Here is a 144,179-nt window from a genome sequence, read left to right as displayed (position 1 = left end):
GCTGACAGCATTTCCAGCCATGGGCCCACTGAAGCCTCCCTTCCCAGCCCGAGACTTTGGCCTGGACTGCTGGGTATTTAAGGGGGGAGGTGGCCGTTGAGGCCATGTGTGCTTTGCACAGGGGGGGGTATATGTGGCAAAGTGCCCGCCCCTGTGTGTATTTTGTGTGTTATGTGTTGTATGTATGGTGCGTGTGTTAATGTTGGTGTATAGATTGGTACACGGGATATAAACGGGTCTGTGTTTCACGTGTATTTAAAAAGGTAGATTTATATTTAGGCACGAGGATGGCACATCACTTCACGTGCAGATAAAATGTGTATAATGTGTGGCACGGGGTTGCACGTAATGAATTCACGTGCTGGGATTCAAGTGAATAATTAATTAGTAATTGAATCCCAGCACAACAGTATAAATAGGCACATTTTTAGTCACTCGTGTTAGGTGTTCGGTGAGTGGAGAACGGGAGAGAGAGGAGAAACTAAAAAGTGAAAGAAAGAAAGAAAGAACGTAAATATTGCTTTACTCACCGTGTTTGTTCGTCCCTGTTTGTTAGTGTGTGTTCGTTTTGTTTGTCTCTTTATTTTGGCGCAAGTGCCGTGTCCTGTTTTGTGTACCGTTTAAAACCTTTTATTTGTTAATAAACGCTGAGTGCAGCCATTGCACTCAGCTCATCACAACCACTCTGTGTCTGTGTATTCCTCTTCTGGTCTGACGCCACCCACTCTGGCCGTCTTTGTGACAGGCAATTATTTAAAATGTTGATTAAATGCTGTAAATAAAAAAAAAAAAAAACAGAATGAAGAGCTCCCTCAATTTTCAAGTACCATTACCACAGATAATCCCCAATGAAATGCATGCACTAGAATGTCAGATTAATACATAGTTATTAATAAACGGTACCATTAATTATTCTCTTACCTGATGGGGAGCATTTACACTTGCTTCTTAGTAAATGGGATTTGAAGCCATTTGTACTTAAGATATTTGTTTGATTATTTATAAATTTCACACCATTGAGTGTTGTAGTGTAATGGATTCGGTTGTAGGGTCTGTAAGTTTTATGTATTAAGTAGTTTTATTTTTAAACTGATATAGAGATTGAAGATATTCTTTATAAGAGGAAAGGAACCATGTGTGCCTGTTAAGACTTTCATCTTTATAAACATATTTATAGCTCTATATTATTATGAATTAGTTATTTAACAGATGTTTTTATCCAAAGCGACTCAACAACTGCTGCTGCAGAGTCACTTCCAATCGGACCTCGTTTGTTTAACGTCTCATCCGAGGGACGGAGCACAAGGAGGTTAAGAGACTTGCTCAGGGTCTCACACACTCAGCATGACACGATGGCTGAGCTGGGATTGAATCTTTAACCACTGGACCACCAAGCCCCCTACTTACTCAAACGTATTGTTTAAACTAGGTCTTGCTTGTTTTACAGATAAATTGATTTGCTTCAAATGTGCTGAAACAACCGATGAAAGTTCCTGTACTTCGAGTCCATGTGCAGCTGAAGCATTCTGCAAGAGTGACTACAAACTGAACGGGGCAGGTAAGAGCTTCTCCTTCATTTGGGGTTTCTATTCTTTGTGTTTCCAGTTTGGTGCTTGTGAATTCCAGCTGGTGAACGGAGGCCGTTGAGAGCAGTTGTGTTCATGTCTAAGGAGTCCATTCCTAGCAATCCTTTTCGTAATCCTCAAATCTAACATCACATACACCTCACTGCTTCATTGCTACTTTGCAGCCACATTTCCCATGTTTAGAGATTTAAAATACATAACTTTATTATCATCAACTGACTATTATTAAGCATGGTAGAGCCCTGTTTTAGAATAACGGAACACATAACTTTGTACAGTAACTTATGCCTCACATATTAACCTTCAGTGGACACTTTCTTTTTTCCAGAGCATGCAATATTGTCCCACATGGAAAAATAAAAGCAGTATGCTGGTACCGTAATATGTACATGTTACTGTAGAGTCACAGAGGATTTGATTCTGTATAAATGCCCTGCTTATTGATTTGTCAGAATCACTGATTTGGCACTAGCTGGTTCTGTCACCACTAACCTTGCTTTTCTCCACCTTACAGGAGTGCCTGTTGTCACTAAGTCCTGTGCAGCTGATTGCAAAGCTGTTGACAATACAGCAGACAAAAACGTGAGGACAACTTGCTGCAAAACAGGATATTGTAATGGTAAGACTGCTATTAACTGATAAAATAGTTCCAGCCCAGCTTTAAAATCCACCAAATTGATACATTTTTGGTTTGCTTGTGTATGTTTTATTTTCACATTAATCTTTGATATGTATATAGTTTAAAAACACCATGGGATGTTTTATTAATTATATTTTTATTACATTTTTGAAGAGAGACAATGTAGGTTTATGTTACAAAATGAGAAACAAGGACACAATATTACTAAAGTGTTATATTAACCCTTTTTATTGTTTAAAATTAATATTCAAGTGATCTAATCCCTAAATCCTCTCTTCGTTTGTATCATGAAGACAGCCCTTCTCCTCGCTCACATAGTTATTTCTACAGGAAGAGGTTTGACTTTCTTAATCTTGCCACACAAAGCATCAGGTTCCTAGTTTAATTAGCCATTACAGATCGACCACAGTTTAGCTCAATTGAATAGCCCTCCATGCCTTTGATTCTGGATGGCAGTGCAATGAGCTGCTGGAGACCGATTCATTAAACCCCTGTGTTTGACTTTCAGGAAATGCCTTGAGTTGCAACACTTGTACTAATGAAGCTGACGAACCAAAATGTGCAGCAACAGCCTGCGCTGCAACTGACAAACTATGTCAGAGCACTTATACCCTCACTGCACCAGGTAAGCTGGATCACAAGGGGAAAGGTGACTGATACCTGTGTCTCTGTCACCAGCTCGTTCCTCTTTTGCACATTTAAAGGACAAGGGCCTGTGGGTCCACTCCATAGTAAATGTATGTTGTGGTATTTGTGAAGTACAGTGAGAGTCTTGAAGGTTGCAGGTTCATGATTACACTCTGAGTTGACTTATAAACAATAAAATTAATACAATAGTTAACTGTGGTTTTCCAGACCTGTAATTTGCTCTATATGGCACTTTATCACAGACCTTTTTGCACTGTATTTTAATAAGGGGTTGATATATCACCCAGGCTGTGGGAATCACCTGTGAGATTAATAAAGAGTTCATACGATGGTGGTATTGAGATCTATATTTACATACATTACATGCAGTGGTGTTGTGCCTTCCAGGACCCCCTTGACAATGAGAATACATTCAATGTCAATTGATTGCTAAGGGTGTCTGGTGCTGAATCTTGTTTGTTGTATTACTTTTATAGATGTTCCAGTATCAAAGGCATGTGCTGAGGCTTGCACACCATCCGCTACTGTGAAGTGCTGCGGTACATCTCAGTGTAACGGTAATGCTAACGTTATTGTTAATTATACAATGGCAGTCACTGAGGCGGCACACTGATTGGTCACATGTTCACATGTTCTAACTGGAGAACTTTAACAAAACACCACCTGGAGGCAAACAAACAAAACAACGGGAATCAGAAATAAAATAAAAAATAAAAGGGCTGTAATCATCCTCCAGTGTAGCTGCTCTCGCTCAAACTAGAAACCTTATTGAATCCTTGCACTACACTGTCTCTTTGTGTAGTCACACAACTTCACCCTGGTAAATGGGATCTCATTGCAGAAAGAGATTGCTAAAAAATAGTTATCGTTCAAGTTAATAGTTATAACTCAGCTGCATCCGGGTTAGGCTTTTAGCAGAGATACTGAGATGAGATGGGCTGGGTAACAGTCAATGATAAGGGGAGCACTGAAATGTTCACATTTACAAATGTCAGGTAGACAGTAATGTTTTATCAATAGGACTTTATCAATGTTTCATTATGAAGAGATTGATAAACGTGTTGAAACACTATCAGGTATGTGTCTAATTGAGCCAGCCGTAGCCCAGCCTCTCCTTCCTTATTCATTGGCTCTCCCTGGCTTGTTTTGCAGTGGACCTCTTGAAATGCTACACCTGCACTGACTTGACAGATGAATCTAATTGTAAAGATATAACAGTCTGTGGGTATGGTGACAAGTTCTGTAAAACCACTTACAAACTAACTGGAACTGGTAAGTAATGATCCCGAAGGGCCGGGTTTCTCTGACTATAACAAGTTTAACTGGCTTCTCTTTCTCTCGTACATTCCTACTTAGTGTTGGGATTAACATAGATTTTTCCAGCAGCTTCTTTCTAAATAAGGACAAGAACATATTTGCAGTCATCACAAGAGACAAGTTTACATTGCACTAATGTTTCCCACATTTAAGTCACCATTCAATCAGCTAACAATAGTATTCAAGCCAGATAAATGTATCTCTACAATCAGGGCTGTTTTGAAAATGTACCTCCACCTACAAATCCAAGCTAAAATACTTTTTATTACAGGCTTCACATTGTTTTTATTCTCTAATACAATGTTTGAAATGGCAAGAGTAACAAAGGCCTGTGTCAATTGATGAGATAATAGTTATAGAATTATGACTAACTTTCTTTTTGCATTCATTGATAGGTGTCACCGTCAGCAAGGGATGTGCATCAACTTGTACTGTAACAACAGCTTTCCCGCGAGATGAGTGCTGTCAGGGAAAACTGTGTAACGGTAATACAGATACTATTGTAATATTGTTAATAAAATTAAAACTACAGGTGTTCAAATACATTTTTTTTGACTGCATATATATTTATTGTAAAACGTACATATATAAACAGAGCAGTCAGTACTTTTTTTTACACCTTGCTTAAAACAACTATGAAAGCACTTTTATCTGTCAAATGGCAATTATTTAAAATGTTGATTAAATGCTGTAAATAAAAAAAAAAAAAACAGAATGAAGAGCTCCCTCAATTTTCAAGTACCATTACCACAGATAATCCCCAATGAAATGCATGCACTAGAATGTCAGATTAATACATAGTTATTAATAAACGGTACCATTAATTATTCTCTTACCTGATGGGGAGCATTTACACTTGCTTCTTAGTAAATGGGATTTGAAGCCATTTGTACTTAAGATATTTATGTGATTCTTTCTAAATTTCACACCATTGAGTGTTGTAGTGTAATGGATTCGGTTGTAGGGTCTGTAAGTTTTATGTATTAAGTAGTTTTATTTTTAAACTGATATAGAGATTGAAGATATTCTTTATAAGAGGAAAGGAACCATGTGTGCCTGTTAAGACTTTCATCTTTATAAACATATTTATAGCTCTATATTATTATGAATTAGTTATTTAACAGATGTTTTTATCCAAAGCGACTCAACAACTGCTGCTGCAGTCACTTCCAATCGGACCTTGTTTGTTTAACGTCTCATCCGAGGGACGGAGCACAAGGAGGTTAAGAGACTTGCTCAGGGTCTCACACACTCAGAGTGACTCGATGGCTGAGCTGGGATTGAATCTTTAACCACTGGACCACCAAGCCCCCTACTTACTCAAATGTATTGTTTAAACTAGGTCTTGCTTGTTTTACAGATAAATTGATTTGCTTCAAATGTGCTGAAACAACCGATGAAAGTTCCTGTACTTCGAGTCCATGTGCAGCTGAAGCATTCTGCAAGAGTGACTACAAACTGAACGGGGCAGGTAAGAGCTTCTCCTTCATTTGGGGTTTCTATTCTTTGTGTTTCCAGTTTGGTGCTTGTGAATTCCAGCTGGTGAACGGAGGCCGTTGAGAGCAGTTGTGTTCATGTCTAAGGAGTCCATTCCTAGCAATCCTTTTCGTAATCCTCAAATCTAACATCACATACACCTCACTGCTTCATTGCTACTTTGCAGCCACATTTCCCATGTTTAGAGATTTAAAATACATAACTTTATTATCATCAACTGACTATTATTAAGCATGGTAGAGCCCTGTTTTAGAATAACGGAACACATAACTTTGTACAGTAACTTATGCCTCACATATTAACCTTCAGTGGACACTTTCTTTTTTCAAGAGCATGCAATATTGTCCCACATGGAAAAATAAAAGCAGTATGCTGGTACCGTAATATGTACATGTTAGTGTAGAGTCACCGAGGATTTGATTCTGTATAAATGCCCTGCTTATTGATTTGTCAGAATCACTGATTTGGCACTAGCTGGTTCTGTCACCACTAACCTTGCTTTTCTCCACCTTACAGGAGTGCCTGTTGTCACTAAGTCCTGTGCAGCTGATTGCAAAGCTGTTGACAATACAGCAGACAAAAACGTGAGGACAACTTGCTGCAAAACAGGCTATTGTAATGGTAAGGCTGCTATTAAACGTTAAAACAGTTCCACCCAAGCCTTAAAATCCACCAAATTGATACATTTTTGGTTTGCTTGTGTATGTTTTATTTTCACATTAATCTTTGATATGTATATAGTTTAAAAACACCATGGGATGTTTTATTAATTATATTTTTATTACATTTTTGAAGAGAGACAATGTAGGTTTATGTTACAAAATGAGAAACAAGGACACAATATTACTAAAGTGTTATATTAACCCTTTTTATTGTTTAAAATTAATATTCAAGTGATCTAATCCCTAAATCCTCTCTTCGTTTGTATCACGAAGACAGCCCTTCTCCTCGCTCACATAGTTATTTCTACAGGAAGAGGTTTGACTTTCTTAATCTTGCCACACAAAGCATCAGGTTCCTAGTTTAATTAGCCATTACAGATCGACCACAGTTTAGCTCAATTGAATAGCCCTCCATGCCTTTGATTCTGGATGGCAGTGCAATGAGCTGCTGGAGACCGATTCATTAAACCCCTGTGTTTGACTTTCAGGAAATGCCTTGAGTTGCAACACTTGTACTAATGAAGCTGACGAACCAAAATGTGCAGCAACAGCCTGCGCTGCAGCTGACAAACTATGTCAGAGCACTTATACCCTCACTGCACCAGGTAAGCTGGATCACAAGGGGAAAGGTGACTGATACCTGTGTCTCTGTCACCAGCTCGTTCCTCTTTTGCACATTTAAAGGACAAGGGCCTGTGGGTCCACTCCATAGTAAATGTATGTTGTGGTATTTGTGAAGTACAGTGAGAGTCTTGAAGGTTGCAGGTTCATGATTACACTCTGAGTTGACTTATAAACAATAAAATTAATACAATAGTTAACTGTGGTTTTCCAGACCTGTAATTTGCTCTATATGGCACTTTATCACAGACCTTTTTGCACTGTATTTTAATAAGGGGTTGATATATCACCCAGGCTGTGGGAATCACCTGTGAGATTAATAAAGAGTTCATACGATGGTGGTATTGAGATCTATATTTACATACATTACATGCAGTGGTGTTGTGCCTTCCAGGACCCCCTTGACAATGAGAATACATTCAATGTCAATTGATTGCTAAGGGTGTCTGGTGCTGAATCTTGTTTGTTGTATTACTTTTATAGATGTTCCAGTATCAAAGGCATGTGCTGAGGCTTGCACACCATCCGCTACTGTGAAGTGCTGCGGTACATCTCAGTGTAACGGTAATGCTAACGTTATTGTTAATTATACAACAGCAGTCACTGAGGCGGCACACTGATTGGTCACATGTTCACATGTTCTAACTGGAGAACTTTAACAAAACACCACCTGGAGGCAAACAAACAAAACAACGGGAATCAGAAATAAAATAAAAAATAAAAGGGCTGTAATCATCCTCCAGTGTAGCTGCTCTCGCTCAAACTAGAAACCTTATTGAATCCTTGCACTACACTGTCTCTTTGTGTAGTCACACAACTTCACCCTGGTAAATGAGATCTCATTGCAGAAAGAGATTGCTAAAAAATAGTTATTGTTCAAGTTAATAGTTATAACTCAGCTGCATCCGGGTTAGGCTTTTAGCAGAGATACTGAGATGAGATGGGCTGGGTAACAGTCAATGATAAGGGGAGCACTGAAATGTTCACATTTACAAATGTCAGGTAGACAGTAATGTTTTATCAATAGGACTTTATCAATGTTTCATTATGAAGAGATTGATAAACGTGTTGAAACACTATCAGGTATGTGTCTAATTGAGCCAGCCGTAGCCCAGCCTCTCCTTCCTTATTCATTGGCTCTCCCTGGCTTGTTTTGCAGTGGACCTCTTGAAATGCTACACCTGCACTGACTTGACAGATGAATCTATGTGTAAAGATATTACAGTCTGTGGGTATGGTGACAAGTTCTGTAAAACCTCTTACAAACTAACTGGAACTGGTAAGTAATGATCCCTATGAGCCGGGTTTCTCTGACTATAACAAGTTTAACTGGCTTCTCTTTCTCTCGTACATTCCTACTTAGTGTTGGGATTAACATAGATTTTTCCAGCAGCTTCTTTCTAAATAAGGACAAGAACATATTTGCAGTCATCACAAGAGACAAGTTTACATTGCACTAATGTTTCCCACATTCAAGTTGCCATTCAATCAGCTAACAATAGTATTCAAGCCAGATAAATGGATCTCTACAATCAGGGCTGTTTTGTAAATGTACCACCACCTACAAATCCAAGCTAAAATACTTTTTATTACAGGCTTCACATTGTTTTTATTCTCTAATACAATGTTTGAAATGGCAAGAGTAACAAAGCACTGTGTCAATTGATGAGATAATAGTTATAGAATTATGACTAACTTTCTTTTTGGATTTGTTGATAGATGTCACCGTCAGCAAGGGATGTGCATCAACTTGTACTGTAACAACAGCTTTCCCGCGAGATGAGTGCTGTCAGGGAGAACTGTGTAATGGTAATACAGATACTATTGTAATATTGTTAATAAAATCACTAACAGCTACCAACAAATCAAAACTACAGAAGCAACGGGGTGTTCTAATACATTTCTTTTGGACTGCATATATATTTATTGTAAAACGTACATATATAAACAGAGCAGTCAGTACTTTTTTTTACACCTTGCTTAAAACAACTATGAAAGCACTTTTATCTGTCAAATGGCAATTATTTAAAATGTTGATTAAATGCTGTAAATAAAAAAAAAAAAAACAGAATGAAGAGCTCCCTCAATTTTCAAGTACCATTACCACAGATAATCCCCAATGAAATGCATGCACTAGAATGTCAGATTAATACATAGTTATTAATAAACGGTACCATTAATTATTCTCTTACCTGATGGGGAGCATTTACACTTGCTTCTTAGTAAATGGGATTTGAAGCCATTTGTACTTAAGATATTTATGTGATTCTTTCTAAATTTCACACCATTGAGTGTTATAGTGTAATGGATTCGGTTGTAGGGTCTGTAAGTTTTATGTATTAAGTAGTTTTATTTTTAAACTGATATAGAGATTGAAGATATTCTTTATAAGAGGAAAGGAACCATGTGTGCCTGTTAAGACTTTCATCTTTATAAACATATTTATAGCTCTATATTATTATGAATTAGTTATTTAACAGATGTTTTTATCCAAAGCGACTCAACAACTGCTGCTGCAGTCACTTCCAATCGGACCTTGTTTGTTTAACGTCTCATCCGAGGGACGGAGCACAAGGAGGTTAAGAGACTTGCTCAGGGTCTCACACACTCAGCTTGACACGATGGTTGAGCTGGGATTGAATCTTTAACCACTGGACCACCAAGCCCCCTACTTACTCAAATGTATTGTTTAAACTAGGTCTTGCTTGTTTTACAGATAAATTGATTTGCTTCAAATGTGCTGAAACAACCGATGAAAGTTCCTGTACTTCGAGTCCATGTGCAGCTGAAGCATTCTGCAAGAGTGACTACAAACTGAACGGGGCAGGTAAGAGCTTCTCCTTCATTTGGGGTTTCTATTCTTTGTGTTTCCAGTTTGGTGCTTGTGAATTCCAGCTGGTGAACGGAGGCCGTTGAGAGCAGTTGTGTTCATGTCTAAGGAGTCCATTCCTAGCAATCCTTTTCGTAATCCTCAAATCTAACATCACATACACCTCACTGCTTCATTGCTACTTTGCAGCCACATTTCCCATGTTTAGAGATTTAAAATACATAACTTTATTATCATCAACTGACTATTATTAAGCATGGTAGAGCCCTGTTTTAGAATAACGGAACACATAACTTTGTACAGTAACTTATGCCTCACATATTAACCTTCAGTGGGCACTTTCTTTTTTCAAGAGCATGCAATATTGTCCCACATGGAAAAATAAAAGCAGTATGCTGGTACCGTAATATGTACATGTTAGTGTAGAGTCACCGAGGATTTGATTCTGTATAAATGCCCTGCTTATTGATTTGTCAGAATCACTGATTTGGCACTAGCTGGTTCTGTCACCACTAACCTTGCTTTTCTCCACCTTACAGGAGTGCCTGTTGTCACTAAGTCCTGTGCAGCTGATTGCAAAGCTGTTGACAATACAGCAGACAAAAACGTGAGGACAACTTGCTGCAAAACAGGCTATTGTAATGGTAAGGCTGCTATTAAACGTTAAAACAGTTCCACCCAAGCCTTAAAATCCACCAAATTGATACATTTTTGGTTTGCTTGTGTATGTTTTATTTTCACATTAATCTTTGATATGTATATAGTTTAAAAACACCATGGGATGTTTTATTAATTATATTTTTATTACATTTTTGAAGAGAGACAATGTAGGTTTATGTTACAAAATGAGAAACAAGGACACAATATTACTAAAGTGTTATATTAACCCTTTTTATTGTTTAAAATTAATATTCAAGTGATCTAATCCCTAAATCCTCTCTTCGTTTGTATCACGAAGACAGCCCTTCTCCTCGCTCACATAGTTATTTCTACAGGAAGAGGTTTGACTTTCTTAATCTTGCCACACAAAGCATCAGGTTCCTAGTTTAATTAGCCATTACAGATCGACCACAGTTTAGCTCAATTGAATAGCCCTCCATGCCTTTGATTCTGGATGGCAGTGCAATGAGCTGCTGGAGACCGATTCATTAAACCCCTGTGTTTGACTTTCAGGAAATGCCTTGAGTTGCAACACTTGTACTAATGAAGCTGACGAACCAAAATGTGCAGCAACAGCCTGCGCTGCAGCTGACAAACTATGTCAGAGCACTTATACCCTCACTGCACCAGGTAAGCTGGATCACAAGGGGAAAGGTGACTGATACCTGTGTCTCTGTCACCAGCTCGTTCCTCTTTTGCACATTTAAAGGACAAGGGCCTGTGGGTCCACTCCATAGTAAATGTATGTTGTGGTATTTGTGAAGTACAGTGAGAGTCTTGAAGGTTGCAGGTTCATGATTACACTCTGAGTTGACTTATAAACAATAAAATTAATACAATAGTTAACTGTGGTTTTCCAGACCTGTAATTTGCTCTATATGGCACTTTATCACAGACCTTTTTGCACTGTATTTTAATAAGGGGTTGATATATCACCCAGGCTGTGGGAATCACCTGTGAGATTAATAAAGAGTTCATACGATGGTGGTATTGAGATCTATATTTACATACATTACATGCAGTGGTGTTGTGCCTTCCAGGACCCCCTTGACAATGAGAATACATTCAATGTCAATTGATTGCTAAGGGTGTCTGGTGCTGAATCTTGTTTGTTGTATTACTTTTATAGATGTTCCAGTATCAAAGGCATGTGCTGAGGCTTGCACACCATCCGCTACTGTGAAGTGCTGCGGTACATCTCAGTGTAACGGTAATGCTAACGTTATTGTTAATTATACAATGGCAGTCACTGAGGCGGCACACTGATTGGTCACATATTCACATGTTCTAACTGGAGAACTTTAACAAAACACCACCTGGAGGCAAACAAACAAAACAACGGGAATCAGAAATAAAATAAAAAATAAAAGGGCTGTAATCATCCTCCAGTGTAGCTGCTCTCACTCAAACTAGAAACCTTATTGAATGCTTGCACTACACTGTCTCTTTGTGTAGTCACACAACTTCACCTTGGTAAATGGGATCTCATTGCAGAAAGAGATTGCTAAAAAATAGTTATCGTTCAAGTTAATAGTTATAACTCAGCTGCATCCGGGTTAGGCTTTTAGCAGAGATACTGAGATGAGATGGGCTGGGTAACAGTCAATGATAAGGGGAGCACTGAAATGTTCACATTTACAAATGTCAGGTAGACAGTAATGTTTTATCAATAGGACTTTATCAATGTTTCATTATGAAGAGATTGATAAACGTGTTGAAACACTATCAGGTATGTGTATGTTGAGCCAGCCGTAGCCCAGCCTCTCCTTCCTTATTCATTGGCTCTCCCTGGCTTGTTTTGCAGTGGACCTCTTGAAATGCTACACCTGCACTGACTTGACAGATGAATCTAATTGTAAAGATATAACAGTCTGTGGGTATGGTGACAAGTTCTGTAAAACCACTTACAAACTAACTGGAACTGGTAAGTAATGATCCCGAAGGGCCGGGTTTCTCTGACTATAACAAGTTTAACTGGCTTCTCTTTCTCTCGTACATTCCTACTTAGTGTTGGGATTAACATAGATTTTTCCAGCAGCTTCTTTCTAAATAAGGACAAGAACATATTTGCAGTCATCACAAGAGACAAGTTTACATTGCACTAATGTTTCCCACATTTAAGTCACCATTCAATCAGCTAACAATAGTATTCAAGCCAGATAAATGTATCTCTACAATCAGGGCTGTTTTGAAAATGTACCTCCACCTACAAATCCAAGCTAAAATACTTTTTATTACAGGCTTCACATTGTTTTTATTCTCTAATACAATGTTTGAAATGGCAAGAGTAACAAAGGCCTGTGTCAATTGATGAGATAATAGTTATAGAATTATGACTAACTTTCTTTTTGCATTCATTGATAGGTGTCACCGTCAGCAAGGGATGTGCATCAACTTGTACTGTAACAACAGCTTTCCCGCGAGATGAGTGCTGTCAGGGAAAACTGTGTAACGGTAATACAGATACTATTGTAATATTGTTAATAAAATTAAAACTACAGGTGTTCAAATACATTTTTTTTGACTGCATATATATTTATTGTAAAACGTACATATATAAACAGAGCAGTCAGTACTTTTTTTTACACCTTGCTTAAAACAACTATGAAAGCACTTTTATCTGTCAAATGGCAATTATTTAAAATGTTGATTAAATGCTGTAAATAAAAAAAAAAAAAACAGAATGAAGAGCTCCCTCAATTTTCAAGTACCATTACCACAGATAATCCCCAATGAAATGCATGCACTAGAATGTCAGATTAATACATAGTTATTAATAAACGGTACCATTAATTATTCTCTTACCTGATGGGGAGCATTTACACTTGCTTCTTAGTAAATGGGATTTGAAGCCATTTGTACTTAAGATATTTATGTGATTCTTTCTAAATTTCACACCATTGAGTGTTGTAGTGTAATGGATTCGGTTGTAGGGTCTGTAAGTTTTATGTATTAAGTAGTTTTATTTTTAAACTGATATAGAGATTGAAGATATTCTTTATAAGAGGAAAGGAACCATGTGTGCCTGTTAAGACTTTCATCTTTATAAACATATTTATAGCTCTATATTATTATGAATTAGTTATTTAACAGATGTTTTTATCCAAAGCGACTCAACAACTGCTGCTGCAGTCACTTCCAATCGGACCTTGTTTGTTTAACGTCTCATCCGAGGGACGGAGCACAAGGAGGTTAAGAGACTTGCTCAGGGTCTCACACACTCAGCTTGACACGATGGTTGAGCTGGGATTGAATCTTTAACCACTGGACCACCAAGCCCCCTACTTACTCAAACGTATTGTTTAAACTAGGTCTTGCTTGTTTTACAGATAAATTGATTTGCTTCAAATGTGCTGAAACAACCGATGAAAGTTCCTGTACTTCGAGTCCATGTGCAGCTGAAGCATTCTGCAAGAGTGACTACAAACTGAACGGGGCAGGTAAGAGCTTCTCCTTCATTTGGGGTTTCTATTCTTTGTGTTTCCAGTTTGGTGCTTGTGAATTCCAGCTGGTGAACGGAGGCCGTTGAGAGCAGTTGTGTTCATGTCTAAGGAGTCCATTCCTAGCAATCCTTTTCGTAATCCTCAAATCTAACATCACATACACCTCACTGCTTCATTGCTACTTTGCAGCCACATTTCCCATGTTTAGAGATTTAAAATACATAACTTTATTATCATCAACTGACTATTATTAAGCATGGTAGAGCCCTGTTTTAGAATAACGGAACACATAACTTTGTACAGTAACTTATGCCTCACATATTAACCTTCAGTGGACACTTTCTTTTTTCAAGAGCATGCAATATTGTCCCACATGGAAAAATAAAAGCAGTATGCTGGTACCGTAATATGTACATGTTAGTGTAGAGTCACCGAGGATTTGATTCTGTATAAATGCCCTGCTTATTGATTTGTCAGAATCACTGATTTGGCACTAGCTGGTTCTGTCACCACTAACCTTGCTTTTCTCCACCTTACAGGAGTGCCTGTTGTCACTAAGTCCTGTGCAGCTGATTGCAAAGCTGTTGACAATACAGCAGACAAAAACGTGAGGACAACTTGCTGCAAAACAGGCTATTGTAATGGTAAGGCTGCTATTAAACGTTAAAACAGTTCCACCCAAGCCTTAAAATCCACCAAATTGATACATTTTTGGTTTGCTTGTGTATGTTTTATTTTCACATTAATCTTTGATATGTATATAGTTTAAAAACACCATGGGATGTTTTATTAATTATATTTTTATTACATTTTTGAAGAGAGACAATGTAGGTTTATGTTACAAAATGAGAAACAAGGACACAATATTACTAAAGTGTTATATTAACCCTTTTTATTGTTTAAAATTAATATTCAAGTGATCTAATCCCTAAATCCTCTCTTCGTTTGTATCACGAAGACAGCCCTTCTCCTCGCTCACATAGTTATTTCTACAGGAAGAGGTTTGACTTTCTTAATCTTGCCACACAAAGCATCAGGTTCCTAGTTTAATTAGCCATTACAGATCGACCACAGTTTAGCTCAATTGAATAGCCCTCCATGCCTTTGATTCTGGATGGCAGTGCAATGAGCTGCTGGAGACCGATTCATTAAACCCCTGTGTTTGACTTTCAGGAAATGCCTTGAGTTGCAACACTTGTACTAATGAAGCTGACGAACCAAAATGTGCAGCAACAGCCTGCGCTGCAGCTGACAAACTATGTCAGAGCACTTATACCCTCACTGCACCAGGTAAGCTGGATCACAAGGGGAAAGGTGACTGATACCTGTGTCTCTGTCACCAGCTCGTTCCTCTTTTGCACATTTAAAGGACAAGGGCCTGTGGGTCCACTCCATAGTAAATGTATGTTGTGGTATTTGTGAAGTACAGTGAGAGTCTTGAAGGTTGCAGGTTCATGATTACACTCTGAGTTGACTTATAAACAATAAAATTAATACAATAGTTAACTGTGGTTTTCCAGACCTGTAATTTGCTCTATATGGCACTTTATCACAGACCTTTTTGCACTGTATTTTAATAAGGGGTTGATATATCACCCAGGCTGTGGGAATCACCTGTGAGATTAATAAAGAGTTCATACGATGGTGGTATTGAGATCTATATTTACATACATTACATGCAGTGGTGTTGTGCCTTCCAGGACCCCCTTGACAATGAGAATACATTCAATGTCAATTGATTGCTAAGGGTGTCTGGTGCTGAATCTTGTTTGTTGTATTACTTTTATAGATGTTCCAGTATCAAAGGCATGTGCTGAGGCTTGCACACCATCCGCTACTGTGAAGTGCTGCGGTACATCTCAGTGTAACGGTAATGCTAACGTTATTGTTAATTATACAATGGCAGTCACTGAGGCGGCACACTGATTGGTCACATGTTCACATGTTCTAACTGGAGAACTTTAACAAAACACCACCTGGAGGCAAACAAACAAAACAACGGGAATCAGAAATAAAATAAAAAATAAAAGGGCTGTAATCATCCTCCAGTGTAGCTGCTCTCGCTCAAACTAGAAACCTTATTGAATCCTTGCACTACACTGTCTCTTTGTGTAGTCACACAACTTCACCCTGGTAAATGGGATCTCATTGCAGAAAGAGATTGCTAAAAAATAGTTATCGTTCAAGTTAATAGTTATAACTCAGCTGCATCCGGGTTAGGCTTTTAGCAGAGATACTGAGATGAGATGGGCTGGGTAACAGTCAATGATAAGGGGAGCACTGAAATGTTCACATTTACAAATGTCAGGTAGACAGTAATGTTTTATCAATAGGACTTTATCAATGTTTCATTATGAAGAGATTGATAAACGTGTTGAAACACTATCAGGTATGTGTCTAATTGAGCCAGCCGTAGCCCAGCCTCTCCTTCCTTATTCATTGGCTCTCCCTGGCTTGTTTTGCAGTGGACCTCTTGAAATGCTACACCTGCACTGACTTGACAGATGAATCTAATTGTAAAGATATAACAGTCTGTGGGTATGGTGACAAGTTCTGTAAAACCACTTACAAACTAACTGGAACTGGTAAGTAATGATCCCGAAGGGCCGGGTTTCTCTGACTATAACAAGTTTAACTGGCTTCTCTTTCTCTCGTACATTCCTACTTAGTGTTGGGATTAACATAGATTTTTCCAGCAGCTTCTTTCTAAATAAGGACAAGAACATATTTGCAGTCATCACAAGAGACAAGTTTACATTGCACTAATGTTTCCCACATTTAAGTCACCATTCAATCAGCTAACAATAGTATTCAAGCCAGATAAATGTATCTCTACAATCAGGGCTGTTTTGAAAATGTACCTCCACCTACAAATCCAAGCTAAAATACTTTTTATTACAGGCTTCACATTGTTTTTATTCTCTAATACAATGTTTGAAATGGCAAGAGTAACAAAGCACTGTGTCAATTGATGAGATAATAGTTATAGAATTATGACTAACTTTCTTTTTGCATTCATTGATAGGTGTCACCGTCAGCAGGGGATGTGCATCAACTTGTACTGTAACAACAGCTTTCCCGCGAGATGAGTGCTGTGAGGGAGAACTGTGTAACGGTAATACAGATACTATTGTAATATTGTTTATAAAATTAAAACTACAGGTGTTATAATACATTTTTTTTGACTGCATATATATTTATTGTAAAACGTACATATATAAACAGAGCAGTCAGTACTTTTTTTTACACCTTGCTTAAAACAACTATGAAAGCACTTTTATCTGTCAAATGGCAATTATTTAAAATGTTGATTAAATGCTGTAAATAAAAAAAAAAAAAACAGAATGAAGAGCTCCCTCAATTTTCAAGTACCATTACCACAGATAATCCCCAATGAAATGCATGCACTAGAATGTCAGATTAATACATAGTTATTAATAAACGGTACCATTAATTATTCTCTTACCTGATGGGGAGCATTTACACTTGCTTCTTAGTAAATGGGATTTGAAGCCATTTGTACTTAAGATATTTATGTGATTCTTTCTAAATTTCACACCATTGAGTGTTGTAGTGTAATGGATTCGGTTGTAGGGTCTGTAAGTTTTATGTATTAAGTAGTTTTATTTTTAAACTGATATAGAGATTGAAGATATTCTTTATAAGAGGAAAGGAACCATGTGTGCCTGTTAAGACTTTCATCTTTATAAACATATTTATAGCTCTATATTATTATGAATTAGTTATTTAACAGATGTTTTTATCTAAAGCGACTCAACAACTGCTGCTGCAGTCACTTCCAATCAAACCTTGTTTGTTTAACGTCTCATCCGAGGGACGGAGCACAAGGAGGTTAAGAGACTTGCTCAGGGTCTCACACACTCAGCTTGACACGATGGTTGAACTGGGATTGAATCTTTAACCACTGGACCACCAAGCCCCCTACTTACTCAAACGTATTGTTTAAACTAGGTCTTGCTTGTTTTACAGATAAATTGATTTGCTTCAAATGTGCTGAAACAACCGATGAAAGTTCCTGTACTTCGAGTCCATGTGCAGCTGAAGCATTCTGCAAGAGTGACTACAAACTGAACGGGGCAGGTAAGAGCTTCTCCTTCATTTGGGGTTTCTATTCTTTGTGTTTCCAGTTTGGTGCTTGTGAATTCCAGCTGGTGAACGGAGGCCGTTGAGAGCAGTTGTGTTCATGTCTAAGGAGTCCATTCCTAGCAATCCTTTTCGTAATCCTCAAATCTAACATCACATACACCTCACTGCTTCATTGCTACTTTGCAGCCACATTTCCCATGTTTAGAGATTTAAAATACATAACTTTATTATCATCAACTGACTATTATTAAGCATGGTAGAGCCCTGTTTTAGAATAACGGAACACATAACTTTGTACAGTAACTTATGCCTCACATATTAACCTTCAGTGGACACTTTCTTTTTTCAAGAGCATGCAATATTGTCCCACATGGAAAAATAAAAGCAGTATGCTGGTACCGTAATATGTACATGTTAGTGTAGAGTCACCGAGGATTTGATTCTGTATAAATGCCCTGCTTATTGATTTGTCAGAATCACTGATTTGGCACTAGCTGGTTCTGTCACCACTAACCTTGCTTTTCTCCACCTTACAGGAGTGCCTGTTGTCACTAAGTCCTGTGCAGCTGATTGCAAAGCTGTTGACAATACAGCAGACAAAAACGTGAGGACAACTTGCTGCAAAACAGGCTATTGTAATGGTAAGGCTGCTATTAAACGTTAAAACAGTTCCACCCAAGCCTTAAAATCCACCAAATTGATACATTTTTGGTTTGCTTGTGTATGTTTTATTTTCACATTAATCTTTGATATGTATATAGTTTAAAAACACCATGGGATGTTTTATTAATTATATTTTTATTACATTTTTGAAGAGAGACAATGTAGGTTTATGTTACAAAATGAGAAACAAGGACACAATATTACTAAAGTGTTATATTAACCCTTTTTATTGTTTAAAATTAATATTCAAGTGATCTAATCCTTAAATCCTCTCTTCGTTTGTATCACGAAGACAGCCCTTCTCCTCGCTCACATAGTTATTTCTACAGGAAGAGGTTTGACTTTCTTAATCTTGCCACACAAAGCATCAGGTTCCTAGTTTAATTAGCCATTACAGATCGACCACAGTTTAGCTCAGTTGAATAGCCCTCCATGCCTTTGATTCTGGATGGCAGTGCAATGAGCTGCTGGAGACCGATTCATTAAACCCCTGTGTTTGACTTTCAGGAAATGCCTTGAGTTGCAACACTTGTACTAATGAAGCTGACGAACCAAAATGTGCAGCAACAGCCTGCGCTGCAGCTGACAAACTATGTCAGAGCACTTATACCCTCACTGCACCAGGTAAGCTGGATCACAAGGGGAAAGGTGACTGATACCTGTGTCTCTGTCACCAGCTCGTTCCTCTTTTGCACATTTAAAGGACAAGGGCCTGTGGGTCCACTCCATAGTAAATGTATGTTGTGGTATTTGTGAAGTACAGTGAGAGTCTTGAAGGTTGCAGGTTCATGATTACACTCTGAGTTGACTATAAACAATAAAATTAATACAATAGTTAACTGTGGTTTTCCAGACCTGTAATTTGCTCTATATGGCACTTTATCACAGACCTTTTTGCACTGTATTTTAATAAGGGGTTGATATATCACCCAGGCTGTGGGAATCACCTGTGAGATTAATAAAGAGTTCATACGATGGTGGTATTGAGATCTATATTTACATACATTACATGCAGTGGTGTTGTGCCTTCCAGGACCCCCTTGACAATGAGAATACATTCAATGTCAATTGATTGCTAAGGGTGTCTGGTGCTGAATCTTGTTTGTTGTATTACTTTTATAGATGTTCCAGTATCAAAGGCATGTGCTGAGGCTTGCACACCATCCGCTACTGTGAAGTGCTGCGGTACATCTCAGTGTAACGGTAATGCTAACGTTATTGTTAATTATACAATGGCAGTCACTGAGGCGGCACACTGATTGGTCACATGTTCACATGTTCTAACTGGAGAACTTTAACAAAACACCACCTGGAGGCAAACAAACAAAACAACGGGAATCAGAAATAAAATAAAAAATAAAAGGGCTGTAATCATCCTCCAGTGTAGCTGCTCTCGCTCAAACTAGAAACCTTATTGAATCCTTGCACTACACTGTCTCTTTGTGTAGTCACACAACTTCACCCTGGTAAATGGGATCTCATTGCAGAAAGAGATTGCTAAAAAATAGTTATCGTTCAAGTTAATAGTTATAACTCAGCTGCATCCGGGTTAGGCTTTTAGCAGAGATACTGAGATGAGATGGGCTGGGTAACAGTCAATGATAAGGGGAGCACTGAAATGTTCACATTTACAAATGTCAGGTAGACAGTAATGTTTTATCAATAGGACTTTATCAATGTTTCATTATGAAGAGATTGATAAACGTGTTGAAACACTATCAGGTATGTGTCTAATTGAGCCAGCCGTAGCCCAGCCTCTCCTTCCTTATTCATTGGCTCTCCCTGGCTTGTTTTGCAGTGGACTTCTTGAAATGCTACACCTGCACTGACTTGACAGATGAATCTAATTGTAAAGATATAACAGTCTGTGGGTATGGTGACAAGTTCTGTAAAACCACTTACAAACTAACTGGAACTGGTAAGTAATGATCCCGAAGGGCCGGGTTTCTCTGACTATAACAAGTTTAACTGGCTTCTCTTTCTCTCGTACATTCCTACTTAGTGTTGGGATTAACATAGATTTTTCCAGCAGCTTCTTTCTAAATAAGGACAAGAACATATTTGCAGTCATCACAAGAGACAAGTTTACATTGCACTAATGTTTCCCACATTTAAGTCACCATTCAATCAGCTAACAATAGTATTCAAGCCAGATAAATGTATCTCTACAATCAGGGCTGTTTTGAAAATGTACCTCCACCTACAAATCCAAGCTAAAATACTTTTTATTACAGGCTTCACATTGTTTTTATTCTCTAATACAATGTTTGAAATGGCAAGAGTAACAAAGGCCTGTGTCAATTGATGAGATAATAGTTATAGAATTATGACTAACTTTCTTTTTGCATTCATTGATAGGTGTCACCGTCAGCAAGGGATGTGCATCAACTTGTACTGTAACAACAGCTTTCCCGCGAGATGAGTGCTGTCAGGGAGAACTGTGTAATGGTAATACAAATACTATTGTAATATTGTTAATAAAATCACTAACAGCTACCAACAAATCAAAACTACAGAAGCAACGGGGTGTTCTAATACATTTCTTTTGGACTGCATATATATTTATTGTAAAACGTACATATATAAACAGAGCAGTCAGTACTTTTTTTTACACCTTGCTTAAAACAACTATGAAAGCACTTTTATCTGTCAAATGGCAATTATTTAAAATGTTGATTAAATGCTGTAAATAAAAAAAAAAAAACAGAATGAAGAGCTCCCTCAATTTTCAAGTACCATTACCACAGATAATCCCCAATGAAATGCATGCACTAGAATGTCAGATTAATACATAGTTATTAATAAACGGTACCATTAATTATTCTCTTACCTGATGGGGAGCATTTACACTTGCTTCTTAGTAAATGGGATTTGAAGCCATTTGTACTTAAGATATTTATGTGATTCTTTCTAAATTTCACACCATTGAGTGTTGTAGTGTAATGGATTCGGTTGTAGGGTCTGTAAGTTTTATGTATTAAGTAGTTTTATTTTTAAACTGATATAGAGATTGAAGATATTCTTTATAAGAGGAAAGGAACCATGTGTGCCTGTTAAGACTTTCATCTTTATAAACATATTTATAGCTCTATATTATTATGAATTAGTTATTTAACAGATGTTTTTATCCAAAGCGACTCAACAACTGCTGCTGCAGTCACTTCCAATCGGACCTTGTTTGTTTAACGTCTCATCCGAGGGACGGAGCACAAGGAGGTTAAGAGACTTGCTCAGGGTCTCACACACTCAGCTTGACACGATGGTTGAGCTGGGATTGAATCTTTAACCACTGGACCACCAAGCCCCCTACTTACTCAAACGTATTGTTTAAACTAGGTCTTGCTTGTTTTACAGATAAATTGATTTGCTTCAAATGTGCTGAAACAACCGATGAAAGTTCCTGTACTTCGAGTCCATGTGCAGCTGAAGCATTCTGCAAGAGTGACTACAAACTGAACGGGGCAGGTAAGAGCTTCTCCTTCATTTGGGGTTTCTATTCTTTGTGTTTCCAGTTTGGTGCTTGTGAATTCCAGCTGGTGAACGGAGGCCGTTGAGAGCAGTTGTGTTCATGTCTAAGGAGTCCATTCCTAGCAATCCTTTTCGTAATCCTCAAATCTAACATCACATACACCTCACTGCTTCATTGCTACTTTGCAGCCACATTTCCCATGTTTAGAGATTTAAAATACATAACTTTATTATCATCAACTGACTATTATTAAGCATGGTAGAGCCCTGTTTTAGAATAACGGAACACATAACTTTGTACAGTAACTTATGCCTCACATATTAACCTTCAGTGGACACTTTCTTTTTTCAAGAGCATGCAATATTGTCCCACATGGAAAAATAAAAGCAGTATGCTGGTACCGTAATATGTACATGTTAGTGTAGAGTCACCGAGGATTTGATTCTGTATAAATGCCCTGCTTATTGATTTGTCAGAATCACTGATTTGGCACTAGCTGGTTCTGTCACCACTAACCTTGCTTTTCTCCACCTTACAGGAGTGCCTGTTGTCACTAAGTCCTGTGCAGATTGCAAAGCTGTTGACAATACAGCAGACAAAAACGTGAGGACAACTTGCTGCAAAACAGGCTATTGTAATGGTAAGGCTGCTATTAAACGTTAAAACAGTTCCACCCAAGCCTTAAAATCCACCAAATTGATACATTTTTGGTTTGCTTGTGTATGTTTTATTTTCACATTAATCTTTGATATGTATATAGTTTAAAAACACCATGGGATGTTTTATTAATTATATTTTTATTACATTTTTGAAGAGAGACAATGTTGGTTTATGTTACAAAATGAGAAACAAGGACACAATATTACTAAAGTGTTATATTAACCCTTTTTATTGTTTAAAATTAATATTCAAGTGATCTAATCCCTAAATCCTCTCTTCGTTTGTATCACGAAGACAGCCCTTCTCCTCGCTCACATAGTTATTTCTACAGGAAGAGGTTTGACTTTCTTAATCTTGCCACACAAAGCATCAGGTTCCTAGTTTAATTAGCCATTACAGATCGACCACAGTTTAGCTCAATTGAATAGCCCTCCATGCCTTTGATTCTGGATGGCAGTGCAATGAGCTGCTGGAGACCGATTCATTAAACCCCTGTGTTTGACTTTCAGGAAATGCCTTGAGTTGCAACACTTGTACTAATGAAGCTGACGAACCAAAATGTGCAGCAACAGCCTGCGCTGCAACTGACAAACTATGTCAGAGCACTTATACCCTCACTGCACCAGGTAAGCTGGATCACAAGGGGAAAGGTGACTGATACCTGTGTCTCTGTCACCAGCTCGTTCCTCTTTTGCACATTTAAAGGACAAGGGCCTGTGGGTCCACTCCATAGTAAATGTATGTTGTGGTATTTGTGAAGTACAGTGAGAGTCTTGAAGGTTGCAGGTTCATGATTACACTCTGAGTTGACTTATAAACAATAAAATTAATACAATAGTTAACTGTGGTTTTCCAGACCTGTAATTTGCTCTATATGGCACTTTATCACAGACCTTTTTGCACTGTATTTTAATAAGGGGTTGATATATCACCCAGGCTGTGGGAATCACCTGTGAGATTAATAAAGAGTTCATACGATGGTGGTATTGAGATCTATATTTACATACATTACATGCAGTGGTGTTGTGCCTTCCAGGACCCCCTTGACAATGAGAATACATTCAATGTCAATTGATTGCTAAGGGTGTCTGGTGCTGAATCTTGTTTGTTGTATTACTTTTATAGATGTTCCAGTATCAAAGGCATGTGCTGAGGCTTGCACACCATCCGCTACTGTGAAGTGCTGCGGTACATCTCAGTGTAACGGTAATGCTAACGTTATTGTTAATTATACAATGGCAGTCACTGAGGCGGCACACTGATTGGTCACATATTCACATGTTCTAACTGGAGAACTTTAACAAAACACCACCTGGAGGCAAACAAACAAAACAACGGGAATCAGAAATAAAATAAAAAATAAAAGGGCTGTAATCATCCTCCAGTGTAGCTGCTCTCACTCAAACTAGAAACCTTATTGAATGCTTGCACTACACTGTCTCTTTGTGTAGTCACACAACTTCACCTTGGTAAATGGCATCTCATTGCAGAAAGAGATTGCTAAAAAATAGTTATCGTTCAAGTTAATAGTTATAACTCAGCTGCATCCGGGTTAGGCTTTTAGCAGAGATACTGAGATGAGATGGGCTGGGTAACAGTCAATGATAAGGGGAGCACTGAAATGTTCACATTTACAAATGTCAGGTAGACAGTAATGTTTTATCAATAGGACTTTATCAATGTTTCATTATGAAGAGATTGATAAACGTGTTGAAACACTATCAGGTATGTGTATGTTGAGCCAGCCGTAGCCCAGCCTCTCCTTCCTTATTCATTGGCTCTCCCTGGCTTGTTTTGCAGTGGACCTCTTGAAATGCTACACCTGCACTGACTTGACAGATGAATCTAATTGTAAAGATATAACAGTCTGTGGGTATGGTGACAAGTTCTGTAAAACCACTTACAAACTAACTGGAACTGGTAAGTAATGATCCCGAAGGGCCGGGTTTCTCTGACTATAACAAGTTTAACTGGCTTCTCTTTCTCTCGTACATTCCTACTTAGTGTTGGGATTAACATAGATTTTTCCAGCAGCTTCTTTCTAAATAAGGACAAGAACATATTTGCAGTCATCACAAGAGACAAGTTTACATTGCACTAATGTTTCCCACATTTAAGTCACCATTCAATCAGCTAACAATAGTATTCAAGCCAGATAAATGTATCTCTACAATCAGGGCTGTTTTGAAAATGTACCTCCACCTACAAATCCAAGCTAAAATACTTTTTATTACAGGCTTCACATTGTTTTTATTCTCTAATACAATGTTTGAAATGGCAAGAGTAACAAAGGCCTGTGTCAATTGATGAGATAATAGTTATAGAATTATGACTAACTTTCTTTTTGCATTCATTGATAGGTGTCACCGTCAGCAAGGGATGTGCATCAACTTGTACTGTAACAACAGCTTTCCCGCGAGATGAGTGCTGTGAGGGAGAACTGTGTAACGGTAATACAGATACTATTGTAATATTGTTTATAAAATTAAAACTACAGGTGTTATAATACATTTTTTTTGACTGCATATATATTTATTGTAAAACGTACATATATAAACAGAGCAGTCAGTACTTTTTTTTACACCTTGCTTAAAACAACTATGAAAGCACTTTTATCTGTCAAATGGCAATTATTTAAAATGTTGATTAAATGCTGTAAATAAAAAAAAAAAAAACAGAATGAAGAGCTCCCTCAATTTTCAAGTACCATTACCACAGATAATCCCCAATGAAATGCATGCACTAGAATGTCAGATTAATACATAGTTATTAATAAACGGTACCATTAATTATTCTCTTACCTGATGGGGAGCATTTACACTTGCTTCTTAGTAAATGGGATTTGAAGCCATTTGTACTTAAGATATTTATGTGATTCTTTCTAAATTTCACACCATTGAGTGTTGTAGTGTAATGGATTCGGTTGTAGGGTCTGTAAGTTTTATGTATTAAGTAGTTTTATTTTTAAACTGATATAGAGATTGAAGATATTCTTTATAAGAGGAAAGGAACCATGTGTGCCTGTTAAGACTTTCATCTTTATAAACATATTTATAGCTCTATATTATTATGAATTAGTTATTTAACAGATGTTTTTATCCAAAGCGACTCAACAACTGCTGCTGCAGTCACTTCCAATCGGACCTTGTTTGTTTAACGTCTCATCCGAGGGACGGAGCACAAGGAGGTTAAGAGACTTGCTCAGGGTCTCACACACTCAGCTTGACACGATGGTTGAGCTGGGATTGAATCTTTAACCACTGGACCACCAAGCCCCCTACTTACTCAAACGTATTGTTTAAACTAGGTCTTGCTTGTTTTACAGATAAATTGATTTGCTTCAAATGTGCTGAAACAACCGATGAAAGTTCCTGTACTTCGAGTCCATGTGCAGCTGAAGCATTCTGCAAGAGTGACTACAAACTGAACGGGGCAGGTAAGAGCTTCTCCTTCATTTGGGGTTTCTATTCTTTGTGTTTCCAGTTTGGTGCTTGTGAATTCCAGCTGGTGAACGGAGGCCGTTGAGAGCAGTTGTGTTCATGTCTAAGGAGTCCATTCCTAGCAATCCTTTTCGTAATCCTCAAATCTAACATCACATACACCTCACTGCTTCATTGCTACTTTGCAGCCACATTTCCCATGTTTAGAGATTTAAAATACATAACTTTATTATCATCAACTGACTATTATTAAGCATGGTAGAGCCCTGTTTTAGAATAACGGAACACATAACTTTGTACAGTAACTTATGCCTCACATATTAACCTTCAGTGGACACTTTCTTTTTTCAAGAGCATGCAATATTGTCCCACATGGAAAAATAAAAGCAGTATGCTGGTACCGTAATATGTACATGTTAGTGTAGAGTCACCGAGGATTTGATTCTGTATAAATGCCCTGCTTATTGATTTGTCAGAATCACTGATTTGGCACTAGCTGGTTCTGTCACCACTAACCTTGCTTTTCTCCACCTTACAGGAGTGCCTGTTGTCACTAAGTCCTGTGCAGCTGATTGCAAAGCTGTTGACAATACAGCAGACAAAAACGTGAGGACAACTTGCTGCAAAACAGGCTATTGTAATGGTAAGGCTGCTATTAAACGTTAAAACAGTTCCACCCAAGCCTTAAAATCCACCAAATTGATACATTTTTGGTTTGCTTGTGTATGTTTTATTTTCACATTAATCTTTGATATGTATATAGTTTAAAAACACCATGGGATGTTTTATTAATTATATTTTTATTACATTTTTGAAGAGAGACAATGTAGGTTTATGTTACAAAATGAGAAACAAGGACACAATATTACTAAAGTGTTATATTAACCCTTTTTATTGTTTAAAATTAATATTCAAGTGATCTAATCCCTAAATCCTCTCTTCGTTTGTATCACGAAGACAGCCCTTCTCCTCGCTCACATAGTTATTTCTACAGGAAGAGGTTTGACTTTCTTAATCTTGCCACACAAAGCATCAGGTTCCTAGTTTAATTAGCCATTACAGATCGACCACAGTTTAGCTCAATTGAATAGCCCTCCATGCCTTTGATTCTGGATGGCAGTGCAATGAGCTGCTGGAGACCGATTCATTAAACCCCTGTGTTTGACTTTCAGGAAATGCCTTGAGTTGCAACACTTGTACTAATGAAGCTGACGAACCAAAATGTGCAGCAACAGCCTGCGCTGCAGCTGACAAACTATGTCAGAGCACTTATACCCTCACTGCACCAGGTAAGCTGGATCACAAGGGGAAAGGTGACTGATACCTGTGTCTCTGTCACCAGCTCGTTCCTCTTTTGCACATTTAAAGGACAAGGGCCTGTGGGTCCACTCCATAGTAAATGTATGTTGTGGTATTTGTGAAGTACAGTGAGAGTCTTGAAGGTTGCAGGTTCATGATTACACTCTGAGTTGACTTATAAACAATAAAATTAATACAATAGTTAACTGTGGTTTTCCAGACCTGTAATTTGCTCTATATGGCACTTTATCACAGACCTTTTTGCACTGTATTTTAATAAGGGGTTGATATATCACCCAGGCTGTGGGAATCACCTGTGAGATTAATAAAGAGTTCATACGATGGTGGTATTGAGATCTATATTTACATACATTACATGCAGTGGTGTTGTGCCTTCCAGGACCCCCTTGACAATGAGAATACATTCAATGTCAATTGATTGCTAAGGGTGTCTGGTGCTGAATCTTGTTTGTTGTATTACTTTTATAGATGTTCCAGTATCAAAGGCATGTGCTGAGGCTTGCACACCATCCGCTACTGTGAAGTGCTGCGGTACATCTCAGTGTAACGGTAATGCTAACGTTATTGTTAATTATACAATGGCAGTCACTGAGGCGGCACACTGATTGGTCACATGTTCACATGTTCTAACTGGAGAACTTTAACAAAACACCACCTGGAGGCAAACAAACAAAACAACGGGAATCAGAAATAAAATAAAAAATAAAAGGGCTGTAATCATCCTCCAGTGTAGCTGCTCTCGCTCAAACTAGAAACCTTATTGAATCCTTGCACTACACTGTCTCTTTGTGTAGTCACACAACTTCACCCTGGTAAATGAGATCTCATTGCAGAAAGAGATTGCTAAAAAATAGTTATTGTTCAAGTTAATAGTTATAACTCAGCTGCATCCGGGTTAGGCTTTTAGCAGAGATACTGAGATGAGATGGGCTGGGTAACAGTCAATGATAAGGGGAGCACTGAAATGTTCACATTTACAAATGTCAGGTAGACAGTAATGTTTTATCAATAGGACTTTATCAATGTTTCATTATGAAGAGATTGATAAACGTGTTGAAACACTATCAGGTATGTGTCTAATTGAGCCAGCCGTAGCCCAGCCTCTCCTTCCTTATTCATTGGCTCTCCCTGGCTTGTTTTGCAGTGGACCTCTTGAAATGCTACACCTGCACTGACTTGACAGATGAATCTATGTGTAAAGATATTACAGTCTGTGGGTATGGTGACAAGTTCTGTAAAACCTCTTACAAACTAACTGGAACTGGTAAGTAATGATCCGTATGAGCCGGGTTTCTCTGAATATAACAATATTACCTCACTCCTCTCTTTCGTCCATTCCTACTTAGTGTTGGGATTAACATGGATTTTTCCAGCAGTTTCTTTCTAAATAAACACAAGAACATCTTTGCAGCCATCACAAGAGTCAAGTTTACATTGCACTAATGTTTCCCACATTCAAGTTGCCATTCAATCAGCTAACAATAGTATTCAAGCCAGATAAATGGATCTCTACAATCAGGGCTGTTTTGTAAATGTACCACCACCTACAAATCCAAGCTAAAATACTTTTTATTACATGCTTCCCACTGTCTTTATTCTCTAATACAATGTTTGAAATGGCAAGAGTAACAAAGCACTGTGTCAATTGATGAGATAATAGTTATAGAATTATGACTAACTTTCTTTTTGGATTTGTTGATAGATGTCACCGTCAGCAAGGGATGTGCATCAACTTGTACTGTAACAACAGCTTTCCCGCGAGATGAGTGCTGTCAGGGAGAACTGTGTAACGGTAATACAGATACTATTGTAATATTGTTAATAAAATCACTAACAGCTACCTCCTGCTGTCAGTACCAGTCTTCCTTCTCACTGTATATCTGAAACCTGCCCCCAACACACATGCACACCAACTGGACTGTATAAGAGAGTGTCTTTGCAATGTGACCTATAACTTATGCTCAGTAACCTTTGGGTGGAAAATAACTAAGTGCTAAAGTGTTTAAGAGTGTCAAAGAGGGGGGGGGGGGGGTTTAAAGGTCAGCGCTGGTGCACGACTTCAGCTGCTGCAAAACTCAGAGCAAAAGCATGTTGTAAGCAAACTGCAAAATCATGAGACGGAGCAGGAAATGGAACAGCACGTGGTAAGAGTGTGATTAAAGTAACGTTCTGTGGAAACAACTCTGCTGAGAAGAATGTAGACATAAGAGGTCATTTTAGCACAGCACACAGGCCTGTTTATCTGTCTGTATAAACTGGGAGTGCTCACAAGCGTTCAGAGAGACAGACTTTTGAGACAGCTTCCATTCTCCTCCCCGAGCATCGTGCTGAGGTGTGCCCAACGTGACTCCCAATGGGAAGGTAATCTGGCCGACTACCTAACTATGGTTTTGAGCCTAGTGACCATTTTAACATTCTAATATTGTTCTCTTCTGATGCATAAGTGCATCGGACTTATACTGAGTCAAATGAATCAGTATTATGAATGTAAGAAATTAAATCCACAACCTTACACTCACAGTCTGCTTTACCACCAGATTTGTTTTGCTTAGCAGAAGCAACAGTTTATCACAGCATGTCAATCTGTCCCTTTATTGCATGAGAATCCACACTTTGTTTTTTTTTTTCTGGTCGTTACTATGACCAGGAACAATAAGAGAAGATATATCTCACTTCAAGGATAAATAATACAAACATTGAAATCCACATTCCTTTCCATTTCTGCTTAGATGGTTTACCAAGATGATGTCAATTTTCAGTCCTGAAAAAGATCAAAGATGATTTAGAAATGACCACTAAACCTGAGGGAACACAAAGTCATTTGGCTTGAAACTCTCTTCTGGGATGTCACACAGCAATAATTAGCCAGGGGGCAATCAAATCAGTCATTCTGAGCCTTGTATTTGAATAAGGCTAAGCACTAGGAACAAAATAAATTGTATCTCTACATTCCAATGACAGACTTCAAAAACATCATTGATTTTTTGTTGATTTGCTATTTGTGGTTTTATTGAATTCTGACTTTTCTATGATTTTCTCTTCATACTGCAAAATTATTCAAAGTCAGGAAATATACAGTACATTATGTTTAATTATGCCAAAAATGAAATGAAATCTTTATACTAGAAACATTTTAAAAACCTGTGTGACACAGTTAATAAATGAATGACCAGACGTATAATTAAAAAGCAAGCAATAGTCACAACTGTTTTGCAGGCCAAGAAAAGAGAAAGAAATATAACAAGCTACTTTTTTTTATTAAGTTATAAGTAAGGACATTATATTACTTTTTTTCTGAAGAAATTAACATGTAAGACTCTGGATTCTACAGAGACATGCAGTCTGGTGTGAAAGCAGGCCCTTCAGAGATTTTTGTCCTTAAATCCCAATTATATTTGATTTATATAATCTATACAATATATTTAAACATTTATAAATGGTGTATCTTTTTACTTCCCACATTATCCACTGTGTTCTCTGGGCTTATTTTGCAGCACCTCTAATCAAGTCTTGTCAGACATGTGATAATGAGAAGGTTGAAAGTAACTGTGCGGAGAAAGATTGTGCAACCCCTAGCTCCTTCTGCCAAAGAAAAATCGACTTCACTAAAGATGGTAAGCAATGAAACTCTCGACATTTCTGCCATCAGTTTGTCTTTCTCCATTTCATCCTGACATTCATGCCATCTCTCGCCTCCTCCAGCTCTGAGTTACAGCTGAGCAAAGTTTGCAATTCTTCTTGAAATGAAAATTACCACCAGTTGCCTGCACACCCATGTGATTAAAATACATCTCTGTTCCAATTCTATTTTTCAGATGTTCCCTTTTATGATACAGTATCATAGTTTAGCCTTCATGGTGTTGTAAATACATTACCTGAAAAAAAGTGTTTGTGCTGTTGTAACGGGCAGTGTTGTGAAATGCACTGCCGTTACGGATTCTGTCCCCTGTCAGTGAGATGAGGTTAAAAGCTCCAAGCTATTTGTAGAACCTATTCTGTCAATTATTCTTTTATGTTAACTGTGAACTAAAATATCACCTAAATTAGCTTCTCTTTGAATGCTACAACTGGGGACTTAAGAAATATTTTTTTCAGTTTTTTTTTTTAATTATGTAGAATTTGCAAGTGTTTTCGAACTATCTGAGAAATATTAAGGAAAAATTTAGAGTAAGTCATTACTAATGGGACTCTTTTGAGAGTCCTTTTTATCTCTATTTTTATAATCTAGTAGATCATCTCTTTTTAGTTTATCTGCTTTTCTTAACTCCGTCTCTAATTATTTCTTTGTATCCTCTTTTTTTAAGATTTGTTTTTAATACATTTCTTTGTTTTACAGAGTCACTTTCTTTTGAGCATATTCTTCGTATTCTTATTCCTAGACCCTTTGGGGTTGCTCTTTTAGTGTGTATTGGATGTGCAGAGGACATGTGTAAATACTGGTGCAATTGAACCTACAAGCTTTACTGTGGTACCTAAAAATTCTATTTATTTTCTTGTCCATCGAAGGTCCAGCTTAATATTACTGTGTATTTAATTTGCTATTTTATGAAACTGGAAAAGAGATTCTTCTCCATGTGTCCAAAACCTAAAAATATCATCTATAAACCGAGTGTATTCTAAAGGTTCTCTTTCCAATTTTTTAAGTAATTGTTCTTCCCATTTCCATGTATGCACTGGCAAAATGCATTCCTAATTTAGATCCTATTGCTGTACCATCGTTTTGTTTGTAATTCTTATCAACAAATGTAAAAACTGTTTTCTATCATCTAGTGCTTTTTGACAAGCTTCTAAAGTTTCTTTACGAGGGACACTTGGGTACAAGATTTTACATCCATGCAAAATAAAATTGTATCCTCTGGAAGGTTGTGCTTTAGTGATTCAGGTCTTTTTAAAAATGATGCTGTATCCTTAACATAGCTTGATAATTTCTCACCGTGTGACCCAAATCATTTTTTCACTGTTTCAGCTGTTATGTGTGTTGGATTATCAAATGTTCTTTTTCCCACAGAATCCTGTTTCTTTAGTCCTGGGGATATCTTTTCCCAAACCAGCTGGAGTCTAAATCTCCTTTTTGTATCCTGATTACAGGATTCCCTGTTACAAAGGGATGTGCAGCACAATGCACTGCAAGTGACACAGCGTCGTGCTGTCAGGTATCGAACTGCAGAGGTAATGCGCATTTTCTTATTCATTGATATTAGTGTTATCTCTTGTTATTCACAGTACAGCAATTACAAAAGAGTGTGCATTAAAGTATACATCAGTGCATCAGATTGGACTTGACTGAAGTCTTTAAAACCATAAATGGTATAGATAAAGTTAGCCCAAGACACTACTTCAAATTTAGCAGAGAGACCTAAATGGAAGTAAAAATACATTTAGAACAGAAAGTAGGACGCACTTTTTACACAGAGTTAGAAATGCTTGGAATAGCCAACCAGGTGAAGTAGTAGGCTCTAAAACTTTTCTTAAGTGTTTATGTTCTAGAACAAGAAATCGTGTTATAAATCATGTTATAGCCAAAATGCTTTTCACACTTGGCTTAGCTTGGATTTTTTAAAAAACTTTAAGAAGGGATACAGTATTTTCTGTTTTTTACCACTTTATGTTACTTTGCAGACATAGTTGTGCAAACGTACATTTCTGGTGGGGGTATCTTTGGTATACTTGTTTCAAAACTGATGATTCAGTACGACACAGACCCTCCATGCACAACTCATACTGGGTAAAACTACTGCACACCTGCCTTATTATTGATTGTGTCCCCTGTGCTTGCTTTGCAGTAAACACCTTGAGTTGCCTGCAGTGTGATGCTCAGACTGATGAAACTCAGTGCAAGGCGGGCGTGTGCACTGTAGGCACTTTCTGTCAGAACAGCTACACCTTCACTAACCTTGGTAAGCAGTAAACAGCAGGGTTAACTGTGCAAAGCTGTTTCCTCTGTATGGCTTCCTGCAGTCCATGTTACAAGCCTCTTGCCTTATTGCTGCTGTATAAGCCTCCTTCTTGTCAATACTGACAGATTTATCTAGAAATAGTACATACAGTAGTACTGGGATAAACTTGGTATTCTCATGTTCAAATATCTGTTCAAAATTCAGACAGCTACTTGGATATTCGTTCATTTACAAAACATTGTCAAAGTCATCATATTTAAAACGATATTAAAGTTGAAAATAAATAGGCCAGAAGAATAGGTTGTCAAAGCCTTACTTTACCCTCCCCTCCCTGAATTATCTACAAAGCAAAGAAATAAAAAGTCAATAAAAGTAGATATCACACTTTTTTTTAATTCCTGCCATTGTCACTTCTTTGCAATAAACAAAGTGGCAAAAGACACATTTTCATGAAGTAATAGCATCACTGAGGTTTATTTATGCCTTTTATGGCTGAACAAGCAAGTGAAAACTCGAATTTAAGTAAAAAAATATATATATAAAATAAAATAAATGAATCCAACTGCTATTGAGTGAGATTTCCTGCTCAAATGTAATAATGCTGGCGTTTAAATTAGGAATTCATTAGCATGTCATACTCTCTAAACAAGCTGGGATCCCTTTCAGGAAATGTACTGCACAAGATTGTATGCCCAGCAGTCACTGGAAACGCATGGCATGTGAATCTTTGAAAAATATAACCCTAGCTATCTGTACAGAGTGTGCAGTACCTCGTGGGTGTGTGGCCTCTAACATTCTCTCTTGTATCTCTATCACAGCCAGCATCAAAGTCACAAAGACATGTGAGTCCGCTTGCACAGCAACCAACACAGTGAACTGCTGCCAAACATCCAACTGCAATGGTAATGCTGACATTGCTCTTAATCACGGAACTAACTCCGGTCTTTCTAGTTTCATAGTCTCTCAGGTATCACCCAACAACCCTTTCTGCGTTATTCATTGTGTCTCCTTTGCTTGTTTTGCAGTGAAAGCCTTGTTCTGTTATACCTGTGACAAACAGAGTGATGAAACGCTGTGTACAACTGTAAAAGCCTGCGGATCAGCTTCGGGAAAATGTTCATCTGTTTATGAAACAGGTGTAGATGGTAAGCAATGACTGATATGGGCAGCTTTGGAGATAATACTGTACCCTGTCCTTCTCTCTCTGCCTCTTATATAAATCCTTTCCCTTTCAATGTACGTTTTTTTCTGTTTTACTCAGTGTGAACAATTGCAGGCTTGGTGGTCCAGTGCTTAGAGAAAGGGACTTGTTACCAGGAGGTTCCAGGTTCAATCCCAGCTCAGCCACTGACTTACTGTGTGTGTGTGTGTGTGTTACCCTGAGCAAGCCACTTAACCTCCTTGTGCTCCGTCCTTCGGATGAGACGTAAAACAAACGAGGTCCTATTGGAAGGGACTCTGCAGCAGCAGTTGTGATGCATGGTTCACCCTCTAGTCTCTATAAGTCGCTTTGGATAAAAGAGTACTATATGATTTATGAAGAACTGAACTGTAGTAAAAGTTTAACCTCCAAATCATGCAGTTAAATTAATTGTAAGTAACACAATCATTCCATGAAGCCATTTGGCAGCTCAATTAGCTATATGCAGTTTTAAATAGTTCACATGTTATAACACACATGTATTTAAATTAGAAAACATGCTATCTGGTTCTACTTTAGGTTAAAGGAGACTCTTCGTTTCTATTCCTTTTTCTTGGTCCGATGTTTGCACTTGTACTCACTGGGTCATTTCACCTCAGCAGTGTCTTCTGGTTGAAAGCATAATACTGCTGAAAGTGTGTCAGTCAATAGCGGAAGCAGCTGATTGGTTATTGAGTTGAAAGAAGCCAGTGAAGGGGTGGGAACAATTTCACTCTCCCGGTGAAATGACCCAGGAAGTAGAAGACAGTCAGAAAGCACGGCTCCCAAATAGTTTTCTTTAACCAAGTGTAGCACCAGAGATCACGCTGTGAAATGAAAATACACATGTGCTACAACATCTGTTTCTGGCCGTTTGAGACGCATAGATGTGCACTGCCTAGACATTTAATGGAACTCGTTCTTTTAATTACTTTAAATAAGAACAAAACACACTTACAATTGAGCTCAGAAAAAGTCATGGAATTCATATGATTGATGAAACTTAACATGTTTCATCAAACAGTGAGTGAGTGGACTGATGAATGTTATTATTATTATTATTATTTATTTCTTAGCAGACGCCCTTATCCAGGGCGACTTACAATTGTTACAAGATATCACATTATTTCACATTATACAGATATCACATTATTTTACATACAATTACCCATTTATACAGTTGGGTTTTTACTGGAGCAATCTAGGTAAAGTACCTTGCTCAAGGGTACAACAGCAGTGTCCCCCACTGGGGATTGAACCCACAACCCTCCGGTCAAGAGTCCAGAGCCCTAACCACTACTCCACACTGCTGAATGTTTTATTTTTACTTCACTGTTAGGTAAACTCACTGTGACAAAGGGCTGTGAGGCGTCTCGTGGTGCTTGTGTACCCGGAAGAGTGGGCAACAAGCAGACAACATGCTGCGATACGGACCTCTGTAATGGTAATACCAATACTGCTAATTTCACTGTATTTACTTAACCTCTATTCCCACTGTTAAGACAATTGCCTCTTTTAACGAGCTGAACCTAGCGGCTTGTTAATCAGCTGAATCCTGGAGGTTTGGGCACAGCCTGGCTCGTGTCAGTAGGGGTCGCTATAGAGGTGGACTAAACCAGAGGATTTTCCTCCCCAACCCACAGGGACGCAAACAGCAATGGGCAGCCACGCTTAGTACCTCAGCACAAACAGGATTTGAACTAGCATGCCATGCCTTGTGAATGCATGCCATGCCCTTGATGTGGCCTTGCCTCATCCCCCTTAGATATTTAAAGATATTTCAAGAGTTCATATTACGTGGTACTGCACCATGATATTCTGTGCATCCCCCTATTTACATGTAAAAATTTAAAGTTTGACGTATATTGGGGCCCCAAATAATCCTTGTCCCTGATACACTCAATACAGTGTGGGCCTTATTTAAATTGTATTAACCAGGAGTATTTAATTGCTTCCCCCTTTTTAAATCAAACAAGTGCTTTTGTTTTCCAGCTAATTCAATGGCCCAGTTTCAAAGAGCCAGTTTCGCACTACTCTTGGACTGCCTTACCTAAATTAACATTAACTAGTCTGAAGACTAGTGCTAATCAGGGTCTGTGAAACCAGCCTTAAATGTGTTTAAGTTCAAACACTTAGGAAATGGAATGAATTCTAACGTGCCTAATTAGCACAAGTGATCTAATGCCAAGACTCCCTTATTTGCATGCATTTTATAGTTGAGTTTGGAATGCGCAGACGTTTCAAAGACAATGGGAACTGCACTGTTGGTTCTTGTTAGCCAGTCCCCTAACAGCAATCAGTCTGTGGTACAGTCAAGGTACCAGGTTGTATCTGTATGTCTTTTGCATTGTAATTGAAATGTTTGCTAATGATGAACTTTTTTACAAAGAATTGTGAAGGTCTGGAACCAACTCCCCAGTAATGCTGTTGAAGCTGACAGCCTGGGATCCTTCAAGAAGCAGCTTGATGAGATTCTGGGATCAATCAGCGACTAACAACCAAACGAGCAAGGGGCTGAATGGCCACCTCTCGTTTGTAAACTTTCTTATGTTCTTAACTAAAAAATAACCATCGCCTGTCCCTCCTCGATGTGCAATTATTACACAAACCCTCCTGCATATTCATTATCTCTCTCATGCTTGTTTTTCAGTGCCAGTTTTGAAATGCTACACTTGCAACAAAATTAAGTCTGAAACTGACTGCACTACCTTAACTGCCTGCGACTTCAGTGTCGGGTTCTGTTTTGCCTATTACGATACAAATCCAACAGGTGAGCCATTACGATACAACTCCAACAGGTGAGCCATTACCATACAACTCCAACAGGTGAGCCATTACGATACAACTCCAACAGGTGAGCCATTACGATACAACTCCAACAGGTGAGTCATTACGATACAACTCCAACAGGTGAGCCATTATGTGTGAGTGCACATGTATTTACTATGTAAATGCACAGTAATTAGAGACACTTCATGGAAAGTTACCATTTTGACTATTTTGTTTAGACAGCATTTATAAAACTATTACTTATACCCTGCAGATTTATCCAGCTTTTAGGCATTTATAGAAATAAACACCATTGTTAAAAAGCATACTAATATGCTGCCCAGTACATGATATCACATTTGCAATCTTAGTAAAGTTAATATCTTACACATGAAAAGAAACTTCTCATTACACCCAACCCCCCACACAGACAGTACTGGGTTAAAGAAAGGTATAGTCTGTCTGCACCACTTTCTTATTAACTAAAGGGGGACCTCAACACACACTGAATGGCTGCTAAGCCATGCTGTATTATTTGCTTTAGCACACTCTAGAAACAACATCACTGCTCCATCATTTTTTTTTCTTTCTGTGCTGCTGGTCAATCCAATGGTCTTGCATAACATCACATTCTAAAGAGTAAGTAGCAGGGTTCTGAAAAATATAGCATTGCACGTCCCCACGTGTTGCTACAACTGTTTAAATAACTCACCTGTCATTTCTCTTTTCATTGTTAACATCCTGACATATTTTTTACACTTCTAACTTTAAAGTCTGTTTCAAAGCTCTGTTTACAATGTCCGCTCTAGTGCACTGATAGTGGCAGGATTATTGCCCACATTGTCAAACCAGTAACACAGCAATAACAATCCATGATGTGGTACGGAACAGAAAAGTCAGGGCACTTGTTCGGGTTTATTAATTTTTTGTTTTATTGCTCTTCCTGCAGTGATTTAGAGGACAGATCTCAAACCCCAGGGCACTAGAGCAGACATTTTGAAAAGAGCTTTGAAACAAACTTTAAAAAGTTAGAAGTGTAAACAAGATGTCAGGATGTTAACAATGAAAAGAACTGACAGGTACATTATTTAAACAGTTGTAGCAGCACTCGGGGACGGGTAACGCTATAACGTTGTCATTCTTGACCGAGACAAGATAGTTCTTGATTTATATAGGTGATAAAGGCTATACAGTAGACTGAAAACTAACCAGACTCTCACAGTGCAGTGTGCTTAATGCAACCTGCAGAGCAGTGACTGTTTCCAGCACCACTGTAGGGGTGATTTCAAGAAAGATTACAAGAGGCTGTTGTGGCTGCACACATTCACCCTGCTGGCTGCATTTCAGAAACACTAATATTCTTGAGTGGGTGAAAGCTAATCATATTCTTTGAACCCGCTCTTAGGAACGACCGTCAGAAAGGGCTGTGACAGAACCTGTGCCAGTCTTGATGATCTGTCAAGGAGGAGAACTTGCTGCACTACAGACCTGTGCAATGGTAAGACAGACCCTACAGTTTTTCAAAAACACTTCCACAAAGAAAGAGATGATTCTGTTTCTGTTTAGATGAGTAGGTGCTAGTGTAACAGGGCGTAGGCTGGGCGTGAACGGGCGACACCCGGGCACCGCACGCGAGCGTCTTAACCACAATGCTAAAACAGCCGGGCTCGTCTGCGCTTGTGGTTTTAGAGCTTTTAATCTCATCTGACTGACAGGGGACAGAGTCCATAACGACAGTGCATCTCACACCCGTTACACTAGTACCCACCCTGGTTTTCCCTGGCAGATCTCAAAAGTTCTGTGATACCTTGAAGGTTCTCCTGCCTCAATCCTACTTAATTTGCCAAATCAGAATCAGAAAGTGTCCAATGATCCTGAAAAGCCATGGATCAAAGGTAAGCTGCTTCTAATAGTTTTACATCTTGTGTTACTGTGTTTCTTGTGCTTGTTATGCAGAGCCTAAACTGAGTTGCTACACCTGTAATGGACTGGCAGATGAAAAGCAATGTACCAAGGTCACAGTATGCAGTGCTGAAAGCAAGTTCTGCAAGACAGTTCGCAGCACCATTGCAGGCAAGCATCCTCTTAACCCCAGCACTAGGGATTGAAATGAGTGATCCACGTGCGGCTTAGAATATAAACATGCAGAATTCATAACAAAGATCCTTAGCACAAACGTGGACCAGAGGTTGTTGGGGTGGATTATCTGTGGAGAGATCAGGAGAGGTAGGCAGTCAAAAAATAAAAAAGGGCAGACTCCTTTTTTATATCTAACCTGGCCGTGTTTGTAGAAATCACATCTCTGTATGGCTGGTCGCTCTAACTTTCTGGACAGGTTATGTTTTTGGACAGATGGTATGTTACTGTTGCCCCTTGAAGAGACCTCACAGGTTGACTGGAGCTCCTGACTCTGAAGCAGTTGGGATGTTTAAATCTTTGCTTTCTGATTGGAGAACGCACTTAGTCTGGGGGAAGGTTAACCTTCTTTGTAAATTCTTCCTCTCAGGAAAAATGACTGCTGTCACGAAGACCTGTGAGGCCACATGCACAGCATCGAGCACAGTCTTCCAAACTGTAGAGTGCTGCCAGGCCAGCCAGTGTAACGAATACCAAGAAAGGGGTACAGGTGCGTCCCCGTCCACCCAAGCCAGCTCCCTCCTGCTGGCCGTGTCGATCAGCCTGCTCACCATGCTGCTCAAATCAGCATGAGAGGATTCTACCACCAAAAACTCTGAATGCAATGAATTGGTTGACAATACAATGAGTCATTCAGGTTGTGAAAGATATACATTAAAAACAATTACTTAGGTATTTAGTACCAGAGCATATATTACACAGTACTCACTCAGGTGTTATGTGGTAGCTATAGTTTAGTTTAAAGGGAAGGAAGGTAACTTTGTAAAGAATTATGTAGGTGGGTTGTAACGGTAGTAAGTGGCACCAAGGCTTAGTTTTCTGTGCTTCAGTGTACGCAGTCTTGTCACTAAGCCCCTCTTTCGTTGTGGTGGAAATCATTTGTTTGTTTGTAATTTAATTGAGGATTTATATTTCAGACAACTGCCTGACATGAATTTAAAAAATAGAACCAAAACCAGAACCAAATGATGAGAAACACTAGAAAGGGGGGCCTGTGATAATGCTGCTCCAGCTAATGCAAGGCCACAGAGAGGAGTTTCTTTAATTCTAGGCTTTGGGATTTCTTATAGGACTTGTACTCTGCAGTACTTACTGTCTAGCTTGTGTTTCAGAATATGTTGTTCATGTATCATGTCTCGTACAATAAACACTATTTTTCTGACACTATCATTGTTAAATCAGACCTCTTTTTTTCTGTGAAAATGTTTTTTGTCTGCTATGCAGAGTTGGGGGTAACACAACGCATTACTGTAATCATATTGCTAATATTGCATTCGATCTGTAATGGGAGTAATAATATTTATTACCTTCCACAAAACAAAGTTACCTTTTCTCTGTGGTGCACTTACAATAGTGGTCTTTTCAGTTGTAATGTTAAACTGCTGTTGATATTCTTTACAGACGCACCCTCTCTTTCTACTCTGTGCTTCAGTAACCGAAGCTTCTTTTGATGCAATACAACAGGGACTATTTAGATTTATAAACAAAACGTTTAAAATAGTTTGACTGAATGTGCGCTTTGAAGAACTCAAAATTGCATGCATATGAAACACACTGCATATTATATATCAATGCATCTACAAAATACCCGTGTGCATCTATTGTGTGAAGTCATTTTATCCATCTTTTCTATACATTGTCAGTGTTTTCCAACTAACGCTCACTATTCTCTTATAAAAAGCCTTTTTATGTAACTTCAGTTGCTTTTTTTTAAAAAAAAATTCACTCCTTGCTTATACATTGGAAAGATCTGCATAGTTTTTAGAAATGACACATTGAATAAACAAATTACCAAAAACTGTTTCACCGGACAAAGCAATATAACAAGAAACTCTTATGTAAACCCCAGCATGTGGCAGGTTTACTAAACAATAGGTTTACACATCGTTCACCAAGTTCTGTTTTAGCGTGTAGCTCGCCATGTATACTAGAATGCCAGGTTTACACGCAGTGAACTTGAGGTTTTGCAGTTTCCTCAGCATTGCAATGCATACGTTTTTAAGCCTGTGTGGCGAGTCTTCAGTTTTGGTACGGTTTACATGCTGCCCTTTCCATTGAAAAGTTTTCACAGTGTTTGGACTGCTGCTGTAACTGCCATTTTCTGGTCTTTATACACTTTTTTTTTCTGCAAACCTTCGTATACCTGAACTTTTGAATATGACCAGCAAGTTCATTTTCTATTGTACAAACCTAAATACTATAAATTGACGTTGTGATTCTCGAACCATCAGCGCTGAAGGTTAATTCAGCTTTTTGTAGTAATGTTAAGGGTTAGGATTGTAGTTCTGTAAGCCTTTTAAGAAAAAAAAAAAATTGATTTGAAGTACTTCTTACAGCTTTGTTTAGGAAATACATTCTTTTCTGTGTCCTTTTTAATGTAGAACCCTTGCAAATTAACAAAACATGTCCTACTAATTTAGACAAAGCCACCAAGCAGTAAATTATACTTGTTTTTAATCTTTTCACATTGAACATAACATAGATTATATCAAAACAAGGTCTTCAATCTCTCTCTCTCTCTCTCTCATACCTTGAATCTCATCGTTCTTCCAAAACACAGTGACACAGATAAGTCAAATAAATCCACAAATTAACAGAACACCGGAACTGTGTTGATAGACAATAATCCTAACTTTTCGTTAGCTGAGCCGCCAGCTTCCACAGAGGAACATTGAAGCTTTTAACAGATCCTATGGGAATGAATGAGCACAGAGAAGTCGGGTTTAGGTGCGGTAGCGAATGTTGCTACATTCATCATCGACTCTTGACCGGAGGGTCGTGGGTTCAATCCCAGGTGGAGGACACTGCTGCTGTATCCTTGAGCAAGGTACTTTATCTAGATTGCTCTAGTAAAAACCCAACTCTATAAATGGGTAATTGTATGTAAAAATAATGTTATTGTATGCAAACATAATGTGGTATTATGTAACAATTGTATGTCGCCCTGGATAAGAGCGTCTGCTAAAAAATAAATAATAATAATAATAAAGCTAAACAAATACTTTGTAGACAGCTGTTTAATATTCTTTATCAATAGATTATTTATCAATGTAAATGCTGTACATGGTTATTTTCTTTTTTTGTTATTGTATTTATTTTGCAGTAAATTAAACGATGCTTGTAGGATACCATTCTCTACCCAACATTCAGATAACAAGCTGTCCTCGTAGTAGTGTAGTCGTATTGTTGTTGCAAACCTAAAAAAAAACAAAAAAACGCTATACTAGAAATATATAACCTGCTTCAATATCTGACGTAGTTGTTAAATTGGATTCATTTATCCATAAAAATACTTCATACCAAATACTTCATGAACCCCACCCACTTTTAAAAAGGCTCCGGCGCCATAGACACACACATATACATACCCTCTTCCTTAGAAATTAAGACACAACCAAAATTCCATCCCCCTTAATTTAAGGACCAAACAAAACATTTACACAGATACCACCTCAATTACGCATCAGGAGGCATTTTGTGGCTGTCTGCTATCGCACAGAGCAGAACGGCTATTTGTGGACCAGTGGTTAAAGTCCAGGGTTTGTAACCAGAAGGTCACCGGTTAAATTCCCACCCCTGCCACTGACTGGTTCACTGTGTGACCCTGAGCAAGTCACTTAACCTCCTTGTGCTCCTCCTTGTGTGGATGAGATGTTAAATCAATGTCCTATTGTAAGTGACTCTGCATATAATACACAGTTCACAGCCTACCTCTGTAAAGCGCTTTGTGATGGTGGGCCACTGTGAAAGGCGCTATATAAATATATTATTATTATTATTATTATTATTGTTATTATTATTATTATTGTTATTATTATTATTGTAACGCCCCTCCCACTCCTGTTAGTGTATGGAGTAAACAACACCTAACTCACTGTAAGTGGCAAGGCCTGGGTTCCCAATACTTATTTAAATTACAATTTGTCTGTTAGAAATATATGTGTACTGTTTCTTTAACGGGGTGCCTCCACCTATGTAAGGGACATCTAAATACAAGTGCACCCCTTAATAGGAATTATTGTCAAATACTAACCCCAGTATCCACTCACACAACACACACCAATAGAAATAAGTAAACAATTTACTCAAATAAATGCGCAATAATAAAGTATTTTCAATAATAACATAAACACACAATAAACAAAGGCTAGGTATTAAAATAAATATAAGCAAAATAATATACAATCACTACTACAAATAATATATTTACTCTTAAATAATATGCGTTGCTATGCAAAATAATTAAACTCTTGCACTACAGTGGGCCCACACACACATGCACACACGTGTACTGAACACGTGCATCAGTATAAAAGAAATAACACGTTGCAGGCCTGAACCGTCGCTCGGGTACGTAGTGGCAATAATAAAAAAAACAAAATGCCCCTTCACTTATTTATGTCAAATAAGCAACAAAATTATACTTTCAAAAAACGGTTTTTTGAATGCACGCAGTACTCACGACCAGCAACACGGTTCCGTTTCTTGCTTCCAAGGCAAGTTCGTAGAATGACACAATAAACACAACGACCGCTGAAAAATCTTCTTTTCCAACGTGGCCAGAGGTACTCAGGGCTTTCTCCTGGTCACCCCGAGTGCTATCTGGGTCTCAGCAGCAGTTCCAGACGCCAGCAGAAAAGTAAATTAATAATAAACAAAAAAGACTATACCATAAAATGGTGACTAATTTCTCTCTTGTGAAATTACAGGTAGATAGTACTGTCTACAGCAAACGTTTGGTTTACTGAAATATATTAGCCTCTTATACTCTGCTAATAAAGTACAAAATATATCGTTTAGATAATATTTCTTTTACTATAAAACTTTTCTTTCACTCCCTCACGTTGCGTCTGTCTCTCCTCACACTCTCGAATCTTCTTTCTCTCTCGCACAAACCCAATCAAAACGCTAAGTCCCACACCCAAATTCCACTACCTGTTGGCTCATTGGTTCAGAGGGAAACCTGTCCAATAGAATTGTGTTTAGGTGTAGCAAGTCAGTAAATGTGATTCTGGTGCATTCTAACTATGTTACAAAAAATACAACATTTCTATTTAAAGGAATAGCGCAAATTTGCAGCAGGGCTACATCCTCCCCTAACCCTAACCCTAACCCTAACCCTAACCCTATGAACCCTAGGGTTCATCTTTTCTCGGCAGTCAGTCACATTGCTGTTTGTCTGTTTTTGTACTCCGGTAGTCACATCATATGTTGCCGATTTTAATACACGTCTTATTACTGTGTATAAAAATGCTTCAAAAAGTCTATCTTAACTGCAAAGGAATACAGTATATATATATATATATATATATATAGGCTCTTTGAGCTAATAGATAGATAGATCGATAGATAGATCGATCGATAGATCGATAGATAGATAGATAGATAGATAGATAGATAGATAGATAGATAGATAGAAAACAAACCACCGGGTGGATTACTGGTAGTGACGACATGCAGGCGACACTGTAGTTTTAAAAAAAGGAAAAACACAAAGGGATTTAATTATTATTATCATTTGCTTAAAATCATAGCATTAGAATTATTGAAACACTAGTAACAGTCAGCGAAACTTTTACATCATAAAGCTCTATAACAAGACAACATATTCCTAATTCTTAAACTGATTCATTTACGTTACCCGACAGTTAATACAATTGTTTTAATTAAGATATATATATATATATAGATATACAGCTCTGGAAAAAATTAAGAGACCACTGCAAAATTATCAGTTTCTCTGGTTTTACTATTTATAGGTACGTGTTTGGGTAAAATGAACATTTTTGTTTTATTCTATAAACTACTGACAACATTTCTCCCAAATTCCAAATAAAAATATTGTCATTTAGAGCATTTATTTGCAGAAAATGACAACTTGTCAAAATAACAAAAAAGATGCAGTGTTGTCAGACCTCGAATAATGCAAAGAAAATAAGTTCATATTCATTTTTAAACAACACAATACTAATGTTTTAACTTAGGAAGAGTTCAGAAATCAATATTTGGTGGAATAACCCTGATTTTCAAGCACAGCTTTCATGCGTCTTGGCATGCTCTCCACCAGTCTTTCACATTGATGTTGGGTGACTTTATGCCACTCCTGGCGCAAAAATTCAAGCAGCTCGGCTTTGTTTGATGGCTTGTGACCATCCATCTTCCTCTTGATCACATTCCAGAGGTTTTCAATGGGGTTCAGGTCTGGAGATTGGGCTGGCCATGACAGGGTCTTGATCTGGTGGTCCTCCATCCACACCTTGATTGACCTGGCTGTGTGGCATGAAGCATTGTCCTGCTGGAAAAACCAATCCTCAGAGTTGGGGAACATTGTCAGAGCAGAAGGAAGCAAGTTTTCTTCCAGGACAACCTTGTACTTGGCTTGAATTCATGCGTCCTTCACAAAGACAAATCTGCCCGATTCCAGCCTTGCTGAAGCACCCCCAGATGAGTCCAATTTTCAGCTTTGCCCAACACCTGGTCGTCTAATGGTTAGACGGAGACCTGGAGAGGCCTACAAGCCACAGTGTCTCGCACCCACTGTGAAATGTGGTGGAGGATCGGTGATGATCTGGGGGTGCTTCAGCAAGGCTGGAATCGGGCAGCTTTGGCATGAATCAAGCCAAGTACAAGGTTGTCCTGGAAGAAAACTTGCTTCCTTCTGCTTAAAACATTAGTATTGTGTTGTTTAAAAATGAATATGAACTTATTTTCTTTGCATTATTCGAGGTCTGACAACACTGCATCTGTTTTGTTATTTTGACCAGTTGTCATTTTCTGCAAATAAATGCTCTAAATGACAATATTTTTATTTGGAATTTGGGAGAAATGTTGTCAGTAGTTTATAGAATAAAACAAAAATGTTCATTTTACCCAAACACATACCTATAAATAGTAAAACCAGAGAAACTGATAATTTTGCAGTGGTCTCTTAATTTTTTCCAGAGCTGTATATTAAAACCCTTGAACTAAACGTGGAGAACTAAATTCCTTTTTTTCTTTAAAAAAAAGGTATTTAAAAGAATCATGTATATAAAACACACAATACTTACATTTTCCTAATTTATTTATTTTTGAAATTTAGTCGTTGCCATTTTTTTTAATTATTATTTTGTCCCAATTTGAAATGGTCAATTATTTTTAGGCTCAGATCACCGCTACCACCCCTGCGCTCGGACGGACGGGCGAAGAACACACACTGTCCTCTGAAGCGTGTGCCGTCAGCCGACCGCTTCTTTATACGCTGCAGACTCACCATGCAGCCACCCAAGAGCTACAGCGTCGGCGGACAACGCAGCTCCGGGCAGCTTACAGGCAAGCCCGTAGGTGCCCGGCCAGACCACAGGGGTCGCTGGTGCGCGGTGAACCGAGAAAACCCTGGCCGACCTAACCCTCCCTCCCCCGGGAGGCACTCGACCAATTAACACCGCCCCCCCTGAGAGCTCCCATCCATCGATGCATATCTATCTATAGATATGTCTATCTTGCTTCCCTTGGCCTTTAAGGCCCAGCATGCAGTGTGGAGTAGTGGTTAGGGCTCTGGACTCTTGACCGGAGGGTCGTGGGTTAAATCCCAGGTGGGGGACATTGCTGCTGTATCTTTAAGCAAGGTTCTTTACCTAGATTGCTCCAGCAAAAACCCAACTGTATAAATGGGTAATTGTATGTAATAATGTGATATCTTGTACCAATTGTAAGTCACCATAAGGGGGTCTGCTAAGAAATAAATAATAATAATAATGACCAAAAAGACACACTGTACTTTTAGAAAGATTCAGCATATAATTATTTTAATTTTTTGCTGGTTGTATATACTGTATTTTCACAACACATTGAAGACAAGAGATCCCAGCGGTTGGGACATTGCTGGCATCTACTCATGCAGATTATACAGAAGGTGATGATTCGTGCTTGGGATAGCTTGGACGATCCAGGGAGGGGTCTAGTTTTGACAGCCAGAAGTCTCCATTTTACTAGTGAATTTCTCCAGGGTTTGACAGGTTATTTTGAACTCATCTGTTTTGCATTCTTCCTCTGTTGGCCACACTTGCATCCAAGTTTTACTGCCAAAGATGTAGTCAAACCTGGGATACACAGATCAAGTAGAGTAGGTTAGCATACCCAACCATGTAAATACACAGTTATTAGAGACACTTCATGGAAAGTTTTACCAATTGGTCAAGGCTTTGCTTGCAGGGACTCAGGCAGATCTGAGTGACATGCTGTAGCCAAATGTGTCAAAAGACATCAGTGTCTGGATTAACAAGGGAGTTCGTAGATCTCTTGATCTGCCCCTTTTACTCTGCGCTGGACTCGCCTGACCTCAGCACCACGTTACTGGATCCTCAGCTAATGCACTATCCTTGCACTATTGCACTTTGTCATTGTGGATTTAACTTGTTACATCCTAGTTCAGATTGTTTTTAGTATTATATGCACTTACTGTAAACTACACTGTATTTCAATATGAATCTTGCATTGTAACCTTGTACTGCCCTGTAACACCTGTAAGTCATCTTGGATAAAGGCGTCTGCCAAATACATAATCATAATAATAATAATAATAATAATAATAATAATAATAATAATAAAGTTGTGTTGATCAGATGCAATCGTGACTTTAGTTCAGATAGAAATCTCGATAGATTAGTTATTAAAACACAGACTAGACAACACTACTGCGTTCTACATATTTTACACTACAGTCTTTGGCCTCACCTTTCGTGGCACCCCTGCCTATAAATTAGCTCGCAGATCAATGGAGAGGCTGACAGTAGAGAAGCCATGGGCAGGGGGGCAGGATAGCTGCCCTCCCCGTTAGACGAAGCCAAAAAACAGGTGGAGTCTGGGGAGGAGCAGGTGAACTCTGGATTGAGGTAAGATTTAAACCCTTTCCTTATCATTGGACGTATTGTTTATCGATAGACGAATAAGATACTAGCTATTCGATTGCCGATTTGATCTGGTATTGGAAAGCTCTTAAAATATGCTTGATGTTTATGTGATTGTAAGGTTAAAGCGAGTTCCCTGCACGAACCACAGCTTCGCTTAATTAAACTTCATTACAAAAGGCTTCTTTAAAGACATATTTATGGTTTAGGCTTGAAGCCACAAAAGGCAAGAAACTCCTTATAAAACAAAAACTCAGCTGCATCCAGGTTAGGCTTTTTCCCGGGCTGGGTAACAGGGTTAGGGTTAAGGTTAGGGTTTTAGCAGAGATACTGAGATGAGATGGGTAGCATTTAATGATAAGGGGATCAGTGAACATGGCAGAGGTAAGAATATGAATTTTAAAACCTTAGTAGCAACACCTTTACCAAGGCAAAGTTCCACTAAACAATAAGGGGAGCAATTAAATCAATATTCAATCATGTTTTCACTGCTTGTCTCCTGTTGAACACAATTGCATTCTTCAGTGTACTGTGCAAGCTGCTGTAACTTACTCATTCTTTGTTTGCCACAGGTCTCCAAGCGGTCCCATTATTAAGTACTCCTTGCCTTTCTGAAGTTTCAAGACTTCTCTGCAGCTGCTGGGAGAGAGGAAATATCTGATATCCCCATGGACAATTTCATCAGTTCCTGAAAAAGAAAAATTGCACTGATTGTCGAATCTCTGTTATAAAGATTTTTTTTTATTTTTTCTATTTTATTTACTGTGCCCGATTTTCTCCCCAATTTAAAACGTCCAATTATTTTTTCGCCCTCACTGCAGTTTCAGTGAGCGTCCTCCGATCCCACGACTGAGCCAGCTTCCTGTTTTACACCTTGGAACTCGAGAGCGGGTGGCAGCGAGCTACTGCCCCCTGAGGACAAAGGCCAGCCCTGCAGGTGTCCGCCCGAGCTCACTGGGCACCTGGGTCCACTGTAACGTGATGAGGAGAAACAGTCCCTGCCGGTCATTGCAAAGCTCTCTCTGGAATCCCCCGGAGATTTTTTTTTTTAAGGCATTGAAATATCATTAGCAACAAATAACAGCCGTAATTGGCAATAATTTCATTTTTGTTCTAAAACATTATCCATCTAATTATCTGATTTAAAATAATACCTCATTTATAAAGATCGGACAATTCTAACGCTAGTTATAATTTAGTCCTCTAAGCCATCAACAGAACAGCTCTGCTTTAAAGAATATGAAGCAAAAGAGCATTGTTACCTTGTTTGATCACTGAAATATTCATTTTGTAGTAGTCATTTACTGCAGATTCCTCAATATGAAGCAAAGTGACTTTGTAGGCTGCAAGGTAATAAAAATGCATTTTAACAAGCATCTCTGTAACAGAACTGTTTGAGACTAATACAAAATGTCTCCTGATCTCTTCCTTCAAAGTTGGTGTGGGAGGGTGCGGGTATTCACTGACACGGGAGACAAAAATGGTATTTGATAACACCACACAGGTGCTCGGTTTTATTATTTTCTTTTGTATTCTGGTGAGGTGCACTGATTTCTTTGAGCCCGTAGAGGGCGCTTGTGGTCTGTGGTCTGGCTACCAGCTATGGTATCCAGAACCAACGGGGAATACCACGGCAGGGTACTCAGCTACAGTCCGGCACTCACAGGTGCTCACAAATTATAAAAAACGAAAAAGCAAAAAGAAACAGGGAAAATAAAACACAGTAAGGAAAAACTACAAAATAAATGTGCTGCACTTCGCAGCGTGAATCTCCCCAGTCGCCGCTACCCGTACGACCCGTGACTCCGTCCTACACTCTGCTGTCTCCAACTCACTGAACACACAATACTGGGGCTGCCCAACGATCCCCCACTTTTCCCTTTCTTTCTTTAAAATTATTTTCTTTGATTTTTTTCTTTCTGGGCTTTTGTTATCCTCCCGTCCCTCGGTAGTCAAAACGAGACTGCTGTTCTCACTGTTCCAGTTTAAAGGGGCAGATCTGAGGAAACAACAGAGTGTTACTTTATAGGTTAACAATCCCATTAAAGTCCGCCTCCCAGCCACTCAGAAAGGGGAAAAGCACACACACCCTCTTTCCCACCTCTCCGTGTCACCGCCATGACTGGCAGGCAGACCCCACGGGACTGCCGCCCCCTTCCTGCAGCATCGTGCATGCGTCAGACGGCCAGTCCAGGTCTCTCCTTGTTACAGTTGGGTTAACATACACATATATTAGAGCACCCTATTGCTTCTGTGTTAGAGCACCCCATTGCTTCTGTATTATAGCACCCCATTGCTTTTGTAGTTCTGATTGGTTGTGCTGGTGTTGAGGGCTGGTGTATGGTGTATGGAATGAGTTAGCTGGTCCTGAATCACTGGGATCCTTTAAGGCCCAGCTTGAAAACAAACAGAAGGAACCACTTACCAAAATCATTATTGTCACAAGCTAGTTAATAAGTCCATCGACATTTTTATTTTCTGTTTTCAGTGCGCTACAGCTTCCTGTTGAAGTCAAGATACACAAAATATTCAGAAACGGTGTTCATATTTAGGGGTACAACAGGAGAAATGTTTAATAATCTTAACAGTAGGAGAGCCAAAGAGTCTTTTATTGATTACTCACTACTGCAGCAAAACAAAAAAAAAACTTTTCCATTCACTTAAAGAAATTGCAGCTATTCAAATATTTCTATAAATGATTTAAATGTAATATCTGGTGCTACAGAAGGTTAAAAAAGCTCTGTTTGCAAGCCCTGCTTTTAGAGAGAAATTGTCCCCACCCCTACACTGTCAATAACCAATCAGCTGCCTCCCCTACTGACAGACATGCTTTGACCCAGAAGACACTGCTAACCCTAAGCTCTTTTCTGATACAATTGTATACCTACATAAATCGTACAAAAAGATTTACACATCAATTACATTGTAACTATGCATAATAAAATTGCAATTGTGTAAGTACACATGTATTTACTATGTAACTACTCTATAAATACACAGTAATTAGAGACACTTCTTTTAACCTAGTGTACTACCCAATGTCTGTAGTTTATACAAATATTGTGTTAGCTACAATACCTTTCAGTGACTCAAAGATCAGTATTTGAGAATACCAATCACAAATGCTGCAGTAAACAAACACTTTTGAAGCAACGTTTTCTTTTTAAATCGCTTTAAAAAAAAGGCAAATAGTTCCCACACATATAAGTCAAAGACAAGTGGACACACTTACTGAAAGAGGATTGACTAAAAAACATAAGCAAACTTCATACAAACCTTCAGCACATTTGCATTCATTATTCTGGCATATTTTCTTGAGGGGTTCCTTTTCACTGCCTGCATTGTACAGGGCTGTGCATCGGTTCTCTGGAAGAAAGATGCGTTTCCGTCATTCGCAAAGTAACGTAGGAAACAGGTTCTTCACAAGTTCCTGTGAAGTTCTGTCACACTCTACACAGCGAACAAACTAACAGCTTGGAATTCAAACTGAAATCTTCCTTTTCATCATACGTTTCCAATGTTGCTTATTGATCATTTAGGAACGTAGCTGACATTGACAATATGGGTATTCCTTCAAGTTCTGGTCACAATTTGAAGTTGTTTTTTCTACATTTAGCATTGGTTTTGGGTCAGATGAAAATAGAAAGCAAACAATGTATGTATGATAGTGAGCAAGAAATCCCCTGTCAACTTGATTTAGAGGCAGCCACTGAATACTTAAAACTTACAATACATTTATACAACCAATGATTCACAGATAGTAGAACAGGGGGTAAAAATCTCAAGGACGTTTACTGAGGGTTGTTATTTAAGGGCCTCACAGGCAGCAGTGTGTAGTGGTTAGGGCTCTGGACTCTTGACCGGAGGGTCGTGGGTTCAATCCCAGGTGGGGGACACTGCTGCTGTACCCTTGAGCAAGGTACTGTACCTAGATTGCTCCAGTAAAAACCCAACTGTATACATGGGTAATTGTATGTAAAAAATAATGTAATTGTGTAAATCCGCAGATGTGGACGCACTTTGCCACTGTCTTCGGACAGTATATTTACCTTTGGCGTAGTACTGATACACAGTCACTGAAGCAGGTTGCAGTAGACCCACTTCAAACAGCTGGTTAATTTTAAATTTGATGCAGGCAGACTTGTCACGAGGAATCTGTCCAAACAGAGTACACAAGTTTGAGCTGTTAATATGATCGCTCATCCATTCACAACGTTGAACCGTTAATCCACGCTAGTATAACAAATCAATTTCTTTTCAATAATTATTATTATTATTATTATTTATTTCTTAGCAGACGCCCTTATCCAGGGCGACTTACAATTGTTACAAGATATCACATTATTACATTATTTTTTTGCTATGTGTTTACATGGCAGTTACTCCAGTAAAGAGATGTGCGCTTACACATGATTACAATGTTATTAAGTGTCTTTACCAGATTCAATGGACAGGCTCTTCTGCATTTGTGGTTATAGACCCTTTAACCTCAGAATCTGTATCAGCAGTGTATCACACAACACGCCAAAAACAAAAAAGCCATTAATAAAATGGTTACCGAATACAGATAGATGATCAGAGATCCTCTGATAGACAGCAAGATGTCCATTTCGTACTTTTCAATATACCGGTCCACTCGGTTCATCAGCTGAAAGATAAAATGATATAATTATAAACTACAGCACTGTTTTTCAGGCCTTTTCTCGTTCTCTGATGTTTCCGTTCTAATGTACTGTTTAAAACGTGGCACAGTGCCCCCTGGTGGGCTGCAGGGGATTTTTCAAAAAGGTAGTTGACCCGTGATTTGTTTTCCAAAGTGAAACCTGTATCTCAAAAGAGAAATGATCTGAAAACCAAAAATTATAGCACCCCCTTGTGGCAATGCTATTGGGTCGCAGATCAAAGTTTAAAGTATCCTTAGATTTTGCTTGAGTGAGGAGTTTTTGTAAGAGTGAAAATAAAGCTGCCGTTTGAAACAAGACACTGGCAGTTGAAATGGATCCTATCTAGGGCTGTATTTTTTTCCACGGTAATGTATTTCACTGTCTAAAAACAGGTATGTCAAGATACTTCATGATTAAACATGATACAGTGTTTATTAAAGCAGAAAAATAGCTTTGTCACCTTCAAAATTGATCGTTTTCTCTAGTTATTATACAACAAATGTTCCTGAATATTTAAATGCTCACCTGAAAAACTGTACATGCTTACTTGTAGAATATTTCCTTTTTCTCACCACCAGTGAAATATCAAACAAGATAAAAACAAAAATAAATGAAAAAACAACAACAGACGCGTGAAATGTCCCCTTCTTGTGCAGGACAGAGCGATCTTTAGCAGAAATATTTCCGATATTTGTTGTTACTGGCGTTTTTCTCGTTGAAAACATTTTAAAGAAATTTGGCGGCTCTGTGCAGTGTGTGTTCAATCATTTACCGGAAGCAAACTAAACCGGCTGCCAGGTTCCTGAATGCAGTGTACAATAAGGCACACGTTGGATGTCTATTTACACTTGTCTTCCACAAATGGGAATTTTCACAGAAATCTACATATTGCACGGCAAAATTTCACAAGTCTGTGATAACCATGAAAAAAAAATACAGCTTTACCCATATCTCATAAGAGCAGTTGTGAGTCTAGGGTATGTAACCCCAATTGTCTTACATTGTCCAGGTCTTTAAAATCAGGTTCAAAGCCAGTCAGCATTGAAATGTCTAGGATTGCTGTTCCTGAGGCACTTGCTCCAAGATACCTTTAAGTTACATAAAAGAGAACAAATGGAAGTTAGAAATCTAGAATAACTACTTTGATGGGATTTACAGTACACCTCACCATTATCAAAACAGATGAAGTGTCTCTACTGTGCATTTACAGAGTAGTTACTCAGTAAACACATTTGCACTTACTCATCATTACAATGTTACTATGCATAGTTACAGTGTAGTTAATGTGTAAATCATTTTGCAAGATATAACCCTAACCCCCTTCTGACACAATCGTGTACTTACATATCTCATCAAAAAGATTTACACATGAAGTACATTGTAACTATGCATGATAACATTGTAATGATGTGTAAGTGCACATGTATTTACTAAGTAACTACTCTGTAAATACACAGTAATTAAAGACACTTCATGGAAAGTGTCACCTAATATTCAATGCGCTAATTTAAAAACACATGCTAGTTTAGAATAGTCACATTTTTCTGTATTTCACGTAGGAGACATCAATGTATATTGACAAATGTATACAGTTACTCTTGAGAAATTTGTGATTAGTGTATTTTTTGTTTTAAACTGGTAAACAAACTGGTGACACTGTATAATTTCCCATATCGGTCCTTAATTTATGAGCAACATACCTTAGATTATTATTATTATTATTATTATTTATTTATTTATTTATTTTTTAATTTAGTCGTTGCCAATTAGTTTTTATTATTTTCTCCCCAATTTGAAATGCCCAATTATTTTTTAGGCTCAGCTCACCGCTACCACCCCTGCGCTGACTCGGGAAGGGCGAAGATGAACACACGCTGTCCTCCGATGCGTGTGCCGTCAGCCGCCCGCTTCTTTACACTCTGCAGATTCACCGTGCAGCCGCCTCAGAGCTACAGCGTCGGAAAACAACGCAGCTCTGGGCAGCTTACAGGCAAGCCCGCAGGTGCCCGGCCAGACTACAGGGGTCGCTGGTGCGCAGTGAGCCGAGGACACCCTGGCCGACCTAACCCTCCCTCCCCCCGGGCGACGCTCGGACAATTGAGTGCCGCCCCCTGGAAGCTCCCGTCCACGGTCGGCTGTGGAATAGCCTGGATTCGAACTCGCGACATCCAGGCTATAGAGCGCATCCTGCACTCTAGCGAGTGCTTTTACTGGATGCGCCACTCGGGAGCCTCCCCTTACCTTAGATTATTTTAATACCTTTGTTCACACATCATTGGTTAATTCCCTTTATTGTTGTCGGCAGAATTTTTCGAATCATTGCAGTGTGTGTTACTTACTGAATGCAGATGTCAAGTTCATAGACATCCTCGGAGGAATAACGTCTCTTTCCTGTTAAGCACATTATAAAATGACAAGAATGCCCAAGAACAACATTGTCATTATTTCATCCAGTTTGGAGCAACACGGTATCAAATTGTTAACATGCATTCCTAGAAATTAACAGTAAATTCTGAGTTTTAAAAAAAAAAAAAAAATCTCCTATTCCTTTGAGCAGCTGCTACCCAAAATAGAATCAATCAAAACCAGTCTTGTGGATTTTCCATTACTGCTGGTATAATTTCATAAACCACACCTTTTTTGCATTTCCATTAGCCACATATGTTGGGCTCAGATGTGCAGTTTCAAAACCAATGCAGGAAAAATCTCCAATCTGACATGCTTTGGGACACGTTTTCTCCGCGTTGCTTTAGGTACACCTCTTTTTTTTTTTTTGTAGACTGTTTATAGTATCTGAGATATCTTCATGGAAGTATTAGCAGCTGTGTTTGTAATCTGCATCGACAGAATTACATGAACCTGCTTACCTGCATACACCCTGATACTTACCAGCTTTCTCAAACGTTACATTTAATTCAAAGTTTTTGCAATCGATTTTTGGTATCGTTTTTTGGTAGCGTGTCATAACCTGCCAACAATATAAAAGGAATTAAGTAAACCTTGTAGGGTTTCAGTTAATTACAACATTCATTCTGTTATTGTCATTAGCAATGATTATCAATACAGTATAATTAAAACTCATAATTGAAACGTAACAAGATCACATTTATTTGATTCCAAAGCACAGACATATCTGTGTTACACTTCAGTTACGTTTAGCTATGCAAGGCAGTCAGTAGCAATTTCTGTCAAACAGGTCAGTGTGCTTATCTCCCAGCCATCACGATATATATTACCATAAGCTAACTATAGGTCAGCACAGAAATATATAATCAAAACCATGTCTCTGAGCTTCTCTTTCGTACACAGTCATTTATACTTGACAGTTTTACTTTCTATACATCGTTCACTGAGCACATCACTCAAAGCCTCACTTATTCTCCACTCAGAGCTATAAACTCTCTCACTCCAGGTGCTGGTCCACTTGGTATACATGATCATCGGATCACAGGGTTCTGTTTACACTACAAACCCTATTTTTAAGCATTAAACCTTCTTGCAAATATGAAAGCTGATGTCGCTGTTTAATGATCCTTAGTTTATCCGCACAGCATTACTATACTAATGGAAAAAACAACAAAAAAACACATTTCTTGATTGTTTTTTACATTATAACCTGACAGAGAACATACATGATAATATATAATTGTGTTTTCTAGCCAAAGTAAGACTAAATCTGGTGTTGCTTTTATGTCACCATTTCTTTCTCTCAGTATATATATCACAGTGCTCCCTCGCTATAACGCGGATCTCGGGGGACACAATATGAGCGTTGTAAACGGGGGTTGGGTGGTATTGACTACACAGATACTGTATCAAAAGGGCGAGACAGAAACGGAAGTTAGACTGTGAAGTTGTTTACAGTTTGAACAACACCGGTACTGTGTTTACTGTAGAAATATTGCATGAATCACTAGTATAGTGAAATGGAGGACATGCTGTAGGAGCGTTATATCCGAGGCGTGTTATAACTGAGAGCCTTATAGCGAGGGAGCACTGTATAAGTGTGTGTATATATATAACTTTTATTTAATTTTTTTTCAGGCCTTTTCTCGTTCTCAAACATTTACGTTCTAATGTACTGTTTAAAATGTGTCACAGTGCCCCCTGGTGGGTCTGCAGGGGACTTTTCACAAAGGTAGTTGATCCACGATTGTTTTTTTTTTTTTTTAAATGCGTCCACGGCAACTGACCGGTAATGGGGAAATGGTTTCTTTTCAGCTCCATTTCAACTTTTGTATTCTGTATGTTTTATTTACGTATTTATTTACTTTATTAGTACTCATTTACTTTACTGAAGTTTCTTTTCTGAAGAAATATGTACAACAGGTGTAAACTACATCATTTTTTGTTTTAAAGTCCAATTATGTTCTCTCATCACAGCCACTCCCCGCAACAGCTCAGGAGAACTGAAGTGGGCGTCCTCTTATTTTAAGACATTCATGTATATATTTTCATAATGTTTTGCTTTCTAAAGCACCCTTGAGATATATAAGTCTGTCTAAAGCTGAGAGAACACAAAGTTGCCTCAAACTAGGTCTCCCAGTGACCTTGAACCCAAGCCACTGTTCTTGAAAAAGTGGCTTGTGTTCCGTTAACTTAAATGTAGCGTTGTAGTTACAATGTATCACCACTAGGGGTCACCAGAGTATTCTCAGTACCCACCATCATTGTGCCTTCTCTATTGCCTTTCGCCAGCACAGTGAAGCTCTGGTCAGACTTGATCTGCAAACAGAGATATTCCAAAGATGTGAGAATGCTTTGCATGAGGTGAGCAGTTACATTCAGTCAGGAAGCTTGTCTCCTCAAATAGACTCGAATCCAATTGGTCAGAATTGAATAACATATTTTTAGCTTCTGGTAAGATTTTCCATGAAGTGTCTCTAATTACTATGTCTTTACATAGTAGTTACTCAGTAAATACATGTGCACTTACACATAATTAATTAGTCACTTAGTAGATGCTTTTATCCAAAGCGACTTACAGAGACTCAGGGGTGAACTGTGCATCAACAACTTCCAACAGGACCTCGTTTGTTTTATGACTCATCCAAAGGACGGAGCACAAGGAGGTTAAATTCAAAAATTAATTTGCTCGCAAATCACTATGTTGCGTGGAAATCACTTAAGACTAGTTTCACTCCTCTTAATTGTTTCACAGGAAGTATTTCAGGACAATCTCTGTTTCTAGTTAAAGAGTTCAGACAGCTATATTTGCAAATGCAGAGCAACAGAAAAAGAAATATCATGCGGGCAGAATATACAGACAATGTGTAACATTCCTTGACTTGTCTACTGAAGAAGTCGGTTTATACTTTGATTAAACATAATAACATGTTGGTTTATTTCCAACTCCATCGTGTAATTTATTTGTGGTTTATTGTAAACAATACTAATTACCAGTGCTTAATTTGTAAAGAAAGAGGTGTCAGGGTGCAAGCAGTGACAATAATACTGTTCTTAAGAACCGCACATTCAAAATCAACTTTATTTGAAAGAGTATTATACGTATCATATATACAAAGCAGTAGTATGTGCAGAACAATGAAAGTAAAGGCATGCAACCCTTAGGGCAGAGGGGCAGCGCCACCCCCTCTTTGGTGGGGGGGGGGGGGGGGGTCACAACTATGTATTTTGCCTGTCAACTTTTTTGCTCTGTGGATATGCAATATTGTTCTATGTTTGGTTATGGTTTGGCATTTAAACTGTTTAAAATGACTCCAGAAGGCCAACATTGTTTAAAAAAAATAAGAAAATAAATAAATAAATAAATATATAACGATACGCATGCCCTACACAAACATTGGTTTGACCCATGGTCCAGTAATATCTAGCTATATCTAACATTATCAGCGCTGTGAATGCAACAGAACCCGCAGTTTGTGAAGATTGCAAAACATAAATTAATACATTTCTGTTTAGGCTAGATAGTTGTTAGCTTGGTTTGTTTATTATTATTATTATTATTATTATTATTATTATTATTATTATTATTATTATTTATTTCTTAGCAGACGCCCTTATCCAGGGCGACTTACAATTGTTACAAGATTGTTACAATTGTTTATAGTCTCTGTTAATTCAATTCTATTCATTGAAAAAAGGAAAGAGAGAACCAGACCGTTATTATTATTTTATATATATATATATATTTGTTTGAATAGGGGAAGTTAGCAGGGTAATGTTCCTGTGTGTGTGTGTGGGGGGGGGGGGGGGGGGGGTTTACAGGCAGATGCGCTGGAATAAGATTTATAGTGGGGGTGCTGAAAGCCATTGAACAAAACTGTAACCCCTTGACTACAATATTGTTTTCATTAAAACACTTGTTGTTTATTGAAATGAATGTTCAGCTTTCATATTGAATCTTGTTGTGTCCGACTCATTCAAGCAAACCAAGATGTGTAGGAATTTACTTGTATCGTTCAAGACGTTTTTCAAAATCAGGTAAGCTTATTTAAAAGTAATTAAATGTCTCTGGTAGTGGACTGTTTCTGTTTTGCGCACGCAAGGAATTGCAGAATGGATAAAACCGTGTTGATAATTGTAAGAAAACGCATTTGAGAGCAAAATATTTAATGACATTTTTAACTTTCATAGCTGAAGAGGTGCTGGAGCTATGCCTCGCTAACCCAAAAAAAGCATCTTCATTTTGCAAAAAGCTGCGACCTTTGAGTATTTGCCCCATTGTACTTATGTGTAATGTCAGACAAAAGTCTATGCACAATAACATTGTAATGATGTGTAAGTGCACATGTATTTACTAAGTAACTACTCTGTAAATACACAGTAATTAGAGACACTTCATGTAGTGTTACCTTAAAACACTGGTTAGCACTAAACATGGAATTGTCTCCTTTCTTGAGTTTAAGTAAATGTGGTACTTCATTTCTTATTGCTTTTTATTTGTATTTATTTTATTATTATTATTATTATTATTTATTTCTTAGCAGACGCCCTTATCCAGGGCGACTTACAATCGCAAGCAAATACAAATACATTCAAGTGTTACAATATAAGTCATACAATAAGAACAAGAAATACAATAATTCTCAAGTGTGACAAACCACAATTCAATAATACAGCAGATAATAGTGAAAGTTACATCAGGATATGATTAAGTAGTGATAGTTACATCAGGATATGATTAAGTACAAAATACTACAGATTAAACACTTGGGAGATTACAATATTCTGAGGTACAGGATTAAATGCAGTAAAATAGGGGGCAGATAAGAGCAAAATAAAGCATATTTAAATGAAGGGTGATAGTGTCCCAGGATACAACAGAGGAGTTCTACAGGTGCTGTTTGAAGAGGTGAGTCTTAAGGAGGCGCCGGAATGTGGTCAGGGACTGGGCAGTCCTGACATCTGTAGGAAGGTCGTTCCACCACTGCGGAGCAAGGGTGGAGAAGGAGCGGGCTCGGGAGGCAGGGGAGCGTAGCGGAGGTAGAGCCAGTCTTCTAGTGCAGGCGGAGCGGAGAGATCGAGTGGGGGTGTAGGGAGAGATGAGGGTCTGGAGGTAGCTGGGTGCAGTCTGATCAAGGCATCTGTAGGCTAGTACAAGAGTCTTGAACTGGATGCGAGCGGTGATCGGGAGCCAGTGGAGCGAGCGGAGTAGTGGAGTAGCGTGGGCGAAGCGAGGTAGAGAGAACACCAGGCGAGCAGCAGAGTTCTGGATGAGCTGGAGCGGACGGGTGGCGGACGCAGGGAGGCCAGCCAGGAGGGAGTTGCAGTAGTCTAGGCGGGAGAGTACCAGGGCCTGGACCAGGAGCTGGGTAGCATAGTTGGTGAGGAAGGGTCGGATTCTTCGGATGTTGCTCAGGAAGAATCTGCAAGTGCGTGCCAGAGTGGAGATGTGCTGGGAATAAGAGAGGCAGGGGTCCAGGGTGACTCCAAGGTTTTTAGCTGAGGAAGAGGGAGAGAGTGTGGTAGATTCCAGAGGAACAGAGATAGAGAGATCAGAGGAGGGGGAGGAGGAGGGAAAGAAAAGGAGGTCAGATTTAGAGAGGTTGAGTTTGAGGTGATGCGAGTGCATCCAGGAGGAAATAGCAGACAGACAGGTAGAGATACGGGAGGAGATGGTGGAGTCAGAGGTGGGGAAGGAGAGGAAAATCTGAGCATCATCAGCATAGAAATGGTATGAGAAACCATAGGATGCGATGAGGGGGCCCAGGGAGCGGGTGTAGAGAGAGAACAGGAGAGGACCCAAGACTGACCCTTGGGGGACTCCAGTCAAGAGAGGGTGAGGTGTGGAGGTTGCTCCACGCCAGGTTACCTGGTAAGTGCGGTTGGAGAGGTAGGAGGAGAACCAGGCCAGAGCAGTGCCAGAGATCCCCAGGTCAGCAAGAGATGATAGTAGAATAGAGTGATCAACAGTGTCAAAGGCAGCAGAGAGGTCGAGGAGAATTAGGACAGAGGAGAGAGAGGCAGCTCGGGCACACTTAAGTGAGTTGGTGACAGAGAGAAGGGCGGTTTCAGTGGAGTGAGCAGAGCGGAAGCCAGATTGGAGAGGGTCAAGCAGAGAGTGGTTGGACAGGAAAGCAGAGAGCTGGCGGTGTACAGTCCGCTCGAGGGTTTTGGAGAGGAAGGGTAGGAGGGAGACAGGACGGTAGCTCTGGAGGGAGGTGGGGTCGAGGGTAGGTTTTTTGAGGAGGGGAGTGATAGAGGCTTTTTTGAAGGCAGAGGGGAAGATGCCAGAAAGTAGAGAGGTGTTGAGGAGGGAGGAGATGAAGGGGAGTAGAGCAGGAGCAGCAGCTTGAAAGAGGTGAGTGGGGAGGGGGTCCAAGGCACACGTGGTGGGTTTGTGACCCTGGAGCAGGGAGGAGAGGTCAGAGTCTGAGAGGGGCAAGAAGGTGGAGAGGGAGGGCGAGTTAGTAGGGGATGTAGTGGGTGTAGGGGTTGGAGCAGGAGGGGGTGCGGGGGAGGGAGAGGCGTTAAAGAGTTTGCGGATATCTGAGATTTTAGAAGAGAAGAAGGAGGCAAAGTCGTCAGGGGAGATAGAGGAGGGAGGAGGAGGGGGGGGAGGGTTTAGGAGGGAGGAGAAGGTAGAGAATAGTTTACGTGGGTTGTTAGTGGAGGCTTGGATTACAGATTGGAAATAAGCACATTTAGCAGAGGAGAGAGTAGAGGAGAAGGAGGAGAGAAGAGTGCGGTAAAGGTCTAGGGCAGCAGGGAGTTTGGTTCTCTTCCATTTCTTTTCAGCAGATCGCAGTGTGATTCTTGCCGAGCGGAGCACAGAGGAGAGCCAGGGATGGGGAGGGGAGGGGCGAGCGGGTCGGGAGGTGAGGGGACAGAGGGAGTCGAGGGAGGAGGTGAGTGAGGAGAAGAGGGTGGAGGTAGCAGAGTCTACGGAGAGTTGTGAAAAGGAGTCGATAGGAGGGAGGTGAGAGAGAGCAGTGGAGGCAAGGACAGAGGGGGAGAGAGAGCGGAGGTTACGGCGAGAGGTGACAGTGGGGGTAGGAGGAGCAGGGAGAGGGGGGAGAGACAGAGAAAAAGAGATGAAATAGTGATCAGAGAGGTCCAGGGGGGTGACAGAGAGGTTGGAGGGGCAGCAGGCCCTGGAGAAGGTGAGGTCCAGTTGACGGCCAGCTTTGTGGGTAGGAGGGGACGGAGAGAGACAGAAGTCGAAGGAGTGAAGGAGAGGGAGGAATCCAGCAGAGTGGCTGGGGTTGGAGAGATGGATGTTGAAGTCACCCAACAGGACAGTCGGGGTAGACAGAGAGGGGAGGGAGGAGAGTAGATAGTCGAGTTCATCCAGAAAGTGAGTGAGAGGCCCAGGGGGGCGGTACAAAACAATGAGCAGGAGTTGACAGGGAGAGGTTAGTTGGACTGCATGAAATTCAAAGGTAGTGACAGAGAGGGAGGTGAGATCAGAGGGGACAGAAAAGAGTAAGGAGGGAGAGAGGAGAAGACCCGTCCCACCTCCCCGTCCGGTGAGACGCGGGGTATGGGACAGGACGTAGAGAGAGGACAGGGCAGCAGGAGTAACAGTGTTATCAGGGGACAGCCAGGTTTCAGTGAGAGCAAGGAAATCGAGCGAGAGGTGGGAGGCAAAGGCAGAGATGAAATCAGCTTTGTTAGCAGAAGAGTGACAGTTCCAGAGTGCACCAGAGAGTGTGCGGGAGGGGGGGAGAGGCAGAGAAATGAGGTTAGAGGGGTTGGAGGAGCAGTAGCGGAGGGAGGGCAGAGGACGAGGATGGGAGGACAGAACAGGGATGTGAGAGACAGTCATAGCAGGACAAGCAAGACAAAAGGCACAGTAGGAGCAGTGGGGTGGAGGATACAGACCTGACTAGTAGATGGCTTCTTCCAGAGCGCTGGTAGGTTCGGATCTAGTCGAACAGCGTCTCAGCGCAGGCCTCCCCTCGCTGGACTCCCACAGCTAGACTCCCGGCTCTTTTGTTGAGGCTCTTCTGTTGGCTGGCGCTTCGTGCTGGCGCTAAAATAAGCTGCTTGAATAAATGTTGTTACCCCTGCTTGGCAAAAGAACCAACTAAACTGTGTGGAAACCAATCAAATAGCAAAATCAACTGCTAATCAATTTAGCCACTCACCTGGTACTAATCACACACAAACTCAGCCAATTCAAACACCACCTTACAATGTCACCAAATGTAGTAGTTACAATTACAAAAAGCAGGAACTTATCTATCTGCCTCTCTCCCTGGTTCCCTGAACCCACCATTTATCAAAAACCGTTTTCACCTTAACAATGTTTTAAGCCTTAAAGTCTTACCCTTTCTATTCTGGATTTAAAGGAATCACTGTTACTGAAAGTCCAGCGCATGGAGCGCTGTGCCACATCAATTTCCACAGTCAGATTTTTATTTTCCGGTACAGTGACTGTGCCTTGGTATTCTGACAGAGCTTGAAAACCCACCATTGTATCCTGAAAACAGATGAACCAGGATCAGAAGAGAGAAACGTCACCATTAACATCAGTTAACTTGAACCATGTAATTTTTTAAATGATAACAGCTGCTTTATTTATGTAATTAGATTCTGTGTACACAACATGTTTTTTTTGTTTATTTTCCCCCTGTCCAGCAACACATAATGTACTGCATAGGAAAAATACTGGCTTGTGAGGCTGGATTTAAAAATAATAACAACACAGAGGGGCGGCATAGCATTGTAGCACATGTGACACAGACATGGGCATTACAGGGTTAAGAGAACACAGGCCCTGTGTCTTATCAGGAAGATTGCATTTGTACATTTTAGTATCCCAGTCTGTAATGTTTGGTTCACGTTGCTTCTTACCTGTGTAGCTGAATAGCCACCCCAGTAGCTCTTGTGTTCCATCAGCCACTCCATGACTGGGCCAGCTTTCTCCCTTTTCCCCATTTTCAGGAGGGCCAGGAGAGCATAGCCAGTGGCTTCAATAGTGTAGGACCGTGAACCAGTGTCTGGCCAGTACTGACTATCTGAATTTAACAAACATGCAGTTACTGTACGTTGACTTTCACAATTCACAAGAATTACAGGTAATCTCTGTACAACAGCCAGAATGGACTCAATTTAAAAAACAAAAACAAAAAAAAAACTAGTGATACTTTGCAAAAAATGTCTCTAATTGCTGTAGTAGTTGCTTAGTAAATACATGTGTGCTTACACATCATTACAATGTTATTATGCACAGTTATAATGTATGTAATGGGTATATTTTTCAGTTTTTTTAACGTGTCAGTTTGTAGTCCCTTTTACTGTGAAATGGGTTCCCTTTCAATTCGAAGTTGACCGCCAATGATACTTTTGGGATATGCCTGCTTGTCAGGCATTCGCTGAACATTTTATATCAAAGCTGCTGATAGGCCCCTCCGCGGAGTGATGTCCTCGGTCCCGCCTCAGCGAGGTCATAAATAGTCACTGCGCAGAGATGTCAGTCTCTTTTGCCTTTCACGTACAGATAGGTAAGGTAGGTGACGTAATTAGGGGTCTACTTAAATTGCGGTACATTTACATATTTTTCACGGGTATGTTGCAGAATAAAATTAGGATTTCGCGGACCTGTTTAAACATTAAATAAACCTAATATTTCAGAACACTATAAAGCCCAAAAATAGTGGTACTTGCTTCCTTACTAAAACAGAGTGCTGTCATTGGTTAAAGGCGAGCATGCAGCACCCCCCTGCAGTTGACTTGCTCATACATTGAGACTGCACGTCTGCATCCACTGAATTGGTTGGAAGTTAAGGCAAAGGTTTGCCAAGTTATACAGATGTGGAAATCGAATGGAAACAGCCCAAGGGCATCTGGCGTACTTTAATAAAGGCAATGTATGCAGTTACGTTCGTTGTCATGTTATTTGTCCCATCTAATAATTTATTTTATTAGTACCGAGTCAAAACATAAAGGACGTGGCTACTCGGGTCTAAAATGCGAACAATGTAAACAGCAGGTTGAAGCGAGGTGGCTGTGCTGGATTGTTTTAGTACTGATTTAACTTGGAATACTTCTTGTCTGCACTGACTTTCCAGTTTGGTTTCTGAAAGCTGTTTATTTTACATTCTGTTCAGTCTGTAGTAGCCTTTTTGTTTAATGTGTGATTCTGAAGGTAAATAGCGATCGATTGTATTTTATCCAAAGACACATTAAGATATGCAAAACAATTACCCCAGTCTGCATGTACAGTTTCTTTGGGAAATATCTTGAAACGATCATCAGCCGAAATATACTTTGCTTTTTTTGTCGTCCATTTCTACTATTTTACCTCCAATGCTGAAAACTAGATTTTAGCAACCTAAATCAAAACAATGCAGCACCAACTTTGTCCCACCCCCTACAGCACAGTACAGATCACATAAAAGCAGTAAAGACGCATGATAGGCTGATTAAAACTTTGTCATTTGAATAGTAAACAAGAATGTTAACTGCTTTGGAGAATTTTTTATGTAAATGTCATTTGTAGATATTTTTTGTTTGTTTGTTTTTTGCTTAAGTGCAATGCACACAGGACTGTGAAGGAATAAAAAGGGCTATCTACAGAAGGAAGACACGTAGTTTGCATCGCTTGCGTTGTGCAGTAGTTCATTTAAATGAGTTTTTTTCCCCTCTCCATACTTGTTTGTATGCATTGGCCCCTAAGAGGTGAATTTCGCAGTGACCCCTCAATTTCACGATTTCCGCAAAATCGCGATTTAGGTAGACCCCTAACTATAACCCTAACCTCCCCATCTGAGAGAGTGGCCTTGCACTCTACCAGAGGTGTGGCTCTGTCATGGGACATGGGCCCTCTTCAGAGGTGCCTCATTGACCGATATCTGTACTGTGGCTAGCTGGCCTACCCCACATATATTTACCAGGTTCTACCGACTTAATGTTGTAGATCCCTCTATGCCTTCAATAGGCACCAGGGTCCTTGAGGTTGCACGCTCACACCACCAACACTAGATGGCGGTAGCGAGATGTCCCTCAGATGCTGTCCGCTCATTCTCCCTCATGACGGCTCTGGTATACATGACAAATCTTGAGGTGTTCTAATAAGTCCACGCTACTTTTATTGTAATTCAATAATCATTTCTTCACAGCTTACACAAGGAAGACATGCTTAATGACCTACTTTCTGATGCAGACATTAAATCTTCATAGTAGTCCTTCTTATTCATCAGGGCTAAAGCATATATTGAAATTGCTGGTTGTTTTGTCCATAGTGTGGGATAGCGCTGACACCTTAGTTGGAGAGGAAAATGAGATCAGGTTTTGGGTCATTGAGTAATTTACTCTCCAATCCAGACACTATCAGGATGATTTTCAAAAGTGGCAAAATAAGAACTAGGCGGCAAAGTGGTTTCGAAAAGCTGATTTGGGTCACTGACTATACAGCTTTCAAATGGTTATATAAAACAAACCTTTATAATTATAATGAAAGTAGTCGAGTTACAGAGGCTTTAAAGATCATTTTGCTGCCTACTTCTTATTTTGCCCCTTTTATAATAATCGTATTCTTATTTGCTTTATTGACCACAAACAAATATGGTTGTGAAAAGAATAAGCACAGAAACAGTTTTTTTTTGTCAATGCTGCACATGGAATATACTGACAAAAGATATGCATGCACATGCTATATATTACTATTTAATAAAAAAAAAATGCTGATACTGTACTAATCCAAATCAAGAAACAATAATATTGTATTCCTTATTGATCGCCAATATAAAGCTATTCTGACTCTCTCCAGACACAGAATACTGTATTTGCTATATAGATTTACTTTCTGAAAATTCAGTTGATGGATAGGTCAACTGGTAGGTTAGGTTGAGGGGGAACAATTCGACGCTGAGGAATCCAGAATTTCGTTTTATTGAAAACCCAAACTTATTGGTCATGTGTTTCTGGCAATTCTCAAAAATGAGTTGATCCTGATTCATTCTCTAGCTTGCACTATATTCACAATTGACAGACTCTGGGAACCAAGGAAGTGCAGGAAGCTTGATAACATGCAAACTCAATTGCTATGTGTATTATTGACGCATCAAATTTAAATATCATACGTAATTCGAACTTGATCGTCAATCGTTTTGATCATCAAGTTGGGAATTTCAAATAGAAAAGGTAATAAATAATAAAATAAAAGGAAAAGTGAACCTATAGTTCCTTTACAAGGATTGCAATCTTTATCAAAACTGAACTTCATGTCTGCCTTTTAAAAACATTCTGTTTTCACCAGCAGTAAATTAGCAAACCAAATAACAACAGACACATGAAAAGCCCCCTTCTTGTGCTGGACAGAGCTATCTGTAGCAGTAATATATCCAATCTTTGATGCAGCTAGTGTTTTTTTTCGTTGAAGACATTTTAAAGAAACCATGCAGCTCTATGCAGTTCTTTCGATTTTGTTAAAAAATAAATAATAATTGAATAAAAATAAACCTTAAACCCTCTGAATGTTGAAAGCCAGATAAAAAGAAAGAAAGATATTTTCTTTGAATTACCGTTCTACAGACTGGGTTTGCTTCAGCCATTGCTATTAAGACAAAAGCAGCAAGGGTTGTCTCTGCCTCTGATCCGAATGCTCCTCCCTAGCATCAGAAATGAAAAGACTGCTGTTAACTTTGAAGGGACAAGTGGCCCACGCATAGGCCCAATGGTGTACAGAATGACGTTAGGCTTAGGGTTAGGGTTATGTCAGGCAAAAGTACATTTTAACTATGCACAATAACATTGTAATGATGTGGAAGTGCACATGTATTTACTAAGTAACTACTATGTAAATACAAAGAGACACTGTTTAGCACACGGTATTGTGGGTAACAGAGTGGTTTTTATGGAGAACCTGTCTTTCAGTCTGGAGGGTGATATACCTGGTCTTGAGTGTAACATACCATTATTGATGAGTCAGTAACGCCTGCATCCTCTTTGAAAGAGCCCTCGGGTTGCTGCTTTGATATGAGAAATGTCACTGCTCCACACAGAACCTTGTCATCTATGTATAACAGAGAGCTGGCCATGGCAAAGACCTTGACAACATAGGCCGTCAACCTTGAAGCAGCAAAAAAACAAAACAAAACAAAAAAAAATCTCAATTCAATTATAAGTGAATTCTCATAAATACATAAAAATAATACATCCCTAATAAAGTAGCCCTAGTCTACTGCAACCTGCTTCCATATGCTTATCACTGGATATACAGGTTTGTAAAAACTACAAGCATAATCTAAACAGAGTGGACTGTATTAAATTCACTCAATCTAACTGCAACATTTCCAAGAAGCCACTCAAAGGTATGTGTGGATCATTTAGAAAAGCTTTGTCATCAGGGTTTGGCTTATTTTGTATATTGCCTGATGTATACAACCTGTCAAAACGATATAAAGTAATCCGTCTTCTGTGAAAATGTTCGACCGCTTTGTGCTTTTGTGCTTTAGCTAGACATCTTCAACAACTTCTGAAAAGTCTCCTGCATTTTACCGTGTGTGGTTCTGTGTTCCTTTTCTCTTACTATATTGAAATGAATTGCACGTGTGGCCTGTTAAAGTCGTCAGTAACATTAGACAAACACTAATTTGCCTTGTTTGACAATTTTCCGAGATTTCCAGTTCTAGTGGTTTGATTTCATACACACAACAAATTAAAACTGCAGAAGCAATGGGGTGCTCTAATACATGTGCACACTGCTGTAGGTTAGAACAATGCGACTATAGCCAGTGTAAGTGTTCGCCTGTATATACACTAGCAGTGAAACCCATTATACATTGCTCAATAGCAGCACACAGCTACTTGCTGTTCTATCATAGAAATACAATTGTTCATTACCAGGTGCTTGAATCTCTTTTAAAATAAGGTGGGTAAGAGTAGTCGTCTTTTTTATAACTCAATTGTTTGGTATAGCCTGTGGGGAAAACAAAAAAAAGAAACAAATTTAAACCTGACTGCTGCAACCCTACACTTTGTCTTAAAATATCCCAATTCTTCAGCAATAGCATCACCCATTCCATACCCTTACAACTCTCCTCCCCTCTGTCTTAACTCTGTCTCCACTTCGTTTCCAACAGTTTCTCAAAGTTCAGTTTGTCCTTTTAAAAAATGTAAACATCCCCCCTAATTATTTTTTTGTTCTAGGCTGAATAGATTCATTTCCCAAAAAACTTTTCGTTCAACTCTCTCCAAAGCCAAAATGTCCTTTTTGTATTGACCAGTAAATGCAATCACGCTCAAAATGACCTCCTTTGATTTGTACATGTTTATGCCAAATCAACAAAGTAACCAAGAGGCTTGTTACCAGGAGGTTCAATCCCAGCATGAAATGGAACTGATCAACAGTTACAATTAAATCAATTTTTGATTTAATTGTAGCAGTATTGTAAGTGACTCTGCAGCAGCAGCAGTTGTTAATGCATAGTTCAAAACCTAGTCTTTGAGTTGCTTTGGATAAAAGTGTCTGCTACATCAATAATAATAATAATAATAATAATAATAATAATAATAATAATAATAATAATAATAACTTGATGTAATCCTTACTTGCTGCATCCTAGTTCATACAGTACTTTAGTAGTATTATTTGTAAACTACACTGTATTTCAATATGAATCTTGCATTGTAACCCTGTACTGCCCTGTAGCACCTGTAAGTCGCCTTGGATAAAGGTATCTACCAAATAAATAGATCCTCACCTATTCTGATGTAGTCAATGGCTTCAACTCGCCTCTGTACTCCCACGGACTCCCACTGCTTAGTCTTGTCCAGGTAATGAGTTGCAATTACAGGGGCAGTGATTTTAGCCATGTTCTGCTCTACACACCCACTAGGTAATTTAATGAGTTCTCCAATCTTTGCATCGCTGAATGTGTTCTCGATAGTCCCTGCCAATGGCTCACCTGTTTGGGACAAAGCAAGTGGTTATATTTTCTAGATCTTTATTGATTTTGTATTTCAGCATTCACGTATAGGTAACACTTTCCCGCAAGTGTCTCTAATTACTGTATATTTACACAGTAGTTACCTAGTAAACACATATGTACTTACGCGTAATTATACTGTCATTATGCATAGTTATAACCCTAACCTTTTTCTGTTCTTGCATGTATCGTGCCAAAAAATGTCCATGTACACTTACAACTTTAAAGTCTGTTTCAAAGCTCTTTTAAGAACATAAGAAAGTTTACAAACGAGAGGAGACCATTCAGCCCATCTTGCTCGTTTGGTTGTTAATAGCCTAATAGCTTAAGTTCTGGTCACCTTGTTACAAAAAGGATATTGCTGCTCTAGAAAGAGTGCAAAGAAGAGCGACCAGAATTATCCCGGGTTTAAAAGGCATGTCGTATGCAGACAGGCTAAAAGAATTGAATCTATTCAGTCTTGAACAAAGAAGACTATGTGGTGATCTGATTCAAACATTCAAAAACTTAAAAGGTATAGACAATGTCGACCCAGGGGACTTTTTTGACCTGAAAAAAAGAAACAAAGACCAGGGGTCACAAATGGAGATTAGATAAAGGGGCATTCAGAACACAAAATAGGAGGCACTTTTTTACACAGAGAATTGTGAGGGTCTGGAACCAACTCCCCAGTAATGTTGTTGAAGCTGACAACCTGGGATCCTTCAAGAAGCTGCTTGATGAGATTCTGGGATCAATAAGCTACTAACAACCAAACGAGCAAGATGGGCTGAATGGCCTCCTCTCGTTTGTAAACTTTCTTATGTTCTTATCTTCTTATGTTCACTCTAGGGCATGGATAGTGTCAGGATTATCGCCCACATTGTGAAACCGGTAACACAGCGATAACGACCCATGCTGTGCTACGGAACAGAAAAGCCAGGGCATTTGTTACGTTTTATTTTATTCATTTTTTATCGCTCTTCCTGCAGTGATTTAGAGGAAAGATCTCAAACCCTAGGGCACTAGAGCAGTGGTTTCCAACCTGTGGTCCCGTAGGGGTAACAAATTCAGCAGAACGTAGTATTACACCTACGTGGTTCGCCAGTCAAGAGTATATCGCTGCAGAATGAAGGCTCCCACAGCATAGCTTTTGCAGGGTAGTGCTGCGTGCGTAACTCGTAGTCATGCTTCATTCATCCTTAACACTGCTACCACGTGACGATAAACAGGGTATGGGAGGGGGAGAACACTGAAAATAGTGATTACCCTCTGAGAATTAATTGGTGATCCACAGCCAAATCACCACGAAGCTTAGGTTTAGGGTTAGGTTATTATTGTGTGTATTTAAAGTTAGGGCCAATACAGGATGTTAACAACGATAAGAAAAATGACAGGTACGTTATATTTAAAGTAGTAGCAGCATGTGGGGATGGGTAGAGCTATATTTTTCAGAACCCCACTACTTATTCTATACACATTTCAAGTTTTCATTCACAAAAAAAAAACAACAACATTTGTTTTGTTTATATAAAGAAAAGGGCTTGATACCAGGTTCAAATCCCGGCTCAGCCACTGACTCACTGTGTGTGACCCTGAGCAAGTCACTTCCTTGTGCTCCGTCCTTCGGACGAGACATAAAACAAACGAGGTCCTATTATAAGTGACTCTGCAAATACTTTTAAAAATCCAAGTTATTTCATTTAACATGTTTTTTTTATGTTTTTAAATGAAGCCAGTGAAAAATGTGTTAATTTCACAACAACAAAAGCTGGGTAACACTTTCCATTAGATGTCGCTAAGTACTGTGCATTTACATAGTGATCTTACATATCAGTTTGATTTTGCAGGTTGTACAATGACTCTCGTAGGTCACTCTCTAAATCACTGCTCGGCAGTCATGTGACAGCTCGAAGTAGGAACCCATTGTTCTGTTCACTGAGACCTTACCTGTGATCTTGATATAGGTCCAGGACTCTGTGTCTGGAACAATGGAGTCTTGCATTGTATCACCTACATTCACTTGGTGATTCCCACCTGCAAAGAACAGTGTATTCCAGAAGTGGATGCAAATCTTCAAAGGACCCCCCTGACATATTTGTGCACTTTCGAAGTTATTACTGTGGACGAGGTAGCAAAGAGGTAGCAAAGCTACACAGAGACCTAGCTGCAACCAGGGGACTGAAACGGGGTGCTGACATCACAGAAAGGGGTGGTGACATCAGAGAAAGGGGTGGAGACATCAGATAAAGGGGTGGAGACACCAGAGAAAGGGGTGGGGACATCAGAGAAAGGGGTGGAGCATCGGAGAAAGGGGTGGAGCATCGGAGAAAGGGGTGGGGATACCAGATAAATGGGTGGGGACACCAGGGAAAGGGGTGGGGAAATCAGAGAAAGGGGTGGAGCATCGGAGAAAGGGGTGGGGATACCAGATAAATGGGTGGGGACACCAGGGAAAGGGGTGGGGAAATCAGAGAAAGGGGTGGGGACATCAGAAATGACACCTAATTGCAAAGGCAATATTAAAAATAGACAGCAAGCCATTTGTTTGGGTTTTTATACTGCAGCGTTATTCAAACTCCATTGTTCTGTCATTAAACTGGGTTGCTGGTGTGGTTAAGGCGGCCATATTCACTACATAATCCAGATCAATACTACGATAAAACAGAAATATGAATGCACTAATATTGTAAGTGTCTTTGCAATGACTTGTAAATATAGCGATATTTCACCAGAACTTTGCTTTACCCAAAACATCTTTTTTTAATTTGTGGTAAGGTAAGAATAAATTGCACATGCTCTTTCCTGATTGGTTTTTTTTTTATTATTTTTTTTTTTATATATTTGAATCATAATCTCCAATACCATTTTACCTACCATATTTGGTTGGATTCAGGTTAACTGTCATGATGTTCTTTTCAATCTGTTGCCCCTCTGGCTATAAAAAATAAAAACTGAGTAAAGGTCAACCTACGAAATACTGCTCATCCAGGACTAACCTTTTTGAGGTATTTTTTCAATGAACAAAAAAACATTTATAGGTCAATATTATTAGGATTAAATATAAAGAAGTCCAGAAGAAAGGTTCTAACAGTTCTTCTTTTTAATTATTATTATTGTTAATAATCATAATTAATCACCTCCACCCCCAACCCCAACCCCAACCACACCCCCAACCCTCAGCCCCAACCCCCGGCCCCCAGCCCCAACCCCATTAACAAGTTCCCCTAGCGTTTGGTAACTCCTCCCTTTTAAATATCTGCCTGTCAGTACTCACCACAACAAGAATGTCCTTCTTTACGCGGTCTCCAGCGTATTCTCCTATGACTCTAGCTCTCACATCGATGCTTTGCTTTCTAAGTTTCAGAGGAATAATGGTGAACAGCACAGCTTTGGAGGAATGAGCTTCAATCTCCACTTCCTGGGTATCTTTCTTTTTGTTACTAGCAGCGCTGCAAATATTCTCATTTTCAAATAAATCAAGACGAACCTGTCAGGGAAGCACACCACCACATCAAGCAATAAAGAGACTCCCCATACTGAGCCCTCCATTGTCCAATGACTAAATGTAATCTGTGACATTGCTTTGTCCAAGAGGCTAAATCAATATGGCAGTGAAAAGGGTTCATTTTCACTGAGCAAAGAAAATCAAAGAAATCAGTTTTGTATGATACGTTAAGACAATAAGCAAAGGGTTACTGCCTTCATACAGTACAGAGGTCAGAGGTCATTGTCTTGGTCACCAACGCATTGAATAACAATGATGAAAATAACGATGAAAACGGTTCCCGTCACATGACCTGTGTAAAGCAGCCATCTTAGGTCACAGGTCAAAGAGAAGAGTGCCATTAATGAGGCATTTAGCAGACGCATTTATCCAAAGCAACTTCCAGATACTAGGGGGTGAACTGTGCATCATCAATAAGGAGGTTAAGTGACTTCCTCAGTGTCACACATACAGCTGAGCTGGGATTGAACCTGGGAACAAGGTTCTTTTTTGAACCACTGGACCACCAAGCCTCCTTGCATACCGGTACTGTATCTCTGCCTCACTCGATCACGGCGTGTCGTCAGCCTCTTCCATTACATTTTGCCCAAGGAGGTTTCGTAACACTGCAAGAATTACTTACCTTTATTTGTTCTTCCAAGTAGTTGTATAGAATAGCCTTGATCTTCACCTGCTCGTTTCTCACTATGGAGTAGGGCAGCTTCAAATCTATAAAAAATTTCATGGAGGCCTGAACTTCAAGAGGTTCAGCTACACAGATTCCTAAGAAAAACAGAAATATACACATCGTAAATGCAGGTGCACTTACACATCATTACAATGTTATTATGCATGGTTACAATGTACTTAATGGGTCTTTTGCGTGATATAACCCTATAACCCTGACCCTAACCCTGAAACAACTGTGAATCAATTTAAAATCAATCCGCGCAAGTTCCGGCTTTTTCATTTTGACTTGCTCTACTGACAGTTCACATCTATTGGACAGCAAATACTAAACAAAGACACAATTGGTCCAAATGTATTTTATTATCAACCAAAGCCAACCAATCAACACTTTGCACCAAAGCCAACCAATCCTGTAGACACAACTTTCGAATCAGCCAATCACAGCCTGTCAGTTCGACTGGAGCTCAGACAGTATCTTTAACAACAGAAACACAGACAATGTGGGTAAACATGTATTTGTTGTTGTGTAAGCGAATTCAGTGTGGCTCAGTAGCATAGAAGGAAGCACGTTAACAAAAATAATAACAATTATTATGTAGCAAACCTCAGTTAACAGGGTGAGGCAATCCACACACAGACGGAGGGTGGGAGCGAACCCGGGACCTCTTGCACTAAAGCATAGCGCCGATACCGCTGTACAAAAGAGTCCCTCATATGCTGCCGTTCTTTCTCCCTCGTGACTGCTCTAGTATTGTCTCCCCATAAGCAATGTTGGTGGTCAACTTCGAATTTAAAGGGAATGTTAGGTTACTTACCGTAACCCATGGTTCCCTGAAAGAGAAGACGACCACCAACCACAAGGTCGCATCGGTCACCCTCACGGGTTTGATGCAAACACAGGAATGGTTTCCTCAGGATGACGGTTATCATCCCTCGGTGGGCGGGACCGAGTGCCTCATCCCAGGAAGGGGCCTATCGGCAACTCTGATACAAAGACCTCAGTAATACCTACCCAATAGGAAGGCATATCCTATAAGCAATGTTGGTGGTCGTCTTTTCTTTCAGGGAACCGGAGTTACGGTAGGTAACTGAACGTTTGCTGCAGCTGACCCAAAGAGAATACTATTTCTTACCTTTGTCTTTTGACAGGCCCACAGCTAAGATCTCCCATGAAGTGATGGAGTCTGGTATGTTCTCTATCTTGTGTTCTGTGGACACATACCTGTTAAATTAAACAAAGGTAGGAGCATTCACGACAAAAACAAAACAAAACAAAACAAAAAAACTATATAAAGCCATTGGAAAAGTTGTAAGTATAGCGTAGACTTATATATGTTGAAACTGAAAGTAGTTGGAAACGAATGGAATTGATTTCAAAGCACTTTCAATTTGGTTCCTAGTGGTAGATGGAAGCAAGGCATTATCGGAGAGTTACCCGTCTTTGTCAAGAGGACTGGTTGGCAGGACTATGCTGAACCATAGCCAACTTTCAGGGAATTTACTTCGAGTTTGGATTACCGCATCATAATCTTCAAAGGCTTCACTTTGAAAAACAACAGAACATGAATGCATAAGAAATACAGAGCTTCAGAGACAAACTACCTTGGGGACTAGCAGTTCTGTTTTCCAGTTCACCACTAGTTGGCAGTGTCGAAGTTAGAATCATGGCCAGTCGCATCATCCCTCCACTGGCCATTATTAGGTCCAATAGGAAATCCATGTTACATGGTCCAGGGAAAACACTGAAGGCTCATATATTACAGTGAAGCTTGGTCGTTTGGTTGTGTGGAGTAGTAGTTAGGGCTCTGGACTCTTGACCGGAGGGTCGTGGGTTCAATCCCAGGTGGGAGACACTGCTGTACCCTTGAGCAAGGTACTTTACCTAGATTGCTCCAGTAAAAACCCAACTGTATAAATGGGTAATTGTATGTAAATTTAATGTGTTAAAAATAATGTAATTGTATAATGTGATATCTTGTAACAATTGTAAGTCGCCCTGGATAAGGGTGTCTGCTAAGAAATATATAATAATTGGTTCAGCTCTGCTGCTTAGTAAACAGATAGGCTTGCCTGCTGCTGAGCTGATAGAGAGGCTCTAATTGGCTAGGCGCGTGCCCGGGGAGCCTGGAAACAGCTCAAACAGCTCAAACAAACAGTACGACACCGAGCACTGTTTGTTATTTTTATTTATTTATTTATTTATTTATTTTAATTGCTCTTCCTGCAGTGATTTAGAGGACAGATCTCAAACCCCAGAGCACTAGAGCAGACATATTGAAAAGAGCTTTGAAACAGACTTTAAAGTTATAAGTGTAAACAGTTGTCAGGATGTTAACAATGAAAAGAAAAAATGACAGGTATGTTATTTAAACATTTGTAGCAAGACGTGGGGACGTAAAAGCCTAGATTTTGTGGAAACCCACTACTTACTCTTTAAGTAAATAATAGCTACTCTCATGAAGTAAAAATCGGTCAACTTTTCAGGTCACTGGTTGTACCTCCAGCAACAGGGAGCAGGGCTGTGTCTGCTAAAATGATGCCGTCTGTAAATATATCCTATACACTTCTCCATTGTCTAGATGGCATTAACATGGAGGCTGTGTGGTCCAGTGGTTAAAGAAAAGGGCTTGTAACTAGGAGGTCCCCGATTCAAATCCCACCTCAGCCACTGACTCATTGTGTGACCCTGAGCAAGTCACTTAACCTCCGTGTGCTCTGTCTTTCGGGTGAGACGTAGTTGTAAGTGACTCTGCAGCTGATGCATAGTTCACACACCCTAGACTCTGTAAGTCACCTTGGATAAAGGCGTCTGCTAAATAAACAAATAATAATAACATCAGAACAATGGGAAAATCACCCATGATTTGAATTGGGTAGTTTTATAGAAGGAATTTTTTTTTTTCAGAAAGGGGTATTCTTGACTTTAATCTCATTCTTTCAATGATGTTATAGATGTGCTTGTAGCCAGTGTACAGTAAATAATAGGGAAAGAAAAAGCAGAATTCTAAAAACCGACATGTCTTGCATGCTGTTGTCTCATAGAGATAGGGGTGGTCAATACTTATGGGCAGTTCATAAGTATTGACCACCCATCCCCCCGTATTTCGAACCCAGCTTATAGGAACGTCTCTACGTTCAAAACCTGTTTCCTCTTTTATCCTTACTTCGTGCTAGTACCAGCTGTTCAATGCGGGAATCCTTAGCGATCTTGCGAATTTCCACGCAGCAGTGCAGAAAGGCTTCGACACACTCCTTCCCTGCTGTGATGTACTGGGCCCTCTTCTCACAGCTGTAGTCCATGGGAATATCATTCATTCCGTCCTGGCAACACTTTCTCTGCTGTTCATCAGAGTACTTACCCCCTAGAACAGAGGGGAAAAGACAATTGACCGAGGCTTCGCTAATTGATGTGATAGCTTTCAATGCATTGCTACCGAAATAACCAAGCTCAAAACCAACGCTTCTGAAATAACGCCAATCTCTTGCTATTTGGATTACTCACTCAAACTGGTTTTGCCTTCCGACACACTCACAAAGCGGCGTCTTCTCTTTGCTGCTTTCGGGCACCGAACCTCTTTAAAAACAGGACATACCACGGATTATATTCATTGCGCGTTTTCACAAAAATTATTCAAAATCTGAAACAGAAAGATCCACTTAATACCACTTTAAAGAGACTGAACAAAAATGGTTCACTCAGAAAAAAAAACTCATGCGATTGATTATTTATTATTATAACAGGCTAGACAACACAACTACATTCTACATATTTCACACTACAGTCTTTGGCCTTCCCTGCCATTGCTTTGCTTAATTGCAAAAGGCAGAACAGAGTAACAGGCTGCACATTGCTTTGCTGCTGTAAGTAAACCGTGAATTGCAAGCCAGAAACATGCACTTTTTTGTAATGGACTCAGCGTGGGTCACAAAGCATAACCTTATAATATTAAAATGCAATGCTATCGTTCTGTTCCTTGTTGAAAAAGCACATAGAGTGGATTTGATCCTGATAAGACTGACTGTGGTATCCTATTTCGTGGTAGGAAATACAGAAAGTAGTGAATCACATTGATCTTGTTCACGCTGGTGTTGGTGTTGGATGTTGGATTTATATGTTTTTACTACTGTAACTTCTGTAAATATAACAAAAAGAGTACTGTAACAGGGTGAAAGGAGATGGAGGGTGAAAAACGTGTGTTGCATCGCAATCAGAGGCTCGGTCTATACTGATCACCACACCCCATCACAAGTGCATTCATGAAACAAGCATGATGGAAGTAAAGGCAGAGTGGAGAATCATTGTAATGAATGTCCCGGTGTAAGTGTGCACATGGCTCAGATTCGTCCATTTCCTTGTCGTAGCGATCTACCTGTCCACACTATACTATTCCACAGGTGTTATGAAGAATTCTGTTCCACCATGAAAATCAGTTTCCCCTGTCAGTAGTTTACCGTGTTTCATCTGGGGGGAAAAAATTGTTGCGTCATCAGGCGAATATAGACTAACCCTCACCCTTAACCTTAGAAAAAAAGTGGTCACTTCTGGATTCGGCCAAAACAAACCGTGGCGAAAGTGCGGAAGCCGAATCGCCAGACCGCATAAGCTTTTACAATTTCAGCGTTTTATAACAGCGTGGACAGATCAGGCCCCCTGTATTTTTCAACATGCCAAGCAATACCACAGTTCAGAAATTGGGAGAAAAACAGGTGCGAGTAATCTCCATGTGCGTATGTTATGTTCTGTTGGTATTGTGCATACCGTTTTGAAGGGTGTGTCAATGCTGTTGTGGTTGTTACATGTTGCCTGATGTTGTGGAGTGTTGTGTCGTGCTTGCTGTTGCCGGAATGCGTGATGTTGTAAGTGCGTGACGGGTGTGTGTATGACAGAGACGCCATCTACCTACTACCCGTGCCTTACCCTGTCTTGGGGCTGTACCAATCCTTACTGCCCCTTCTGACTGAAACAGCAGGCCGACGTCAGTGAAGACACCCATGTTGTTTGCCCCACCTCCTGGGGTACATCCAGTGTCACTGTCCTCGATCAAATCCCAAACCTGTCGGGAGGGACATAGGGAAGCATCGCCAAGCAAAAAACGTTTTTAATTTTTCAGACACAAATGCTGCTACTGAGCTGTCTCACATACGTTTCAAAAATTCTTTAAAATACCCATTCACACAGTACGAAATTGCGCAATCTATGAAGGTATAATACCGTCATAACCCTTTCACACAGCCAAAGGGATCCTGCGAGTAGAACTTTCAAACCTGTCAATCAACAATACGTTTTCATGGCAACGAAAACAAAACAAATAAATAAATAAGTATATATATATATATATATATATATATATATATATATATATATATATATATATATATATATATATATATATATATATATGTATATTCATTAAAAGTGTAGCAGGAGTTGCACTTGGGTTCAATTCCAGGTGGGGGACATTGATGCTGTACCCTTGAGCAAGGTACTTTACCTAGATTGCTCCAGTAAGAACTCAACTGTATTTAAAAAAAAAAAAAAGTGATATGTGTATAATGTGATATCTTGTAACAGATGTAAGTCGCCCTGGATAGGGGTGTCTGCTAAGAAATTAATAAATTAATTTCTAAAGCTTTATTTAGGATCTCTTTCAGCACCATACATAACCCAATGCTCTAGCCGCTTGCCCTGGACCGAACACAATGAGCGTGCAACGCCCCCTTTTATAACAGCCCCGCCCCTTTATGCTAATCGAGTGCCAGAGCGAACAGCTATCCCATTGGACCCCAGCCGCACACTAGGACCAATGGGCACACACAACCAACAGCCAATGACAGGGACCAGGGCACACCGTGCGTGCAGGATAGCTCGCACGGCCACAGGGAGAGCGAACGTGCAACTACAGGTAATACAGACGAGGGGAGAGGAACACAATACAGCGGTATTAACAGCACGGACAGTGGAGGCAAGAGGGAATACAGAACACAAACATGATACACGGATCACTGCAATATTTTCATTCAGCCGTCTGATACCAGCTGCAGTGTATTAAAAGGCTTGTCCACCATCAAAAAAAAAAAGTTGTACCTAATGCATATACTGTGAACAGCTACATACTGGATTTGCATAGAGTCTGAGCCCCCAGATTCTAGTTGACAGTTCAAAGTGCCGCATCTGTTTAGTAGCTGCAATATTGTAAAGTTAAAAATTTATTAACTTCTTCTGGTCTCCAATTAATACCTTGTTCTTGATGAGGCATTGTATTTGAAAATGAAAGCGTGTAACACTGACGACAAAAATACTGGAAGTTGGTTACTTATTCCCGGTTCCTTATTCGTGGTGTAGTTGACAAAGCAGCGTGTGCTTTTTCTGTGTGTTTTAACTCACTTACACATCTTGCTCAATTAATATATTGCTACTATTTAAAAAATAATCGCTCCTTTAAAAAAAAAAAAAAAACGTAAATATTAATAACAAATCTGTATCAGCAGCATAGTGGTACCCTATATTACCCGCTTGTTTCGCCCCATTTACCCACCTTGGACGCCTTGCTCACTAAATACCCATACCTCACTAAATACCCATATATATATATATATATATATATATATATATATATATATATATATATATATATATATATATATGTAACTGTTTAAATAGAGCATTTGTCATTTTTCTTTTCATTGTTAACATGACACCTTTTTACACGTATAACTTTAAAGTCTGTTTCAAAGCTCTTTTTGAAATATCCGCGCTAGTGCATTGGGGTTTGAGATATGTCCTCGAAATCCCCCCAAAAAAGTGCCCTGGCTTTTCTGTTTCATACCACATCATGGGTCGTTATTGCCTGTTATTGTGGGCAATAATCCTCACACTATCAGGGCACTACAGCAGACATTGTAAAGATGCACATTGCAATGATTTATAAGCTCACGTGTATGTACAAAGTAACTCCTATGTAAATAGTCAGTAATTAGAGACACTTCATGCTTTCGTTCAGTATCATACCTTGCTCTGTGACATCTTGTTTTTATTGTTTAAGAGAAACACAGCCTTGTCTACAGCCACCAGCCCCACCGTCGCTCCTGGGTCTCCCTTCACTTTGATATAAAGTGGACCTCCTGGTTTGATATCATCGCTTCTTAATTTGGTCACAGTGAGCTGTACGGAGAAGCAATCAAAATGGAACCATCATTTCAACAATATGTGGAGTAACAACTCTTAATAACTATATATATATATATATATATATATATATATATATATATATATATACACACACACACACACACACCAAGAATATTGTGTTCAGTTCTGGTCACCTCGTTACAAAAAGGATATTGCTGCTCAAGAAAGAGTGCAAAGAAGAGCAACCAGAATTATCCCGAGTTTAAAAGGCATGTCGTATGCAGACAGGCTAAAAGAATTGAATCTATTCAGTCTTGAACAAAGAAGACTATGCGGTTTCTCATGTTTCTTATATTATATAGGGTTGGAGGTTTTCATCTACTAATTATTGAGGTTTGTTTCTTTATTTCAAACTCTACCCACTCGATATATCGTGGGTGTCGCGGTCCAATATAAATCCACTATATATCGAGGGCCGCGATATAGCGAGAGACCCATAGAAAAACAAATAAGCTAACAAATACTGTACAGCCACTCCCTCGTTTTATCAGGGGTGTCAGGGTCCAGGATAAATCCTCTACACAACCTGTTTTTTCTCATTTTTCTTATAAAAAGCAGTACACTGTTTTAATTTGTACAGAGGAGGGTAATTGCTTCTCATCAACTTGAGTCTCCAATTAATTTCATGAGTCTTCCTCTCCTTTCTCAAATGCACAAACCCGCTGCATTGATAGAATCCATTCCCAACATAGGAGGCTTGTTGCTAGGGAGCTGACGTCATTGCCTTGTGGCTTTTGCTAGTGCATTGCTGCTGCCAAAATTGAACACCTCGTTGGCTAAAATAAAAACCGCTTCAGCAAGTAGATATTTAATTTGCTTTGTGTTATTGTGCAATGCGTGTGTATATGATAACAGTACGATATTAATGCTTTGTTTTTAATTGTTTTGTGTATTGTTGTTTGTGATGTGCAGTACGAAATAAAACAAACAGTAATTCTAAGTGCCTATGTATATTGCAGCTAAGGCATATGCAGAATTAGTCATTTTAGAAGCAGATAATGAGCCCAGAAAATAATCTTTGTATACATATCTAGGTATACTGCAGGTAAGCAGGTTCATGTAATACTGTCTATGCAGTTTACAAACACACTTTGTGGTTCAGGGTTTAAAGAAAAGGGCTTGATACAAGGAGGTTCCTGGTTCAAAGAGACATAAAACCAAGGTCCTTTTGAAAGTGACTCTGCAGCAGCAGTTGTTGATGCATAATTCACCCACAAGTCTCAGTAAGTTGCTTTGGATAAAAGTGTCTGCTAAATGACTCATTAATAACAATATAAACGATTAGTCTAACAAGCAGTAGTGGACAAGAACATGTAAAACCACTCACTTCTCCCAAACAGGCATCTGACAGGCGCACCCACACTGAATTGGCTACAATTTCTGTCGGGTATTGTGTTAAATAGTAAGCCACAATTCTGAAAGAGGGTTTCATTTCACTTGAGACGGGTATGACATGTGAAACGATGACAGAACTACTGGATTGCTTCACTGTGCCAGATTTCACAAGCTTGCCTTTGCTAAGAACCTGTTGAGGAATGAAACAGAAGCACACACACAGGTCAGAACATATTATGCACATACACGTGAATGACCGTCCAGACTATTTGCTAAGGATGAAATTATTAAAATGACATTTTGAATCAATACAAGAAAAAGAAAACAACAGCACTGGTTCATTTAAAATGAATCTGCCACTTGAATTAAGAACCCATCAATGAATGGAGTGGACATGCAATTATATGCTGACAATCACAAACTTTTTTCACGTCTCCCACACTGTGATCTCACAGGTCAGTTTGATTTGGCAGGATGTGTAATGACTGTCGCATGTCTGCAGGTTTTAATGTCAATTTGCGGGTTTGACCTGTAAAATGCGGGTCACTTGGATGGTCTGTATTCATAGATACTATAGATAGGACTACATCTCCTGAGGTATTCTGGGGGATGTAGTCCTGAAGCCCATTTTAAATCCAAAGACTACCATACATTCTCTTTTTATCCTTCCCCTCTATTCCAATACCTACCTACTGCTCAATGATTCATTGATAAACAATGACAGATCCATGTATCAATCTCACTGAATCACAAAACAATGCTCTGTATACATGAATTGCGCTGGCATGCAAATATTATGACATTTTGATTGTTTCTACAAACTAGCTTTGTATCTCAGTTGATCTAATTTTACAATTACAACCACATTTTTAAGTTTTGTTTAATCAAAAAATCAGATAATATACAAAACAGAAGAATAAAGGAAAATGAATTGATAGACTCAATACCATGATGCCTGAAGGTTTAAATAGATATAAAACCCTAAAATCAGAACTCTTAAAATACATTTAATACACTTACCAGATATGAGATATAAGGTATGTCATTTTTATTTTCTGTCATGACTTGAAAATCAATTGAAATCTCTGTTTCGCCTGGTTTTACGTCAATATATAGGAAGTTACTGGAACTGCCCTCTGGTTTGTAGGCAGAAATGACCATATCTGCTTTTGCCTGTTCATTTTCCTTACTTTTGAATTGGGTTGTTACCTGTAGGGAATTAAACCTTGCATTAGTCTTTCAAGCATGTACAGAAGTGTACACATTTATCAGAACACCTCTGTATCCTTTCTAGAACCCACCTGCAATTTACAATCAGTAATCAGTAATGTAGAAACAAGAATGTGTAAAACTACAAAACCAGGTTATGCTTTAATTAGGCACCTTAAACAACTTCTAAATGCATTTGACCACGTGTGGCTCTGTGTTCCTTTTGTACTTTTTTAAAATGAATTGCATGGGTGGCCTATTAAAGTCATCAATTAAGTCAGACGATCATTCATTTGGCTGGTTTTGATTTTCAGTTCCAGTGGTGTGATTTAATGCGCTCAACAATTCAAAACTACAGAAGCAATGGGGTGCTCTAATACATGTGCACACTGCTGTATAAAAATAGAACATCTTAATGGATCAGGCTTATGTTGTGTAATATACCATGCCTCTGTTGTGATGAGCTTTCTCTCCTCGCTCACCAGATTTTAACTGCATTTTAAGATACATATTAAACCAAATGTGTAGAAAAGGGTTGATTTAAAAAAAAAATGGGATATTTTGGTATAATTGGAAGTATTACGTGGGTTACACCCTTCTGTAAACTAAAACTTGGAACAATAAGCACTACAATGCTTTGAAAAGTGACATTTGTGCTATATTAATTAGACACTAACACTTTCCATGAAATGTCTCTAATTACTGTGTATTTACATAGTAGTTACTTAGTAAATACATGTGCACTTACACATCATTACAATGTTATTATACATAGTTACTGTGGATTTAATGTGTTCATTTCTTTGCATGATATAACCCTAACCCTTTTCTGATACAATTGTCGACATACATATTTGTGAAAAAAGATTTACACATTAAGTCCATTGTAACTGTGTGTAATAACATTGTAATGATGTGTAAGTGCACAGGTATTTACTAGGTAACTACTATCTAGAGACTCATGTAAAGTGTTACCAATTTTTGCTATATTAATTTGGAGATGTTCTTACATTTCGTGGCGAGGTTTCTTACATTTTGCATTAGCATTACATTTTATCGCAAATAATATTTTGGGTTGATATTACAGTAGAAAGTATGACTGAAAAACTAAAAATAGACCATACAAACATTTCATTTGGAGTAACTTGTCAAATTGTGATGGTTTGATGAGGCTTGATAACTGAAAAAGCCCATCTCCTAAATGAATCTTACATACAGTTAAATGTAGTTGTTTATCAATGCTGTTTGTGTTGATGGACGCTTTAGCCACCCCGTATTTGTCCGTTTTTGTCGTCTTTGACTTGGTTTTCTCTTTATCAAATTCAACTTGAATCCCATATGCCGGGGAGCCATCTGGATTCGTCACTTTAACCTTAGAGGACAAACAGAAACAAATATATTAAGATTAATTATGCCATTAGCATTTACACTGTGTTAACACTTTAAATGAAATGTCTCGTATTACTGTGCATCCACATGGTAACTACATAGTAAATACATGTGTACTTACACATAATTACAATTGGAGTACACACAGTTACCTTGCTTTAACACACCCCCTTAAAGACTGCAGTTGAGGCTTTGAAAGTGTGGTCCAGTAATAATCTCATGTGATGAGATGTTGTTGTTTGACAGTTTCTAAAGAGTTTGTTGACAAATGCTCGATATATTAAATTTGAATTGAAGACATTTATTAATACAAATACTAAACACTCCACAGATATCTATGGGTTTTTTTGCAGATTTTTCCCGCAGATTTAAGCCTCTAGTCATTGGTAATCGTACAGAAAACACAAAACGTGATACTAAACAGATAAGAAATAAAATATCCTTAAAAAGCCAATGTTCTGAATAGAGCGCCCATTCTGTGAATGTGTTGTTCTGGGGCCACGATGTTACCATGGCACTGAAAGGCATTCCTGGAATGAAGTACTTGGAGGTTTTTATGAAGTTAATTGAATAAGGGGAGGTGACAATCCTTATGTCAGTCTTCTCAGCTACTTCCATATCACTGCCTGCAAAAAGAGGGGAGGCAGGGTTACCAAGGGTGTGCGGGAATTCCCTTGCAAACACATCTGGGAAGAGGCATGTTTGGGAGTCTGAAATACCAAACGTTACAGCAAGTGTACTGTATTATAGCAAGTTATTTAGATTTTAAACACTGTTTAGACCAGAGCACAGAGTTGGAAATTAAATGGGGATAGCTCTTAAGACAGAGGAGGAGACTATTCTTATTAATGAGTCATTTAGCAGACGCTTTTATCCAAAGTGACTTACAGAGACTAGGGGGTGAACTATGCGTCAACAACTGTGGGTTTTACGTCTCATCCGAAGGACGGAGCACAAGGACGTTAGTGACTTACTCTATTGCAAGCCAAATTATCATTTAGAGATATCTGAAATTGAATCACAGATATATTTAATTGTGCAGTTTTTAAGATATCTCAAATTAATTTTAAGATATATGTAAGATATATTTTAAGATAATTAATTTTAAGATATATTTAAATCAGTTAGAGATATCTAAAAATGAAAAAGATCTGAAATTGATTTTAAAGATATTTCTAAATCAGGGATCTCAATCCTGGTCCTGGGGGGCCGGTGTCCCTCCTGGTTTTTGTTCCAACTGTACTCTAAATACTCTAAATTACTTTATTAGACCAATTAAGTGCTTATTAGAAGCTTAATTGGCCCAATTCATTCATTTATTGTACAGTTAGAACAAAAACCAGGAGGGACACAGCCCTCCGGGACCAGGATTGGAGACCCCTGCTCTAAATCATTTAGGGATATCTCGAAATAACTTCCTGTTCAGTATTCAGGGCACGGACAACAGAACCCTCTGCGGGTAAAAATAAATCAGTGCGCCTGAGCGGCGTTACAAATAAAACCTTCTGTCTCCCGTGTGCGTCAGTGAATTGCCCACCACAGGCCTCAACTGATACATTTCAAGAGTATGTTCATATCACTTCCTCCTTTGTAGCACAGCTAAACTGGAAAGTGAATTCCATGCATACATGGCAATGTCTTCTCCAGACAATGGCACCATCACTCCATTTGAAATCTGGAAAATTCAGTGCACCAACTTTCCAAATTTGAGCCGCGCTTCTTCTTCAACTACATCCAAGACTGCAGGAGAACGAGCCTTGGAAAAGACACTTTAAAAAAAAAAAACTGCTGGGATTTACACTGAAGCTCCCGTTATATATAAATATCAAGCATTTGGCAAGGCTTCATAAATGTATTGATTTCCATTACACGAGAGTAGATGTTAAAACTTCATGCTGATTTGAACTCGGCTCTCGCCAAGATAAGCACCAACTAAGACGTAGCTTTACAGTAAACTAATGTGATCCATCTGCGTCTCCATCCATTTGCGTTTCCTTCCATATGATGATGTAGATATCCTTCTGCCTGGTGTTGATGGCTGAAGTGTAATGCTGGCTCCAGGGATCAGCTTATTTGCCTCCCTGGCGCATCAGCACACACAACGGCTGCGATGCTGGCTCCGGGGATCAACCACAGTGCGGTCTCTCCAGCGCATCAGCATGACAACCGTCTGGATTGAGCTAAGTTGGGTACATCTCTGTATATATATATATCATTGTAATGGATGTAGATTTTATAAAATAATTTGTCCCAGTTATTTAATGAAAATGTTTATAGGTTTAACAGTAAACTGCTTATTAAAAGTTCGATTTTTATTGGGGGATTAGCGATAACGGTTTCATAAACTCAGAGTCCAGTTTCAGTTCTACAGCAAACCACATTCAAGTCTATTTATTAGCATTAAATGCCTTTTACTTTGAATACTTTTCTCTTTTTTTATTTTTGCCCGATATTTACCCAGAAAAATGAATAGTTCATTTTTGCACCGATTTGCACCTATTTTTTGGTTGTTAAATTCCCAGGAAAAATACAAAGCAAAAACAAAGAACCCTAGCTATGGTTTAGACACACATTTAAACAGACATATTGATGTTTTGATCTTTCTTTTTTGTACTGCAGTTGCTTTTAATGATTTTTTACTGCACAAACTACTACTTTGTATATGATGTAGAATACGTGCTGGTAAACACCTAACACCAGTACATACAACACTCTTTCAAATAAACTTGTTATGATTTTGAATGTGTGCTTCTTAAGGTACTTTTGTCATTGCTTGTGCCCCAGCACCACTGTCTAGGTGTATTTAAACTATTGCCACCAACATAAGATATAATAAGCAAACACCTACCAGTAGATGTTATGACAACAGCTGTTACAAAGATTGAGCCACCAATAAGATTTATTCCTGGGAATTTCTTTGTTATGCTTCCCTTGGATAATACGGCAATTGCACTCTCATTTACTTCATTTATCTAAAAAAACACAAACAATAAAAACTCATCTCCAACAAAATAATAGTGTCATTTCTTTGCATCGTTAACTTTCCACAAAGTGTCTCTGATTACTATGTATTTACAAAGTAGTTACTTAGTAAATACATGGGTGCTGCTTAGACATCATTACAATGTTGTTGTGCATTATTATTATTATTATTATTACTATTATTATTATTATTATTATTATTATTATTTATTTCTTAGCAGATGCACTTATCCAGGGCAACTTACAACTGTTACAAGATATCACTTTATTTTTTTTACATACAATTACATTATTTTTACATACAATTCCCCATTTATACAGTTGGGTTTTTACTGGAGCAATCTAGGTAAAGTACCTTGCTCAAGGGTACAGCAGCAGTGTCCCCCACCTGGGATTGAACCCACGACCCTCCAGTCAAGAGGGTTGTGGCCTAACCACTACTCCACACTGCTGCCCAATATAAATTTACAATGTAAATTTGAATATATCAGTTTAGGGTTAGGGAGTTTGAGTTTGGGTTATATCGTGCAACAAAATTAACTCTGAGTGGAAGTGTTACTCACTAACCCATTATGACTTTCATTAGGTCTGTTCAGTATTTCTTGGGTCATTTGCTAGAGCAGTTATGATTAGAAGGCTCCAAAAAGTTTCAAGAAAGGCTGAGTACCTACCTCTATTTTTGTACTGGTATCTTGGAGAATGTACTTCTTGTCATTATGCTTCACCCCAAAAACCACAAACGCATTCCCCTGAACAACTTTCCCATACAGATACCTAGAGGATCAAACACAGATTTAACACTTCTGAGGTCCTTTTACTTGGCTCTTATGCCCAAGCAACGTTTTTTTTTTGCATTGTGTAACTATGTAAATACACAGTACTTAAAGACATTTAATGTAAAGTGTTACCAGTATGTTCACTGTGTTCTTGTGCTGAAGATGATGATACTGTATTTAAGAAGTTTTTTTAATGAAAGCATTCCCCACCTGGCAGTAACTGTGACCTCTAGCTTTTCATCATCAATATGGTAAAACGGCTTTGCTGCTATCGTGACTTCAAAATTTGGCAGCACTGAAAGAACAACAAAGATGTATTACTAGCAAACACAACCATTCACATTTCTATAGTGCATTTCATCACACAGGGTGGCACGGTGGCGCGGTGGTTAGCGTTGCTGCCTCACAGCTCCAGGGTCCTGGGTTTGATTCCGGCTTCAGGGAATTCAGGGCATCTGTCTGTGTGGAGTTTGCATGTTCTCCCCGAGTTTGCATGGGTTTCCTCTGGGTACTCTGGTTTCCTCCCACATTGGCCTCTCTAAATTGTCCCTTAGTTGCCCTGCGATGGACTGGCGTCCGGTCCAGGGTGTAGTCCCGCCTTGTGCCCCTGTGTCTGTCGGGTTAGGCTCCGGCTCACCGCAACCCTCTATAGGATTAAGTGGTTACAGATAATGGATGGATTTCATGACACACACACACACAAAGTGAACAATTAAACAATTCAATTAAGCACAGACAACTGGAACTTTTTTATTTGCCATAAACATAACATTGAACATTGCCATTTATAGTAAAATTTTCGTGATGAAATGGCGTTTGTGAATTGAAAGCGGACTGATTTCCCACATCTGAGGGAGGATTCATGGAACAGCCAAACACTGCACTGGCACTCCAGAGAGGGGCTTCCGATTGTAAACCAGCATTAGATGTTATGTGGACTAAACGAGTTCCGTGTCAGTTTGCGCAGTGCCCGAGTCCTTCCTGTCCGCGGCGAGCACAACAGAATTCTATGCCGAACCCGACCTTGTTTAAAAGCCCAACGGTTGTGTCAGCAGAGAGCAGGATAGATTTTAATTTTGGTTTAAATATGTTTTTGAAATCGGAGGGTAGTGGTGAGATGTATCTGTTGTGTCTAGTTTAAACATTACATACTCGCTAGTCAGTTTTAAAAGGTGCTATTTAGTTTAATAAGTAGATGCCGCTGCTGCACATACAGTATAAAGATAAAAAATATATCTGCTGAAGATCGCTCTGTCCAGCACAAGAAAGGGACATTTCAAGTGTCAGTTTTTTTTATGTGTGTGTGTGTGTGTGTGCGTGTGTGTGTGTGTTTTATCATGTATTTATGTTTTTATTTTGTTTGATAATTTACTAAAGGTGAAAACAGAATATATTTAAAAGGTGGACATAGAAAACAAAATATTCTACAATATTGCATGTACTGTTTTTCAGGTGAGATTTTAATATTTAGGAACATTTGTTGTATAATAAAGAAAAATGATCAATTTTGAATGTCACAACGCTATTCTTCCCTGCTGTATTATGTTTAATCGGAAATATCTTGAAATACCTGCTTTCAGACTGAAACAACAGAGCCCTAATTACAGCGCACTCCGTTTATAAGAATCACATTCGTCCCGGGTGTTTTGATTGTTATAAGCGGTTGATTCTTATAAGCGGACCAATGAGATTACTGTGGTGCAGAATCAAACTTAGTATGAGAATGATAAGACTTTGTTCCCTGGCTGCAGTGTAATGGGTTGACCACTAGATGTCACGAGTTCCCACATGTATGCACGCCCACGAAAAATCCACAGCTGCTATCCTTAACGAATTACACGAGAGTAGATGTTAAAACTTCATGTTGATTTGAACTCGGCTCTCGCCAAGATAAGCACCAACTAAGACGTAGCTTTACAGTAAACTAATGTGATCCATCTGCGTCTCCATCCATTTCAATATGATGATGTAGATATCCTTCTGCGTGGTGTTAATGGCTGAAGTGTAATGCTGGCTCCAGGGATCAACCACATTGCGGCCTCCCCAGCGCATCAGCATGACAACCGTCTGGATTGAGCTAAGCAGGGTCAATTGGTTAACTGCTTGTTAAAGTTAATGACACCTCGATAGAAATGGCTTAGCCGATAGCTTGTGATGGGGGTATAGAGGCGTAAGGAAGCAGAAGTAACAAAAAGAAACTAAAACTCAAATAAGAGATCTAGTGTTTGTTCCACATGAAGTACTGTTAGTTAGCGCTCCAGCTGAGAGCTAGGTTTATTTTGTTTGTTTTATAAGTGTTTGTTTCGCCACCGCAGTGTAAGAAAAATAAAACCAACACTGGTTTAAAACTGTAAATCAAGACTCCAGCCTGATCATTTACACTGTCCTCGGCCACTCTGTCACATTACAATTAGCAAAAGCGTGCCATCAGCAGTTTAAATACAGTATAGAGATGTCAATGGTGCTCAATCACTGAGAAAAATACATCAAAACAAGTCCCCGTGGGTAAGCAGCTAGTATATGATCACGATTATGTTTACTCAAGGCTGCAGAATCCTGTTTTATTACCACTGCATTCAAGCATCTGTGGCTGTCTTATTTCCTGTTGCAATACAAAGCTCACAGTTTTTCATTAAGTAGAGATGTAAAGCTCTGCATTTCCTCCTCCTCCTCACCGCACTGCAATCCCACTCCCTCTACATGCATATCACACAATAACACTGCTGTACTCAGTATGTATTAACTTTATTGAAAAACATTTTTACTAACGGAGAACACAAAAAAACATACCTACACAATGCAGTGGCGCAGTCATGTTTGATTACAAACAATGCAGTGTTTCCTGCATCACTGCACTATCCACGCTGAGTACGTGCCGAATCACGTGAGATGTGATCAAACTCAAAAACAGCTTTTACTGGGTGTACACGTCATGGCACTTGATACAGTACAGTATTACATGTAGTCAGTTTGCCCCGAAATGATTCCTGATTCTTACAAGCGGATTATTTTACATTGGTTAGCATAGGAATGATTTGGTCCCAGTGGTTTTGATCACTATATGCAGTTGATTCTTATATCAGTGATTCTTAAATATGTTTGTGTTTTTGCTCAAAAGATCCAACTTCCCAACTTTTCAGTATGTGTAGCACACCTGTGTGAAGGGACAGTGGATGTACTACTAGGCTTTTGATGCCATGGCAGCAGTGTCGAGCGGTGGTTAGGGCTCTGGACTCTTGACTGGAGAGTCGTGAGTTCAATCCCAGGTGGGGGACACTGCTGCTGTACCCTTGAACAAGGTACTTTACCAAGATTGCTCCAGTAAAAAACCAACTGTATAAATAGGAAATTATATGTAAAAATAATGTATAAAAAATAATGTAATTGTATGTAAAAATAATGTGATATCTTGTAACAATTGTAAGTCACCCTGGATAAGGGCGTCTGCTAAAAAATAAATAATAATAATAATAAAATAATGGTAACCACACTTAGTGTTTTCTGTTTAAATATATGAATGTGTTTGTGATGTCATTTTAGATCCACTATTCCTTTCTGTTTAAACAAATTGTAGGCCATTCATGTTATGTTCATTTTTTTGTGCACATGTATTGGAACGCCCCATTGCTTCTGTTTCAGAACACCCCATTGCTTCTATTTCAGAACACCCCATTGCTTCTGTTTCAGAACACCCCATTGCTTATATTTCAGAACACCCCATTGCTTCTGTTTCAGAACACCCCATTGCTTTTGTTTTAGAACACCCCATTGCTTCTGTTTCAGAACACCCCATTGCTTCTGTTTCAGAACAACCATTGCTTTTGTTTTAGAACACCCCATTGCTTCTGTATTAGAACACCCCATTGCTTCTGTTTCAGAACACCCCATTGCTTCTGTATTAGAACACCCCATTGCTGCTGTTTCAGAACACCCCATTGCTTCTATAGTTTTGATTTGTTATGCGTATGAAATCAAACCACTGGAACTGAAAAGCTTGGGAAATTGTCAACAGGCAAATTCATTTAATTGATGACACGTGCAATTAATTTAAAATAGTCAGAGAAAAGGAACACAGAGCCACACATGGTAAAATTTCACATGTGAATTCCTATTGTTTCTATATCACTGATTACTGACTGGAAACTGAAATTCTCACACCCAGAGGTTTTCATTTATTGTCAAACTTAACAATAAATAAATCAACATCCACCTGTTGAAAGAGTAAATGATTTTACAATAAATCAGCTCACCATATTCCTTAACTTCAAATTCTGTTGTGTATGTTTTATTAAGTTCACCCTGAACTCTTGTGACAATCTTCCATATACCCATGCTAAAGAGAATGAGAAGACATGGAGAAAAAACGTAATATTGGTAAGTATGTCACAAATGCAGTAAAAGGCTTGTCATTCTGAGCACATAAATTGCTTAATTCTATCAAATATTATTGCTGTCTTAAAGAGTAAGTAGCAGGGTTCACAAGAGCTTTGAAACAGACTTTAAAGTTCTAAGTGTAAAAAGTTGTCAGGATGTTGACAATGAAAAGAGAAATGACAGGTACTTTTTTGAAACAGTTGTAGCAACACGTGGGGACGTGAAACGCTGTATTTTTTGGAATCCCGCTACTTAATCTTTAAAGGGCACATAAGGACCTTTTTATTGTATTGTGTTAAATGTTCCCATGTGTTGCTACAACTGTTTACGTAAGGTGTGTGTTGTTTTATTTATTTATTTATTTTTACATTTTGACCACTTTTTTTAAACTTTTAAATTGCATTCCCTGCCTCAAGATGGCTTCCCATGTACCTGCATGGACCTCTCAGAACTACATTTTCCATCATCCTCCTGCTCACATATGTAACTGAGATGGATTTAGCAGTGAGCAGAAGGATGATGGGACATGTAGTTCTGAGAGGTCTAGCGGTACTATTTTGAACAGGAATTGGTACCAACCCTTACGGTATGGGCAGGGACCAAGTACAGATCTGCAATCACAACCATTTTCTACAGGTCTTCATCAGAAGATGTTGGAAATTGAAAGATTCTTATTCTAACTGAGGGGTCTACCATTACTGTAAGTCAGAAAAAAAATGCTCTAAATTGGGAAAGTGCATCGCTGTGAAGTCAGCAGAGTTAAGTGACATGAAGGTAACTTTGTCTGCTAACCACACAGAAATGTAGCTTAATTCATGTAAGTGGAAAAAACCCAGCCTACTATATCTAGGTAATTCACTTCATGTACAAATAAACAATTGCTCCAGTGAGACACCCCTTTGCCTTACTTACTTTGTGATATCTGGCAGAGGGTAGGTCATGGAAAAAGTCCCACCTTTCAAATAAATGAAGTCTTCTTTGAAAAGGATGTCTTCAGGATTCTGAGAACATAAAAAACACAGAACTCAGAGCGCTTAGAGAGGGCTATCTGCTGCCTGTGCCAGACATTTTTAGCATTTATTTAACTGTGATGTACAGTGAAGGCCAAAAGTTTTGATTCACCTAGTATTTACATAGTAGGGGGAGGGGTTAGGGTTAGGTTTAGATTTAGAGAGGGTTATATCATGCCAACAAGATGCTCGGATATATTGTGAAAAGTGTTGAATTTAAATCAAAGGAAGTAATGTTAAAACTTTACAATGCATTAGTAAGACCTCATCTAGAATATTGTGTTCAGTTCTGGTCACCTTGTTACAAAAAGGATATTGCTGCTCTAGAAAGAGTACAAAGAAGAGCAACCAGAATTATCCCGGGTTTAAAAGGCATGTTGTATGCAAACAGGCTAAAAGAATTGAATCTATTCAGTCTTGAACAAAGAAGACTACGCGGCGACCTGATTCAAACACTCAGAATCCTAAAAGGTATAGACAATGTCGACCGAGGGGAATTTTTTGACCTGGAAAAAGAAACAAGGACCAGGGCTCACAAATGGAGATTAGATAAAGTGGCATTCAGAACAGAAAATAGGAGGCACTTTTTTACACAGAGAATTGTGAGGGTCTGGAACCAACTCCCCAGTAATGTTGTTGAAGCCAACACCCTGGGATCCTTCAAGAAGCTGCTTGATGAGATTCTGGGATCAATAAGCTACTAACAACCAAACGAGCAAGATGGGCCGAATGGCCTCCTCTCGTTTGTAAACTTTCTTATGTTCTTATGTTCTTATGCAAATAAAATGTCACAATACATGCATTGTAACTATGCATAATAACATGTGAAAGTAACTACTATGTAAATACACAGTAATTACAGATGCAATGTAAAATGTTACCGAATATTGCATGTGGAAATTCATTAAAAAAAAAAAAATATACAAAAAATAACTACAATTTTGTGGTTGCAGGTTGTGAAGCAATCAGATCAATTTTATTCTGACCGAAGGTTATGTGTTACTTAAAACCTTTTACCTTAATCTGAATAAGAACAGTTCCAGTCACAGGTTTCATGTCGTGGGTCAGTGCAAATATTCTATACTTCACTGAAATATCAAAAGAAAAAAAAAGAATTATAAGTACTTGTAAGAATCAGTAGAGACTAAACAGAGTTTCTCCTTATTCCACTTGGTTACAGGTACATTTTGACCTGGCATTTGCTCTGTTTCCTGATCAGAACTCATGCCAAGAAACACATTTGTTTCTTTATATCATAGTGGAAGCAGTTCACAAAGTTCAGCTTCACACATGCACACAGTTAGGTAATATATATATATATATATATATATATATATATATATACAGTGCCTTGCGAAAGTATTCGGCCCCCTTGAACTTTGCGACCTTTTGCCACATTTCAGGCTTCAAACATAAAGATATGAAACTGTAATTTTTTGTGAAGAATCAACAACAAGTGGGACACAATCATGAAGTGGAACGAAATTTATTGGATATTTAAAACTTTTTTAACAAATAAAAAACTGAAAAATTGGGCGTGCAAAATTATTCAGCCCCCTTAAGTTAATACTTTGTAGCGCTACCTTTTGCTGCGATTACAGCTGTAAGTCGCTCGGGGTATGTCTCTATCAGTTTTGCACATCGAGAGACTGAAATTTTTGCCCATTCCTCCTTGCAAAACAGCTCGAGCTCAGTGAGGTTGGATGGAGAGCATTTGTGAACAGCAGTTTTCAGTTCTTTCCACAGATTCTCGATTGGATTCAGGTCTGGACTTTGACTTGGCCATTCTAACACCTGGATATGTTTATTTGTGAACCATTCCATTGTAGATTTTGCTTTATGTTTTGGATCATTGTCTTGTTGGAAGACAAATCTCCGTCCCAGTCTCAGGTCTTTTGCAGACTCCATCAGGTTTTCTTCCAGAATGGTCCTGTATTTGGCTCCATCCATCTTCCCATCAATTTTAACCATCTTCCCTGTCCCTGCTGAAGAAAAGCAGGCCCAAACCATGATGCTGCCACCACCATGTTTGACAGTGGGGATGGTGTGTTCAGGGTGATGAGCTGTGTTGCTTTTATGCCAAACATAACGTTTTGCATTGTTGCCAAAAAGTTCGATTTTGGTTTCATCTGACCAGAGCACCTTCTTCCACATGTTTGGTGTGTCTCCCAGGTGGCTTGTGGCAAACTGTAAACGACACTTTTTATGGATATCTTTAAGAAATGGCTTTCTTCTTGCCACTCTTCCATAAAGGCCAGATTTGTGCAGTATACGACTGATTGTTGTCCTATGGACAGAGTCTCCCACCTCAGCTGTAGATCTCTGCAGTTCATCCAGAGTGATCATGGGCCTCTTGGCTGCATCTCTGATCAGTCTTCTCCTTGTATGAGCTGAAAGTTTAGAGGGACGGCCAGGTCTTGGTAGATTTGCAGTGGTCTGATACTCCTTCCATTTCAATATTATCGCTTGCACAGTGCTCCTTGGGATGTTTAAAGCTTGGGAAATCTTTTTGTATCCAAATCCGGCTTTAACCTTCTCCACAACAGTATCTCGGACCTGCCTGGTGTGTTCCTTGTTCTTCATGATGCTCTCTGCGCTTTAAACGGACCTCTGAGACTATCACAGTGCAGGTGCATTTATACGGAGACTTGATTACACACAGGTGGATTCTATTTATCATCATTAGTCATTTAGGTCAACATTGGATCATTCAGAGATCCTCACTGAACTTCTGGAGAGAGTTTGCTGCACTGAAAGTAAAGGGGCTGAATAATTTTGCACGCCCAATTTTTCAGTTTTTTATTTGTTAAAAAAGTTTGAAATATCCAATAAATTTCGTTCCACTTCATGATTGTGTCCCACTTGTTGTTGATTCTTCACAAAAAATTACAGTTTCATATCTTTATGTTTGAAGCCTGAAATGTGGCAAAAGGTCGCAAAGTTCAAGGGGGCCGAATACTTTCGCAAGGCACTGTATATATATATATATATATATATATATATATATATATATATATATATATATATATATATATATATATATATATATATATATATATATATATATATATATATATATTAGAGGGCAGCAGTGTGGAGTAGTGGTTAGGGCTCTGGACTCTTGACCGGAGGGTTGTGGGTTCAATCCCCAGTGGGAGACACAGCTGGTGTACCCTTGAGCAAGATACTTTACCTAGATTGCTCCAGTAAAAACCCAACTGTATAAATGGGTAATTGTATGTACAATAATGTGATATCTGTATAATGTAAAATAATGTATAATGTGATATCTTGTAACAATTGTAAGTCGCCCTGGATAAGGGCGTCTGCTAAGAAATAAATTATATATATATATATATATATATATATATATATATATATATATATATATATATATATATATATATATATATATATGACAGGTATTTAACTGATCATTATCTGATAAAACTAGGTGCCACATTTATTGTGTCTAATGTGGGCAGCAGTGTGGAGTAGTGGTAGGGCTCTGGACTCTTGACCGGAGGGTTGTGGGTTCAATCCCAGGTGGGGGACACTGCTGCTATATCCTTGAGCAAGGTACTTTACCTAGATTGCTCCACTAAAAACCCAATTCTATAAATGGGTAAGTGCATATAAAAATAATGTGATATCTTGTAACAATTGTAAGTCACCATGGGTAAGGACATCTGTTAAGAAACAAATAATAATGATAAACGCTATAGATGTGTTGAATATTGGAATTAGTAAATGGAAACGCACTAACATAGCCATTGGTGTTGTGTGCACTCATTGCAGACAATTTGTTTCCTTACACACTGAAGAAAACATGAGTTATAGCAAGGAATCTTTGTAAACCAACCGTATAATGAGAATTTAAAATACTGAATCAGTGTATAATAAAGTGATTAGATTTTATTGTGTTGCATTCCTGTACTTTATTCCTCTATTATTCTTAGTGTTCCGCATTTTCAGTTTTTATCTTTAAAAAAAATCGGGAATTTTTATTAGTTTATTTTACATATATTAAAATAGTGATAAATTCGGTAATAAAATCAGGGGGTTGGGGGTGTGGGGGGATCTCAGTATACACACTTTACATGAGGTATATGATGTGTAGCAGTTCTGGTTTCTGATTAAGTCTAATGTCCCTGGCATGCATGATGAAGCAGAATCTGTGCAAGTCGAGGCCACATGCATTTTCCCAAGTTAGCGGGTACTTTGCGAACGTTTGGGCAATCGCTGTGCTGACAGAAACAGTACTACAGAAGGTATGAACATGACATCAGCACAAAACAAGCCAGGTTTATTCATCTTGAAATCATAAAAAGAAAAGAGATTACGATTGGCAGTGTTTTAGCTGATGGACCGTCGCAAAAAAGTAACCAGCATGCGTTGTTAAATACTCATCGATTGTTCCCCCAAACAACAGCCTGTCCTGTGACCTCTATGACGTATTTTAGACAGTGATTTCACGCTCTATCCAACTTGTAATGTTGTGAGTTGTACTCGTAACTTTTTGAGTCGTAGTCGTATCTTTGTGATTTGTACCCGTAGCTTTTCTTGAGTCGTACTTGTATTTTTGATTTGTACTGGTAATTCTGCGCTTTCTTTTTTATTAAAGCACGTGTAAAAGCAGGATACATAGATTGCTTGCCTCTCAGTTCACTTTCTTGTTTTAGTTTAACGTGTTGCTTATTTTTCAGTATGTTATTTTATTGTCAGTGTGAACATGTACCTCATTGCAGCAGTATTTGCAGCGCTGTGCATCCTCTGTCTCATCTGACCCACTTCTGCTATTTTTGCTTTTTGTATACTTCGAAACATTCATTTTCTTTCGAATATTCATAAACTGATTTACGTTTTCTCTCCATTCCTCATCCACTAAAATATTACATTTTCGTGTAAGTATTTCAATTTAGTTTTTGATCAAGTTAGTAGTTACTATGCCCAGCAATTGCCACAATAATCAGACTTTGATTGAGCAACATAATCAGGTGATAATGTGTTTGTGAAGTGACAGAGAAACACGTTTGAATGTTATTTGATCATCTGACGTCTAAACGTCTGCTGTATCCTAGGATATACACCGTAGATGTACAATGTCAGTGTCAAAATAAAACAGCATTTTAATCTAAATATTGTGCATTTCCTAGAAAATAGTACCAAAAAAGATTGAATAATAGACAACAATCGAGTATAAATTAGTTAAAACCGACGTCCTGTTAAAAAACAAAACAAACAAACAAAAAAAATCCTGTAATTTTCCGGTAAAATTTGGTATAAACCAGAAACGTTGAACACAATTTTTATCCAGACTGAGGGTCCAGGTAGCTGGTGTGCACATTTATTAAAACCACTGAAAACTCATTCAGAGTTACAGACATTATTATTATTATTATTATTATTATTATTATTATTATTATTATTATTATTATTATTATTATTATTAATTAGTCATTTAGCAGACGCTTTTATCCAAAGCGACTTACCCAAGGGGTTAGTTACGCCAAGATTCTACTGCATAGACCTACAGTTACCTGGTGTTCTTGAGAACAGTGGGTTACCTGTTTCAGTGGGGTTGTAGAGGGGTTTGTCAGTCTGCACAAACACGTATCCGGAATCGAAAGCCACAATGACAGGTTTTTCCAAAGTAAAATGTTCTGACGTCACTTGCAAGTAAACATATGAGTTTGAACGACTGTCCTTCTCAATCTTGCCGGCAGGGATCTGTCAGCAGGAATTAACAAAGAGTTATACATGGGCGAGCATTTTAAATTTTACATTACAGATCTCTAATTACTGTGTCTTTACACAGTAGTTAAATAGTAAACAGGTGTGCCTGCACATAATTGCAATGCTATTATGCATAGGTGCAATGTACTTAACGTGCAAATCTTTGTGCACGGTATATGCAATTACACAGTTATTTCACAAAAGGGTTAGGTTGATAGTCAGGGTTAAGGGGGTTAGAGTTAGGGTTAGGGTTGTATCATGCAAAAAAAGTCATGCAAACACCACAGCATCATATATATTTTACACTACAGTCTTTGGCCTTGCCTTTCGCGGTACCCCTGCCCATAAATTAGCTTACAGATAAGTAGAGGTTGACTGTAGGGATGCCATGGGCAGGGGGGCAGGATAGCTGCCCTCCCCCGTTAGGAGAAGGACGGGAAGTGTGGGAAAGCTGGGAGGTAAAGGATTGTCGTAATGGATATAAATCCCTCGCTTGCTTGAACAAAGTCTTAAGTTGTTTTGTAGTTATGTTAGAACTGTAACAGACTGATAAAGCTATACCTGAATTATATAACACAGCTGTTCGGTTCTAGGTTTGTTGAATGAACAAGTGTTTTGCCTCCTTTAAAATGTGGGAGTTAATTAAAAACTGGGGTTAAGGCTTTGAAACTGTGGCCCAATAGGAAGTCTCATGTGATTTTTTTGTTTGACAGTTTCTAAAGATTTTACTGACAAAAATGCTTGCTATATTAAAATGGAAGTACTTAACCCAGACATTGTTTGATATGATCATGTTTACTATTTCCATTTTTAGAAGCCATTTTTTAATACAAATACTAAACCCGTACGATGCTCTGCAGAACACTAAAGATATCTACTGGAAATGTCTGCATTTTTTTTGCATATTTTCCAGCAGATTTGGAGTGTCTCAGGACTCTGGACTCTTGACTGGAAGGTCGTGGGTTCAGTCCCAGGTGGGGGACATTACTGCTGTACCCTTGAGCAATGTACTTTGCCTAGATTGTTCCAGTAAAAACCCAACTGTATAATGGGTCGTTTGTAAAAATAATGTAATGTAATAATAAGACACGTGATTTGTTGATTGTTCACATATCCGGAAAAGCTGATTAAAAGAAAATAGCTTACCTTTACTGATGTAAATAAGGCACCACTTGCTGGATTTAGTTGAACACTGTCTTTATAGAAAACCTTTCTTGTAAAAAATTCTTGCACTTCTATCGTAACTGTTGTGGAGATTTCGAAACAATGAGATTCGACCACAACATTTTCATTGTTTCCAACCCAAAAGACATTCGGAGCGATGAGGACAAACCTGGTAAAAGAAACACAAGACATGCTGATTGCAATTCCTCCCTTATCCTACACTGCCATTACATGTTGATCTAATCAGTAACTGATCAATAAAGCAACTGTAGTTTGTCCATTGCTGTGTATATACGCAGTCCCCCGACCCATGAAAATTCCCATTTCTGAAAGAAATGGGAATATACATATTTTCTTCACTTAAAAATAAATACAGCAAAAGTCTGCCTGATTGGTGCGCTGCCTGTTACACTGCATTTAGGAAGCTGGTATAGTTTGCTTCCGGTAAATGACTGCATGCTCCATAGAGCTGCACAATTTCTTTAAAATGTCTTCAACGAAAGAGACAAAGATTGGAAATATTTCTGCTAAAGATCGCTCTGTCCAGCACAAGAAGGGGACATTTCGTGCGTCTGTTGTTATTTTTACATTAATTCACTGATGGTGAAACTAATTTAAAAGGTTTACATAATAGATTTTTTTTTTTTTAGGTAAGTAATTAGTTAGGAACATTTGTTGTATGATAACTCTAGAAAAAATGATCAATTCCGAATGTCTTTCTACTTTAATAAATATAATTATTAAAGCAGAATTATTCTAAACTGCAACATGGCATATTTCACTGCATGTTGCAGTCTAGAAATAAATATTTCAAGATATATTTATTTCTAGACTGCAACATGCAGTGAAATATGCCATTTTTTACAGACAAAAATACAGTCCTATCAATTTCTTTATCAGTAACCACTAGGGATGCTCAAGGGCTGTGAAATGTTAATTTTCCGCAGCGTTCGAAGATATCTGCTCCGAGCTCCAAAATTGGAATCGGGAAGAGTCTGTTGCAGCTATGGAGAAATGTGCATATTTCCAGATTAGTATTAGAAGAGCCAATCAAATTGCGTGAAAGCACAAAGCGGGCATAGCTAATTTGCATACAAACTCCATATTTAGCTGGCCAGTTAAATATTTAGCTAAATGTTAAAACTTGTTAAGAGATTTAAGATTTAGTTAAATATTTAGCTAAATGTTAAATCTTGTAACTAGATTTATAAATTATACCAGAATGTACATATATATATATATATATATATATATATATATATATATATATATATATATATATATATATATATATATATTTTCACAACATTTATAAATCTGGGGAAAAAATACAAGATTTAAGTTAAATCTGGAAAAAATATTATTATTATTATTATTATTATTATTATTATTATTATTATTATTATTATTATTATTATTATTATTATTCATTTCTTAGCAGACGCCCTTATCCAGGGCAACTTAGAATTGTTACAAGATATCACATTATTTTTACATACAATTACATTATGACTGGCCTTAATGGACAGTTGAATGTTCAGTTAACAACGAATTAAGAGAGCGAGTCAAAGGTTAACTGCATAACTTTGTTGTTTTAATTGGCCGTGATTATTTCGCTGGCGCTACAATGAGGGAAACTACAGTGCTTATATTTACGTTTGCTTGGCTTGGGAAGTTGGCGGATGGCGGACAGAGGGGTGGCGATATAATGGGTAAAAATAGCACTGTTTTTATATTGGTGACATTTCTTCATAGAGGATAGCTGGCGGTATGCAAGGGTGCCGTTATAAAGGGGGGCGGTATAACGCGGAACAACTGTATCTGCAATGACATAGTAGTGTAATAGTGCAGCTTTTCTGCTGATTTGTTGATTGTTATATTTCTATTGTATTTTTTGTCAATGATCCACTTGTTAGATTGTGTAGATGAAGACTGGAGAAGGGGGGTTAGGGTTACAGTTGTAATATCTTTGTTTAATAATAAAAAAAGTAAAAAAAAAATATTAAAATTAAAAATAGAAAAAATACCATTGTTAATCAGGAATGCACAATTCAGGTCTAATAAATACCATTTGAATTATCAGTCAAAGATTTGCACAGAGCTGTCTTCTTGCACTGCTATTACTCTGTTCTGCGCATGATGACACAACACAACAGCCAATAATGTAAATAGGGCTACCAGACGTCCCGGGAAAGCTGAGGATTATCCCAGTTTTCAGACTTAATTTGTCCCGGTCAGAAACAGAAAAATTGTTCTGATATTTTGTATTCACATTATTTTTTTTCTCAACTAAAAACTGTAGCAGCGTGCTCATCAAGTTAACAGCAGAATAATGTAATGAAATGAGGCTTGGTGGTCCAGTGGCTAGAGAAATGAGCTTAACCTCCTTGTGCTCTGTCCTTCGGATGAGACGTAAAACCGAGGTCCTGTTGTAAGTGACTCTGCAGCAGCAGCAGTGATGCATAGTTCACCCCCTTCTCTGTAAGTCGCTTCGGATAAAAGCATCTGCTAAGTGGCTCATTAATTAGTAATGAGGTTGTCTATCCATTTTACTTATTTATAGACAAAAATAACTATATTATGCATGGGATAAGCAAGTGACTGAGAGATTACAGGTGAAAGCATCTGACGCTGAAAGCATGCATTTCACTGTTACCCAGTTTGCAATCCACAATCCCACAAAACAAGAGATAAATACAGATTACTTACAGTGGCTTACACCCTGCAACCCCATTGAAGGACAGGGCTAGTAGAATGAAACGCAAAATCGCTACACCCATAATGCTGCAGTTTCTGTCTGGATCACAGTGTAGGGTCTAATATACTCAACGACTCTGTCAATAACACATTAATCTATAACCAGCCATGGCTGCCTGATTTCAACACTAACATTTTGGGCACGCACTCCCATCCAGTCATTCTGCTCGCCAGTGCAGGCGAACTATGTGGGATGTGTTACGTATTACTTAACTCTTTGAAAGTTTTTGAACAGAGGGTGATTGTCTATTAGGGGAAACCAAGAAGAGTGATTTTTCATACTTATAGAATGCATTTTGTGGTACTAATGTTCTTATTTATATGTTGTGTGTGTGTTATATACAGTGGTTTTGCAGAAGTATTCACCCCCACCAATAATGTCACATTTTGTTGAATTACAAATAATTTATGCACAGTTTTTCAAATGAACTTTTTTTATTCAAAGCTGTAATAGTTAAATTGTTCTGATAAGTTCTGATAAGTTTGTCAGGGATCGTCGATGGACTGCAATCTTCAAGTCTAGCGATAAATTTTCGATTGGATTCAAGTCAGGACTTTGACTGGGCCACTCAAGAACATTAATTCTCTTCTTGTTCAACCACTCCAGTGTGTCTTTGGCTTTGTGCTTCGGGTCATTGTCCTGCTGAAATGTGAATTTCCTCCCCAGTTTCAGAGTCTTGGCCGACTCAGACAGGTTTTCCGCAAGGATTTGCCTGTACTTTGTATCATCCATTCTCCCCTCTATCATGACAAGCTTCCCAGTCCTTGCTGAAGAGAAGCATCCCCATAACATGATGCTGCCACCACCATGCTTGACAGTTGGGATGGTGTTGACTGGGTGATGTGCAGTGTTGGGCTTGCGCCAGATGTAACGCTTGGAATTTAGACAGAAAAGTTCAATTTTTGTCTCGTCTGACCACAAAACCTTTTTCCACATGTCTGCAGTCTCATCTACATGCTTTTTCGCAAACTCCATACATGTTTTAAGATGAGGCTTTTTGAGTAATGGCTTCTTTCTTGCCACCCGTCCATACAGGCCAGCTTTGTGTAGGGACCGGCTTATTGTTGATGTGTCAACACTGACTCCCATCTCAGACACAGAACTTTGTAGATCTCTCAAGGTCATTGTTGGCTTCAGAGTGACATCCCAAACCAGTTTCCTGCTTGCCGCTTAAAAGTCTTTATATACCGGAGGGAAATTATCTACAAGTTAAACCACTTTGAGTACACACAGGCTGAAACCATTGTGACCTTTCAAACAAATCATTTGCACCTGAGATGATTTAGGGCTGCAGTAGCAAAGGGGTTGAATACTTATGCAACTGAGATTAATCAGTTTTTCTCTGTAAATCTTACTTATTTATATTCTATATGCATTTTTTAACTTTATCAATGTGGAGTAGTTTGTGTAGATTTTACATGTAAAGTCTAATTTGAAAGCGTCGTGGAGTACTCTCAGGTGTCAATAAAATGTGAAAACTTTGCAGGGGGGTGAATACTTCTGCAAACCAGTGAAAATATATATAATCATTTAAAATAGTAAGAGAAAAGGAACACATAGCCACAAATGGTAAAACGCATGTGTGGAAGGGTGTGGGTATTCACTGACACGGGAGACAGAAGGGTGTACTTGAAACACCGCACAGGTGCCCAGTTTTATTTATTACTTTTATTTTTTTATTTTTTTATTTGCAAGTGCTTGTTTTGGCTCCACAAAAAACGAAGAATGCACAATTTTCTCTGAAATAACTTGAAACTGACAAAAGTAATTGGCATCCACCATTGTTTATTCCATATTTAATGGAAATCAGACTTTGCTTTTGATTTTTTTATTCAACATAATATTGTAAATAATAAAACAAATGAAAATGGCATGGACAAAAATGATGGGACCGCTAACATAATATTTTGTTGCACAACCTTTAGAGGCAATCACTGCAATCAAATGTTTTCTGTAGCTCTCAATGAGACTTCTGCACCTGTTAACAGGTAGTTTGGCCCACTCTTCCTGAGCAAACTGCTCCAGCTGTCTCAGGTTTGATGGGTGCCTTCTCCAGACTGCAAGTTTCAGCTCTTTCCATAGATGTTCGATAGGATTCAGATCAGGACTCATAGAAGGCCACTTCAGAATAGTCCAGTGTTTTGTTCTTATCCATTCTTGGGTGCTTTTAGCTGTGTGTTTTGGGTCATTATCCTGTTGGAGGACCCATGACCTGCGACTGAGACAGAGCTTTCTGACACTGGGCAGTACATTTTGCTCCAGAATGCCTTGATAGTCTTGAGATTTCATTGTGCCCTGCACAGATTCAAGGCACCCTGTGCCAGGCGCAGCAAAGCAGCCCCAAAACATAACCGAGCCTCCTCCATGTTTCACTGTAGGTATGGTGTTCTTTTCTTTGAAAGCTTCATTTTTTCGTCTGTGAACATAGAGCTGATGTGACTTGCCAAAAAGCTCCAGTTTTGACTCATCTGTCCAAAGGACATTCTCCCAGAAGGATTGTGGCTTGTCAATATGCATTTTAGCAAATTCCAGTCTGGCTTTTTTATGTTTTTCTTTCAAAAGTGGTGTCCTCCTGGGTCTTCTTCCATGGAGCCCACTTTTGCTCAAAAAGCGACGGATGATGCGATCAGAAACTGACGTACCTTCACCTTGGAGTTCAGCTTCTATCTCTTTGGCAGTTATCCTTGGTTCTTTTTCTACCATTCGCACTATCCTTCTGTTCACTCTGGGGTCGATTTTCCTCTTGCGGCCGCGCCCAGGGAGGTTGGCTACAGTTCCATGGACCTTAAACTTCTTAATAATATTTGCAACTGTTGTCACAGGAACATCAAGCTGCTTGGAGATGGTCTTGTAGCCTTTACCTTCACCATGCTTGTCTATTATTTTCTTTCTGATCTCCTCAGACAACTCTCTCCTTTGCTTTCTCTGGTCCATGTTCAGTGTGGTGCACACAATGATACCAAACAGCACAGTAACTACTTTTCTCCATTTAAATAGGCTGAATGACTGATTACAAGATTGGAGACATGTGTGATACTAATTAAAGAAACTAATTAGTTTGAAATATCACTATAATCCAATTATTTATTATCTTTTCTAAGGGGTATGTCACAAAGACGGCCAGAGTGGGTTGCGTCAGACCAGAAAGGAATTCAAACACACAGACGGTGGTGATGATGAGCTGAGTGCAATGGCTGCACTCAGCGTTTATTAACAAAATAAAAGGTTTAAACAGAACACAAAAACACGGGACACGGCACTTCACGCCAAAATAAAGAGACAAACACAACGAACTACACAGACAAACACGGTGAGCTTCTTTTACTACTTATTTTACTTTTAGTTACTCCTTCTCTCTCTCCCGTTCTCCACTCACCGAACACCTAACCACGAGTGACAGAAAATGTGTCTATATATACTGTTTGTGCTGGGATTCAATTACTAATTAATTATTCACTTGAATCCCAGCACGTGAATTAATTCTGTGCAACCCCGTGCTCACATATTACATTTAACCAGCACGTGAAGTGATTTGTGCCCTCCTCGTGCCTAAATACAAATCTACACTTTTTAAACACACGTGAAACACAGACCCGTTTATATCCCGTGTACCAATCTATACACCAACATTAACACACGCAACATACAACACATAACACACAAAATACACACAGGGGCGGGCACTTTGCCACATATACCCCCCCCTGTGCAAAACACACATGGCCTCAACGGCCACCTCCCCCCTTAAATACCCAGCAGTCCAGGCCAAAGTCTCGGGCTGGGAAGGGAGGCTTCAGTGGGCCCATGGCTGGAAATGCTGTCAGCTCCCCTGCCGGTAGTGGCACGGCTGACAGCATGCTGGTCCCGTCCTGCAGCGAAAAAGCTGCGGGGGCAGGTGGTCCCCCGACCTCCCCCTTCTTCGTAGCCGGCAGCTCCCTCCTGTGGGGCTCCGGCCACAAGAACTCCTGCAGCGAAACTGCTGCTGGGGAAAGTGGTCTCCAGACCTCGTCCCCCTTCTTCGTGGCCGGCAGCTCCCCTTTCTGGGGCTCCGGCCACCGTACTCCCTGTGGAGGTACGGGCAGCAGAGGCAGCTCCTGCTCCTCTGCTCCGGGCGGTGGCGGAAGCAGAGGCAGCTCCAGCTCCTCTGCTCCTGGCGGTGGTGGAGGCAGAGGCAGCTCCAGCTCCTCTGCTCCTGGCGGTGGTGGAGGCAGAGGCAGCTCCAGCTCCTCTGCTCCTGGCGGTGGTGGAGGCAGAGGCAGCTCCAGCTCCTCTGCTCCTGGCGGTGGTGGAGGCAGAGGCAGCTCCAGCTCCTCTGCTCCTGGCGGTGGTGGAGGCAGAGGCAGCTCCAGCTCCTCTGCTCCTGGCGGCGCTGGCTCCCTCCGCTGTGGCGGCTGGGCTGGTGCGCGCCGTGCTGCCCTCATCAGCATGAATAGAGGCTGCTGGGGGACACCAGCCTCCTGCCCCTCTCCCCCCCAAAAATTTTCAGGGGGTTGAGCCTGTAACTCCTCCCCTTCCGGCTCTTGGGGCTGAACCAGCAGGCATTTTCCCTCTGCTGGTGGCTTGGGTCCCAGGGCTGTGGAAGCCCCGACTTGCCTCCCTTTGGGCTGTGGACGCACCGACTCCTCCCTTTTGGGCTGTGGACGCACCGACTCCTCCCTTTTGGGCTGTGGACGCACCGACTCCTCCCTCTTGGGCTGTGGACGCACCGACTCCTCCCTCTTGGGCTGTGGACGCACCGACTCCTCCCTCTTGGGCTGTGGACGTTCGGGCTCCCCCCACTCAGGCGTAGGACGTTTGGGCTCCTCCCACTCAGGCGTAGGACGTTCGGGCTCCTCCCACTCAGGCGTAGGACGTTCGGGCTCCTCCCACTCAGGCGTAGGACGTTCAGGCTCCTCCCACTCAGGCTGTGGAGGCAAAACCAGCAGGCATTCACCCTCTGCTGGTGGAGATGGGGACAGCAGGTACTCACCCTCTGCTGGTGGAGATGGGGACAGCAGGCATTCACCCTCTGCTGGTGGGCCTGCTACCTGGGCTGCTGTTCCATTTATGGTTGCCTCCAAGTAGCTGAGGACAAACTCCACACCTTCCTCCAAGGTGTTTGGGGTGTGTTCCTGCTGATATGCCTCCCATCTCTCACTGTCCATCATCCACAGGGCCCGGACGACTATGGGCAGAGACTGGGCCTCCAGCCCAGCATTCTCCAGGAACCAGCCCCGCAGTTTGATGGCGTCTTCTACCATAATATTATTATTTATTTTTTTATATATATATATATTTTTTTTTTTTTATTTTATTTATTTTTTTTTTAAACAAAACCCCTCCTGGTCTGACGCTTGGAGGCGCGGCTATCCCACGATGACACCACGTGTCACAAAGACGGCCAGAGTGGGTTGCGTCAGACCAGAAAGGAATTCAAACACACAGACGGTGGTGATGATGAGCTGAGTGCAATGGCTGCACTCAGCGTTTATTAACAAAATAAAAGGTTTAAACAGAACACAAAAACACGGGACACGGCACTTCACGCCAAAATAAAGAGACAAACACAACGAACTACACAGACAAACACGGTGAGCTTCTTTTACTACTTATTTTACTTTTAGTTACTCCTTCTCTCTCTCCCGTTCTCCACTCACCAAACACCTAACCACGAGTGACAGAAAATGTGTCTATATATACTGTTTGTGCTGGGATTCAATTACTAATTAATTATTCACTTGAATCCCAGCACGTGAATTAATTCTGTGCAACCCCGTGCTCACATATTACATTTAACCAGCACGTGAAGTGATTTGTGCCCTCCTCGTGCCTAAATACAAATCTACACTTTTTAAACACACGTGAAACACAGACCCGTTTATATCCCGTGTACCAATCTATACACCAACATTAACACACGCAACATACAACACATAACACACAAAATACACACAGGGGCGGGCACTTTGCCACAGGTACCAACAAATGTGTCCAGGCCATTTTAGAATATCTTTGTAGAATAAACAATAATTCATCTCTTTTCACAACTTCTTTGCTTTATTCTATGACATACCAAAGGCATGCAAGTATACATGATAAAATAGCTTTTAATTTCATCACTTTTCAGGAGGAATGAAGCATTATTTCAATGAGCTGTAAAGGTTCCAACAAATTTGAGCACGTCTGTATATATATATATATATATATATATATATATATATATATATATATATATATATATATGAAAGAAAATGCAATCACTCGCAGCAAGGCTAGTACTTTAGCAATAGACTTGACTGTATTTGTTTGTTAGTTAATTATTGTACTAACAACACAGAAGCGACCCAATAGGTCAAAACAAAAAGAGCACCCTTTATATCCAATTGTAGAAAAAAAACCCACAGTGCGTAATCAAAAAAAATCTCGATTGACGAAATAAAAAACCCCAGCAAGAAATTACCCCCCCTCCCCCCCAAAAAAAACATTCCAAGGAAAAAACCAAGCCGCCAGTGTTAATCGAACCAGTAACTATGAATAAATAATAAATCCACTGTGGAAGAGATGACTGGTTTTAATCCCCAGAGCAGGAAAAGGAAGTTCCTGAATCTCCATAGCAGGACAAGCTGCTCACTGTAGCGTTAACTGCAGTACTGCAGAACTTGATTAGAAAAAAAAAAAAAAAACGCAGTTACATATGTAAAACAAACTGGCTAAAAAACTTGAAGTAACTTCCACATGACAAACACTGCGGTCAAGCAACAACACTGAGCTGGAAGATGACGCCACATGGGAACAGCCAACAGATAGGGGAAGCAAGCCAGTCCCCCAAAAAAAGCACAGAAAAGGGAGTGACACCAAACTGAACATGATGGCATAACTATCAAACTTCCACCGTTTTTTTTTTTTTATAACACTGGGCATAGAGCACTGAACTTAACGCCTGGCCAGGCTTTCTGTTGTACAATTAAGTACAGCAGCTGACACGTTTATTGTGCCACTTGACTTCTTTATGTGGGCATGGCCACAGTATAATGCAGTAGTGTTGTCTATTTTGTTTTATCGCATGAGTTTCCTGGCTGAACATGAGTAATTTATGTTTAAAGATTTTACAGATTGTGGGTTAGGGGCTGTTTCTCCTCATCACACAACAGCAGACCGTACTGGTCAGATGCTGGAGTAGTGGTTAGGGCTCTGGACTCTTGACCGGATGGTTGTGGGGTCAATCCCAGGTGGGGGACACTGCTGCTGTACCCTTGAGCACGGTACTTTGCCTAGTTTGCTCTAGTAAAACCCAACTGTATAAATGGGTAATTGTATGTAAAAATAATGTGTAAAAAAATATGTAATTGTATGTAAAAATAATGTGATATCTTCTAACAAGAAATAAATTATTATTATAGATTTTTGTCATTGTTTATTGCGGTATTGTTTATAATTGCTTAACCGCTACTCCAGCAGTGTGGAGTAGTGGTTAGGCCTCTGGACTCTTGACCGGAGGGTCGTAGGTTCAATCCCAGGTGGGGAACACTGCTGCTGTACCCTTGTGCAAGGTACTTTACCTAGATTGCTCCAGTAAAAACCCAACTGTATAGATGGATAATTTGTATGTAAAAAATAATGTGATATCTTGTAACAATTGTAAGTCACCCTGGATAAGGGCGTCTGCTAAGAAGAAACAAATAAATAAATAACTGATATAGTCTGTCTGTCTTTTCAGGTCTGTTTGTCTTTCTATCCCTTTTTGTCTGCAATACAGTTATTATACACTTTTGCCATTGTTTTGTTTTTGCTATTGTTTATAACCACTTATAATGGATCCCTAAAATAAAATCTCACCAAAGCATTTGGCACTCTGAAGTTATATAAATGACCATAGTCATGTGGATTGCCTTCTTGTAGCATTCTGTTTCGCTTGCCAGTGAAAATGTTAAAGATTTGAATGGAACGATGCCAAGTTCCAAATGTGACACACAGAGGGGGTGGGGAGGACCTGTCTATTTACTTTTGCACTGAAAAGGATAAACACATTGTCAAATCTGACCTTGGATATATCAGCTGGAACAACGGTCATTATCGCCAAAGTTTATTTTTCGACATCATTTACAGGATTTACGGGAAAGTATTCCTATTTACAGAAGTGATCCAGTGTACTATGAACTTTGAGATCTGTGAGTCTGTCTTTGATTCAATGTATCTTTAACGCCTGCATTGATTATTTGTTGTGATTCTTTAGCAAAATGTGTTCAAGTCATTGATAAACCATCACTTTAAATACAACAGCTTTTAAAGGTTTTAAACAAAAAAATTGCTCCCCCCTCTCCTCTTTTCTCTCTGCCCAACTGCCTATGTAACAGCCTCAGGTGGAGTCAAATGGTGGCCCTCTCTGAGAATTCTAATTGCCCAATGGGGAGTGGGGTAATTTTTGGCCAATAATTATGGGCAATGTAGTTTTCTTTATGAAAACTACAGACCCTACTTAAAGGGACAGTTGAGGAAATTATTTTATTACCCTATGTAGCCAAGTAGGTGCTACAACCTTGCAAAGGCTCTGTATGCAAAGTTTCGCTTCAATCGGCATAATGGTTTCAGAGAAGAAGACGTTTAATTATTTTTGACAAATCAAATATGGCCACCAAACCATGTGACCAATCAACTTCTCTTGAACAAATCTAAATCTAGGGCATAAAGGTAATCTGTGCCCCAAGTTTCACATCTCTACCATATGCGGTTTCGGAGAAGATTATTTTAAATTGTCAAAAATTCTTGGAAAATCCAATATGGGTGCCAAACCATGTGACCTATGACCTTCATTTTTGGGTTGGCACAACTTCCCACAGGCCCCTACCATTGTGTGAAGTTTCTTGAGTTTTCATACAACAGTGTTGATTTTACAGACATTTCAAAGTTATGGATGAAGTAATAATAACTAGAACTCACAGGCAGTTTTATGGCTTCCAAGTTCAGAACCACTTGGAAATTTTGGCAAGCTGTAGCACTGCAGCACAAGTGTCAGAACAGATCAGTTTTATGGAGCAGTTTCAATTCAAAATACTGCATTAGTTCATTATCTCATGATACTTTATAACTTTAAACACCATAGTAACCATGACCCTATCTATACACTGTAAGGAGTTATAAGCTCATTTTACATTTAACATTAAGGAGAGGTCAAAGATCACGATCAAGGTCATTTCTGATTAGAGCATATATGGGTTCTTATATGTGTTCCATAGTAACTATGACTCTATCTGCACTTTGTAAGAACTTATAAGAAAGTTTTACATTTGACTGAAGATTTAGAAAGGTTTTTAAAGAAATGCGTCAATGCGGCCATATTGGTTCCAGACATAAGAACATAAGAAAGTTTACAAACGAGAGGAGGCCATGCAGCCCATCTTGCTCGTTTGGTAGCTTATTGATCCCAGAATCTCATCAAGCAGCTTCTTGAAGGATCCCAGGATGTCAGCTTCAGCAACATTACTAGGGAGTTGGTTCCAGACCCTCACAATTCTCTGTGTAAAAAAGTGCCTCCTATTTTCTGTTCTGAATGCCCCTTTATCTAATCTCCATTTGTGACCCCTGGTCCTTGTTTCTTTTTTCAGGTCAAAAAAAGTCCCCTGGGTCGACATTGTCTATACCTTTTAGGATTTTGAATGTTTGAATCAGATCGTCGCGTAGTCTTCTTTGTTGAAGACTGAATAGATTCAATTCTTTTAGCCTGTCTGCATATGACATGCCTTTTAAACCTGGGATAATTCTGGTTGCTCTTCTTTGCACTCTTTCTAGAGCAGCAATATCCTTTTTGTAACGAGGTGACCAGAACTGAACACAATATTCTAGGTGACTTATTGAATGTTTTTCAACTTAAGCGGTTTTAAATTTAAGAAGAATATGTAGGTCTGGCTGCCTTTTTGTTTTCCAAAAGAACACCATTTTGCCATATTTGAATTCCATTGTCCCCAGTATGACGCCTACCAAATTAGGAGTTAGTTGGTTAAAAGGTTTGCAGACAGAAGCAGTTTGATGGTTGGGGTGCATTTTGGTGAATTTGGTGGCAGCCATTTTGATATTTAAATTTATTGCAGCAACTTCTGCTTTGCAAACTTGAAGCGGTTTTGGTTGCTGATGACGTATGCGAAGTTTTAGATCAATCGGTTCACAGCTTCCCAAAAAGATTTTGAAAGGTTTTTCAAAAAAATGCATCAGGCCGCCATCTTGGTTGACACAGGAGTGTAATTTTTTAGCATCTGAACTGTAATCTACATGGGATGATACCTGCCAAGTTTCATGTTGATTGGTTTCACTGCGTGCGAACAGGACCAGTTTAAAATTTTGGAAATAAAAAAAAAAAATGATGTTAACCTAATACATGTGGTTCGGGGGTGGAACTAGACCTCCTGTGTCCTATCATCTTCTTCCATCAATTAAATATACTTGAATGAACCCTTAGCCATTTGTGAGGCCAATTCAAAAGCTCCACAGAACGTTATGCATTCAATGATGTGTGTAAGTATGTGTTGGTTTTTAGACCCGTCTTCATCGTGCTTCTTTATGGTATTTCAGTAAGCAGTGCCAAGCTGCACAGCAGTATTCACTCTCCCTAACATACCTAGATGCATTTCACATGTCTCATGAACTCTTGAGTTCTCATGGTTTTTTGATTTAGAGGAGAGATATTGCAGGTCTGTAATACGGTTCTTGACCGTGCTGCATCAGTGTCACCTGAGCCTTCACAGAAAGGAGGCAAGGAAAGCAAAACAGTGCATTGTTGTTTTCATTTGCACAGCCCCATGGCCTAAGCTTATAGCAGGACTGGTTACAGGTTCGAGTGTGTGCCCGTCCTGTGTCACTATTCACCGGCACTCATTCAACTGGAGGGCTACTGGGTCCCAACCTTTTGATCTGCAGTTTCTGCACTTTCTCCACTATTGCAAAATTATTAGCAAGAAAAAATGGTACTGTAGTTATGTCTTCTTTTAATGGTTAACTTAGAATGTTAAAATCTGGCATTATACTACAAAAAAAAAGATTAATCTAAAACACACCAAATGTACTCAGTGTGTTTATTTAAATTGAAGTTTTCCCTGAATCTAAATCAATCCCAAATTCAAAGACCAAGAACAGGAAAAAATAAGACCTTAAATGGAAATCACAATTCAGGCCAAAGAAGAAAAAAAAAAAAAAACACTGTAATTAACAATGAAGTTGATTTATATTTATATTTTCAGGAACCAGCAGATTACAGACTGATCCATAAAAAAAAATAAATAAATAAAATTAGTAATTTAAACATCATCTAGAACATAAAATGTCTGACTCGGCTATCAGCAAGTAAAAAAATAATATAATATAAAATATGATATAAATATATAAATATATTCAAATAATACAAATATACTTTATGGTATATTTAATAACCGATTACCACTAGCAGGCCCGTGGTTGGTAAATTAACAAAGAAAATAAAAAAAAAAAATTAAAAATATGCCAAACACAGCAAGATATTACTGAGCTTCAGTTAAAGCACTGCTGAAGAGCAGCAGCCTTGGGGGGAAAAAGAGACAGACGCAGCAAAATAAAGGCAGATTAAAACTGTGAAAAGAACAAAGTTTGACAAGTGAGACAAATAACATTAATTTAAAGTTAGACAAAGATAATTAGACTTGTGCCCTTTTTAATTTTAATATTTAAACAGCTTAAACGTTTTCTGTCCGTGTGACTGTGTTTTGCAGGCAGAACAGCAGACTGTTATTTTATTGCCTGCATGCAGTACCTTACACTTTTCTCTATTAAATGTAATTTGCCATGTGTCTAGACAGCATTCTGAATGCTGTCTAGATCATTTTGAATGACCTTTGCTGCTGCAGCAGTGTTTGCCATTCCTCCTATTTTTGTGTAGTCTGCAAATTTAACAAGTTTGCTTACTATACCAGAATCTAAATCATTAATGTAGATTAGGAAGAGCAGATTACCTAATACTGATCCCTGTGGTACACCACTGGTTACCTCTTTTCCATTTTGAGGTTTCTGCTCTAATCAGTACTTTCTGTTTTCTACATGTTAACCACTCCCTAATCCATGTGCATTCAGTTTGAGAATTAATCATTTATGCGGGACTTTGTCAAAAGCTTTCTGGAAATCTAAAAAAACCATGTTGTATGCTTTGCAATTATCCATTTTCAATGTTGCATCCTCAAAAGAATCAAGCAGGTTAGTTAGACAGATCTCCCTTTCCTAAAACCATGCTGGCTGTCTCCCATGATACTGTTACCATATAGGTAATTTTTCATCTTACTCTAGTTTCCATATAATAGAAGTCAGGCTTATTGGTCTGTAGTTACCTGGTTCGGTTTTGTCTCCCTTCCCTTACTTGGTTTGAAAAACGTCTTGAAAGATACAAGCAAATACACTGCTTGGTTTGCTTGAATGAGTCGGACACAACACGCTTCAATATGAAAGCTGAACATTCATTTCAATAAACAAGACGTTTTTAATGAAAAAAAAAAATTGTAGCCTACTTCATTAAAGTGAAAACTGGCTTCTGTTACTTTTAAATACTACAGCTTAATAATATGAACAACATTTTATTTAGGTTGGTGTTGAACGCGTTCGTGCCTGCCTGTACCCTTACCCCCACACCGGAACTTTACCTGCAACTTCCCCTATTCAAACAATGTTTAAAAACGATAATAACGGACTGGTTCTCTCTGTCCTTTTTAACAATAACAGAATTTAATCAATAGAGAAGAGAAACAAACCAAGCTAACAACAATGTAGCCTAAATATAATATTTTTTTTGCAATCAACTGCGGGTTCTGTTGGATTCACGGCACTGATAGCGTTTTAAAACGCGCTCTAAATTATCACAACAGCGCGGACCATGGATCAAACCAATGTTTGTGTAGGGTGCGGTGTATCTTTTTTATTATCAATGTCGGCCTTCTGGAGTCGTCTGAATGCCTTTCCACTTTTTATTTAATTTTAAACCATTTAAATGCCAAACCATAACAAAACATAGAATAAAAAAATGGATGGACCAAACACACATCGTCCCGTCTCACCCCCCACCAAAGAGCGGGTGGCACTGTCCTCTCTGCCCTACGGGTTACGTGGATATGCATACAGGCGTATTTGTGTTTTTTTTTGTCCTGTGGTTGCCTTTAATTTATTTTTCTGCACATACTACTGCTTTGTATATGATGTAGAATACGTGTTTATAAAATCTAGCACCAGTACGTACAATACTCTTTCAAATAAACGTGTTATGATTTTGAATGTGCGCTTCTTAAGAACGCTATTATTGTCATTGCTCGCGACCCGGCACCTCTTTCTTTACACATTAAGCTCTGCGAACCAGGACAGTCTAGCGATAAGACAAATTAGTGAAACGTCTGATCACAGTGCCCCATAACTAATACAGTATAATCAACCCTATTTCTCAATTTAAAAAAAAAATGATTACGTGTGTCCATTGCACGAGAATACGAAAGAATGCAGAAACGCAATTGGCTAGGGACTTTCCAGCTCGTGAGCGCCCGCGCGGTTTATGTAAATATCACTCAGCCCGCTCAAATTAGTAAATCGGTGTTGCTCTATTAAGCGGAAGGCTTTTACAATAAAAATAATAAACGTTTAAGAAAAATAAGAGAAAAGTTTCAAGGTAAGAAGCTTGATAAAAAAAAATATATATGTATATTGTGTTGGATACTATATTGTAACGTAAAACTTAAACAGAAGATGCGTCTGTATATTTAATTTAATTTGCTGCAGTATTTTGAGGTGTTAAATTGTCTTATTTTTTTTAATAAAACGTGTTTGGTTCTTTTGTGCATCTCAGCAATGTAACAGAAAAGGAGATTAACAAATGAAGCTTTCTCTTCAGTCACTTCAAACAGGTTCGTCTGAAGTTCAGACAGGCTACTTGTGGTTTGTATGCTTTTTATTAATCCACTTTAAAATTGTGTTTTAATATTTTTTTTTAGTTTTAGAGGATGTTCTAAAGCATTTTTTTCCAGTCTGAAAACATTTTGTTCCCTAAGATTTATTCATAATGTGAAAGTCCTTCCTTTACCAAGATGGTGGATGTACTGTGACATCATGCCAAGTGGCAGCAGTGACCTCTGACCTCTGACCTCTAGTATTATGTTAGATTTACTTTGACTGATCACTTCATGTGCAGCAGGTATTGGGCACAGGTGGATGCCTAACGCATGTGGCAGAGGAAAGTAATTCAGTTGTAAGAGCCTTGTTTAAGTGTAGTGCCAGCAGTGAATATATATTCTGGAAAATGAAGACAAAACTACATTTACAGATTAGTGTTTTACAATCTAGCCACAGTGTGCCAATATAATATGAATATAGGTTTATTAATTATACAAGTATAGTGCATTCCAATTAATTGCATATAGACTCACATATTCCTGTTAACTGTTACTGAAGAGAAGCACATTTCTTATAAAAATACAAACAGTAGATGCCTGTGAATTACATATCCCTGTGTGCCTCACAGTTCAATGCATTTACCTACAATAAGGAACATACATTTTCAAATCTACTTCTATGCTGGTTTTAAAGAGGTATTAAAGGCAATTGTAAATGTTTTTTTGGGGGGGTGGGGGGTGGGATCTGTCACTGTTATCACAGTCATGTCCTGAGAAGCTGACAGTGCAGCTGTGGACTGTGGTTAACTGTGTTTTGTGTTTCATTAACATACATCTTTGTTGATTGAAGGCAATCAGCTTTGCTTCCTGCCTCTAACCTAACTACAGCCCTGTGTTAATGCGACAATAGCGAATGCCTGCAATACTAGTTAAACTGTATTGTTTGCTAGAGCTCTATTAAAATGAATCTGATATTTTAATGCATTTCACTATGGCCAGCTTGTAATTTACAAAAAGTGAGAGGGGGGAGGGGTCCAGCTGATTACACTGTGCTTGCAGGGGGCTCTAGAAACGAAAGCCCTCGTTCAGCGTATGTTGATGTTCAGTTTTCATATAGAAGCTTGTTGTCTACGACTCTTTCAGTCAAACCAAGTAGTGTAGGAATTTGCTTGTTTCGTTCAAGACGTTTTTCAAACCAAGTAAGCTTATTTGTGTATAAAAAAACGACAATAGAGTCACAGTCCTTTTTGAGAATGGATGAAACTGTGACAAGAATTGTAAGAAAACGCATTGGACAGCAAAACGTTTCATGACATTTTTAACTTTCACAGCTGAAGAGATGCCAGGGCTGTGCCTCGTCAAGCCCAGAGGTGCTGGCACAAATTAAGCACTGGATCTAATTAATGGTACATTTTAATTCGTTTTAAATAACACTTTATCAAATTACTTTAGTGAGGAAACATGGCTTAAAACGCCATAAAAAGCGCAGTACCTCAGCCTGTATGCATAATTTAATATTTATTCCATTTGACCGCGTTTCCAGAGACCTCTAGTGGTTAAAATGCGACATGGCAGGGAATATCTACCTTGAATGATTTTATTACAGTATTTAAATATACATATATTTTCTAGCTGCAATTAAAAGCTACTGGAGATCCATAAAAATAAGGGGAAAATAAGCAAATGTGGAGTAGAAGACAGCTCGAGGAGGAGAAAGTGAGATTTGCAAGTGGTTTTACTGTTACACAGCTGCAATGAGGATAGATGTTTAACACAGTCTGATGGGCATACAAATATTTAACCTGTATTATGATTTTTTTTGTTTTTTAAAGATATTTAAAATATCTTAATTAAAACAATTGTATTAACTGTCGGGTAACAAACAAATCAGTTTAAGAATTAGGAATATGTTGTCTTGTTATAGAGCTTTATGATGTCAAAGTTTCGCTGACTATTACTAGTCTTTCAATAATTCAAATGCTATGATTTTAAGCAAAAAATGATACTAATAATTAAATCTCTTTGTGCTTTTTCTTTTTTTAAACTACAATGTCACCTGCATGCCCTCACTACCAGCAATCTAACTGGTCGTTTATCTATCTATCTCTCTATCTATCTATTTCTATCTCTCTATATCCATCTATCTCTATCTCCATCTCTCTATCTATCTATCTATCTATCTCTATCTAATGTTCAGTGTGAAAAGTAGGACATGTTTTGTTAATTTGCAAGGGTTCAACATTAAAAAGGACACAGAAAAGATTGTATTTACTAAACAAAGCTGTAAGAATAGAAGTAATTCAAATCAATATACTTTTTTTCTTTTTCTTAAAAGGCTTGCAGAACTAAAATCCTAACCCTTAACATTACTACAAAAAGCTGAATTAACCTTCAGCGCTGATGGTTCGAGAATCAAAACATCAATTTATAGTATTTCGGTTTGTACAACAGAAAATGAGCTTGCAGGACATATTCAAACGTTCAGGTATACGAAGGTTTGCAGAAAAAAAGTGTAGAAAGACCAGAAAATGGCATTTTACAGCTGTAGTCCAAACATGAAAACGTGAAGTAAAAAAACTGACAATGTATAGAAAAGATGGTTAAATGACTTCACACAATAGATGCACACGGGTATTATGTAGATGCATTGATATATAATATGTGTTAATTATACTGCAGTGTGTTTCATATGCATGCAATTTTGAGTTCTTCAAAGCGCACATTCAGTGAAACTATTTTAAACGTTTTGTTTATAAATCTAAATAGTCCCTGTTGTATTGCATCAAAAGGAGCTTCGGTTACTGAAGCACAGAGTAGAAAGAGAGGGTGCGTCTGTAAAGAATATCAACAGCAGTTTATCATTACAACTGAAAAGACCACTATTGTAATTGTACCACAGAGAAAAGGTAACTTTGTTTTGTGGAAGGTAGTAAATATTATTACTCCCATTACAAATCTAATGCAATATTAGCAATATGATTACAGTAATGCGTTGTGTTACCCCCAACTCTGCATAGCAGACAAAAAACATTTACACAGAAAAAAGAGGTCTGATTTAACAATGATAGTGTCAGAAAAATATTGTTTATTGTACGAAACACGATACATGAACAACATATTCTGAAACACAAGCTAGACAGTAAGTACTGCAGAGTACAAGTCCTATAAGAAATCCCAAAGCCCAGAATTAAAGAAACTCCTCTCTGTGGCTTTGCATTAGCTGGAGCAGCATTATCACAGGCCCCCCTTTCTAGTGTTTCTTATCATTTGGTTCTGGTTTTGGTTCTATTTTTTTAATTCATGTCAGGCAGTTGTTTGAAATATAAATCCTCAATTAAATTACAAACAAACAAATGATTTCCACCACAACGAAAGAGGGGCTTAGTGACAAGACTGCGTACACTGAACACTGCGTACACTGTTTTTAATGTATATCTTTCACAACCTGAATGACTCATTGTATTGCCAACCAATTCATTGCATTCAGAGTTTTTGGTGGTAGAATCCTCTCATGCTGATTTGAGCAGCATGGTGAGCAGGCTGATCGACACGGCCAGCAGGAGGGAGCTGGCTTGGGTGGACGGGGACGCACCTGTACCCCTTTCTTGGTTTTCGTTACACTGGCTGGCCTGGCAGCACTCTACAGTTTGGAAGACTGTGCTCGATGCTGTGCAAGTGGCCTCACAGGTCTTCGTGACAGCAGTCATTTTTCCTGAGAGGAAGAATTTACAAAGAAGGTTAACCTTCCCCCAGACTAAGTGCGTTCTCCAATCAGAAAGCAAAGATTTAAACATCCCAACTGCTTCAGAGTCAGGAGCTCCAGTCAACCTGTGAGGTCTCTTCAAGGGGCAACAGTAACATACCATCTGTCCAAAAACATAACCTGTCCAGAAAGTTAGAGCGACCAGCCATACAGAGATGTGATTTCTACAAACACGGCCAGGTTAGATATAAAAAAGGAGTCTGCCCTTTTTTATTTTTTGACTGCCTACCTCTCCTGATCTCTCCACAGATAATCCACCCCAACAACCTCTGGTCCACGTTTGTGCTCAGGGTCTTTGTTATGAATTCTGCATGTTTATATTCTAAGCCGCACGTGGATCACTCATTTCAATCCCTAGTGCTGGGGTTAAGAGGATGCTTACCTGCAATGGTGCTGCGAACTGTCTTGCAGAACTTGCTTTCAGCACTGCATGCTGTGACCGTGGTACATTGCTTTTCATCTGCCAGTCCATTACAGGTGTAGCAACTCAGTTTAGGCTCTGCATGACAAGCACAAGAAACACAGTAAACACAAGATGTAAAACTATTAGAAGCAGCTTACCTTTGATCCATGGCTTTTCAGGATCATTGGACACTTTGTGATTCTAATTTGGCAAATTAAGTAGGATTGAGGCAGGAGAACCTTCAAGGTATCACAGAACTTTTGAGATCTGCCAGGGAAAACCAGGGTGGGTACTAGTGTAACAGGTGTGAGATGCACTGTCATTACGGACTCTGTCCCCTGTCAGTCAGATGAGATTAAAAGCTCTAAAACCACGAGCGCAGATGAGCCCGGCTGTTTTAGCATTGTGGTTAAGACACTCGCGTGCGGTGCCCGGGTGTCGCCCGTTCACGCCCAGCCTACGCCCTGTTACACTAGCACCTACTCATCTAAACAGAAACAGAATCATCTCTTTCTTTGTGGAAGTGTTTTTGAAAAACTGTAGGGTCTGTCTTACCATTGCACAGGTCTGTAGTGCAGCAAGTTCTCCTCCTTGACAGATCTTCAAGACTGGCACAGGTTCTGTCACAGCCCTTTCTGACGGTCGTTCCTAAGAGCAGGTTCAAAGAATATGATTAGCCTTCACCCACTCAAGAATATCAGTGTTTCTGAAATGCAGCCAGCAGGGTGAATGTGTGCAGCCACAACAGCCTCTTGTAACCTTTCGTTAAACCTCCCCTACAGTGGTGCTGGAAACAGTCACTGCTCTGCAGGCTGCATTAAGCACACTGCACTGTGAGAGTCTGGTTAGTTTGCCGTCTACTGTATAGGCCTTTATCACCTATATAAATGAAGAAGTATCTTGTGTAAGTCAAGAATGACAACGTTATAGCGTTACCCGTCCCTGCGTGCTGCTACAACTGTATAAATAATGTACCTGTCAGTTCTTTTCATCCTGACAACTTTTTTACACTTTAACGTCTGTTTCAAAGCTGTTTTCAAAATGTCTGCTCTAGTGCCCTGGGGTTTGAGATCTGTCCTCTAAATCACTGCAGGAAGAGCAATAAAACAAAAAAAAATTAATAAACCTGAACAAGTGCTCTGGCTGTTCTGTTCTGTGCCACATCATGGATCGTTATCATTGTGTTACTGGTTTGACAATGTGGGCAATAATCCTGACACTATTGGTGCACTAGAGCAGACATTGTAAAAAGAGCTTTGAAACTGACTTTAAAGTTAGAAGTGTAAAAATTTGTCAGGATGTTAACAATGAAAATAGAAATGACAGGTGATTTATTTAAACAGTTGTAACAACACGCAACGAGAAGGCTGTGTGGTCCAGTGGTTGAAGAAAAGGGCTTGTAACCAGGAGGTCCCTGGTTCTGACTCATTGTGTGACCGTGAGCAAATCACTTGTCCTCCTTGTGCTCCGTCTTTCGGGTGAGACGTAATTGTAAGTGACTCTGCAGCTGATGCATAGTTCACACACCCTAGTCTCTGAAAGTCGCCTTGGATAAAGGCGTCTGCTAAATAAAAAATAAAAAAAACATATGGGGACGTGCAACGCTCTATTTTTCAGAACCCCGCAACTTACTCTTTAGAATCTGATGTTAATTGGATTGACCAGCAGCACAGAAAAAAAAAAAAAACGATGGAGCAGTGATGTTGTTTCTAGTGTGTGCTAAAGTAAATAATACAGCATAGCTTAGCAGCCATTCCGTGTGTGTTGAGGTCCCCCTTTAGTTAATAAGAAAGTGGTGCAGACAGACTATACCTTTCTTTAACCCAGTACTGTCTGTGTGGGGGGTTGGGTGTAATGAGAAGTTCCTTCATGGGTAAGATATTAACTTTACTATGATTGCAAATGTGATATCATGTACTGGGCAACATATTAGTATGCTTTTTAACAATGGTGTTTATTTCTATAAATGACTAAAAGCTGGATAAATCTGCAGGGTATAAGTAATAGTTTTGTAAATGCTGTCTAAACAAAATAGTCAAAATGGTAACTTTCCATGAAGTGTCTCTAATCACTGTGCATTTACATAGTAAATACATGTGCACTCACACATAATGGCTCACCTGTTGGAGTTGTATCGTAATGACTCACCTGTTGGAGTTGTATGGTAATGGCTCACCTGTTTGAGTTGTATGGTAATGGCTCACCTGTTGGAGTTGTATGGTAATGGCTCACCTGTTGGAGTTGTATCGTAATGGCTCACCTGTTGGAGTTGTATGGTAATGGCTCACCTGTTGGAGTTGTATGGTAATGGCTCACCTGTTGGAGTTGTATGGTAATGGCTCACCTGTTGGAGTTGTATGGTAATGGCTCACCTGTTGGAGTTGTATGGTAATGGCTCACCTGTTGGAGTTGTATCGTAATGGCTCACCTGTTGGAGTTGTATGGTAATGGCTCACCTGTTGGAGTTGTATGGTAATGGCTCACCTGTTGGAGTTGTATGGTAATGGCTCACCTGTTGGAGTTGTATCGTAATGGCTCACCTGTTGGAGTTGTATCGTAATGGCTCACCTGTTGGAGTTGTATGGTAATGGCTCACCTGTTGGAGTTGTATGGTAGTGGCTCACCTGTTGGAGTTGTATCGTAATGGCTCACCTGTTGGAGTTGTATGGTAATGGCTCACCTGTTGGAGTTGTATCGTAATGGCTCACCTGTTGGAGTTGTATGGTAATGGCTCACCTGTTGGAGTTGTATGGTAATGGCTCACCTGTTGGAGTTGTATGGTAATGGCTCACCTGTTGGAGTTGTATGGTAATGGCTCACCTGTTGGAGTTGTATGGTAATGGCTCACCTGTTGGAGTTGTATCGTAATGGCTCACCTGTTGGAGTTGTATCGTAATGGCTCACCTGTTGGAGTTGTATGGTAATGGCTCACCTGTTGGAGTTGTATCGTAATGGCTCACCTGTTGGAGTTGTATCGTAATGGCTCACCTGTTGGAGTTGTATCGTAATGGCTCATCTGTTGGAGTTGTATGGTAATGGCTCACCTGTTGGAGTTGTATGGTAGTGGCTCACCTGTTGGAGTTGTATCGTAATGGCTCACCTGTTGGAGTTGTATGGTAATGACTCACCTGTTGGAGTTGTATGGTAATGGCTCACCTGTTGGAGTTGTATCGTAATGACTCACCTGTTGGAGTTGTATGGTAATGGCTCACCTGTTGGAGTTGTATGGTAATGGCTCACCTGTTGGAGTTGTATGGTAATGGCTCACCTGTTGGATTTGTATCGTAATGGCTCACCTGTTGGCGTTGTATCGTAATGACTCACCTGTTGGATTTGTATCGTAATGACTCACCTGTTGGAGTTGTATCGTAATGACTCACCTGTTGGAGTTGTATGGTAATGGCTCACCTGTTGGAGTTGTATGGTAATGGCTCACCTGTTGGAGTTGTATCGTAATGGCTCACCTGTTGGATTTGTATCGTAATGGCTCACCTGTTGCAGTTGTATCGTAATGGCTCACCTGTTGGAGTTGTATCGTAATGACTCACCTGTTGGATTTGTATCATAATAGGCAAAACAGAACCCGACACTGAAGTCGCAGGCAGTTAAGGTAGTGCAGTCAGTTTCAGACTTAATTTTGTTGCAAGTGTAGCATTTCAAGACTGGCACTGAAAAACAAGCATGAGAGAGATAATGAATATGCAGGAGGGTTTGTGTAATAACTGCACATCGAGGAGGGACAGGCGATGGTTATTTTTTAGTTAAGAACATAAGAAAGTTTACAAACGAGAGGTGGCCATTCGGCCCATCTTGCTCGTTTGGTTTTTAGTCGCTGATTGATCCCAGAATCTCATCAAGCTGCTTCTTGAAGGATCCCAGGCTGTCAGCTTCAACAGCATTACTGGGGAGTTGGTTCCAGACCCTCACAATTCTTTGTAAAAAAGTTCATCATTAGCAAACATTTCAATTACAATGCAAAAGACATACAGATACAACCTGGTACCTTGACTGTACCACAGACTGATTAGCACTAGTCTTTAGACTAGCTAATGTTAATTTAGGTAAGGCAGTCCAAGAGTAGTGCGAAACTGGCTCTGTGAAACTGGGCCATTGAATTAGCTGGAAAACAAAAGCACTTGTTTGATTTAAAAAAGGGGGAAGCAATTAAATACTCCCGAGTTAAAACAATTTAAATAAGGCCCACACGGTATTGAGTGTACCAGAGACGAGGATTACTTGGGGCCCCAACATACATCAAACTTTCAATTTTTACGTGTAATTAGGTGGATGTACAGTACATCATGGTGCAGTAACATGAACTCGTGAAATATTTTTAAATATCTATTTTTAGACAGTGAAATGCTGTCTAATAAGTCGCTTTTTACCATGACAAATACAGCCCTAATTTTTTTAGGATGTTCCCAATATGCTGCAACAATTTCAAAACTGTTCACATGGGCGCTACAAAGAGAATTGAAGTGTACAACATGTAAGAACAATGTGATTTGTTATATTAAAAGTGCAGTTTATGGAAAAGAAACATTTAAAATTAAACAGCAGAGTATGGATTGCTTAAACCAAGCTCTTGCATCTGTTTAACAATGCAGCTTTTCATCTGGAATCACTGCGATACACCCGGTTAGGCTGAAGCTGGGTTTGAATGATTACAAATTGTGTAATGTTAATAATGAAAAAGCTATTCAGTGCAAACACATTATGAAAGAATTTACTAAGGGGGATGAGGCAAGGCCACATCGAGGGCATGGCATGCATTCACAAGGTTGCTAGTTCAAATCCTGTTTGTGCTGAGGTGCTAAGCGTGGCTGCCCATTGCTGTTTGCGTCCCTGTGGGTTGGGGAGGAAAATCCTCTGGTTTAGTCCACCTCTATAGCGACCCCTACTGACACGAGCCAGGCTGTGCCCGAACCTCCAGGATTCAGCTGATTAACAAGCCGCTAGGTTCAGCAGGTAAAAAGAGGCAATTGTCTTAACAGTGGGAATAGAGGTTAAGTAAATACAGTGAAATTAGCAGTATTGGTATTACCATTACAGAGGTCCGTATCGCAGCATGTTGTCTGCTTGTTGCCCACTCTTCCGGGTACACAGGCACCACGAGACGCCTCACAGCCCTTTGTCACAGTGAGTTTACCTAACAGTGAAGTAAAAATAAAACATTCAGCAGTGTGGAGTAGTGGTTAGGGCTCTGGACTCTTGACCGGAGGGTTGTGGGTTCAATCCCCAGTGGGGGACACTGCTGTTGTACCCTTGAGCAAGGTACTTTACCTAGATTGCTCCAGTAAAAACCCAACTGTATAAATGGGTAATTGTATGTAAAATAATGTGATATCTGTATAATGTGAAATAATGTGATATCTTGTAACAATTGTAAGTCGCCCTGGATAAGGGCGTCTGCTAAGAAATAAATAATAATAATAATAATAACATTCATCAGTCCACTCACTCACTGTTTGATGAAACATGTTAAGTTTCATCAATCATATGAATTCCATGACTTTTTCTGAGCTCAATTGTAACTGTGTTTTGTTCTTATTTAAAGTAATTAAAAGAACGAGTTCCATTAAATGTCTAGGCAGTGCACATCTATGCGTCTCAAACGGCCAGAAACAGATGTTGTAGCACATGTGTATTTTCATTTCAGAGCGTGATCTCTGGTGCTACACTTGGTTAAAGAAAACTATTTGGGAGCCATGCTTTCTGACTGTCTTCTACTTCCTGGGTCATTTCACCGGGAGAGTGAAATTGTTCCCACCCCTTCACTGGCTTCTTTCAACTCAATAACCAATCAGCTGCTTCCGCTATTGACTGACACACTTTCAGCAGTATTATGCTTTCAACCAGAAGACACTGCTGAGGTGAAATGACCCAGTGAGTACAAGTGCAAACATCGGACCAAGAAAAAGGAATAGAAACAAAGAGTCTCCTTTAACCTAAAGTAGAACCAGATAGCATGTTTTCTAATTTAAATACATGTGTGTTATAACATGTGAACTATTTAAAACTGCATATAGCTAATTGAGCTGCCAAATGGCTTCATGGAATGATTGTGTTACTTACAATTAATTTAACTGCATGATTTGGAGGTTAAACTTTTACTACAGTTCAGTTCTTCATAAATCATATAGTACTCTTTTATCCAAAGCGACTTATAGAGACTAGAGGGTGAACCATGCATCACAACTGCTGCTGCAGAGTCCCTTCCAATAGGACCTCGTTTGTTTTACGTCTCATCCGAAGGACGGAGCACAAGGAGGTTAAGTGGCTTGCTCAGGGTAACACACACACACACACAGTAAGTCAGTGGCTGAGCTGGGATTGAACCTGGAACCTCCTGGTAACAAGTCCCTTTCTCTAAGCACTGGACCACCAAGCCTGCAATTGTTCACACTGAGTAAAACAGAAAAAAACGTACATTGAAAGGGAAAGGATTTATATAAGAGGCAGAGAGAGAAGGACAGGGTACAGTATTATCTCCAAAGCTGCCCATATCAGTCATTGCTTACCATCTACACCTGTTTCATAAACAGATGAACATTTTCCCGAAGCTGATCCGCAGGCTTTTACAGTTGTACACAGCGTTTCATCACTCTGTTTGTCACAGGTATAACAGAACAAGGCTTTCACTGCAAAACAAGCAAAGGAGACACAATGAATAACGCAGAAAGGGTTGTTGGGTGATACCTGAGAGACTATGAAACTAGAAAGACCGGAGTTAGTTCCGTGATTAAGAGCAATGTCAGCATTACCATTGCAGTTGGATGTTTGGCAGCAGTTCACTGTGTTGGTCGCTGTGCAAGCGGACTCACATGTCTTTGTGACTTTGATGCTGGCTGTGATAGAGATACAAGAGAGAATGTTAGAGGCCACACACCCACGAGGTACTGCACACTCTGTACAGATAGCTAGGGTTATATTTTTCAAAGATTCACATGCCATGCGTTTCCAGTGACTGCTGGGCATACAATCTTGTGCAGTACATTTCCTGAAAGGGATCCCAGCTTGTTTAGAGAGTATGACATGCTAATGAATTCCTAATTTAAACGCCAGCATTATTACATTTGAGCAGGAAATCTCACTCAATAGCAGTTGGATTCATTTATTTTATTTTATATATATTTTTTTTTACTTAAATTCGAGTTTTCACTTGCTTGTTCAGCCATAAAAGGCATAAATAAACCTCAGTGATGCTATTACTTCATGAAAATGTGTCTTTTGCCACTTTGTTTATTGCAAAGAAGTGACAATGGCAGGAATTAAAAAAAAGTGTGATATCTACTTTATTGACTTTTTATTTCTTTGCTTTGTAGATAATTCAGGGAGGGGAGGGTAAAGTAAGGCTTTGACAACCTATTCTTCTGGCCTATTTATTTTCAAATTTAATATCGTTTTAAATATGATGACTTTGACAATGTTTTGTAAATGAACGAATATCCAAGTAGCTGTCTGAATTTTGAACAGATATTTGAACATGAGAATACCAAGTTTATCCCAGTACTACTGTATGTACTATTTCTAGATAAATCTGTCATTATTGACAAGAAGGAGGCTTATACAGCAGCAATAAGGCAAGAGGCTTGTAACATGGACTGCAGGAAGCCATACAGAGGAAACAGCTTTGCACAGTTAACCCTGCTGTTTACTGCTTACCAAGGTTAGTGAAGGTGTAGCTGTTCTGACAGAAAGTGCCTACAGTGCACACGCCCGCCTTGCACTGAGTTTCATCAGTCTGAGCATCACACTGCAGGCAACTCAAGGTGTTTACTGCAAAGCAAGCACAGGGGACACAATCAATAATAAGGCAGGTGTGCAGTAGTTTTACCCAGTATGAGTTGTGCATGGAGGGTCTGTGTCGTACTGAATCATCAGTTTTGAAACAAGTATACCAAAGATACCCCCACCAGAAATGTATGTTTGCACAACTATGTCTGCAAAGTAACATAAAGTGGTAAAAAACAGAAAATACTGTATCCCTTCTTAAAGTTTTTTAAAAAATCCAAGCTAAGCCAAGTGTGAAAAGCATTTTGGCTATAACATGATTTATAACACGATTTCTTGTTCTAGAACATAAACACTTAAGAAAAGTTTGAGAGCCTACTACTTCACCTGGTTGGCTATTCCAAGCATTTCTAACTCTGTGTAAAAAGTGCGTCCTACTTTCTGTTCTAAATGTATTTTTACTTCCATTTAGGTCTCTCTGCTAAATTTGAAGTAGTGTCTTGGGCTAACTTTATCTATACCATTTATGGTTTTAAAGACTTCAGTCAAGTCCACTCTGATGCACTGATGTATACATTAATGCACACTCTTTTGTAATTGCTGTACTGTGAATAACAAGAGATAACACTAATATCAATGAATAAGAAAATGCGCATTACCTCTGCAGTTCGATACCTGACAACACGACGCTGTGTCACTTGCAGTGCATTGTGCTGCACATCCCTTTGTAACAGGGAATCCTGTAATCAGGATACAAAAAGGAGATTTAGACTCCAGCTGGTTTGGGAAAAGATATCCCCAGGACTAAAGAAACAGGATTCTGTGGGAAAAAGAACATTTGATAATCCAACACACATAACAGCTGAAACAGTGAAAAAATGACTTGGGTCACACGGTGAGAAATTATCAAGCTATGTTAAGGATACAGCATCATTTTTAAAAAGACCTGAATCACTAAAGCACAACCTTCCAGAGGATACAATTTTATTTTGCATGGATGTAAAATCTTGTACCCAAGTGTCCCTCGTAAAGAAACTTTAGAAGCTTGTCAAAAAGCACTAGATGATAGAAAACAGTTTTTACATTTGTTGATAAGAATTACAAACAAAACGATGGTACAGCAATAGGATCTAAATTAGGAATGCATTTTGCCAGTGCATACATGGAAATGGGAAGAACAATTACTTAAAAAATTGGAAAGAGAACCTTTAGAATACACTCGGTTTATAGATGATATTTTTAGGTTTTGGACACATGGAGAAGAATCTCTTTTCCAGTTTCATAAAATAGCAAATTAAATACACAGTAATATTAAGCTGGACCTTCGATGGACAAGAAAATAAATATAATTTTTAGGTACCACAGTAAAGCTTGTAGGTTCAATTGCACCAGTATTTACACATGTCCTCTGCACATCCAATACACACTAAAAGAGCAACCCCAAAGGGTCTAGGAATAAGAATACGAAGAATATGCTCAAAAGAAAGTGACTCTGTAAAACAAAGAAATGTATTAAAAACAAATCTTAAAAAAAGAGGATACAAAGAAATAATTAGAGACGGAGTTAAGAAAAGCAGATAAACTAAAAAGAGATGATCTACTAGATTATAAAAATAGAGATAAAAAGGACTCTCAAAAGAGTCCCATTAGTAATGACTTACTCTAAATTTTTCCTTAATATTTCTCAGATAGTTCGAAAACACTTGCAAATTCTACATAATTAAAAAAAAAAACTGAAAAAAATATTTCTTAAGTCCCCAGTTGTAGCATTCAAAGAGAAGCTAATTTAGGTGATATTTTAGTTCACAGTTAACATAAAAGAATAATTGACAGAATAGGTTCTACAAATAGCTTGGAGCTTTTAACCTCATCTCACTGACAGGGGACAGAATCCGTAACGGCAGTGCATTTCACAACACTGCCCGTTACAACAGCACAAACACTTTTTTTCAGGTAATGTATTTACAACACCATGAAGGCTAAACTATGATACTGTATCATAAAAGGGAACATCTGAAAAATAGAATTGGAACAGAGATGTATTTTAATCACATGGGTGTGCAGGCAACTGGTGGTAATTTTCATTTCAAGAAGAATTGCAAACTTTGCTCAGCTGTAACTCAGAGCTGGAGGAGGCGAGAGATGGCATGAATGTCAGGATGAAATGGAGAAAGACAAACTGATGGCAGAAATGTCGAGAGTTTCATTGCTTACCATCTTTAGTGAAGTCGATTTTTCTTTGGCAGAAGGAGCTAGGGGTTGCACAATCTTTCTCCGCACAGTTACTTTCAACCTTCTCATTATCACATGTCTGACAAGACTTGATTAGAGGTGCTGCAAAATAAGCCCAGAGAACACAGTGGATAATGTGGGAAGTAAAAAGATACACCATTTATAAATGTTTAAATATATTGTATAGATTATATAAATCAAATATAATTGGGATTTAAGGACAAAAATCTCTGAAGGGCCTGCTTTCACACCAGACTGCATGTCTCTGTAGAATCCAGAGTCTTACATGTTAATTTCTTCAGAAAAAAAGTAATATAATGTCCTTACTTATAACTTAATAAAAAAAAGTAGCTTGTTATATTTCTTTCTCTTTTCTTGGCCTGCAAAACAGTTGTGACTATTGCTTGCTTTTTAATTATACGTCTGGTCATTCATTTATTAACTGTGTCACACAGGTTTTTAAAATGTTTCTAGTATAAAGATTTCATTTCATTTTTGGCATAATTAAACATAATGTACTGTATATTTCCTGACTTTGAATAATTTTGCAGTATGAAGAGAAAATCATAGAAAAGTCAGAATTCAATAAAACCACAAATAGCAAATCAACAAAAAATCAATGATGTTTTTGAAGTCTGTCATTGGAATGTAGAGATACAATTTATTTTGTTCCTAGTGCTTAGCCTTATTCAAATACAAGGCTCAGAATGACTGATTTGATTGCCCCCTGGCTAATTATTGCTGTGTGACATCCCAGAAGAGAGTTTCAAGCCAAATGACTTTGTGTTCCCTCAGGTTTAGTGGTCATTTCTAAATCATCTTTGATCTTTTTCAGGACTGAAAATTGACATCATCTTGGTAAACCATCTAAGCAGAAATGGAAAGGAATGTGGATTTCAATGTTTGTATTATTTATCCTTGAAGTGAGATATATCTTCTCTTATTGTTCCTGGTCATAGTAACGACCAGAAAAAAAAAAACAAAGTGTGGATTCTCATGCAATAAAGGGACAGATTGACATGCTGTGATAAACTGTTGCTTCTGCTAAGCAAAACAAATCTGGTGGTAAAGCAGACTGTGAGTGTAAGGTTGTGGATTTAATTTCTTACATTCATAATACTGATTCATTTGACTCAGTATAAGTCCGATGCACTTATGCATCAGAAGAGAACAATATTAGAATGTTAAAATGGTCACTAGGCTCAAAACCATAGTTAGGTAGTCGGCCAGATTACCTTCCCATTGGGAGTCACGTTGGGCACACCTCAGCACGATGCTCGGGGAGGAGAATGGAAGCTGTCTCAAAAGTCTGTCTCTCTGAACGCCTGTGAGCACTCCCAGTTTATACAGACAGATAAACAGGCCTGTGTGCTGTGCTAAAATGACCTCTTATGTCTACATTCTTCTCAGCAGAGTTGTTTCCACAGAACGTTACTTTAATCACACTCTTACCACGTGCTGTTCCATTTCCTGCTCCGTCTCATGATTTTGCAGTTTGCTTACAGCATGCTTTTGCACTGAGTTTAGCAGCAGCTGAAGTCGTGCACCAGCGGTGACCTTTAAACCCCCCCCCCCCCCCCCTCTTTGACACTCTTAAACACTTTAGCACTTAGTTATTTTCCACCCAAAGGTTACTGAGCATAAGTTATAGGTCACATTGCAAAGACACTCTCTTATACAGTCCAGTTGGTGTGCATGTGTGTTGGGGGCAGGTTTCAGATATACAGTGAGAAGGAAGACTGGTACTGACAGCAGGAGGTAGCTGTTAGTGATTTTATTAACAATATTACAATAGTATCTGTATTACCGTTACACAGTTCTCCCTGACAGCACTCATCTCGCGGGAAAGCTGTTGTTACAGTACAAGTTGATGCACATCCCTTGCTGACGGTGACATCTATCAACAAATCCAAAAAGAAAGTTAGTCATAATTCTATAACTTATCTCATCAATTGACACAGTGCTTTGTTACTCTTGCCATTTCAAACATTGTATTAGAGAATAAAGACAGTGGGAAGCATGTAATAAAAAGTATTTTAGCTTGGATTTGTAGGTGGTGGTACATTTACAAAACAGCCCTGATTGTAGAGATCCATTTATCTGGCTTGAATACTATTGTTAGCTGATTGAATGGCAACTTGAATGTGGGAAACATTAGTGCAATGTAAACTTGACTCTTGTGATGGCTGCAAAGATGTTCTTGTGTTTATTTAGAAAGAAACTGCTGGAAAAATCCATGTTAATCCCAACACTAAGTAGGAATTGACGAGAGAAAGAGAAGCCAGTTAAACTTGTTATAGTCAGAGAAACCCAGCCCTTCGGGATCATTACTTACCAGTTCCAGTTAGTTTGTAAGTGGTTTTACAGAACTTGTCACCATACCCACAGACTGTTATATCTTTACAATTAGATTCATCTGTCAGGTCAGTGCAGGTGTAGCATTTCAAGAGGTCCACTGCAAAACAAGCCAGGGAGAGCCAATGAATAAGGAAGGAGAGGCTGGGCTACGGCTGGCTCAATTAGACACATACCTGATAGTGTTTCAACACGTTTATCAATCTCTTCATAATGAAACATTGATAAAGTCCTATTGATAAAACATTACTGTCTACTTGACATTTGTAAATGTGAACATTTCAGTGCTCCCCTTATCATTGACTGTTACCCAGCCCATCTCATCTCAGTATCTCTGCTAAAAGCCTAACCCGGATGCAGCTGAGTTATAACTATTAACTTGAACGATCACTATTTTTTAGCAGTCTCTTTCTGCAATGAGATCTCATTTACCAGGGTGAAGTTGTGTTACTACACAAAGAGACAGTGTAGTGCATGGATTCAATAAGGTTTCTAGTTTGAGCGAGAGCAGCTACACTGGAGGATGATTACAGCCCTTTTATTTTTTATTTTATTTCTGATTCCCGTTGTTTTGTTTGTTTGCCTCCAGGTGGTGTTTTGTTAAAGTTCTTCAGTTAGAACATGTGAACATGTGACCAATCAGTGTGCCGCCTCAGTGACTGCCATTGTATAATTAACAATAACGTTAGCATTACCGTTACACTGAGATGTACCGCAGCACTTCACAGTAGCGGATGGTGTGCAATCCTGAGCACATGCCTTTGATACTGGAACATCTATAAAAGTGATACAACAAACAAGGTTAGACACCAGATACCCTTAGCAATCAATTGACATTGAATGTATTCTCATTGTCAAGGAGGTCCTGGAAGGCACAACACCATTGCATATAATGGATGTAAATATAGAGCTCAATACCACCATCGTATGAACTCTTCATTAATCTCACAAGTGATTCCCACAGCCTGGGTGATATATCAGCCCCTTATTAAAATACAGTGCAAAAAGGTCTGTGATAAAGTGCCAAAGAGCAAATTACAGGTCTGGTAAACCACAGTTAACTATTGTATTAATTTTGTTGTTTATAAATCACTTTGCTTATCATGTTCTGTCATGCATCGCAATGTGTGACTCTTTAAAAATACTCCAAAGTTAAAAGCACCCCCTGTAGCCTCTACTGAGCTCTGAAACAGGTCCTCTCTCTCAGTACTCAGACTGTGATCATGAACCTGCAACCTTCAAGACTCTCAGTGTACTTCACAAATACCACAACATACATTTACTATGGAGTTGACACACAGGCCCTTGTCCTTTTAAATGTGCAGAGGAGAAGGAACGAGCTGGCGACAGAGACACAGGTATCAGTCACCTTTCCCCTTGTGATCACAGCTTACCTGGGGCAGTGAGGGTATAAGTGCTCTGACATCGTGTGTCAGCTGCAGCGCAGGCTGTTGCTGCACATTTAGTTTCGTCAGCTTCATTAGTACAAGTGTTGCAACTCAAGGCGTTTCCTGAAAGATAAACACAGGGGTTTAATGAATAGGTCTCCAGCAGCTCATTGCACTGCCATCCAGAATCAAAGGCATGGAGGGCTATTCAACTGAGCTAAACTGTGGTCGATCTATAATGACTAATTAAACTTGGAGCCTGATGCTTTGTGTGGCAAGATTAAGAAAGTCAAACCTCTTCCTGTAGAAATAACTATGTGAGCGGAGAGAAGGGCTGACATCATGATACAAACGAAGAGAGGATTTAGGGATTAGATCACTTGAATATTAATTTTAAACCCTAAAAAGGACTTTAAGAACACCTTAGTAATATTGTGTCATTGTTTCTCATTTTGTAACATAAATCTACATTGTCTCTCTTTAGAAATGTAATACAAATATAATTAATAAAACATCCCATGGTGTTTTTTAAACTATATACATATCAAAGATTAATGTGAAAAAAAAACATACACAAGCAAACCAAAAATGTATCAATTTGGTGGATTTTAAAGCTGGGCTGGAACTATTTTATCAGTTAATAGCAGTCTTACCATTACAATATCCTGTTTTGCAGCAAGTTGTCCTCACGTTTTTGTCTGCTGTATTATCAACAGCTTTGCAATCAGCTGCACAGGACTTAGTGACAACAGGCACTCCTGTAAGGTGGAGAAAAGCAAGGTTAGTGGTGACAGAACCAGCTAGTGCCAAATCAGTGATTCTGACAAATCAATAAGCAGGGCATTTATACAGAATCAAATCCTCGGTGACTCTACAATAACATGTACATATTACGGTACCAGCATTCTGCTTTTATTTTTACATGTGGGACAATATTGCATGCTCTTGAAAAAAGAAAGTGTCCACTGAAGGTTAATATGTGAGGCATAAGTTACTGTACAAAATTATGTGTTACGTTATTCTAAACAGGGCTCTACCCTGCTTAATAATAGTCAGTTAATGATAAGAAAGTTATGTATTTTAAATCTCTAAACATGGGAAATGTGGCTGCAAAGTAGCAATGAAGCAGTGAGGTGTATGTGATGTTAGATTTGAGGATTACGAAAAGGATTGCTAGGAATGGACTCCTTAGACATGAACACAACTGCTCTCAACGGCCTCCGTTCACCAGCTGGAATTCACAAGCACCAAACTGGAAACACAAAGAATAGAAACCCCAAATGAAGGAGAAGCGCTTACCTGCCCCGTTGAGTTTGTAGTCACTCTTGCAGAATGCTTCAGCTGCACATGGACTCGAAGTACAGGAACTTTCATCGGTTGTTTCAGCACATTGGAAGCAAATCAATTTATCTGTAAAACAAGCAAGACCTAGTTTAAACAATACGTTTGAGTTAGTAGGGGGCTTGGTGGTCCAGTGGTTAAAGAGTCAATCCCCGCTCAGCCATCGTGTCATGCTGAGTGTGTGAGACCCTGAGCAAGTCTCTTAACCTCCTTGTGCTCCGTCCCTCGGATGAGACGTTAAACAAACGAGGTCCGATTGGAAGTGACTCTGCAGCAGCAGTTGTTGAGTCGCTTTGGATAAAAACATCTGTTAAATAACTAATTCATAATAATATAGAGCTATAAATATGTTTATAAAGATGAAAGTCGTAACAGGCACACATGGTTCCTTTCCTCTTATAAACAACATCTTCAATCTCTATATCAGTTTAAACATAAAACTACTTAATACATAAAACTTACAGACCCTACAACCGAATCCATTACACTACAACACTCAATGGTGTTAAATTTCGAAACAATCAAATAAATATCTTAAGTACAAATGGCTTCAAATCCCATTTACTAAGAAGCAAGTGTAAATGCTTCCCATCAGGTAAGAGAATAATTAATGGTACCGTTTATTAATAACTATGTATTAATCTGACATTCTAGTGCATACATTTCATTGGGGATTATCTGTGGTAACGGTACTTGAGAAATAAGACTCATGAATAACAGAGGTTTTAGTAATGACTAGTTAGTCAGGTAACCAGCTGAATCCCTTAACCACTGCTAACAGCTAATTTGACAGGTCCTTTCGTAAACTATTGAAATCAATAATGTGTTGTGCATTTTACAGGAAAACCTACAGAGCTGATATTTTCAACGTGAGCATATTATTATTATTATTATTATTATTATTATTATTATTATTATTATTATTATTAAGAATAAATAAATTAATTAATTACAGTATATATATATATATATAATATGACAATGTATAGTATGTTTTCAAACCTGTTTCATCACCTCTGTGTCGCTTCTGGTGTATGGTCATGTCGTTTCAAAAGTCTCTCATTGGTAATTTAAAAATCACATCGCGTCTGTGGTGTGGTGCTCGCGAGACTTCAACAGTGAGCTTTCTAATATAACTAAAGGCTGTACCAAGCGATCATTTATTAACAGCTGGGTTCTGCTGGAAGTTACCCTGTCGAGCTAGTTTGACCAAATAGATACAAAATAAAATTATGAGGGGTTTAGAGACCTCTTCATTCAGTTTTTTTTAACAGCATTTAATCAACATTTAAAATGATTGCCATTTGACTCTTAAAAGTGCTTTCATAGTTGTTTTAAGCAAGGTGTAAAAAAAAGTACTGACTGCTCTGTTTATATAGGAGGCTGTGTGGTCCAGTGGTTAAAGAAATCGGATTGTAACAAGGAGGTTCTCGGTTCAAATCCCGCCTCAGCCACTGACTCATTGAGTGTCTCTGAGAAAGTCACTTAACCTCCTTGTGCTCTGTCTTTTGGGTGAGATGTAGTTGTAAGTGACTCTGCAGCTGATGCATAGTTCACACACCCTAATCTCTGTAAGTCGCCTTGGATAAAGGCGTCTGCTAAATAAACAAATAATAATAATAATAATATATGTACGTTTCATAATAAATATATATGCAGTCAAAAAAATGTATTAGAACACCCCGTTGCTTCTGTAGTTTTGATTTGTTGGTAGCTGTTAGTGATTTTATTAACAACATTACAATAGTATCTGTATTACCGTTACACAGTTCTCCCTGACAGCACTCATCTCGCGGGAAAGCTGTTGTTACAGTACAAGTTGATGCACATCCCTTGCTGACGGTGACACCTATCAATGAATGCAAAAAGAAAGTTAGTCATAATTCTATAACTATTATCTCATCAATTGACACAGGGCTTTATTACTCTTGCCATTTCAAACATTGTATTAGAGAATAAAGACAGTGGGAAGCATGTAATAAAAAGTGTTTTAGCTTGGATTTGTAGGTGGAGGTACATTTACAAAACAGCCCTGATTGTAGAGATCCATTTATCTGGCTTGAATACTATTGTTAGCTGATTGAATGGAGACTTGAATGTGGGAAACATTAGTGCAATGTAAACTTGACTCTTGTGATGGCTGCAAAGATGTTCTTGTCTTTATTTAGAAAGAAGCTGCTGGAAAAATCCACGTTAATCCCAACACTAAGTAGGAATTGACGAGAGAAAGAGAAGCCAGTTAAACTTGTTATAGTCAGAGAAACCCGGCCCATAGGGATCATTACTTACCAGTTCCAGTTAGTTTGTAAGTGGTTTTACAGAACTTGTCACCGTACCCACAGACTGTTATATCTTTACAATTAGATTCATCTGTCAAGTCAGTGCAGGTGTAGCATTTCAAGAGGTCCACTGCAAAACAAGCCAGAGAGAGCCAATGAATAAGGAAGGAGAGGCTGGGCTACGGCTGGCTCAAATAGACACATACCTGATAGTGTTTCAACACGTTCATCAATCTCTTCATAATGAAACATTTTTAAAGTCTTATTGATAAAACATTACTGTCTACCTGACATTTGTAAATGTGAACATTTCAGTGCTCCCTTTATCATTGACTGTTACCCAGCCCATCTCATCTCAGTATCTCTGCTAAAAGCCTAACCTGGATGCAGCTGAGTTATAACTATTAACTTGAACGATAACTATTTTTTAGCAATCTCTTTCTGCAATGAGATCCCATTTACCAGGGTGGAGTTGTGTGACTACACAAAGAGACAGTGTAGTGCAAGGATTCAATAAGGTTTCAAGTTTGAGCGAGAGCAGCTACACTGGAGGATGATTACAGCCCTTTTATTTTTTATTTTATTTCTGATTCCCGTTGTTTTTTTTGTTTGCCTCCAGGTGGTGTTTTGTTAAAGTTCTCCAGTTAGAACATGTGAACATGTGACCAATCAGTGTGCCGCCTCAGTGACTGCCATTGTATAATTAACAATAACGTTAGCATTACCGTTACACTGAGATGTACCGCAGCACTTCACAGTAGCGGATGGTGTGCAAACCCCAGCACATGCCTTTGATACTGGAACATCTATAAAAGGGATACAACAAACAAGGTTCAGCACCAGACACCCTTAGCAATCAATTGACATTGAATGTATTCTCATTGTCAAGGGGGTCCTGGAAGGCACAACACCACTGCATGTAATGGATGTAAATATAGATCTCAATACCACCATCGTATGAACTCTTTATTAATCTCACAGATGATTCCCACAGCCTGGGTGATATATCAACCCCTTATTAAAATACAGTGCAAAAAGGTCTGTGATAAAGTGCCATAAAGAGCAAATTACAGGTCTGGAAAACCACAGTTAACTATTGTATTAATTTTATTGTTTATAAGTCAACTCAGAGTGTAATCATGAACCTGCAACCTTCAAGACTCTCACTGTACTTCACAAATACTACAACATACATTTACTATGGAGTGGACCCACAGGCTCTTGTCCTTTAAATGTGCAGAGGAGGAACGAGCTGGTGACAGAGACACAGGTATCAGTCACCTTTCCACTTGTGATCACAGCTTACCTGGTGCAGTGAGGGTATAAGTGCTCTGACATAGTTTGTCAGTTGCAGCGCAGGCTGTTGCTGCACATTTAGGTTCGTCAGCTTCATTAGAACAAGTGTTGCAACTCAAGGCATTTCCTGAAAGTCAAACACAGGGGTTTAATGAATAGGTCTCCAGCAGCTCATTGCACTGCAATCCAGAATCAAAGGCATGGAGGGCTATTCAATTGAGCTAAACTGTGGTCGAACTGTAATGGCTAATTAAACTAGGAGCCTGATGCTTTGTGTGGCAAGATTAAGAAAGTCAAACCTCTTCCTGTAGAAATAACTATGTGAGCGAGGAGAAGGGCTGTCTTCATGATACAAACGAAGAGAGGATTTAGGGATTAGATCACTTGAATATTAATTTTAAACAATAAAAAGGGTTTATATAACACTTTAGTAATATTGTGTCCTTGTTTCTCATTTTGTAACATAAACCTACATTGTCTCTCTTCAAAAATGTAATAAAAATATAATTAATAAAACATCCCATGGTGTTTTTAAACTATATACATATCAAAGATTAATGTGAAAATAAAACATACACAAGCAAACCAAAAATGTATCAATTTGGCAGATTTTAAGTCTTGGGTGGAACTGTTTTAACGTTTAATAGCAGCCTTACCATTACAATATCCCGTTTTGCAGCAAGTTGTCCTCACGTTTTTGTCTGCTGTATTGTCAACAGCTTTGCAATCAGCTGCACAGGACTTAGTGACAACAGGCACTCCTGTAAGGTGGAGAAACGCAAGGTTAGTGGTGACAGAACCAGCTAGTGCCAAATCAGTGATTCTGACAAATCAATAAGCAGGGCATTTATACAGAATCAAATCCTCTGTGACTCTACACTAACATGTACATATTACGGTACCAGCATTCTGCTTTTATTTTTCAATGTGGGACAATATTGCATGCTCTGGAAAAAAGAAAGCGTCCACTGAAAATTACTTTGTGAGGCATAAGTTACTGTACAAAATGATGTGTTCCGTTATTCTAAAACAGGGCTCTACCATGCTTAATAATAGTCAGTTAATGATAAGAAAGTTATGTATTTTAAATCTCTAAGCATGGGAAATGTGGCTGCAAAGTAGCAATGAAGCAGTGAGATGTATGTAATGATAGATTTGAGGATTACGAAAAGGATTGCTAGGAATGGACTCCTTAGACATGAACACAACTGCTCTCAACGGCTTCCGTTCACCAGCCGAATTCACAAGCACCAAACTGGAAACACAAATAATAGAAACCCCAAATGAAGGAGAAGCTCTTACCTGCCCCATTGAGTTTGTAGTCACTCTTGCAGAATGCTTCAGCTGCACATGGACTCGAAGTACAGGAACTTTCATCGGTTGTTTCAGCACATTTGAAGCAAATCAATTTATCTGTAAAACAAGTAAGACCTAGTTTAAACAATATGTTTGAGTTAGTAGGGGGCTTGGTGGTCCAGTGGTTAAAGAGTCAATCCCCGCTCAGCCATCGTGTCATGCTGAGTGTGTGAGACCCTGAGCAAGTCTCTTAACCTCCTTGTGCTCCGTCCCTCGGATGAGACGTTAAACAAACGAGGTCCGATTGGAAGTGACTCTGCAGCAGTTGTTGAGTTGCTTTGGATAAAAACATCTGTTAAATAACTAATTCATAATAATATAGAGCTATAAATATGTTTATAAAGATGAAAGTCGTAACAGGCACACATGGTTCCTTTCCTCTTATAAAGAACATCTTCAATCTCTATATCAGTTTAAACATAAAACTACTTAATACATAAAACTTACAGACCCTACAACCGAATCCATTACACTACAACACTCAATGGTGTGAAATTTCGAAACAATCAAATAAATATCTTAAGTACAAATGGCTTCAAATCCCATTTACTAAGAAGCAAGTGTAAATGCTTCCCATCAGGTAAGAGAATAATTAATGGTACCGTTTATTAATAACTATGTATTAATCTGACATTCTAGTGCATACATTTCATTGGGGATTATCTGTGGTAACGGTACTTGAGAAATAAGACTCATGAATAACAGAGGTTTTAGTAATGACTAGTTAGTCAGGTAACCAGCTGAATCCCTTAACCACTGCTAACAGCTAATTTGACAGGTCCTTTCGTAAACTATTGAAATCAATAATGTGTTGTGCATTTTACAGGAAAACCTACAGAGCTGATATTTTCAACGTGAGCATATTATTATTATTATTATTATTATTATTATTATTATTATTATTATTATTAAGAATAAATAAATTAATTAATTACAGTATATATATATATATAATATGACAATGTACATTATGTTTCAAACCTGTCGCATCACCTCTGTGTCGCTTCTGGTGTATGGTCATGTCGTTTCAAAAGTGTCTCATTGGTAATTTAAAAATCACATCGCGTCTGTGGTGTGGTGCTCGCGAGACTTCAACAGTGAGCTTTCTACTATAACTAAAGGCTGTACCAAGCGATCATTTATTAACAGCTGGGTTCTGCTGGAAGTTACCCTGTCGAGCTAGTTTGACCAAATAGATACAAAATAAAATTATGAGGGGTTTAGAGACCTCTTCATTCAGTTTTTTTTAACAGCATTTAATCAACATTTAAAATGATTGCCATTTGACTCTTAAAAGTGCTTTCATAGTTGTTTTAAGCAAGGTGTAAAAAAAAGTACTGACTGCTCTGTTTATATAGGAGGCTGTGTGGTCCAGTGGTTAAAGAAATCGGATTGTAACAAGGAGGTTCTCGGTTCAAATCCCGCCTCAGCCACTGACTCATTGAGTGTCTCTGAGAAAGTCACTTAACCTCCTTGTGCTCTGTCTTTTGGGTGAGATGTAGTTGTAAGTGACTCTGCAGCTGATGCATAGTTCACACACCCTAATCTCTGTAAGTCGCCTTGGATAAAGGCGTCTGCTAAATAAACAAATAATAATAATAATAATATATGTACGTTTCATAATAAATATATATGCAGTCAAAAAAATGTATTAGAACA

The 144,179-nt window shown here is 39.0% G+C and overlaps 1 protein-coding gene, 3 long non-coding RNA genes and 1 pseudogene across 4 annotated transcripts; 3 read left to right on the top strand and 2 right to left on the bottom strand.

Annotated features, from left to right (window-relative positions):
• The first annotated feature begins 16,348 nt into the window (after positions 1–16,348).
• On the top strand, positions 16,349–18,170 carry LOC131723281 (uncharacterized). The gene is made up of 3 exons (XR_009320197.1): positions 16,349–16,489; positions 16,930–17,019; positions 17,895–18,170. It is a non-coding gene; the product is annotated as an uncharacterized LOC131723281 (long non-coding RNA).
• A 1,624-nt stretch (positions 18,171–19,794) lies between these two features.
• Positions 19,795–23,460, top strand: LOC131723282 (uncharacterized). Its single transcript, XR_009320198.1, has 4 exons — positions 19,795–19,877; positions 20,473–21,122; positions 22,029–22,783; positions 23,313–23,460. It is a non-coding gene; the product is annotated as an uncharacterized LOC131723282 (long non-coding RNA).
• A 4,575-nt stretch (positions 23,461–28,035) lies between these two features.
• On the top strand, positions 28,036–40,724 carry LOC117420344 (keratin-associated protein 10-1-like). Its single transcript, XM_059016908.1, has 13 exons — positions 28,036–28,112; positions 28,708–28,827; positions 29,266–29,355; positions 31,058–31,177; positions 32,652–32,732; positions 33,347–33,460; positions 34,279–34,362; positions 34,486–34,605; positions 35,980–36,084; positions 37,291–37,410; positions 38,815–38,907; positions 39,366–39,482; positions 39,916–40,724. Exons 2-13 carry the CDS (start codon positions 28,755–28,757, stop codon positions 40,116–40,118), a joined length of 1,320 nt encoding a protein of 439 aa, XP_058872891.1. The 5' UTR covers positions 28,036–28,112; positions 28,708–28,754; the 3' UTR covers positions 40,119–40,724.
• A 6,577-nt stretch (positions 40,725–47,301) lies between these two features.
• LOC117420346 (complement C3-like) lies at positions 47,302–104,536 on the bottom strand (annotated as a pseudogene).
• A 36,057-nt stretch (positions 104,537–140,593) lies between these two features.
• On the bottom strand, positions 140,594–142,567 carry LOC131723292 (uncharacterized). The gene is made up of 4 exons (XR_009320211.1): positions 142,467–142,567; positions 141,821–141,925; positions 141,175–141,291; positions 140,594–140,674 (listed from the first exon to the last, which is right to left on the bottom strand). It is a non-coding gene; the product is annotated as an uncharacterized LOC131723292 (long non-coding RNA).
• Positions 142,568–144,179: the final 1,612 nt, after the last annotated feature.

Source organism: Acipenser ruthenus, chromosome 54, assembly GCF_902713425.1.
Source record: "Acipenser ruthenus chromosome 54, fAciRut3.2 maternal haplotype, whole genome shotgun sequence".
Classification (NCBI taxonomy): Eukaryota; Metazoa; Chordata; class Actinopteri; order Acipenseriformes; family Acipenseridae; genus Acipenser; species Acipenser ruthenus.
Note: the sequence above shows the minus strand (reverse complement) of the source record. Positions and strands in the feature narration are given on the sequence as shown.

Coding starts and splice junctions, on each gene's coding strand:
- LOC117420344 (XM_059016908.1), top strand. CDS start 28,755: ATGTGTAAAGATATTACAGTCTGTGGGTATGGTGACAAGTTCTGTAAA. Junction 34,363..34,485: donor CCAAACATCCAACTGCAATG/GTAATGCTGACA, acceptor CTTGTTTTGCAG/TGAAAGCCTTGTTCTGTTAT. Junction 38,908..39,365: donor CACTACAGACCTGTGCAATG/GTAAGACAGACC, acceptor CTTGTTATGCAG/AGCCTAAACTGAGTTGCTAC.